Below are 144,179 nucleotides of genomic sequence, written 5' to 3'. Positions count from 1 at the left end.
GCAAGGATGCAAGGATGGTTTAATATTCACAAATCAATAAACATAATACACCACATAAACAAAATAATAGATAAAAATCATATCATCATATCAATAGATGCAGAAAAAGCATTTGATAAAGTACAACACCGATTTATGATGAAAACAGTCAGAAAAAATGGGAATAGAGGGAGCATACCTCAACATAATAAGGTCATATATGAGAAATCTGAAGGCAACATCATACTCAATGGGCAAAAATAAAAAAAACCTGAAAGCATTCCCCCTGAGATCAGGAACAATACAAGGAATGTCTACTCTATCCACTCCCATTCAACATAGTCTTGGAAGTTCTAGCCACAGCAATCAGACAAGAAAAATAAAATAAAAAGGCATCTAAATTGGAAAAGAGGAAGTAAAACTGTCATTATTTGTAGATGACATGATAGTGTACATAAAAAATCATATGGACTCTACTATAAAACTACTCAAACTAGTAAGTGAATTTGGCAAGATAGCAGGGTATAAAGTCAATATTCAGAAATTGAAGTCATTTCTGTATACCAACAATAAAAAATCAGAGATAGAACTAGAAAAAAGTCCCATTTACTATAGCAACAAGAAAAATAAAGTACCTAGGAATAAACTTAACCAAAGAGATAGAAGACCTGTACTCGGAAAACCCTGAAGAAAGAAATTAAGAAAGATACAAATAAATGGAAGCATATACCATGTTCATGGATGGGAAGAATCAACATCATTAAAATTTTCATAATACCCAACGCAATTTACAGATTCAACGCAATCCCTATTAAAATACCAGTGACATATTCCACAGACCTGGAACAAATACTTCAAAAATTACATGAAAGCAAAAAAGACCCCAAATAGACACAGCTATCTTGAGACAGAAGGACACAGTAAGAAGAATCACAATACCTAACATCAAACTATACTACAAAGCCACTGTAACCAAAACAGCTTGTACTGGCATAAGAACAGATGTATAGATCAATGGAACAGAATAGAAAGTCCAGAAGTAAACCCCAGTCTAGATGGTCAACTAACAGTTTACAAAGGGGGAAGGAACATAAAATGGAATGAGAAGAGCCTCTTCAACAAATGGTGCTGGGAGAACTGGACAGGGACGTGCAAAAGAATGAAACTAGACCATCAACTTACACCATACACCAGAATAAACTCAAGATGGATCAAAGACTTAAATATAAGATGTGACAGCATAAAATTCCTAGAGGAAAACATAAACAGAAAATTTTCAGATATCCCATGTAGCAATATTTTCACCGATACATCTCCTAAGGCAAGGGAAATAAAGGAAAGAATAAACAAATGGACTACATCAAACTAAAGAGTTTCTGCTGAGCAAAAGAAAACATCAGCAAGATGAAAAGGGAACCAACCACATGAGAAAACATATTTTCCAATGATACCTCAGATAAGGGATTGATCTCCAAAATATATAAAGAACTTACATGTCTCAACACCAAGAAAACAAACCACCCAATTAAAAAATGGGCAAAGGAACTGAACAAACACTTCTCTGAAGAGGACATACAGAGGGTCCATAGGCATATGAAAGAATGCTCAACATCATTGGCCATCAGAGAGATGCAAATAAAAACCACATGAGATACAGTTTTACACCTGTCAGAATGGCCATCATCAACAAATCAACAAACAACAAGTGCTGGCGAGGATGTTGAGAAACAGGAACCCTAGTGCACTGTTGGTGGGAATGCAGACTGATGCAGCCACTATGGAAAATAGTATGGAATTTCCTCAAAAAACTAAAAATGGAACTGCCTTTTGAACCAGTGATTCCACTGCTAGGATTATACCCGAAGAATCCTGAAACCCCAATTTAAAAGAACCTATGCACCCCTATGTTCATAGCAGCACTAGTTACAATAGCTAAGTGCTGGAAACAGCCTAAGTGCCTATCTGTAGATGAGTGGATCAAAGAACTGTGGTACATTTGCACAAAGGAATACTATGCAGCAGAAAGAAAGAAGGAACTCCTGCCATTTGCGACAACATGGATGGAACTAGAGAGAATTATGCTTAGTGAAATAAGCCAGGCAAGGAAAAACAAATACCATATGATATCACCTGATACAGAAGACTAAAGAACAACACAAACGAACAAAATTGAACAAGGAACAGAGTAACAGTTATCAGGGGGAAGCGGGGGAGGGAGAGAAGAGAGGTAAGTAGGAGAAAGGTTTAGTAAAACAACTAGTATAAATAACCCATGGACTTGGGCAACTGGGTGGGGAATGACTGTGAGCGAAGGGGTGGGCTGGGAGGGGGGACAACTGTAATAGAAGAACAACAAAAACAAATTTTAAAAAAAAGTTAGAGATGGTGAGCAGAGAGTACCATGTGCAAGTTACTAGAAAACTGACTAAACAATGCAGTTTTCCTACTTTTAAAAGACTCCTGCCACAGAGTGTAGAAGCCTATATGCACTTTAAAAGTATTATTTACATGATATGTATGTATTATAGGAAATAAAGTATTAAATAAAATGCATTATCACTGATATTTAGTAACTTTCTTATAAATTTCTTCAACATATTTGAGTAGTTAAGTATTTCTCTGTAATAAAATAAAATGAATAGAGACAATGCACACAACATACAGCCAAAGAAAAGAAATCTTTCAAAAATCATAATCGATATCTTTAAATAAATAAGAGAAGATTATTTATCCATTAAATTAGAAAGCCATGAAAAGGGGGAAATTAAAAAATTAATCCAAATTTTGAAATTTTAATAGGAGAATAAGAAAATAAAATTGGGAAATCTCCCAGAAGGTAGCCCTGAGGGAACAGAGAACACCAAGAGGAGGAGATGCTCAAAGATGTAACATGAAAACCTTTTTCAGAATTGAAGAACATGAATCTGTAGAGAAAAAGACACCACATAATGAAGAAAGACTCACCAAGTTTCCTCATTGTGAAATTTCAAAACACCAGAATAAAGAAAATGTTGTTCAGTAGCAGTATACATGCAGCTGTGCCTTCCAAAGTCAGAGAAAAAATTATTTTCAACTAAAAATTGTATATCCAATCTATCAATCAAATGTAAGACTAAATTTAGCCAATCAAACATGTAAGAATTTAAACATTTTGCCTCCTATACACTGTTTTCTAGGAAGCTACTGGAGGACATCCTTTAGCAACCTGAGGGAGAAAGAGGAAGATGTGGATTTCAGAAAGTAAGGACTCTTAACACATGAGAACAAAGAAGGGAAATCCATGCAACAGCCTAGAAAACAACTGGTTCAGATCAAAACAAGAGGAAATGTGGCTTCAGGAAGGATTTCTCAGCACAGGAGCTTGAACTGTTGTAGTGTTTAGAACTGGGTCTCGATATTTTTTTAAATTGCTAAGTGTATGACCAAAAAAGAATGTGACAAATACACAGAATATTAGAAAATTTTAAAGGGGACAATTATTAACTCCAGGGAAAATTAAAAGTTGCACAAAAAAGGAATCTATTTGTTTCTGTAGTCAACAATGTTATGAGATCATAGTTTATTCCTCCATTTTTATGAGTTCATTTGTCAAAAGTCTGCTTTCTTTTTTAAATGTTTTAAATTTTTTCCATTACTATTTATCCCCCTTACACCCCCGCCGCCCTGCAATCGCGACACTATCGTCCATGTATGTGAGTACTTTTTCCTTTTTGTTCAATCTCTCCACCCCCTAAACTTCCCACACCTGCCTTAGTTGTCATCCTGCTCTATATCTATGAGTCTGTCTCTGTTTTCCTTGTTAGTTCAGTTTGTTCATTAGATTCCACATATGAGTGAAAAGATATGGTATTTATCTTTCCCTAACTGGTTTATTTCACTTAGCATAATGGTCTCCAGGTCTATCCTTGCTGACACAAAAAATCTTCTTTTTTACAGCTGAGTAATAGTCCATTGTGTAAATGTCCCATGGTTGTTTTATGCACTCATCTACTGATGGACACAGGCTGCTTCCATATCTTAATGATCATAAATAATGCTGCAGTGAACATAGGGGTGCTAATGTTCTTTAGAATTAGTGCTTTGAGTTTCTCCGCATATATTCCAGAAGTGGGATCGTTGGGTCATAAGGCAGTTCTATCTTTAATTTTTTGAGGAACCTCCATACTGCTTTCCATAGTAGCTGCACCAGTCTGCATTCCCTCCAACAGTGCATGAGGGTTCCCCTTTCTCCACATCTCACCAGCACTTGTTGTTCATTTATTGATAGCAACCACTCTGACAGGTGTGAGATGATATCACATTGTGGTTTTAATTTGCATCTCTCTAATGATTAGTGAAGTTGAGCATCTTTTCATATGTCTACAGGCCATATGAGATCATGATTTTATGAGATTGTGATTTTATATGTGATCATAAATTGTAATACTGAATTAACTATACAGTATCATATAATTAATTAGTGGGCAGAGGAGGGTAAAATTACTTAAAATATTACCTTCATTACCATTTGATAAATCAGTAAATAATATAAAAAAATTAAAGAGTTGAGAATGGCAGGAGGTAGGGAAGACTCAGAAACTGATAATTTTACTATAAAACCTTGAGTTCACTTTGGGGGCATCGGTGGGTAGGTTAGTGCATTACCTTAATAAAAACATAAATTAATTTTCTGAAAAGTGACTAAAAGATGAAAATACTCTGGTTTGGTGGTATAATGGGAGGGAAGAAACAACTATATAATCCCAGTCCTGCAAACTCCAAAAGACTGTGGCCAAGTCTCTTTACTTTAGTTTCCTTATTTGAGGTCAGGCCTCCAAAAATTTCTCTTAATTTACACTTACAGGCTCAAAAATTTACATTTACAGGCTCAAATCTGCCTATTTTAGGTGAGGCTATTTCTCGTGTCTTCCTTATAATGATTCATTGGCTAATCAGAAAAAAGCTTCGAGTGAACAATTTCTTTATAAGGATCTTAAATAGCCAGAAATAGCCACATCCTTCTGTATCACAGAGGATTTACATGCTGTAGAACTACAAGAAATAAAGCATTACCAGGTAGTAAAAGGAATGCAGTGCTCTGACAAGATTTTAATTAACTCACTAAGTTATGGAGATTTTAGGCAACAATTTACCCTGTTCTTTAATTTTTAAAGTAGTTGCCATAGCAACTCCTAGACACAGCATATGGTATGTCTGATACTTCCAAGATAACAGAGCAGATTCTTGATGAATTTTCCTTACAATATGTTGTGAACTTTTGTACTTTTTAGTGTTTCACTGGGCAGTGTTATAAGAAGCAAGTATTAATTGATAGTATGTATATATTTTAAAGCCAAAATTGAAGCATTATTTATTCACAAAATAAAAAACATTTTTATGAGGGAGGGGGAGTGCTGGGTGGAGGGGAGCAAAGGGGAAAAAATTGGAACTATTGTAACAATATAATGAATAAAATATACTTAAATAAATAAATAAATAGATAAATAAAAATAAAAATAATTTTAAAAAACATAAAGCAGTAAACTCTGCCATAAGTACAATAAAATGAGTTTCAAATGACTCAATAGCAACAACAACAAAAAAAAACACTTTTATGCTTTCCACACCCCTTAAGATTTTCCTTCATAAAATTATAATAATGACTATAAATTTATAGAAAAATATAAAAGGAATAAGTAATCATAAAAGAATAAGTATAAATACAGAATAAATCATATGGAAATTGCTCTGTTCACATTTAGAAGGAAGAGAAATTAAAACTATATAGTACTTTTCTATTGTACTATCACATTTTCTACTCTCAATGGGAAAAGTTTGAATCGGTACAGCCATTTCCGTAGGTAAGTTGGGATTATAAATTCAAAGCCTTTAAGATGTTCTTGCCATTTGACCTAAGAATTTCATTGCTACAGGTCTATCCTAAAGACTTTTTTATAAATACACAAAATTTCTATGCAAAAGTTTCTGTAGGAGAATTATTTATAATAGTTAAAATCAGAAATAATCTTAACACACAATAAAAGGAAACTTAAAATTAAAAGCTATGTGAGCATTCTCCTCTTATTTGGCATTTAGATTTGATGCAGTGTTTTTCTAGTATAAATTTCACTACTTTAATATATGATACATATTTTATTACAAATGATGATAGTATTATATACTACATATGAATATATATGTACAATATATACATATATTAGATTTTTTTAAAGGTTTTTAAAGAATATTAACCAAAAAAATCAATTTACACCACATTTATAATGTAATGTATGTATGCAATCATAGGAAAAAAAGCACAGAAAGATATATCCCCCCAAAATAAAGTAGCTGTGGTGGACACCCTAAATTGATCCCCCATGAGTCACACCCTTGTATAATCCCTATCCTTCAGTGAGGACTTGCTTCTAACCAATAGAATATGGCTAAAGGTGGTGGATGTGATGTCACTCCCATGATTATGTTACAATGTTAGACTCGTTTTAGCAGAGTGGAGAATATACAAAGATTATCCGGCTGGCTTTGTATATTCTAACTGCCACGTGGCAAGGAACTGTGGGCAACCTTTAGTCAACTTTTGGAACTTTAGACCCTGATGGGAGCCTCCAGCCAACAGTCAGTAAGAAGCCAGAGCCCTTAGTGAAACAGCTGCAAAGAAGTGAATTCTGCCAACAACCCGCATGAGTGTGGAAGCATATGCTTCCCTGGATAAACCTCCACCTGAGAACACACACAACCAGTACTTTGCAACCTTGTGAGAGCCTGAAGCAGAGAGTCCAGTTCTATTGTGCCAGGACTTTTGACCTCAGAAACTGTGAGATAATAAACGTGTACTGACTTTTTTAGCTTCTAAGTCTGTGGTAATTTATTATACAGCATAGAAAACTAAATCAGTGGCTGTCTCTAGAAAGTAGCATATTTGGTTTTTACAAATTTTTCTTTACAAATTTCCTTTCTTATTTGTACTTCTCTAAATTTTCTAAAATGTTATAATAAGAATTTCACTGCTTTTAAAATCAAAAGATGTTATTTTCAACAAATCATCTGGGAGCAAAAAATAAATATGCTCTGTGATTTTTTAACTGATTTTGGCAAAAGGACATTTTTTAAAGTGCACAATGAAAATATAGCAGCAAGATTGCCCCAGAATTCTATTTTTTAAATGATCTTAACAAGATTTTATTTAAATCATTTGTACTTTGACTGTTTCTGAAATTTTAAGCTTCCTATATTTAATAATCCCTGCAAGAAGAAAAAAAGAAATTATACTTTTAAATTTTTCTTTCTAATTTGACCATGATTTAAAATGGAAAAAGTTATGTTGATTGTGGCTAAATGTTCTCATTTTAGAGTCCATTATGCACTTTAAATTCTCTGTTGGCATTTTAATTTCATTTTACAAAATAAATCTCAGCTGACAACAGAATAAAGCAAATTCTAAGTCGACTAAGTGAAAAAGTGTCACCGCAAACAGAAAGAACTTTGCAAACTGATGCAACATTTCATATGGCTCCTGAACCTAAATTTCCAAAGTTTCAAGAGAAAAAAGATGTGTGCATGTATTGGGACGTAAGTATTGGCAAATGAAACCATCTACACAACTTACTGTCTACAGGATGTTACTATTTAACTGTGTGCATTAACATAAATGTACTATTGTAGGAAGTTCTTGCCCAAGAAGAAGGTGAAAACCGCAATATATATAGCGTGTTCCAGAAACTTGACAAAATTCCACTATACTACTTAGTTTACTGTCATTAGAATAATATCCACTCCTTGAGACAGTTTAATTAAGCTCTGCAAGTGACTATTTACACCTCAAGATTTGCTTTAAAACCCTTACCTTTCTGTACCTACTAATTTGAAACTATTATATCATGAATTTTGCCCAATCCTAATTAAGCATTAAAAGATCTATCTTAAATCAAAACCATTAAACTTCATAAACATGCCAATGTTGCTCTCAGAGATGTTACTAAGACTGTCAAAGTAGTGATCTTCCATACAGCAGTTGAACTTGGTTTTGCTTTATCAACAGGCTATTTCAGTGGTATTTCCAGGAGCCACTATCCAACCATCTTAGAAGTTCATTAAGACACAGTAGAGATCCACTTGCCACAGTGGCCTGAGACCTTCCTCAAGGAAACAACTGACGAGTGCTCCTCAAAGACCTCTTGAACCTCCTCCTCAGAAGTCTCCATGACAATAGTCTGGAGGTAAGTCCATATTGGGCATAAAGTTTAATTTTTTGTTTTTTTAAGTGTCTTCAAATGGTGAGTTTTTTTGACTCCTTGGCATATAAACATGTATCTTAAAAGAAACTGAGTACAGATCTCCTCAACTTAGGATTTTTTCAACATAACCATGGTATGAAAGCAATATGTATAATAAATTACACAAAATATTTACACTTCATTATAAAAAAGGCTTTGTATTAGATGCCCAACTTTAGACTAATGTAAATGTTCCAAATATGTTTAAGGTAGGCTAAACTAAGCTATGATGTTCAGTAGGTTAGGTGTATTAAATGTATTTTTGACGTACAATCCATGGTGGGGCAAAAATAGGTTTACAGTTGTGAGTACATGAAACAAAGTTTATTCTTATACTATTATTTATTAATTATTGTATTATTTTCCAGATGAAAAACTGTAAATGTACTTTTACCCCACCCTGTATTTTCAAACATGATACGTTTATCAAAATGGAACCCCACTGTAAACTGAGGAGCATCCAAACCCTGTTGAGGGAGAAAAGTCAGGGGGTTTAAACACTAAGAAGAGGAGAGGGAAAACAGACTGTGGTTGCTAATTAAGGATTGAAGAGTCCTTGAATCTGTATACAATTGGCGAAAACAAGCCCTGTTGTTTATCAGTCAGGAAAGTTCTAAGTCAGGTCATGGGGAGAGGAAGGGGGCCTCTAAAGTTCATGGTACTTTATTAGCCTCAGCTGGTTAGAATCAATGATGAAAAACAATAGTCAGTGATGCTATTTTCTAGATAACTGCTGCATAAATAGGAAATTTTCCTTTATAAAACTTTTTGAGTTCTGCTTCTCCTCTCCTTTACAAGAGAATCTTTGACTCCCTCATAAATGTAGAAATTGGGCACAACATCTCAGGCCGCCGGTGACAGCATAAAATACTGTGGATATGCAAAAACACTTCTGGGAAGATGTTAATGAAAATAGGCTTGGGATTAAACAATAATTTCTCCACCCCTTTCCCTCCAGACTCCAGGGCTAATGGAGGCTGGCTTCTTCCTAAGAACATAAAATACATCCCTAATCGAGAGGAGTTGCCAGATGGTGAAGCAGTATTAGAAAAGGTCAGCAAGGGTGCTGTGGTACTGAGGGCTTTACCACCAGCAGGCTCAAATACTTCTCTCCTCAAACTCTTCTGAGAGATTGCAGATTGACCTTTGACCCTTCCACAGGCAAAGTAGCACATTCCCCACAAAGGCATATAAGGTCTGTAAGGAGGGAAAACAATTTTACCTCCACCCTTCTAGGTTCTTGGCTGAGGTTCACCTGTAATAAAAAGACAGATTAACAAGAGAAAAACTATTTTAATTACATATGTGCTTTTGGGAGCCACACAAAGACATGAGACTCAAAAGGCAGCCTGGCAATTAAGATAACGAAAGAGATAAGGGTCTGGGTCTTCAAAGCAGAGGAAGGCGATTCACAGGAAGGTGAGAAGAGAAAAGGTTTGGTAAACAAAGATTGCTCTGCCAAGTAGATGATCCTCTCAGGTGAAAAAAGTGATCTTTGATAATAGCTGTTTTCCTAGTACAGGCCCCCTTTCTCCTGTACATTTTCCTTAACAAAAGGTTAACTTCTACTCTGTTTTCACAGCTTCTCCTGTGTCTGCAGTTTCTCAAAATAATCAGCTTAAAATGATCCTTATGCCAAAGAGGCATATTTTGGAGTATCCCATCCTGTTCCCTTTCAGTTTAGAGGACAGAGAATATCTAGCCACCTAGGGTGGTCACCCACTATAATAAAGTTAACAAGGTGGGAAGATTGGAACACACATAACAAGACTATAAAATAAATATAATAAATACACTTAAAAAGAGAAAATGAAAACAATATAAAACAGAACAAGCAATCATTCTTTTTAAAGAACTGTGCCAATACCTTAAAAGTGAACATTAGAGTTTTAATAAAACTATGACCAACATTAATTCCTTAGAGATCAATTCCATATTAAGGGGCGTAACAGAAGTAAGCATGTTGTTTTACTTCTCATCTAGCTACATTGTGGTATTATGGACACTCTATTTGTGAGTCAGACTTTTCAAAGCAACTCGAGTTGTGGGCTATGGAGAGCACTGAGAGATTCTGTTTAACTTTTCCCACCTCCAGTATATCTTTACAAAAAAAAAAAAAAAAGACAACCCAAAAGCCTTGCTGACATCTATCTGAGGAACAGCTAAACAAAACAAAATTCTATAATTAAAACTTGTTTTCAATATTTTCTATATTGAAAGCATATTATTTTACTATGAAAAGAAACTTTATTTTTAGAAGAGAATCGGGGTTTTTTTCTCTTCCCTTGGAAATGAGAGAGACCACTTATTTGTAACAGTCCATTGATCACAGATTTCATCTAAACCTGCTGCCACGACAAATCAATGCTAAGTGAGCAATAGGTAATGTTTCCCCATGCCCATATTTGATTGGTACAATTACATTCATCCAAACCAATACTCACACATTGCAATGCAGCAACGTAAGGAAGCCTTTGCTTTTTTTGTTTTATTTTTGAATTGAGCTCTCAGTATGTGCTCCAGTCTGCATAATGATCCATAGCAAAAGTACACAACACCTTTATACATAACTTCCTTTAAAATGTGATTTGAAGTGACTGTGATTGTCATCAGTGAAAATGCCAATAGGATTGCCCAAGGAAAACAGAGAGAGATATGTCAGAAATAAAGAGGGTTATGTAGGAAAAACTGTAGGTCTAATGACTCCAAAACATGATACACATAAAAACCTAATTCTGTTCAGGATTCTTTCTTTAAAAAGCTTCTGATGCCCACACAAATAATTTGGATTATTATAAACAAAGCAACATTGAATACCTAATCTTCTACCTTCCAATCTAGGCCTCTTTCCAGGTTTCCTATCTTAGTGGCTGACATGACCATCCCTTCAAGGTTAAAAAGTCATCTATGACTATTCCCTCCACCCTCATACCCAATCCATTCCCACATCCTGTGGGTTTGCCTCCTAGATATCTCTCAAATCTGTCTAGTACTGTCTGTCTCCACTGCCACAATTCTAGATCAAGCAGTTACCATCTCTGGCCTGGACTCCTGCAATAATCTAACTTTATCCTGGAATCCATTCATTCATTCTTCAACACCTTCTCCAAATTGCAACCCAGAGGATTTTTTCTGATTCTGATCTGATATGACCCAGCCATGTCCCCATATTAGGCTTTCAAAAAATAAAAATACATTTCAGCTAAAAAATTAAAAGCTAAATATTTCCTAAACACCTGCAAGTAAAGAAATCCAATGTGGGGAGAAGGTGGAATCAGAAGTACCAGAAAGGAAGATTCATGGTGTTCATACTAATTAAGCTTTGAAAACTAGCCCTCTGGATTGGATTAAACAAGTCTATAGATCTTTGCATAGCTGGTCAAAACAAGTGAGTCCCAATTATTTTTTATTAATTAGGAAAGACTCTTCAGTTAGAAGCAATAAACTGGTATCTTGGGAGGAAAGGATGTCACTCAAGATCATCGTCCTTTATCAGCTTCATCTGGTTAAGAACAGCTGGGATGAAATATGACAGTAACTTTTAATATCTTCCATGCAATTACTGCTATTTCAGGAAAATCTTTCACATTACTTCATTCCCACTCCCAACATTGCAGGCTTCCCATTATTCTATGATCCCATCCTTTTTACTTCTCCAGCCCAATGATGGTCCACACAGGCCTTATTTCTTCTCTCTTTTCCTTGTACTTCCTCTTATTTCACTGGTAAATATGCTCCCATTATCCCACTACCCCTTTAGCTTAGTTAAATTGGCATTCATAGGATGCCAGCTCAACGGTCTTTCTCTTCCAGAAGTTTTCCCTGGCCCTCCAGTACAGGTAAGACTTTCATTATATACCTGCCAACAAAACTTGTTGTTGTTTTTTTCCTTCAGGACATTGATCTCCATTTATTTGATTAGTAAGTTTAGTTAATTAATGACTGTCTCCCCTCCTTGACTGAAAACTACCTGACAACATGGACTGTATTTCCTTTTGGTCATCATTCTTTCCACCAGTACTTTCTAATATGCTAAACAGAATAGGTGCTCAAACATATTTCTTGAATGAATAAATGAATGAATGGATTGACGGAAGAAAGAAATGAATCCATTGTTACTCACTGGAGCTTTTGACTAGAAACTAACAGAAGGAAAATTTTATGAAATCTTAGTTTGTTCTTCTTTTACAAAGTTTAATTGTGAAGCTATGAAGAAACTTAAGCTGTAGTTTTGATAAATAAAGCATTTGGTAAGAAGGGAGAGGAAATGGGTAGGGAAAAAAGACACAGAATCTTTAATTATTTCTTTAAAGCTACCATTAACTTGGGGGTTTAGGAAGTCATGCTTGGACTACCTCACCACCTATATTATCTGATACCATTATTACAAGTTCTGTCTTCAGGCATTTGGGATGGTTATACTTAACTTTAAATTCCCAATTTTATTATTTTTTGTCAGTTCATGTCTCAACTTTAATATTAATGAAATGTAACTGTTTTTGTCCTTGTGCCTTTGTTTCTAATAGCTTTAACTTTCTTTTTAAATTCAAAGTAAGCCCATTCTCTAAAAACAGGGGGTTTTATTAGCTTGTATTAATTTAAGTTTATTTTTTTAACTGTTCTATTACAGTTGTCCCATTTCCCCCCATTGCTCTCCCCTGTCCCATCCACCCCATCCCCTCTCCCACAGTCAATCCCACCCTGTTGTTCATGTCCATGGGTCATCATACAAACTCCTTGACTAGCCCTCAGGAGAGAAAAAGGATGCCTGGCAATGTATAAGACACTAATGACAGGGAAAACAACTGCAAAACAAGTGAAGCTCAGAATACTGTCTGAGTTTATGGAGTATTTATTTACAACAAGAATTATGTTATCACAAGAGGAAATTAAAGTATATATTTCATTAAGATATTATCTGCCAGTATTTAACTATTGTTATAGTTGGGCACATTTTAGAAGTTGCCTTACTGTTACACAGGACAGATTAAACTCAAGTTTATTCTCACTTCCTCCTGAATGACAATGTCTTAGTCCGCTTGGGCTGCTATAACAAAATACCACACTAGATAGCTTCCAAATTTACTTCTCACAGCTCTGGAGAATGGAAGTTTGAGATCAGGGTGCCAACACAGTAGGGTGAGTGCCCTTTTCTGGGTTGCAGACCTCTTGTGTTCTTGCATGGCTGCAGGGGCTAAGGAGCTCCATGGGGTCTCTTTTATAAGAACAATAATCCTATTCATGAGGGCTCTACTCTCACCTAATTACCTTCCAACGGCCACACCTCCTAATACAATTGGGCATTAACCTTTCAATATACTAATTTTAGGAGGAACGTAAATATCCAGACCACAGCAGACAGTGAAGGAGTATAGCATGCAAAGACAAAATAAACTGAAGAACTAGACAGGTAAGAAATTGGATGGTGGTACTGATGCAGCAGGCCAGAGAAATCATAAAATGTAAACATGGAGGAAGAAGCCCATAAGCAGCAAGTTGGTTCTCACTCTCCGCTCAGAACCCCTGTAAAGACTTAGAAATTCTAAGCACCTGGAACTTTGGAAGTGGTGCAGTATAAGGCCAAGGCCTGGAGAATTATTAAAAGATAAATAGCAATGAGAGTCCCAGATCCCCTCCCCCAAAAGCAAAGTGAGTTCCTCTCTTCCACCATGGCAGAAATTACTCTCTGGGGAAGTTAAAACTAAAGGACTCTGGTCTTAGGTTATCAGATTCTGCTAAGGGCAGAGGTGTCATAAGTAAAACAGAAATTAAAAGTCCACATATGAAATGGCAAAACCCAGAAAGTCCTCCCCCATTTGAAGCCCTGAACTGTGGCAGCCAAGTTTATAACCTCCAAGGCAAGAAATTGGAAGAAAGTGACCAACTCAAAGAAAACATCTAGAGCATCTATAGAAACTGTCACTTGAGGGCCCCTCAAAGAAAGAGTCAATGCACCCCTGCCATCCTACACCAACCTCAAAATTTAGAACATCCCATCAGCATCAGAGTACACCATTCTTACATGTGGACAAGCAAGGAGCAGTTGTCAAAATTCTAATCCTGTTTCAAAGCCCTCTCAAATGTCATTTTCTCCATGATGTTTTTCCTGAATCATCAATTTAATGTGGCATTAACTAACATTTACCTTGTTGTGTAGTTATTCTATGAGTTTTAACACCTGTTATATGAGTTCTTTCTTTGACAGCAGGAACATATCCATATATCCAGTTACCTCCTAGAGTCACTTAGTTATCCGTTTCCTTCAAATGTATCATGTCCCGAAATGAATTCATTATCCTGCCTTCCAGGCCTGTGTTCCCTGTCTCACCAAATGACGCTTCCATCTACCCAATTACCTTTGCCAGAAATCTAGTCTCCCCTGTACTTCTTCATATACAATCTTTCAACACATTCTGCTCATCTACTTTCTATAGGTATCTAAAATACATCTCTATCTCCTCACCAAAAACACTTCAATGGCTTCCCATCTCACTTATAATAAAATCTGAGCTCCTTAAAAATGCTGGTAATACCCTGCACAGTCTTACTTCTGCCTTCCTTTTCAGCTCCAGAGACCCCACACACTCTCTAGAAATGGAACCCCTGCTCACTACTTTGAGTGCTTTTCCTCCCACTCCTATTCCTAATGCCTGCCTACTCATCCCTTAGGTCTCATAGAAGACTCCCCCACCAAAGTATATCAGGTACCTTTTTCACCCTTCTTTATAGCACCCTCTACTTTCCCTTCATAACATTTGTATTTTGTAGATAATGTGTATACTAAAGATCGTTCATTTAATATCTGCTTCATCTATGACCCTGTAAACTCCATGAAAGCAGGACAATGGATGTTTGCTTGTTGTTGTATCCCCAGCACAAAACATAATGTCTAATAGATACTCAAATATTTATTGAATAAACAAGTGAATATTAATTGACTGACTGATTTTTAATTTGCTTGAAAGACCCATGCCTGGTGGATACAAGAATGCAAAAACAATAATAATAATTAGACAGGAGAGACACCATCAAAATAAAATCATTAATACATGTCAACAGAATATATACAGAAGACAAAAGAAGTGAAAGATCTCAAGTCTGCTGAGAACTCCGATCTATGTGACAGAAAAAGGTCAGGGCCACTGAAATAAGTAGGAAATTTAGAAAAGTGTTGCTTGGATAGGGAGATGGTGAATTTGGGTTTAAACATGTTGAATTAGAGGATCCAATTCAATTTAGGTTGAAACTGCAAATGTAATTAGGAATATAGGCCTATAACTCTGAAAAGACTCTGAGATTAGAGATAAAACCATTTTGGAGTCATTTTTTAGTGTCATCAAATACTTCGTCTATGGTGCTTTCAAGCAGGTATAAACTCTCATTGTGTCCTGGACTTAACTTTTGTAAATCTTCTCACACTTGTAATAACTTGTTCAATGCTAGTCTAACCTCCAACTCAACTGTAAGTGCCATGAAGACAGTATTGCTCTATCCTTAGGAAGGAAACACTTGACTCCCTCCAGTCTAAGGACTCTGGAAACAGGGTAGTCTGGAAAGCCAGACCTCAGGTTGTTGGTTGGACAAACGTCCCTTTTCTCGATGGCAGTGACCACAGCCACAGTAGAAATTTCCATTGCACAGTGGCCCAGAACTATCCCACCAATACAATGAACAAGTAATTTCAACACACTCAGTGGCTTGTAGCACATTTGTAATTGAAGTTTGTGGCTTCAATCCAATGGCTTCTCTCTCTGGTGCACAACTGCAGCATACACTTCTAGTAAATATCTGTCTCAATCTACCTATGAGAAATAGTGGGATAATTCCCACTACTTCAGGTATATTGTGAATGTAAATTTGTCCAATTTGAAAGTGCTTTAAAGCCTTTGAAATACAATTTGATATTTAGAAGCCTAAAGAGGCTTAGACTCGGAAAATATTCATGCAAATAGTGGTCTACCGATATCTGTTCCCCTCATATTTATGCACAAACATTTGTATCTTGTCAGGATCATTAAAATTGGTTCTGCAGTACACATTGTGGACTATTTGATTATGTTACATATATAACAGCTCAAAGAACTTCCCCAGAGGTTCTAAACACCTGGGTCAACAGGCAATTTTTATGATTAATATATCTACTATTTACAGATAATATGGCAACACTGCGACCCTATTTTTAAATAATTTAATGAAACCTTATCTCCCTTTATTAATAATTTTGCTCCTTGACTTCAATTAAACTCACTAAGCTATGTACCTGAGGCATATATTCACTTAACAAATATTTCCAAAACTGAATTGAGAATTACTGGGTTACATAATTCTTAATGGGAGATAAAGGAATATGGAGTCCACCTTTAAACTAGCATCCAAGACTTGTACCATGAACATTAATACAGTGCTGTTCTACTTCTCATTCTGTTTTACTTTTTGTGAACTGTGCTGTATTGTGACACCTAAAAATCGATGTTATGAAGCTAAATTATATGCCTATATTTATATAAATTATATAATTGTTCATATGGTGGATTATTACAGAATATTACCAATTCGTTGGTTACAATAAATTTTTTCCAAAGAGTTATATAAAACATACATGGAATTACTTTATTTTTAGTTTTCCCTGCACAGTATATAAATCACTTTCTCTGCCTAAGATGTCACTATCTCTCCACAGGTTAATCCCAGGAGGTTTAGCAACTGCAATTACTACATTTAAATATTCCACATATCTGTCAAGACTTGAAGAATTCTGTGGTGTCAGTTTAAATATAAATACATATAATTTTAGTTAATCATCACTTAAGGCAGTTTTGAAAACCACATTACTTACTGCTGCAAATTTCAATGTTATATTGTGTATGTTGTGTACTTTGCTATATTGCAGCTCTTTCTATTGACTTATTGGTTAAGAAAATGTCCATACTGATTCTGCCAGGCATAAGTGTTCCCTTTATACAGAAAATACATAGTTTCTCACCAAGGTAAACTTGTCAAGATTATTTCATCTAATCATTGAAAAGAAAAGAACACCAGAAAAATCACTTGGTGCTTTACATAGAGCTCAAAGTGAGGTTGGAAATCTCATATAAATACAGTATTTCAAGAAAATTCTAGCAAAACATATTAAGCTTTTTATTTGTTTCCTCTGCTTCTAAAGGAAACCTTTATATTTACCAGTGACCATGCTAATGGTCAATAGCTTTCATTCTTCTTTTGCCATTTAATGTAAGTGCGGATTTTGTGCATTTCGTAATTTCATCATATAAACAGCTTCAATAACCCTGCAATGAAAATCAGGCATTTTGATGGTATAGGAACTACAGCTACATAATTTTACACCAGGATGGGTCATAGGGTTGCTATATTTACTTTTAAGTTAGATTTGTTCACGTGTCCATATTTATTTATCCTACTTGAATAGCCCTTACAGTGAAGATAAAAGTGTAATTATTTTTACAACAATGAAAGATTCAGGGTGCCAGAACCTAATATCCCAGTGCCCAGCAACCATAACTAGCACCAGTGAATAGCACCTCAAAGCTTTTAATCTCCATGACAACCTATCTTGCGTTCTTCAATAAAATACCACTTTGCATGCATACAAACATATTCTTTATGCACACAGTCTACTTGTTAATAAATATCACCTGCACTGAACACACACAAAAAACCCTTCTTTTTAAATAACTCTGAGTTCTCTCTATAAAACTAATTAATTGAACTGAAAAAGAACTTAATTTATATCTTTACATCTATAGCACACCTACACAAAAAGCCACCAAAAGACTTTCTAAAATAGACATTGAAACTGATACCTTCTTCAATGTGAAATGCTATAGAGATACTACCTCCCAAATCTTCCTGGGTGTTGTATCAATAATACTTTCTTGTGGTGAGTAGATAATTTCACATTAGGCCTAGTTGTTACTGGTGTCCTGCCATGGGGAAAAAAATATGCCACTATAGGCTAAGGATTTTCTGTTTATTCTCTCGACTGTTAAAGACAGTTCTCTAATTTTTAAGGTAACACTGACACGTCTGTTCATAGTTTTGGTTCTTGACATTTTTTGAGGGATACAACTTTTGTTCATTTTGCTTATTATTTTTAAGTCAATAATAGATCAGAAATAACTAGAAGACAAATCCTGAAACTTTCAAGGGGTGGGACGGTTCCCTGCCCACTTTAATAAAAGGTTCTGGGGTAAAAGATAAAAGTAATACCCAAAGCGAGATTTGAGTGTCTGTTGATTTGGTTTTCCGTATCTCATTTTTCAAGAGAAGTAGAAATGGCTTATTGCAGAGTACTTTACTTCCTTTTTAAATTGTCAGTCTAAGAAGGCTTCTGCACAGAACAAAGGGAAAGGTCTGAGAAATTAGAGAACCTGACACAATGTGCAAACCATTGTTTTTTTAGGTGACCCTTTGCTTTCTTATGGAAACAATTTTTCCTTTCATGTCTCTGGTTCACTTTTAAAATGGTTTCTTCACTCTCTCGCTTACTTAGCAGACTAAGATGATGTTAATTACTGTATGAATTGCATGAATGTCTTAGTTGATTTGAACAAATATTTGAATATAATAACTCCTATCTAAAGAAAACAACTAAAAAAAAAGACACCATATCTCATGTCCCCTAAACTAAAATAATGTGGAAGCAAAGCTGAGCTATGACCGCACCTGTCCAGGTAATTTCACATAGATTGTGCTTATCATATCCACAAGCCACTCATTCTGCCTTTACCTGCCCAGGATGGTGTGTCTCTTTTGCTGTCTTCTCTACCACAGTGATGGTATTTTCAGGATCCTGAGGTTTGCTCTACTCATTTTGTCAAACAACCAATACAAAATCAGGAAAGAAATTTGCAGATACTCTAACAAATATTTTATTAAAATATGTAAATCAATTCATTGTTTTTCTCTTTATAATTTTTTTTCAATTAATTTGGCATACAATATTATATTAGTTTCAGGTGTACAACATAGTGATTAGACATTTGTATAACTTATGAAGCAAGCACCCCAATAAGTCTAGTACCCATCTGACACCATACATAATTATGACAATATGACTGGCCATATTTCCTGTGTTATACATGGTTTTCTTTGAATTTCACAAAAGAACCAATTTCAATAACTCTTTAGTCATACAGTATAACTGGATGTTTCTCCTGAATTGACTGGTTATTATGGCATATAAGAATACTTTCAAGTTGTAGTAACTATTACAGGACAATGTCAGACAACCTGTGGTTTTTTTGCGCTTTTTTTTGTTTTTGTTTTTGTTTCTCTCAGGGTTCTGAGAGCTTAGGCAAAAATAGGTATACTTTATAAAATATGAATCTAGTGTTTTGGGGTTTGGAAGGTTTGTAACATGGTGACTTTATCGTTTACATGACAGCCCCTCCCACTAGTCTTTGATCTCCTTGAGAGGCAGCACTGTGTGTCTCCCTAATATTCTCTAATTTCCAAACAGTTCCCACCACATTCAAAATTACCTCACAAATGTTTGTTTAAGCTAACCAAGTTAAATTCCAAGTAAAATTACTTTCAAACACTACATTTGAACCATTAGGTTCTAGCACACTTCTTGCTTGGTATTGAGTTAGAAGTCTTTTGCATTCAGAAGATTTACAACGGTCCACTTAAGCAATTTTTAAATGCTTTGATTCGTGCATTAAAGCTAAGTATCAACATTTCTATTTCTGTGTCTTTAAATATTGCTATGCATAGTAATAACTCATCCTCAGTGGCAGGCACTTCCCTGACACTGTCATGGGAGAAAAGCACAATAGTAAGACCCAATAACTTTGATTGAGAAGAAAATAGCATTTCTCCTGCTATTTTTAAGTGAATATAATTCTTATAAAAATATGTCTACCAAAATAAGTTTTTATTAGAGACAAGTGTCTGAAGGGAACCATGAAAATACCATGTAATTTCCCTTTGGCCTTCAGGAAAAATAAAACCAAAATCAGCATTTTATTATCTGAAAAGTCACCAAAGATGGAGACTTGAAATGATTAGTTTTGTCACATGTTCTACTGATTCACAGCACTCAGGTAGTATAACCCAAATCACAAATATGGCTAAAACATAAATTTATCTTTTCTGGCTTAACTGTCAATAAAGCTTGTAACATTCGTTATGTAAAGAGTAAAGTAATTCTTAGGCCTTTTTTTTATAGTGAGCCAAATAATTGAGTTACATTTGCTCTTTCCACGCCAGAATCTGCTACCCAAACAACCAGTAGTTTACTGTTTTTATTTCCCGTGAGCCATTGACCAAGGCACTTGTGGTTAGGTTTTACCAAAATGAGTGATACATGAAGGCAGGCCTACCCCAACTCTTGTATTTGTGGGCTTCTTGGTTGTTTAGAGAGTCAACTGACTACTCTTTTAGCTCATATAGAGATACTGGTTGCCAATTTGTAGTGGTAAGCAGATTCTAAAACTAAAGCTCTGATTTGTAAAGCTGCCAATTTTCATGGAGTAAATGCTCCCACCACGGCTGATATCAAGCTGCCAACGCGAGGTCCCTGAACAGGAAGCTGGGAAGTGATGCATAGTCTGCTCCCCTGAGCCAGTGAGAGCCAGTTCCACCACACCACAAGTGGTTGCTGACTATGTTTGAGGGATATTTTTTTCTGATTATAAACGTAATTGGCACACAAATTGGAAATGATTAATAGTAAGAAGTGAGAAGATAAGACTGGAATTCTAAAAGCCAGAGATATTCATTCTTAATATGGTATATGGTTCTAGTGCTTACCACAAATAACCCTTATGTGGAATTTTAGAATATCTGGTCTATTTCAGTATACCTTTCTGGAAACCACAGGTATTCCAATTTGTGTTCAAACTGGAGTTACTCCTAATGAAAATATCAGGAAAAAAAAAAGATTTGAAACTCAAACAGAAAATAAAGAAGCTGGCTAAGTAGATGATTAAACAATGAATCTTAGATAGCTAAAGCTGGAAGAAAATAAACTCAGAAATTAAAATTGTATTCCTACATCTGCTGGCTCCAGGAAATTGAGTTTGAAGGAGGAGTTGAATCCATGTGTTTCTCAAGATATCATTAAGACAAACATCAGGTAACTTTGTATATTGGGGAGGAGGTTTAAAAAATATGAGCCCAGCTAGGCTGAGTTAATTAAATAAAGAGCACTCAAAGATTTTTCCATCTCAAACACCCAAATAACTGTGTATCTCTGACAACAAAAACATAACCCTAGAACTGGGAGTTGATAGTTCTGAGTCACAGAGGCATTAAGCAAAGAAAAATGTAATGTTTTTTAAAAAACTTAATGGGGTGACATTTGTTAATAAAATTATATAGATATCAGGTGTACAATTCAATAATACATCGTCTGTATATTGTATTGTATGTTCACCACCCCAAGTCAAGTCTCCTTCCATCACCAGTTATTCTCCTTTACCCTCTTCTGCCTCCCCTCTTCCGTGCTTCACCTTAGGTAATCACCATACTGTTGTCTGTATCTGTGAATTTGTTTGGATTTTTATTTTTGCTTAATACCTTCACCTTTTTCACCCTGGACTCCAATCCCCTCCCCTCTGACTGCTGTTAGTCTGTCTGTTCACTGTGTCTATGAGTTTTGTAAGTGAACATTTTTTTTTTTTTTCTCATTAAACTTTGTTTTAATGGGTCTCAAAAATTCTGTGACAGATTTTGGTCAAGTTGTTTCCATTAAAAAGTACTGATTTTAAAAACTAATAACTTAACTGCCACACACACAAAAAAAACCAAATGGTCCACAAAATTCTCCTTTCCTTCTGAAGGTTTTACGATGCATTGTAATCATTAACCAGTCCTTTACTATTAAACTTAAATGGCCAATTGAGACAAACAGTTCTGAGACCGTTCTTCCACCACTGATTAAGACTGGGGTGGCAGGTGTTGGGGATAATATTCATTTAGCCTTCTGAGCTTTCTGGGCAGACTTAGTGACTTTGCCAGCTCCAGCTGCCTTCTTGTCCACTGCTTTGATGACACCCACAGCAACTGTCTGTCTCATGTCACGAACAGCAAAGCGGCCCAGAGGAGGATAGTCAGAGAAGCTCTCAACACACATGGGCTTGCCAGGAACCATATCAACGATGGCAGCATCACCAGATTTCAAAAACTTTGGGCCATCTTCCAGCTTTTTCCCAGAACGACGATCAATCTTCTCCTTCAGCTCAGCAAATTTGCAAGCAATATGGGCTGTGTGACAATCCAGAACAGGAGCATATCCAGCACTGATTTGGCCTGGATGGTTCAGGATAATCACCTGAGCTGTGAAGCCAGCTGCTTCCATTGGTGGGTCATTTTTGCTATCACCAGCCACATTGCCACGACGAACATCTTTGACAGACACGTTCTTGACATTGAAGCCCACATTGTCCCCAGGAAGAGCTTCACTCAAAGCTTCATGGTGCATTTCAACAGACTTTACTTCAGTTGTAACATTGACTGGAGCAAAGGTGACCACCATGCCGGGTTTGAGAACACCAGTCTCCACTCGACCCACAGGGACAGTACCAATACCACCAATTTTATAGACATCCTGGAGGGGCAGACGCAGAGGCTTGTCAGTTGGACGAGTTGGTGGCAGGATGCAATCCAGAGCTTCAAGCAGTGTGGTTCCACTGGCGTTTCCATCTTTACGGGTGACTTTCCATCCCTTGAACCAAGGCATGTTAGCACTTGGCTCCAGCATGTTGTCGCCATTCCAACCAGAAATTGGCACGAATGCTACTGTGTCAGGGTTGTAGCCAATTTTCTTAATGTAGGTGCTGACTTCTTTAACAATTTCCTCGTATCTCTTCTGGCTGTAGGGTGGCTCAGTGGAATCCATTTTGTTAACACCAACAATTAGCTGTTTCACACCCAGTGTGTAAGCCAGAAGGGCATGCTCACGGGTCTGCCCATTCTTGGAGATACCTGCTTCAAATTCACCAACACTAGCAGCAACAATCAGGACAGCACAGTCAGCCTGAGATGTGCCTGTAATCATGTTTTTAATAAAGTCTCTGTGTCCTGGGGCATCGATGATGGTCACATAATACTTGCTGGTCTCAAATTTCCACAGGGAGATATCAATGGTGATACCACGCTCACGTTCAGCTTTAAGTTTATCCAAGACCCAGGCATACTTGAAGGAGCCCTTGCCCATCTCAGCGGCCTCCTTCTCAAATTTTTCAATGGTTCTTTTGTCGATCCCACCACATTTGTAGATCAGATGGCCAGTAGTGGTAGACTTGCCGGAATCTACGTGTCCAATGACCACAATGTTGATGTGAGTCTTTTCCTTTCCCATTTTGGCTTTGATTTAGTAGTGGTGGTTTTCGCGACACCTGTGTTCTGGCGGCAAACCCGTTGCGAAAAAGCTGTAAGTGAACATTTTTATTGAAGTATAATATGCATAGAGAAGAGTATACAAATCATAACTGTCCAGTCCCATGAATTATCACAAAATAAACACATTCATATAAACAGATCAAGAAGAATATTATTCAGTATCTCAAAGGTTCTCTTGTGGCCTCATCCAGCCCCCACTCCCACACTCCTCCCCAAAGATCATCACCATGCTGACAACAAACACTGTGTATTAGTCTTGCCTTTTTGAACTTTACACAAATAAAACCATTCTTCAATGTATTTTTCTTGTGTATGCCTGGCTTTTCACTTGATATCATTTCACTTATGAGTTTACTTGGAAAAAAATTAATTGAGCTGACACATAATTTGTGTACTTAAATAAACAAATGTATGCTATATCAACAATAAAAATTTTACTTTTAAAAAATATTTTTCACTCAATATTTTCCCTCATAATGTTGCATATAATAGTAATTTTAAACTTCATTGTTGTATAGGATTCCACTGACACTATTTCTGTCACTATGTTTATCCAATATACATTTTGTGCTTATTTTTTGCATGGTATATATTCTTTTATTCATTCCTTATAATTTATTTCTGTCTTATTTACTTTAAAAAGGTATATTTCTTGTAGACCGATTGTAATTGGGTCTTGCTTTTTTAACCACTCTGACAACCTCTGCTTTTTAATTGAAGCATTTAGCCCAATAATTATATTTAATAGTAGATCTAAATACAACCATATTTAGTGTAATTATTATTGCTTGGATTTAGAACTACTATCTCACTATTTGTTTTCCAACTATAACTCTATTTCTAGTGGTCGATCTAGGGATATGCATCTTTAACTTATCAAATTCTACTTAGAATCAGTATTGCACTATTTAATGTAAAATGTGAGACTCTTGCAACAGTATCATTCCATTTACCCCTCATCCTTTGTGCTATTGGTGTTATAAAAGGCACCAATATAGAAAGCAATATTATATCTTTTGCTTTTAATGACGTCTTTATTTATAAAAGGAAAATATAATATATATAGCCTTTTATATTTACTCAAGTATTTACTATTTCTAATGCTCTTCATCTGTTCCTGTACATACAATTGTCATTTTTCCAACTGAAGAATTCCCTTATAGCATTTCTTGTGGTAGCAAATTCTCTCGGTTACTCCTTATCATGAAGTGTCTTTACCTTCAGTTGTGATGGAGTTTCTTTAGTCTTAGAATTCTTGGCTGAGTTATTTTTTTTTTCTTTCAGTGATTTTAAGATGTTCCATTGTCAAGTGACTAGTTATTACAGATCAGAGGTAATGAAATAAGAATGTTTATTGTTGTTTCCATCTGTATAAAATATTGTTTTACTCTAGTTACTTTCAATATTTTTTCTTTATCTTTGGATTTTATCAGTTTGTTATGATGTGCTTTGCCTTATTGTGGTTTTCTTTATAATAATTTGGGGGGTGGTGTTGTTCTTAATCCGCAAGTTTGTTTTTCTAAAATTTGTAAGTTTTTAACCATTCTCTCTTCAAAGTGTTTTTTTAAGTATATTTTATTGATTATGCTGTTACAGTTGTCCCAATGTCTTTTCCTTTTGCTCCCCTCCACCCCACACCCCCCTTCCCTCCAGCAATCCCACTCCCCCTTAGTTCATGTCCATAGATCGTGCATATCAGTGCCTTGGCTTCACCCTTTTCTTTACTATCCTTAACATCCCCCTCTATATTTTGTACCAAACAATTACGCTTCTTAATCACTGCACCATTTCCCCATTTCTCCCCTTCCCCACTCCCAGCTGATAAACCTCCACATGATCCCCATACCTATGATTCTGTTCCTGTCCTGGTTGTTTGCTTAGCTTGGTTTTGTTTTCATTTGTTAGATTCTGTTGTTGAAAGTTGTAAGTTTGTTGTCATTTTAATGTTTATAGTTTTGATCTTCTTTTTCTTAAAGAAATCCCTTTAACATTTCATATAATAATGACTTGGTGATGATGAACTCCTTTAGCTTTACCTTGTCTAGGAAGCACTTTATCTCCTTCCATTCTAAATGATAGCTTTGCTGGATAGAGTAGTCTTGTTTGTAGGTCCTTGCTTTTCATCACTTTGAATATTTTTTGCCAGTCCCTTCTTGCCTGCAAAGTTTCTTTTGAGAAATCAGCTGGTAGTCTTATGGGAACTCCTTTGTAGGTAACTCTCTGCTTTTCTCTTGCTGCTTTTAAGGTTCCCTCTCTATCTTTAACCTTTAACATTTTAATTGTGATGTGTCTTGGTGTGGTCCTTTTTGAGTCTAGCTTGTTTGGGACTCTCTGTGCTTCCTGAACTTGTATGTCTATTTCTTTTGCCAAATTTGGGAAGTTTTCCTTTATTATCTTTTCTCATAAGTTTTCAATTTCTTGGTCTTCCTCTTCTCCTTCTAGCTCCCCTATGATTTGGATGTTGGCATGTTTAAAGTTGTCCCAGAGGTTCCGGAGCCTCTCCTCATTTTTTTCAGTTCTTGTTTCTGCCTCTGTACTGGTTGACTGTTTATTTCTTCCTTATATTCCATTTTGTTGATTTGAACTCTAGTTTCCTTTCCTTCACCACTGGTTTCATGTGGGTTTTCCTTTTCCTTCATTTCAGTTAGCATAGCCTTCACTTCTTCCCTTATGTGTTTTTCATACTTAATCTTGTCTGTCAAGTATGTGAGCTCATTATCATCAGTGTTTTGAACTCTTCATCTGTTAGGTTGGCTATCTCCTTGTCTGTGAGGTTGGCTATTTCCTCGTTGCTAAGTTCTCCCACTGGAACCTTGTTCTGCTTGCCCTCCTTTGGGCCATACTTCTTTGTCTCCTCAACTTGGCAGCCTCCTGTGTTTGTCTGTGTCTTAGGTAGAGCTGTTGCACCTGTTACATTGTAAGGGACAGAACTTTAGGTATTTGTCAGTATAAGGCAACCCGTTTCTCCATGTTGCGGTGCTGTATGTGGGGGAGGGATCAGAGAGGGAACAATGTGGCCTGCTCAGCACTTGCCCCTTTTCCAGGCACTTCCCCCACTTCCTGCCCATAACTGGCACTCCTCTAGCCATTGTCTGATGATGGTTCCCAGAGTGGGTGAGTTTTCAGAGGTTCTATGACTTTGGAGGCCCTCTAAACAATCAGACTCTGCTGAGAGACCAGCAGTTACTTCCTCCCCTGCCAACCCCCACTGGTTTTCAGTCAGAAGCAATGAGGCTTTATTTTCCCTGGTGCTGGAACTGTGAGCTGCATGGTCTGGTCTACAGCTGGGCTTGCTTCCCAGGTTTCCCTCCCTACTGTTAAAATGTATAACTGTGCTTTCCACTGTCACCACAGCCCCTGACCTGCTCCTGCTGCTGCTACCACCATCACTCCACATCCTCTCACCCCAGTCTGACTGGGTGAGTATTTCTTCTTTATTTGTTCATTTGTTGGACTTCCATTCAGTTCAGTTTTCTGGAAGTTCTGGTTGCCCTTCCTAGTTCTGAGGTAGTTTTAATGCCTCCTTAATTGTGAGAAACATGCAGCATGTCTACCTACGCCAGTGGTTCTCAACCTTCCTAATGCCGCAACCCTTTAATACAGTTCCTCATGTTCTGGTGACCCCCAACCATAAAATTATTTTAATTGCTACTTCATAACTGTAATTTTGCTAGTGTTATGAATCATAATGTAAATATCTGATATGCAGGATGTATTTTCATTGTTACAAGTTGAACATAATTGAAGCATAGTGATTAATCGCAAAAACAATATGTAATTATATGTGTTTTCCGATGGTCTTAGGCGACCCCTATGAAAAGGTCGTTCGACCCCCAAAAGAGTCACAACCCACAGGTTGAGATCCACTGACCTATGCCTTCATCTTGGCAGGAAGCCTCTTCAAAGTGTTTTGTATCTCATTATCTCTCCTCACCTCTGGAACTCCAAGTATACGCATATTAGACTTCTTGTCTCTAATACACTATTCTTTCTCTTTCAATCTTTCCCCCCACCCTGCCCTGCAAATTAATAATTTCTATTGCTCTATCCTCAAGTTTATCAACACCTTTTTCTTCCATCTCTAATTTTATTTTAATCTCATTCAGTTAATTTTTTTGTTTATGTATTTTTCAGTTCTGTGATTTTTATTTACATTTTTTTAGCTTCTAGTTCACTGCTAACATTTCCTACCTGTTAATTCATTATATTTCCTTTAAACTTAGATATATTTATAATAGCAGTTTTAAAATATTTATTTTTAATTGCAGCATCTGAATCATTATGGGACTAGATTTTAATAACTGCTTTTTCTGATGTGACTATAGATCACATTCTCCTATATCTATGTATATCTACTGTTTTTATCATATAATGGACAAAATGAAAGCAATATTGCAGAGAGTCATAGTCATTTATATTTCTCTAAAGTGTATTGATTTTGTTCTAGAAAATAGATAAGTTGGCTAGACTTAAAATCCAAATCGTATCTCCCCTATAGTGGACAGTAGCTAGAATTCCCACCTGATTCTTTCATCTTCCAGCTGCTGCTTTTTCACCAGGCCCAATGGGGTCTCTCTGGAGCAAACAATTTAATGGTTATCAAGGGTCAGGGTGGAATTTTGATGTTTACTCTCTCTGCAGCTACCTTTCTTCCAGGATTTTTCCCTTGAATCTGTCTTCTATGCCAACCTAAAATTCTGTAATCTTTTGCCACAAGCCAGTAAAATTGCAACTTTTGCTTACGCAGAGCTGCTGCACATTACTATATACCCCCAGGCAAAAAAAAGAAAAAGGCATATTCACAATTCCTATTACTTGTAGTTCTATCTTTCAAGGGTAGACTCCCTCCAGTATGGGAGTTCTTTGTTGTTCTCCAGTACTTTCAAAGAGCTGGGATGTTTTAAATGTACTTTGCTCTTATATATATTACTGTTGCAATTTACAAGAGGTTATTCTGGCTAAGTTACTCTGCTATTTTTTAAAAGTCTGAATCTAATATATATTTTCATATTTTTTTCAGTAAATATGATATTATCTGGCTTTTTTCCATGCACACTTACTATGTGATGTGCTTTATGTGCTCAGATAGGTGTATTCATTATATCTGTTCATTTTCTGAATTCAGAGCCTTTAATTTGATGAGCACATTTCTTTTGTGAAGGTCACGAATCCAGCCTCTTAATTTCTAACATTATTCTCTGCAGTCATCCCAGTCTATAAAACCTGGTAAAGTATTATTAGAAGATTTTTTTAAATCAGTCATTTAATGTTATGAAGTCAAATTGAGTCTTTTAATGAATTCAAATTTTTACAATATAATTTAATTTACACAATAGTATATAGTCACAACCTATATAAAGCTGTTTCCTTGTTTTTATCATTAAAAATTATTTTTTATTTCTCTAATTTAAAAAATTGATTTCTGAAGAAGGGGGCAGAGGTAAACACAACTTGTCTCCTCACACAACCCCATCAAAATTAAAACTAAACTATAGAACAACCATCACTCAGAAGTGTCAGAAATCGAGTTGAATGACAGTCTGACAACTATGGAATTAAAGAAACCACATCCATCCAGATGTAGAGACACTGTACAGACTGGTCAAACACATATGTGTGGCATATAAAAATTCAGAAGGAATATCTCAGGAGCGAGGAGTCCCAACTCTACATCAGACCCCCAGCCCAGGGTTCCAGTGCCAGGAAGATAAGTCCCCATAACTTCTAGATGCAAAAACCAGCAGGGACTGAGTTGATGGAAGAAACTGTTGCAGTCCCAAACAGTTCCTCTTAAAGAACCCATACACAGACTTACTCATATTCACTCCTTCTGAGCTCCAGCACCAGGGTAGCAGCTTGAAAGGTACCAGTGACATACGGGGAGGAACTGAAGTGTCTGGCATCAAGGAAACAACTGAGGTAGAGCTTTCTCCCAGAGAGAAAGGCAGGCAGAGGCCATTGTTTTTTTTCTGAACCCTCTGACAACAGTCACAGAGCCAGCAGGTGGGTGCCACATCTGAGGCTCCATCAACCTAGCTAAACTGTTTGCCCTGCCCTAGAGATTCTCTGAGGCTCTGTCCCACCCAACTTAGGGGCCCACCCAAGCTATTAAAAGTGACTTTCCCATATGAATGGCTGGTCTTGGCTAATGTTTCACAAGTTCCTAAATTCTTTCAAACAAGCAAGACCTGGCCTCTGTAAGTCCCTTGCTTCCATACCTCTTGCTAAGTGGTCCCAGTCCTGGCACTAGCAGCAGCCAGCCTAGGTTCACAGCATGGTTTCACTTGGGACCCCCAGGGACCAGCACAAGTAGTAGCCATCTCAGATTGCTTTAAACTCAGGCAGGGCGGCCCTGCGAAATGCACAGGTAGGAGCTGACTTTGGCCTGCACCATCTGGGAAACCCCAGGGCCAGCTCACCCAGTGGACAGCTACAGACCATATTGGAGCACCACCACCCTGCCACTGAACAGCTGAACCTCCATGGAGGGCAGATGGTGGTGCTCAGTTGTTTCAGCCTGTGGTTGCAACTGACTGGCTTGGGTAAATCCCTCCCATTTATCTGCCAACAGCAACCAAGGCTCAACTAACAAGAAGACCACTCAAAGTGCACACCTTGCATACCCAGCTTGGGTGATAGAGGAACCTGTGCCACTGGATCCTACAGAACACCTACTACATTAGGCCACACTATCAAGACAGGGAATTGGAGGCTGCCAAAATGAAGACACAAACAAATATGGCCCAAATGAAAGAACAAACCAAAACACAGAAAAAGAAATAAACAAAATGGAAAGAAGCAATCTATCAGATGCAGAGTTCAAAACACTGGTTATAAGGATGCTCAAGGAACTTAGTGAGAAGTTTAACAACATAAAAATTATCTAGTTAGAAACAAAGGATACACTAATTGAAATAAAAAACAATTACAGGGAAACAAACACTAGAATAGATGAAGCCAAGAATCAAATCAATTATTTGGAAAATAAGGAAGCAAAAAACAATGAAGAAGAACAACAAATAGCAAAAAAGACTCCCCAAAAAATGAGGATTGCGTAAGGAGCATCTGGGTCAACTTCAAGTGTTCCAACATTCTCATCATAGGTGTGCCAGAAGGAGAAGAGAAAGAGCAAGAAATTGAAAATCTATTTGAAAAAAAAAAATGAAAGAAAACTTCCCTAATTTGGTGAAGGAAATAGACATACAAGTCCAGGAAGCACAGAGAGTCCCAAACAAGATGGATGCAAAGAGGCCCACTCCAAGGCACATCATAATTAAAATGCCAAAGGTTAAAGATCAAGAGAGAGTCTTAAAAGCAGCAAGAGAAAAGAAGTTAATTACCTATAGGGGAGTTCCCATAAGATTGTCAGCTGATTTCTCAAAAAAACTTTCAGGCTCAAAGGGATTGGCAAGAAATATTCAAAGTGATGAAAAGCTAGGACCTACAGCCAAGATTGCCCTACCCAGCAAAGCTATCATTTAGAATCTAAGGGCAGATAAAAAGCTTCCCAGACAAGAAAAACTGAAGGAGTTCATCATCACTAAACCATTATTATATGAAATGTTAAAGAGACCTATTTAAGAAAAAGGAGATCAAAACTATGAACAATAAAATGATAGTAAACATATATCTATCAACAATTGAATCTTAAAAACTAAGTAAACATGAAGAGAGACAGAATCATGGATATGGAGAGGATTTTGATGGTTGCCAGATGGGAGGGGGTTTGGGGGGAATGGGGGAAGAGGTGAGGGAATTAAGAAGTACAAATAGGTCCTGGCTGCTGTGGCTCAGTGGATTGAGCGTCGGCCTGTGAGCCAAGTGTCACTGGTTCTATTCCCAGTCAGGGCACATGACCAGGTTACACATCAGGTCCCCAGTTGGGGGTGTGAGTGAGAGGCAACCACACAGTGATGTTTCTCTCCCTCTCTTTCTCCTTTCCCCTCTCTCTAAAAATAAAACAAATAAACAAACAACTTATTTAAAAAAGAAGAAGTACAAATAAGTAGTTACAGAATAGCCACTGGGGTATAAAGTACAGTATAGGAAATGGATTAGCCTAAGAATTTATACACATGACCCATGGACATGAACAATGGTGGGGAGCTTGCCTGTGGGAGTAGGGAGTGCTGAGTGGAGGGAGAGGCAAAGGGGAAAAATTGGGACAATTGTAATAGCATAATCAATAAAATAGACTTTCTTCTTTAAAGGGACAGTCTAAGAAGTTAAGGAATGAGTGTTCAAACCCAAATCACTGAAACACCAGGAGTTGCAGTTCTTTCCAGGGACTCCATTTCTTTGTCCCTGTCCCTCTGCAGCGTCTACTCACAGCTTCTCAGTTGACGGCCACCTCTGCCCTCTTGCGGCAACTCTCAGAACTACAAGTCTGAGTCCTGTCCCAGATGTGAGGGGTCAGTCACTTGGAGGCGGTAGGAAGGAAGGAGCCCTGTTCAGTGCCCAGGCCACACAGATGCTGGACCCCAAAGACTGACTCTGCCCACTCTTCACTGTCACCAGACACACAAACCACAGCAGAGGGAAAAATGAATCGCCCTGAGGCCGGCTGCATGCTAGAGCCAGATCCAGACCTGTAACCTGGCTTCCAGAATCTGGCTTCACTGCAGGGAGCCCAGGGCCAAGCCCTAGGAGTCTGGGGCTCCCAGACAGGGGCTTGAGCCAGGAGAGGGCCAGCCGCCTTCCCCTTTTCATTCTCCTGCCGCTCTTGGATCTTCACTTCAGTTCCCTGAGCTATTACTGCTTAATAAAATTTATTACAGAGAGGTGACTTTTTTAAGGATGCCTTTTAAAATGTCCATAAATGGACCTAAAGGGGGACTTGCATATCTCTTAAGTGGAAAATTTGTGTCACTTTATACATAATGATGAAGCTAAGATGAAAACAAGATGTTATAAGATGCTGTTGGATACGGTTTTTCACAAAAATAAAAATTTGATTTTTGTTCTTCTAGAACAAAATTTACAGATTTTGGCATAAAAGCATTCAGTTGTATTTTACAGTCTTTGTGGCCAAAATGTCCTTTTTTCATAAAACACACTGAAGTTTATTCAAGGATGGCCCACCTAAAGCTTCTTTATTGAATTATTCAAAGAATGGCTCACAAGTGTTTATTATATATAAGGCTCCGTGCAAAACACAAGGAATACAAGAATAAGTAAAACACTATCCAGGTCCTCCAAAGACTCATAAACAGAGAGATGATTAAAATGACAACAAATTAAAACGAGTGCTACTAGTGATAAGCATAAAAAGTGATAAGTTCACAAGAAAGATTTAATTCTGATTGGAGACATCTAGAAAGTCTACTTAAGGATCAACAGTTGTGCATGACCTTGAAAGATGACTGTGCTTGCCAGGAGCAATAGCTTATGGAAAAACATCGTAAATCCGGGACACTGCAAGTAGTTGATTATATCAGAATACATAAGCAAGTGGGAAAAGAGCAGAAGATGAGACTAGAAAAGTCTGCAGGGACCAAAAAATGATGACCTTGTGAATTATACTTGTATACGAGTATCTGAATTTTATTCTGTGGATTTTTGGAAGGTGTTGCAGGATTTTAAGCAGGACTGATGATCAGATTTGAGTTTTTGAAATACCACTCTGGCTGCAGAGTGAATAATGAATTTATACCAGAAGTTGGCAAACTTTGTTTATTCAAGGTGAGATAGTAAATACTTTGAGCTTTGTGAGCCATGCAGTCTCTGTCACAACTACTCGACCATAGACAACAGGTAAATGAATAGGAATGGCTGTGTCCCAATAAAATTTTATTCTCATTAAAACACACAATAGGCTGGATTTAGTTCATGATCTCTACTAGTAGTTTTCCAACCCCTGGATTGTCCCAAGGCAACAAGATCAGTTAGGAAGCTATTGAAAGCCCAAGTGAGTGGTAATGAGAACTTGAATTATAGTAGTTGACATAAAATTGCAGAAGAGACAGTTCCAGAAAAATTAAGGAAATAAAAATAGCAGGACTTGGTGACCAATTGGATCCTGGGGGAAGAAATTTGAGAGGATTCCAAAGTTTAAAGTTTAAGGGACTGGTGAGATCATGTTGCCACCAATAAAAATGAGAAAAAATGAAGTATCAGGGGGTCCTTGGTACTAAGATTTTACCATTTTACCAGGTCATGAATTATAGTTTTTCTGAAATGCGGCTATACATTAAGTATTTTTAATCACAGAGTATGTAACAAACATTTTTAATAAAAATTGTATTTTTCCACTTAATTTGGTAGAATTTTTCCTATAGGAAATTAAATCTGCTCGTGTGAGCTGTAAATGAACTAACTCACCAGTCCTGTATTACTTAGGTTCCCCTGATAAGTAGAAAACTTTATAGACTCTCGGTCTAGCTTTCTTTGCAGACTGCTTGAAATAAAGAATACTTCTAGCAATTTCAAATCTACTAAATACAGTGTAAAAACACTCCCTCCCATATCGTGGAGGCCTTGTTTAAACAAAATGCTGAGTCAGTGGGCCATAAATCTCACCCAATATGGTAATGCCACATTCCTAAATAACACACTTGATCTCTAACACTTTAGTATGAATGAGTATCAGACTATGTGAGAGGAGAGTGTGCGTGGTGTAAAAGCACAGGGGATGAAACTCAGAAAGAAATAAGGCCCCAGAAAATTAATCATTGCACTGTGTATCCTAATTATAGTCGTTGTAATTTATGGAAGTCAGTTGTCAGTAATAATTTATAAAGCCAATTGATATTTTATCCATCCTTTCTTCTTCTCTTGCCTTTCTTTTTTCTGTTCTCTGCTAATTCCTTTCTTTTCTGATTTATCTTCTGCCTTCCATCTTTTCCTCATCTTCTTTATTATTAGTCCTATTTTTAGGTTCCCTTCTTCACCCAAACACATGTCTTTTTGAAGAACTATCACAATTTCTTAAAGTTAACTTTCATCAACTAAGAGTTTCCTTTTAAATTGGAGGGAGATAGAGAGAGAGAAATTGTTTTCTGATTTTTAAACCTGAAGCATATTAGATCAGTATAATGGGAACATATAAAGAATACTATTTTAATTCATTTTATAATCAGTATATCAGAGGTATATCCAGGTTTTGTGGTTCCTAAAGCTAAATAGTACAAAATTAAATATGAAAGAAATTATTTATTTTTAATGAGAGCAATCAAAACAAATTGAAAAAAATTAAAGGCTGACAAATGCTATATATATCCCAAATACCAGAAAAATAATATAATATTTTTATAAATTAACTACCTGGCACACCTCTATGATACTTTTTCTCCCACATCTTTTGGCTCCATGTTCTTTGAATTTTTCCTCATATGGCAATAATTAACAGTATTCTCTACAGAAAAAAAGTAATGATAGTGCTACAAGTGTGTGTCTTACAAACAGGAACATGAAATAAGTCCTATGTCATGCAATTTCTATTAATAAAGAAAAATGAGTGCTACATTTATGTTCTTTGCTCCATTATCAAATATATTCCTAACAGGAGAAAAAAATTTATTCTGATTGGAGTCAGTAAGAACCAGGTCATACAATTTTTCACGTATAATGACTGGCAGAATTTTTCACAGATTAGTTCTAGTTGATACATTTCCAGCATATTTCTCCTCCACTACCCACATATTACTAGTGGTCGCCTGCCATTACAGTCCCAACAGAAGAGGAACACTGCAGGCTTGAAGAGAAAAGGCAAGGACAGACTCTGAACAGTGCTTACTCATCTAATTAACACTTCAAAGAAAACTGATAGCAAGAAACTGTACTGTTCCAATTATTTACTGAGAATACTTTACCACGAGCAAACCATTTTCATTCTGAGGATGGTTTTATTTTTGTAATGGTTTTGATGTCAGTGACGTGGAAAAACAATTACTCTTCAATAATTCCAGAGAGCAAATTTTGCCTATTCTCTCTTCCTTTGAAAATCATACTATCAGGTAACAATTAATGTACACTAAACTCTAAGTGACTGACAAGAGCTTCTGTGTGTGTGTGTGTGTGTGTGTTGGGGGTGGAAGGTAGTGAAACAGCTATAGAACTAGCAGTGTTCTGTGGATAATGGTTTGAAGAAATGACTTCTCCCCCAAAAAATCAAAACCAAAGTTAAAGAACGACATTTCAGGACTGGAATTCTAGGCATATGGAGACAGTAGATACAAGAGTACCTGCTAAAATCCTCTCTGTGGGCAATCATTGTCATTATTAGTATAAAGACCCTGACCAAGCTCATTGCTATGTCATTAATTCTAAAAGAATATGTCCAGTAATTCAGTCCATCTGATTTTCCAGGCCTTGAGAATATTTGCTTTCTCAGTTCAAGTACCTATTGAATCTTATTTACTGGTTTTCATGGCATATATAATATTATTAGCTAAATAGTGATAGTCATTAAATCTAACAACAGTAGAAATTTTATATGAGAAAGGCACCAGTGTATTGACAAAGACTCTCACCAAACCTTAGTCAGGCTCCTCTGAACGCTCCTCACCTAACCCTCAACCTTTGGACCCAATTTTTGCAAAAACCCTGTTAAGTCAATCTAGCATGACTCTCCATCCTCAATAGTTGATCTAATTCCTGATCCCCCACACTCCCCTAGGTGATAGGTGATCACCTTTGCCTGCCTTAAACAATAAATCTACCAAGCTGGTTTAGCCCGAATCCCCTCTTACCCCTGATATTTCCTCTTAGCAATTTTCTATCCATTGACCCCACCCTGCTCCTTGGCTATCAATCCACATTTGTCCATGCTGTATTTAAAATAGAGCCAGCTCTATACTGATGTTTATTTTTTTCCTATTGCAATAGTTCCTGAAAAAAATGTTTTTATTGCTTTAACCAGTGTCTAGCTCTATTTTTTTAATGATATGCAAGTTTGGAATCATTAATTTGCAGAGAAAGTAATGAATACTTGCATCAACTTGGGAAGGCCTCATGAAAAGGACTTGACTATATTAAAGAATTAGACTGACAGCTTTGAAACAAAGTCTTCTGTTTATCCATAAAACACATATGTGATCACCACCATCAATTCTAAGTTTCCTTTATGAGTGAACCTCTGTTTGGCCCTCTAGAGAGTGAGAAGAGGGTTCAGATTGCAGGCCCATTCAATTCTTGGCTCCTCTGCTGAGACTGCCAATTAGAGTATTTTGTGATATGGACATCTGTCCACTGGACTGAGACCAGCTCATTTCACAAAGCAGTTGTCAAATGCTATCAACTTTCCATGACAACCTGTGTTGGATTCCAACTCATGCCCCTGGAAGTGACATGGCTTCCTCTCCTATCACTATATTCCTTAAATACTCAGAACTTAGGCACACTAATGTTCAAAGTAAACTAATTATAAAATCAGAAAGTCATCCCCATCTCCCTTAATTTATGGAAAATTTACTGGTGGTTGCTTTTATTACAGAAAAGTGATCCAGTAAGCACCTTTTTATTCTTGGAAACCTGGGCAATTTTAAAATCATTGCGAAAAAAATTTATATATTTAACATTGATTCAATGATTGCTTTCTGAGTATCTATTACCTGTTAGGCAATATGAAAATGCTACCAGCTTCTTTTTTTCTGAATATATTTGCTGAATAGCTAAGAAATTGATATTATCTCTTCATCATAACTAGTTCTTTTTTTTTAATTCAGCATAATGTAAGGTAAGAGGAGCAGAAACTTTTATAAGGGGAAAGGTAATGTTTGAAGTTATATTAATTTGAATGTAGTTTAGTTTCTCAACTATATATAATTACTCTGAAGAGGAAAAATCATAAGAATAGCTTTATTGTTATATTTTTGGCAGTGGGTGTCTGAAGTGATTTAACTTAAAGGTAATGATTATGTAATCGTATTGATGCAGGGCATGCAGCCTTCCAAGCTTAGTGACTCATCCAGACTGACAAGAGGAGGTGTAACAATTCTGCCTGCTTCTTTTCTGTTTCAGATCCCTGCCTCTACAAAGGAGAGAAGTCTTGCTCACAACAAGCCGGGGGAGGGCTGGGTGGACAGAGGGATGAAGGGGGGAAAATGGGACAACTGTAATAGCATAAACATTAAAACATTTTTTTAAAAAGTTGGGGAGGGCAGGGTGGTACATGTGGCATCAAAGTTCCAAGATCATAAATATAAATGCATCAAGACAATATTTCAATTCTAGTGGTACAATTTAAAATTAATTGGGTGACATTGAAACTAGCCTGCCCAAATGACGGCTGTGCCATATGAGGTACAGTGAGAATGGCTGTAAGAAGCTATCTACCATTCAGAAATGAAGTTCTAAACTTCATCAAACTGAACTAAGATACAAATCAATCTTACTGAACTGTTCCATGATGTTTGTCTCTGTTTTATCTCTTTGGGATATTTGTTGCATAAACCTAACCATTTATTTGGACAGGGAGGAGCAACACAAAATATAAAGGTCTAGTGGGAGCACTGTAATCCAAGGTAATTAAAATTTCTATTTTTGCAGCCCACTGGCACATGCAGCCATAGCTGATTAAAAGCACAAAAATTTACATCTGGAGAATAATTATGGCAAGGACAATGGTTGACCAAATGTAATTAGCTGAATTTAGATAAGTTCTCAGTCTGCTTTCTTTAACTTGAATAGAAAAATCACACATTTCATTGAACAAAAATGGATTTGAAAATGAATTTTTGAATTATATGTGAGGCTACTTTCCCAAAATAGTAGGCGCAAGATATTTTAGTGTTCTAAGTAGAAGTTCTTTGTTGACCCAAAGACCATATCAGCCTTCTGTTTTTACTCTCTAATTCTATTTGCTGATTTTTGTTAATATTTATAATAACAGAAATAGTAGGTGGGAGAAAGCAAGAGAATAACAGATCCATTTAAGTCTTTACTCTTTGTTTTTTTCAGTGCTTCTTGTTCTTTTTCTTAGGGATAATTTGAGATAAATGGTACGGTATTATATTTGCTCAGATTGCAATACAAAAATGCCTATTTCCATCATTTTCAGTAATAGACTTTCAAGCTATATTTTCCTCAAACTTGATCCTCATTATTCTAGTAATATTTAAGCTATTAATTTCTCCAGAGAGCGCTTTTTGAAAGTGGTAAATTATAAGACAAATCCTAAAATTACATTTTCTTTAATTTACAGTATTGTTCAAGCGCTACTGTTAGCATAAATGAATAGTCTGAGCTGCAGCCTGAAATAAAGACTTGAGCATTAAACAGTTGGCTTGGAAACAGAAACATTAAGAATATGATTGAAATTCTTTACAGAAGATGAAATAACAGCATGCGCAAAAGCTCATTTATGATAATTCTAACATTTCTGCTAGAGTTCTAGGAAAGTAACAACATTTACCAAAAAAAGGAAGAAACAAAGAAAGGTGAAGGGTTTCACTTTCTAACCAATTGCAGTGATATCTACAATGAAAGTGTTTTTCACAGTTACATAGATTTCATTTTTTTCTAAGTTGCAAGTTTACCCTTTCAAAGGAACACAAAGAGCTTTTCAAAACAAAAGTCAATTGAAGCAAAAGTTGTCATGTTTGATGTTTAAAATGCAGTCATGTTATATACATGCAACAATAGCAATAAATAAAGTCAAGCAGCATGTTATTCTGATAAACAGGTGTATAAAGGTTTATAAACATCAACACATTCCTCTTATTATAAAAATACATTAATTTTGCTAATGTGTGATGAAATCATACAAAATTTCTTCCAAAGTCTGAAGGTAAATTGTAGATCACTTATTTAGTTGGTTTCATTTTGTACTAGTGGTATCTGTTTGCTTTATTTTTGTTTTGCCTTTGTTAGGGGTGAGAGTTTGAGGAGGATAGATAATACTTTTCATAAAATTATAAAGACTAGTCTTCTAAAAGATATTAATAATCTGACAAATTATCAGTAATAACCATCTAAGGCCTAAGCAAGCATTCGTAGTTCTTCATATGAAAAACTTCAAATTCACTCAGACTAAGAATATCACTTCCTCCATCTAGTGGTAATTTATTGTAATTCTTCAAATTCTAAAATAACATTTCAATTTGTTTAAAATGTCATTTTGTTTTTATATCTATGCTTGTGTCAGACCATCATATTTATGTAAGAAATTAAGCTAAATTTTGTTAGTTTTCTGAAAGATTTTACTACAATCTAAAGAAACATGGCAATACTGTCTACAATATTTCACCCTTGTGCCAAAATGAATAAAATAGTTTTTGTTTACAATCTAATCCGGGAAGCTTGACTTATATGTATCAAAGGTGACTAAAGGAGAGCATGTTTCAATTATCAAATGAGTGGTAAAGGGAGATACTACAGAAACTCCAAGGAAGGTGTGGTCTTTGATGGTCACTACTGATTGAAAAGGGCTTTGAGGAATACATGGAATTGAAATGATCTTTAAAAAGATGGTAGGGATTACATAGCCAGGAAAGGTTGAGGAAGGTATTCAGGAGGGAGCTACATTTGTAAGGAAGATTGGAAAACACGAATTCAAATGGCTCTGGCATCTTTGGAAGACAATGGATAAATCCTTTCCTTGCAAAAATAAGTCTGTGTGTGTGATCAAGAGAGATGAGAGTAGGGAACAAGTTATTATAGATTTGTTGTAGAGGGTCTTAATGTCAAGATTAAAATGCTGAACTATATCTCATTTGGTTCAATCCCAGGAATTATGATGGTGGCATCCATGGACCATATATGGATCATAATGGGCTTGTGCTGTTCAAAAATTTCTTGAAGTAAGGTCATTTTTCTGTGCATGAGCATAAATGAATTTCTCTAAGGAAAATACCCATAATTATTATCAGATTGTCAGTGGGGTTTGTTGCTCTTCTAACAGGCAAATAATAAAGATTTTGAACAGCAAAAGATTCCTCTGGCATTGGTGTATAGGATAGTCTGATATAGGCAGATAACTTATTATTTATATTTGGGCCAAAATATTCCCCCAGCACAGCAATACTGAAACATCTGCTGCCCTGGTTGTATGGTACTTCGTTCCTCCCTTCTCTGGCACTTAATACTTCTTTATGAGATCTTCTAAATCTAGAATTATTTCTATGATAATTTACAGACCCATATAAGTGATCCCTTCAAAAAACATGTGTAAAATTTAAATTTAGTTGGTGTCTTTCTCAACACTGATGTCCATTCTGACTACATTTATATTTGGGATTCAGACCGCAAAATGATAGTATTAATCATAAAAATTTCCACTTGTTAATCTAAAAAACAAAACAAATGAATGAACAAAAGCAAAAACAGACTCAGAGAAAGAGAGATCAAATTGATGGTTGCCAGAGAGGGGTGGGGTAAGGGTACATGAGTGAGAAAGGTGAAGGGGAATGTGCTCAGTAGTATTGTGATTAGTTTGCTCAGTGACCGATGCATACTAGAACTAGCGTGGTGATCACATTGTAAGGTATATGAATTGTGAATCATTATATTGAAATAATATAGTATCATATACCAGCTATATATTTTTTTTAATTCTACTTGTTGAGGACTATATGCCAGGCACAAAACAAGGTACATTGTTGAATTGAGTGCTTATTACCTGCCCAGCAGATTATTAGCAATTCTTATGATAATACAATGAATTAATTATATTTGCCCAATTTTATAAAAGAGGAAACTGAAGTGTAAAGGGGTTTAATAACATTCCCATGGTCACCTTGCTGATAGCTAGTACAGCTTTGATTTCAACCAGATCTCTCTGATTCAGTAAGACGTGTCAAAGGTGGAACTCAAAAAGCATTTGACCAGGGTGGAAGATTTCTGAATGCATGTATGTTGTCCTGCCATAGCCATACTTTTCATTTCCTTTCTCTTTGTTCAAACTACCCTTATCCTCCCTAGCCCCTTGCAAGAAGCCCAAGGAATAGGCACAGAGCCCAAAGCCAGATAAATGTGCCTTCCTTATACTATGAAGCTTTCATCCAAAACCCCAGAGTATGAAGCAAGAGGGAACCAGTACCAAAGTCCCTTTTCACAGCTTGATGTTTCTCAAATTCTTTTACTAAGAAACTATTAAAAAGATGTTAATTGGTATGTTATATTAAAGTATTTCATGATCAAAAATATCATGGATCTACTCATATTGCATGGTATAATACAATTCCCTCCTGGCATTTAACAGTGCACAGTAACAGATTAAAAACTGATAAGTCCTGCAGGAAAGGAAGGCTTGCGTAAGTCTGCTCAAGATGGCTTCTCTCAAACTTGTTTGACCAAGAGCTCTCGTACATAAAACTTCCACTGATGCATTGCTGGCTGAACAGCAAACATCCCGTGTTTGGGGAACACCGGCTATCACAATGACAGGCTGAAAACCAGCCAGCGTGCTTAAAAATAGACTCCTACCAGTCTTCCATTAGAATAATATGCCTCCTTCAACAACTACAAAATTGAGTTTCTCTGACCCCAAACATGTCACGTGTTCACTTTTGCTAAATGCTGCATCGTGCATAAAGAATATGATTGCAAACCTCACATCCCACAAAAATTACAAGACAATTAAATTCCAGACTAAATGCGACCACCACTTCAACAATTTACAGTGTAAACATCAATTACTTGTTAAGTATTTCCAAAAAACAATGCAATCAAATCAGGAAATAATAAAATCTAGGCCCACTCGATTCTTACCAGACATAATCTATATCAAAGAAAACATGAGAGAGGAAAAGAAAAAAAGCTTCTTGGTTTCGGCTTCAATGGGGTGCTAGTCAATCCATGCCACTCATCCCGAGTCCCCTGTGAGCTTAAATTTCACTTGGGGGAAAGAGCTGATGAGAAAGTTAACTGTGACCCTAGAATTCCATATCCTAAGGGTTAGTGGGGAGCAGATGGAAGTCTATCATTTATGCACATTACCTCTCTCGGAAAGCACTCAAAACACTCCTGTTTTCTTTCAAATTTTAGAAACTGCCTTTGGGGCACCTTCACTTACAAAGTCTTCTGAAGCCCTACTTCTCTGCCCACCATCTATCCCATATCTTTAAAACCTCACCCCCTCCCCCCAGCTGTAGCTAAGGTGCTCAGTCCTTCCGAGGAAGCTTAAGGCAGCGTTGTGGTGAGGCCCGTACTTCATCCAGAGACCAGCACCCCTCCCTGAAGCGCAGCCCTCACCCAGCACTCGCCCACACCACGGCCTCCTTCTCGGAGCTCCCTTGCGTCTACTCGGCCTTTATCCTGCACGATGGTGAGGTGACAGTGACAGGATAAGATCAAGGCCCTCATTAAAGCAGCTGGTGTAAATGTTGAGCCTTTCTGGCCAGGCTTGTTCGCAAAGGCCCTGGCCAATGTCAACACTGGGAGCCTCATCTGCAATGTAGAGGCTCCTAGACCCACCCCAGCAGCTAGAGCTGCACCCGCAGGAAGCCCTGCCCCCTCCACCGCTGCTGCCCCAGCTGAGGGGGAGCAAGCGGAAGCCAAGAAAGAAGAATCTGAGGAGTCTGATGATGACATGGGCTTTGGTCTTTTTTGACTAAACCTCTTTTGTATCACACTCAATAAAAAGCTGAACTCTAAAAGAAAAAAATTTTTTTTTAATAAATCCTCAAATTTCCTCTTTCCACCTCTCTTTGGTCCTTGCATTCCTGACACCCAAGTCTGATTAACAATGGTCTCCCTCTGGGAAACAGCTTCCATGGCTTTTTATGAGCAAAAAACACCTACATTTACATATATCAGGATTTCACCATGTCCTTATCCCTTGCACTTCTCTCTATAATTCTTCGTCCCCAACAAGATCTCACGATATCTATGGCTAAGGGCTGCCAAGAGGTTGCTTTCTCCTCTGAAATTCTCAGGCATGTCCTTCCATCTTCTTAGGAGAGAAGGCCCTTTATTCCCACATTTGTCCCAGCTGAAAAGAATGACTCAGTGGATTTCTGAGCCGAACCTGCTGGTGGTGATGTGGCTTAAAAGGCTTAATGTTATACAATATCCATGTGCTCGTAATGCAACCTAGACCTGCATTGCTGTTTCCAGCTTACATCCATAGCAGAAGTCACCTGAAAAAGTGATAGATCCCAAATGAAAGAGAGAAACATAATGAAAGCTTCATGATTTCAAGCTTATTTCACCTGGAGAAACAAACATTTTTCTAGTGGGGAAGCTAGAAGGAATTTATCATGAGAGTATTTTTATTTATCATTATTTGGTAATTTAATGCACAGTGCTTTTATTCTTGTTTGGTAAAAAATACAAAAAGAGCTGGTGGTGTCCTTAACTTTAAAAGACAGTCTCTCACCTTCCATAATTTATTTTGATACTTTATGTATTCCAAAGTGTTTGCTACTAACACTATATAATGAGTGGCAAGCTCAAAGTTCCAATAAATTATGCATAATTTAGTCTCTCGGAAGGTCTATAAACACAGTGTGAAGTGTTCAGCTTGTTATTTGATACAACATCTGAAATCAGATTGCTTTGATGCAAATGTTTATCTCGATGTTGTAATTGTAGCATAAATTCTTCTGAATATGTTTTGTTTGCAAGGAGTATTTTATTAATTAGTTACACTGGTATCAGGGGTATTAGATTTTTTTAGAGACATCAGTATCAAAAGTCCTGCAAATACAAAATAACTGATTTTTTTAAGTTTTATTAAATGGTTTAAAAAATATCATTTGGGGAGCAGAAGTAAATCTAAGGGGTTTATTTTCCAAACATTTCTAAGAATTGAAGGATTTACTAATTTTATTATTTATATTGCTTCTCATCATTCTATGTCTTTTTTTTTACAAAATCAAAATGCAAAGGGTCTTATCTTTGTGTTCAGTTGTTATGAACTAAAATACCTAAGAAAGTTTACCATATTTTATGATAAAATTGGCTATAAATTCTTCCTTTTATTTCATTTATATGTGTTGTCAAACTATCAATTGCAGTAAATCTTTGTACAGAACTATATTGCCTTCATTTGTTCCCATTTAGGGATATGATTTTTTATTCTTGAAAGGTATATGGTTTATGTACTTTGTGATTTTATTTTTAATTCCAAATGCATGCTCATTGGAACTTTGTGGAATTTATTTGAGGAATGAATTTAAGGTGAGTTTCCTCATGAAGATTTAAATTCGTATCTAAAAAGTACCTGTGGGAACTACCGACCTGGAATTACTTTTTTTTTAAAAATTCTCAACTTGGATTTTGAGGAAGTGGGGAAACCAATAGTAGAAATTCTTTCTGCAAACCTATATAAGGGCTAATTTGTGGTTAGTAATACTCAGAAACATTTCTAAAAATCCCTTCACCTACAGCCCAAGACTGAAACAAATTAATGATCTTACTGTCTTATTCTACTGTTGGGGGTTTTACCTAATTTACCCTTTTTTTTTTTTAGAATTCTGATTATTTTCTCTATTCACCAGGCTAGAACAATACATAGATATTAAGGCTGAGGAGATGGCTTCCTCTTGGTGTAGCTGACTCTGGTTACCACTAAGGGGTGATCCCCTTCAGATAATAAACCCATTTAATTCTTGTTTCTCTGCCTTCGCCAGGAGGGCACACCACAATCAGCTTGCTGGTGATGGGTGTTTTGCTGCCTGATGGGTAATTTACCCTTTTCTTGAAGGTACCATCTTTAAGGGTCCCAGCTTCATGGAGAAGTCTGTCTCCAACACCTTACCTTGCTCAGGCCCTGAGCTTTGTCTGCCATTCCCCACATATGCTGACAACTAAAACAAACACTTTAGGCCACCGAGAACTGGCATATGGCCCCAGAGGTTTAACACTTAGGGTTAATTTTTGGATTTATATTTTCTTGTCATTTTTGGCCTTGAAGGGATGCCCTCGTTTCCATATATGCTCATACATGCATCCACAACAGATTCTCTTGCACAAGTGCGAGGAGGGTATTTTTCTTACTTTTCATGATGGTACCTCCTGGATTAGAATGGGAAAGCAGCATGCTACTTCTCTAAATTTCAGAATTCTCACCTCAGCATTGTCTTGAGACCCTAAGGTCCTCATAAGAGATGTGAAAAATCAAGAGATGAAACAGAAAGAGGAGCTGTCTTCAAGAGTCAGTGCTCAACCAGGTGGCCAGTTCATGATATTGATAGTAGCAGAAGACAGAGAAAATGCAAGAAGACAGAAAATGTAAGTAATTAACACCATTTGCTAGGACACAGCTAAAATGATATGTGGCTAGAGGTCCAGCTAGTTAGGTGAGATCCCACTTTAAGTCTCTTATTTGAATATTATGTTATGACCCAGGTTTGGGCCCTGGGAAAGCCAGGGCTATACACATAGCTCAAATGTCAACCAGTCACCTCTCCTATTTCCACTTGAGGGTCTAGTATAGAATACATGGAACTGAACACATTATATCATGCACCCACACAAAACAAAATATACAAAATGTATCCTGAAAAGAGGGAAGATGGCAGAGGAGTGAGAGGAGATTGTGTCCGCCTGCTCCCAAGATTGGTCTGTAGTTTTGGCTGATTGTGGACAAAGCATCTCAGTTACCATCTGGATACTAGTGGGAGTTGAGCCTTGGTGCTGCTGGTGGCAGAGGAGGCCTCCTCAGAGGGACCTGTCTGGTGAGGATCGCCAAGGAGAAACAGGAGAGTCGCGAGTTCTGGCTGGCTTGGCTCCCTTGGCAGTGACTGGCAGTGCACAAAGATTTTTCAATGCCCCTAGGTTTCCACTGAGAGGAGTCAGGGGTGGAGATTGAGATTGTACCCACTGGCAGAGCCAGGAGTTGGCCAGGTGGTATCTGGCTCTGAGAGGCCAGGAGCAGCGTATTTTGCGTGTGTGTGTGTGTGTGTGTGTGTGTGTTTTGATTGTTTTTTGCAGATGGGGAGGAAAGGCTAGGAGTGGGGCGAGATTCTTGAGGAGTGCACATGCAGGAGCACACTAATAGAGTTCAAATAAAAAGCATAAAGGGCATCTCAAGACCATCAATTTCGGTAGATCAAGAAGCTGCCACCAGTGAATCACACAGAATTCTTACCACAGAAGGTCACACCACTAATGCAGGAAATAAAAGTAGATCAATCTAAGAAGCAGAAACAAACAAGAAGAGCCAACTAAAATGGGGAGACAAAGAAACAACATCCCATCAAACAGAAAGGAGGAATTCCCACAAGGAGAGATAGATGAAATAGAGGCAAGCAAACTATCAGACATGGAATCCAAAACAATGGTAATGAGGAACCTCAATGAACTCAAGAAACGCAGAGAAAACTACAATGAACTCCAGGGGAACTACAAAGAACTCCAGGAAAGCTACAGGAAACTTACTGAGAACAACACCAGCATGAGAAAGGACATAGAAACTATCAATAAGAGACAGGAAGAATACAATTTCTGAACTAAATAACACAGTAGAAGGAATGAAAAGCAGGCTAAATAAAGCAAAGAATTGGATCAGTGAGTTAGGGCATAACATAGAAAAAAAATTCCCAGACAGTGCAACAGAATGAAAAAAGATTGAAAAAGAATGAAGAAGGTTTAAAATAGCTGCAGGACAAAATGAAACATAATAATATCAATACCATAGGAATACCAGAAGGAGAAGAAGAGGAGCAAAGGATAGAAAACCTGATTGAAAAAGTAATGACAGAAAAGTTCCCAAATATGAGGAGAGAAAAAGTCTGACAAGTATAAGAAGCTCAGAGGGTCCCAATGAGGATGAACTCAAAAAAACCCACTCCAAGGCACATCATAATTAAAATGGCAACATTCAAAGACAAAAGAGAAAATCCTAAAGACAGCAAGAGAAAAACAGCAAATAACATATAAGAGAGCTCCAATAAGTTGATCAACTGAAATCTCAACAGAAACACTACAAGCCAGGAGGAAATGGCAAAAAAAGTATTTCAAGAAATAAAAAACAAAGGCCTACAACCAAGGCTACTCTACTCAGCAAGGCTCTCTTATAAAATGGAAGGTGAAATAAGAAGTGTCCCAGACAAAAGAAGACTAAAAGAATACATCCCCACTAAACCAGCATTGCAAGAAATGCTAAAGGGAAAGCTTTAAGAAGAAGAAAAGAGAGAGGGAGAAAAACATAGGTACAAAGGGAAATCAATAAATACCTGTCAATAATAACCTTAAATGTAAATGGATTAAATGCTCCAATCAAAAGACATAGGGTAGCAGAATGGATATGAAAACATGACCTACATATATGCTGTCTACAAGAGACCCACCTCAAAACAAAAGATTTACACAGACTAAAAGTGAAGGGATGGGAAAAAATATTTCAAGCAAATAGACATGGGAAACAAAAAAAAGCCTAGGTAGCAATACTTATATCAGACAAAACGGATTTCACAGCAAAGGCCATAAAAAGAGACAAAGAAGACATTTCATAATACTTAAGGTAACAATCCATCAAGAAGATATAACCCTGGTAAACATATATGCATCCAACATAGAAGCACCGAAATATATAAGGAGAATCTTGAAAGACTATGAGAAGGATATTAACAGGAACATACTCATAGAACAGGAATTTCACACCCCACTGTCAACAATAAACAGATCTTCAAAGCAAAGAAACACCAAGGATATTGAGGCATGGAACAACACTCAAATGGACTTAGTTGATATATAAAGAACTTTTCACCCCAAAGAAGCAAAATATATATTCTTTCCAAGTGCACATGAAACATTTTTAAAGATAGACCACATGTTAGGACACAAAACAAGCCTCAACAAATTCAAGAAAATTGAAATCATATCAAGCATCTTCTCAGATGACAATGCCTTGAAATTGGAAATCAACCTCAAGGAAAAAACTCAAAAACATTCAAACTCATGGAGGATGAATAACATGCTATTAAAAAGGAATGGGTTAACAATGATATCAAGGAAAAAATCAAAAAGTTTCTGGGAACAAAAAATAATGAGCACACAACTGCCCAAAACCTATGGAACACGGCAAAAGCAGTCGTGAGAGGAGAGTTCATAGCAATACAGGCCTACCTAAAAAGGATAGAAGAATCTCAAATAAAAAATCTAACCCTACAGCTACAAGAACTAAAAGAACAACAACAAACAAAGCCCAGAGCGAGTAGAAGGAAGGAAGTCATCAAGATCAGAACAGAATTAAATGGCATAAAAACTAAACAAACAATTCAAAAGATCAATAAACACAGCCGCTGGTTCTTTGAAAAGATAAACAAAATTGACAAGCCTTTAACTAGGCTCCTCAAGAAAAAAAGAGAGGACCCAAATAAACAAAATCAGGAATGAAAGAGGAGAAATCGCAACTGATACCACAGAAATACAGAGGGTTGTAAGAAATTACTACAGACAACAGTATGACAAGAAATTCGACAACCTAGATGAAATGGACAAATTTCTGGAAACAAATAATCTTCCAAAACTAAATTAAGAAGAAGCAGGAAGCCTGAATAGATTGATAACAAATAGTGAAAGTGAAACAGTAATCAAAAAACTCCCGGCACACAAAAGCCCTGGACTTAATGGCTTCACAGGAGAATTTTACAAAACAATCAGGGAAGAATTAATGCCTACCCTTCTCATACTATTCCAAAAAATCCAAGAAAAGGGAAAAATCCCAAACTCTTTCTATGAAGCCAGTATTACCCTAATTCCAAAACCAGGTCAAGACACAACAAAGAAAGAAAACTACAGGCCAATATCACTGATGAACATAGATGCTAAAATCCTCAACTAAATAATGGCAAACCAGATCCAGAAACACATTAAAAAGATCATAGACCACGATCAAATGGGATTCATCCCAGGGATGCAAGGATGGTTTAATATTCGCAAGTCAATGAATATAATACACCACATAAACAAAATAAAAGATAAAAATCACGTGATCATATCAATAGATGCTGAAAAAGAATTTGATAAAGTACAACACCCATTTATGATGAAAACCCTCAGAAAACTGGGAATAGAGGGAGCATAACTCAACATAATAAAGGCCATACACAAGAAACCTGAAGCAAATATCATACTCAATGGGCAAAAGAAAACGTGAAAGCATTCCCCCTGAGATCAGGAACATGACAGGGATGTCCACTCTCTCCACTCCTATTCAACATAGTCTTGGAAGTTCTAGCCACAGCAATTAGACAAGAAAAAGAAATAAGAGACATCCAAATTGGAAAAGAGGAAGTAAAACTGTCGTTATTTGCAGGTGCTACTCAACCTAATAAGTGAATTTTTCAAAATAGTAGGGTACAAAGTCAATATTCAGAAATTGAAGCCATTTTTGTACACCAACAATAAAATATCAGAGATAGAAGCTAGACAAAAAAGTCCCATTTACTATACATCACGGTTCACTTATCACTGCTTCACTGTATTGTGAGATTTTTTTGAATATTATATTTAATTATTTATCTCGGATTTTTCGCTATTTCGTGGGATTTCGCGGTACGGTATATGTATGTTGTTAAAGTTACGTAGGTTTAAGAGTGTAAAATAAATGTAAGGTTCCTTCTTTGTGGGGGAGTCTAGAACGTAATACCCGCAATGAGTAACGGAATACTGTCACAACAAGAATAATAAAGTACTTAGGAATAATCTTAACCAAGGAGGTAAAAGACCTGTACTTGGAAAACTACATAAGCCTGAAGAAAGAAATTAAGGAGTATACAAATAAATGGAAGCATATACCATGTTCATGGATGGGAAGAATCAACATCATTAACATATCCATACTACTGAAGACAATTTATAGATTCAACGCAATCCTTATTAAAATGCCAGTGACATATTTCACAGATGTAGAACAAATACTTCAAAAATTTATATGGAGCCAAAAAAGATTCCAAATAGCCACAGCAATCTTGAGGAAGAAAAACATGGTAGGAGGAATCACAATACCTGATATCAAACTGTACTACAAAGCCACTGTAATCAAAACAGCCTGGTACTGGCATAAGAACAGACATATAGATCAATGGAACAGAAAAGAGAGCCCAGAAATAAACCCAGGCCTATATGGTCAACTAATATTTGACAAAGGGGAAAGGAACATAAAATGGAGTGAGAAGAGCCTCTTCAACAAATGGTGCTGGAAGAACTGGATAAAGACATGCAAAAAAATGAAACTAGACCACCAACTTACCCCATACACCAGAATAAACTCAAGATGGATCAAAGACTTAAATGTAAGCCGTGACACCATAAAAGTCCTAGAGGAAAACATAGGCAGGAAATTTTCAGATATCCCACATAGCAATATTTTCCCCGCTATTATCTCCTAAGGCAAGGGAAATAAAGGAAAGAATAAACAAATGGGACTACATCAAACTAAAGAGCTTCTGCTCAGCAAAAGAAAACATCGGCAAGATGAAAAGCGAACCAACCATATGGGAAAACATATTTTCCAATGATACCTCAGACAAGGGATTGATCTCCAAAATATATAAAGAACTTATACAAATCAACACCAAGAAAACAGACAACCCAATTAAAAAATGGGCAAAGGACCTGAACAAACACTTCTCCAAAGAGGACATACAGAGGGTCCATAGATATATGAAATGTTGCTCAATATCAGTAGCATCAGAGAGATGCAAATAAAACCACAATGAGATACCACCTCACACAGTCAGAATGGCCATCATCAACAAACAACAAGTGCTGGCAAAGATATGGAGAAAAGAGAACCCTAGTGCAGTGCTGGTGGGAATGCAGACTGGTACAGCCACTATGGAAAACTGTATGGAATTTCCTCAAAAAACTAAAAATGGAACTGTCTTTTGAACCAGTGATTTTACTGCTCGGTTTACACCTGAAGAATTTTGAAACACCAATTCAAAAGAACCTATGCACCCCTATGGTCATAGCAGCGCTACATACAATAGCCAAGTACTGGAAACAGCCTAAGTGCCTGTTGGTGACCCCTGACCTGCAGATCCCCTGGTGTCATGGATGAAATGAACACTTCCCAGGCAGCTTGTGTTAGGGGAGAGAAAGCCGGCAAATGTCAGAAAAACAAATGCCTTGATTGACTTCCTCCAAGGTCTTTTATTGAGTGCAGTAAGCTAAAGGGCATATAGCATGCATGTAAAGCTCAACAACCGATGTTAAACAGTGCTGACTACAGGAAACAGATATTGTTCAAGGATAACAATTGAAGGAATGTTGAGATCTCTCTCAGATCAGGGTGTGTTGGACACGAAGACTTCAGATGGCCATAAAAGTTCATTTTGAGTTAAAGTTAAAACCTCTGCTGCTGGTACAATAAAGCAATCAAGCGAGGTGATAGAATAGGGCAAACTTCAAAAGACATAAAGTATTTTCTCATGGCCCGATTCCCACTGGGGCCCAGTGGCTATTGAATCAAGGCACATATGCCCCAGCTGTCCCAGTTTTCTGGTCAGGTCTTACAGGTTTCGATTCTTTTGCCTGGCCTGCATGGGGATCCAAGTCTCGATACTTTCCCAAGGGGACTCCAACAAGTTCCCATCTGGAGATGATTGGATAAAAAAATTGTGGTAGATTTACACAATGGAATACAGTGCAGCAGAAAGAAAGAAGGAACTCCTACCATTTGCGACAATATGGATGGAACTAGAGAGAATTATGTTTAGTGAAATAAGCCAGGCAATGAAAGACAAATACCATACGATATCACCTAATACAGGAAACTAATGAACAAAGCAAACAAAAGAGCAAAATTAAACCTGAGGCATGTAAACAAAAAGCAGACTAACAGTGACCAGCGGGGAGAGGGATGGGAGAAAAGAGGGGTAAGTGGGGGAAGGTTCTAGTCAAGGACCTAGCATAAATAACCCATGGACATGGACAATGGAGTGGGGATTGACTGTGGGAGAAGGGGTGGGCAGGGTGGAGGGGTAGCAATGGGGGAAAAGTGGGAAAAGTGGGACAACTATAATAGAAAAACAATTTTTTAAAAAATGTATCCTGACCCCTGTATTATCTATTTTATTTAATGACACAGTCATCATCTTAGTCACCCAGCTAGAAAACGAAAAAATATTCTTCTCTCCTTTTTTATTCTCCATAGTTTAGTCAAGTTATCTACTCTTATCAATTCCACCCTCAAAACTATCTCTTTTGGTCTGTTCTCTCTTGTCAGGTAATGTCCCCATCTATCATAAATTTGTTTAAATATATTTAAAAGTTTATACTCTAGTTAAAGGATGAGGAGGCACAAGCACTGGACAATTCCTGGAAATAACTTATAATGCTGTGATTATAATTGACACTGTTTTATTCATTTCCAGAATTCTTCACCTCTTTGCATAGATCCAAATTTCCATCTGGTATCATGCATATGTCCTGTCTGAAGAAGTTCCTTTAACATTTCTTATAATGCAGGTCTTATGGCAATGAAGGTCTAAAGGAGCTTTGAAATACCTTTATTTTATTTTATTTTTTAATTTTCATGGGGTGTAGAGCTCTGGTTTGACCGTTGTTTTTCTTTGAATACTTTAAAGATGTTGCTCCACCAACTTCTGGCTTGTGTGGTTTCTGTGGAGAAATAAAATGAAAAAATAAAAAATAAAAGGTATATCATGCTTACAATAATCAAACAAAAGCTATAGTGGCTTTATTAATAACATAGAGAGTTCGTTCGTTCGGCAGCCGTCCGTCTCGAGAGACGATGGTGTAGCTTCTTAAGAGTCTATCTGCACCGCTGAGAATGGCTGTGCAGTGTCCTCTCCAGTGAAGCTGAAGCTACAGAGCCTGGGCAGGGTGATATGGAGGGTCTGCTGTTGCCCATGCAGCAGACCCCCCCCCTCTCTTCGCAGCTGAGGAATCCAAGGGAAAGACGGAGTCAATACAGCTTGGCTTCAGGTGCACCGCAGGAGTTGCCGGTGTTGACGACAACGTCAAACCGCCTTAGGGACTCCGGCTCCGGATTTTCTGTCGGGGTTTACTCCCTTAGCCTTTCCCCTGAAGAGGTATGCCGCAAGGCAGCGGAGGTTTTTTGGAATCAGAGTTTTCCTTCTCTGATGTCTACATAGAGAGTAGACTTCAGAAAAAGGATTATCACTGATACAGAGGACCATTTCATAAAGATAAAGGGTCAATCATAAAGATGATATGACAATCCTAAACACGTATGCACCTAATCATAGAATTTTAAAATACATAAAGACTGATAGAATAGCAGGAGAAAAAAATAAATTCAAAATAACATTCAGAGATTTCATACCCTAGTTTCAATATTTGATAGAAAATGTAGACAGAAAATTAGTAAAGCTATAGAAGACTTGAACAACAAAATTAACTGACTTGACCTAATTTAACTTATAAAAACACTACCAGAAAAACTGCAGAATGCATACTTTTACATGTACACATGAAATAATTACCAAGATAGATCATATTCTGGGCCATGATACAAGTCACAATAAAATTTAAATGATGCAAGTCAAACAAAGTATATCCTCTGACAAATTTAATTGGAAATTAATAATAGAAAGATTTTTAGAAAATGCCCAAAACTTAGAAAATAGATACATAATTCTAACTAACCCATGGAAATTAACTAGCATTATTCTAAATAACTTACTCTAAAAAAATTAGAAAGTATTTACAATTGAATAAAAATGTTCAAATTTTGTGGAAAGTCAGTAAAGCAGTATGTAGGGAGTTTATAAAACTAAACAACTATATTAGAAAAAAAGAAATGTCTCAAATGAATGGTCCCAGTTTCTACCTTAAGAAACTAAAGGACTTCCATCCAAGATGGAGGCCTAGACAGACACATTGTATCTCCCTCAACAACTAAGAAGGAATACAACTACCTCAAAACTAGAGACAACCAGAAGTACCAGAAAATCGAGCTGCATAGAAGTCCAACAAAAAAAAAAGACATAAAGAAGGAATACTCATCCAGACAGATAAGAGGGGCGGAACCGAGGCAGAGAAGACACGATGTGGTGGAGGCGGCAGCAGCGGCAGTGACAGGCTGGTGGAAAGTATAGTCACATGTTTTAAAAAGTAGGCGGGGGAAACACCTGGGAAGTGCTCCCAGCACCATACTAGACCACACAGCTCATGGTTCCAGAGCCAGAGAAAATAAAACCTCATTGCTTCTGACTGTGCAAACCAGTAGGGGTTGGGGCAGAAGAAGAAACTGCTGGTCTCTCAGTAGAGTCCATGCGTTTAAAGGGCCTCCATGGTCCTAGAATGTCCATAAACACACCCGCTCTGGGAACGACAGCCAGAGCAGCAGCTAGAGAGGCACCAGTCCCATACAAAAGTGGGAGAAGTGCCTGGAAAAGGGATGAGTGCTGAGCAAGTGTCATTGTTCCCTCTCAGATCCCCCCTCCACATACAGCACCACAACGTGGTGAAACAGATTGCCTTCTACTGATGAGAAAACCTAAGGCTCCACCCCTTACAACATAACAGGCATGACAGCTCTACCTAAGACACAGAGGCAAACAAACACAGGAGCCTGGCAAGATGAGGAGACAGAGAAGTATGGCCTAAAAGAGGGAACGGATCAAGGTTCCAGTGGGAGAACTAAGCAACGAGGAGATAGCCAACCTAACAGACAAGGAGATAGTCAACCTAACAGATGTAGAGTTCAAAACACTGGTGATAAATATGCTCACCAGCTTGACAGATATGCTTAAGTATGGCAAACACATAAGGAAAAGAAGTGAAGGTTATGCTAAATGAAACGAAGGAAAATCCACACAAAACTAATGGTGAAGGGAAGGGAAAAAAAAAAGACAATCAGCCAGTACAGAATGAGGAAACAAGAATTGAAAAGAATGAGGAGAGGCTTAGGAACCTTTGTGACAACTTTAAACATGCCAACATCCAAGTCATAGGGGATCTAGAAGGAGAAGAGGAAGAGCAAGAAATTGAAAACTTATGTAAAAAAATGAAGGAAAACTTCCCAAATTTAACAAAGGAAATAGACATAGAAGTCCAGGAAGCACAGAGAGTCCCAAATGAACTAGACCCAAAGAGGACCACACCAAGACACATAATAATTAAAATGTCAAAGGTTCAAGATAAAGAGAGAATCTTAAAAGCAGCAAGAGAAAAGCAGAGAGCTACCTACAAAAGGGGGCCTATAAGACTATCAGCTTATTTCTCAAAAGAAAGTTTTCAGGCAAGAAGGGACTGGCAAGAAGTATTCAACGTGACGAAAAGCAAGAAGCTACAGACAAGATTACTCTATCGAGGAAAACTAACATTTAGAATGGAAGGGCAGATGAAGTCCTTCCATGACAAGGTGAAGCTAAAGGAGTCCACCATCACCAAGCTATTATTATATGAAATGTGAAAAGGACTTACTTAAGAAAAAGAAGGTCAAAATTATGAACAATAAAATGACAACAAATTCACCACTATCAACTAAATTTTAAAAATAAAAACCAAATCCAACTAAGCAAACCAGAATAGGAACAGAATCATAGGTATGGGGATCATTTGGAGGGTTATCAGCTTGGAGAGGGAAGGGGGAGAAATGGGGAAATGGTGCAGGAATTAAGAAGCATAATCAGTTGGTACAAAATAGACAGGGGGACATTAAGAATAATATAGGAAAGTGTGAAGCCAAAGAACTTATATGCAAGACCCATGGACATAAACTAAGGAGGGTGGGATTGTTGGAGGAAAGGGGAATACTGGGGGGAGGGGAGCAAAGGGGGGAAAAAATGGGAATACATAACAACATAACTAATAAAATATACTTAAAGAAAAAAAAAACAAAAAACAGCCACAGCTATGGGCAAATGGTGATTGGCAGCTTCATCATGACAGTGTACCCGGGCATGCATCACTGTCTTGTACAGAGTTTTTAGGCAAAACATCAAATCATCCAGGTGACTCAGCCCCTCTCCAGCCCAGATTGGCGCCCTGTGACTTCTGGCTTTTCCCAAAACTAAAATCACCTTTGAAAGGGAAGAGATTTCAGGCCATCAATGAGATTCGGGAAAATACAATGGGGCAGCTGATGTTGATTCCAACAAAGGATTTTCAGAGTGTTTTGAACAGTGGAAGAGATGATGGGAGAACTGTGTGAGGTCCCAAGGTGCAAACTTTGAAGGGGATTGAGGCATTATTATCCTGTATACAATGTGTCTTGTACCTCATATCTTCTTCAGTAAATGTCTCTATTTTTAAAAAAAGAAAATAAACTAGAAAAGGGGATTCAGGAAACACAAACTAAGCAGTAGAAAAAAAGTAAAAGAACTAAAATAAATGAAGTAATAAACAGAAAAATAATAATGAAAATCAATAAAAACAAAAAATAGCTTTTAGAAAGATTAATAAAATTGGCAGATCTGCAGAAGGACTGACAAAGAAAGGAGACATATATTATCAATATCAGGATTATCTTTAGGTAACATCATTAAAGATACTACAGATATGTAAAGAAATATAAGTGACTCTGAAATAACTTTGACAATTTAGACAAAATTAACAAATCTCTTTAAAAAATACAAACTACTAAAACTCATTCAAGAAGAGATGGATAGCCCAAAATAGCCATATATTTATCACAGAAGTTAAATTTGAGGTTGAAAATCTTCCCAGAAATAACATTCAAAGTCCAGTTAGCATCCTTGTTGAATTCTATGAAATATTTATAGAAGAATTAATACCAATTTTTCAAAACTCTTCCATAAAGTTCAAAAGAATGGAACATTCCAAAGTCATTCTATAAGAGGTCAATATTAACCTGACACCAAAATTTAACAAAGAATTTGCAAGAACAGAAACCATAGATCAATATCCCTCATTAACATAGATGTAATAATTCTAAATAAAATTTCAGCAAATCAAATTTTAAAGTAAATAAAAAGAATTATACATTATTACCAAGTAAGGTTTTGCTATAAATTCGATGTTGATTTAATGTTCAAAAAATCAAGCAATCTATTTCAGTATATTAATAAATTTTTAAAAATCATTTTATTACCTAAAGAGATCATGTAAAGGCATTTGGCAAAATCAAACATCCATTACTGATCAAAACTCTGAGTAAAAAGCACCTACAAAAAAATAATCATCTAATATAGTTAATGGTGAAATAATAAATGCTTTCCCTCTAACTTTAGGAATAGGACACTCATCACTTTCATTCTATCTACATGGCACTGGAAGTTTGATCCAGTGTCTTAGGCCATAAATAGAAATAAAAGGCATCCCATTGGAAAAAAGGAATAGAAACTGTATTTATTCACATAGAATGTGATCATTTATATATAAGGAAATTAATAAAATGTATACAAAAAACTAGTATAACTAAAATGAGTTTAGTAAAGTTTGTAGTATACAAAAGCAATACACAAAATAGTTATATCTCTATTCACTAGATAAACAAATGGCAATTAAAAGGAAAACAATACCATTTATAGTACACCAAGAAAATCAAATACTAAGATGAAAACCTGATGAAAGATGTTCAAAACCTGTACACCAAAAGCCATGAAACTGTATGAGAGTAACAGAAACCTAAATCGTCGGCAGCCGTCCGTCTCGAGAGACGATGGTGTAGCTTCTTAAGAGTCTATCTGCACCGCCGAGAATGGTTGTGCAGTCCGACTCGGGAGTGACACGGTATCTGTCTCCTCCCGTGTTGAATCGACATCTTACGATGACACTGGAGTGTCCTCTCCAGTGAAGCTGAAGCTACAGAGCCTGGGCAGGGTGATATGGAGGGTCTGCTGTTGCCCATGCAGCAGACCCCCCCTCTCTTCGCAGCTGAAGGATCCAAGGGAAAGACGGAGTCAATACAGCTTGGCTTCAGGTGCGCCGCAGGAGTTGCCGGTGTTGACTACAACGTCAAACCGCCTTAGGGACTCCGGCTCCAGATTTTCTGTCGGGGTTTACTCCCTTAGCCTTTCCCCTGAAGAGGTATGCCACAAGGCAGTGGAGGTTTTTTGGAGTCAGAGTTTTCCTTCTCTGATGTGCCCTGACTGGAAGATCGAACCACCGACACTTAGCTCGCAGGCCGACACTCAATCCACTGAGCCAAACCAGCCAGGGGTTAGAAACCTAAATATATGGAGATATATACTGTGTTCTGTGTTCATCAACAGAAGATCCATTATTAATATGTCTCTTCTCCCAATTTGGTTTCTAGATTTAATGCAATCTCAAACTTCTAACAGACATTTTATGCATATTAAGAGCTTAGTCTAAGATTCACATGGAAATGAAAAGGTCAAGAATAGCAAAAACAACTTTGTGAAAGAAGAATAAAGTTGGAGGATCAATACTACATGATTTCAAAAGTTGATATAAAACTATGATCAAGAAAGTATGGTATTGACATCAAGATAAACAAATAGATCAGTGAACAGAATAGATAGTCCAGAATTTGAACCACATATGTATTAAAAACTGATTTTTGACAAAAGTGCAAAGGCAGTTCTATGGAGAAAGGATAGTCTTTTCAACAAATGGTGGAACAACTGGATAGCCATATGCAAAAAAAACTTTAGTTCATAATTACACCATATATAAAAACTAAGTATGGATTTGGGGGGGAGGGTGTAAAACCTGAAAGTTTTACATTTCTATTAAAAATGTTAGCAACCTTAGGTTAAGCAAAGATTACTTTGGTACAACACCAAAATCACAATCTAATTTTAAAAAATGATGAAGTGGACATCACCGAAATTTAAAATTCTGCATTTCAAAAGACACTGCTAAGAGGTTTAGAATGCAAACTATAGACTGGGGTAAATTATATTAAAATTTGACATCTGATAAATATCTTAAGTCCAGAATATATAAAGAACTCTCAAAACTCAGTAATAAAAAAATAACTCACTTCCGGCCAAGATGGAGGCTTAGACGGACACGCTAGGTCTCCCTCTACAACCAGAGAGGAATACAACTACTTCAAAACAAAGGATAACTAGAAATTCCAGAAAATAAAGCTACACGGAAGCCCAACATATGAAGTTATAAACCAGCGGTGCCATTTGGGCAGGTAAGAGTTAAAGAAGGCAAAGCTGTTTGCGGAGCGGCGGGCCGGGCGGCGAAAAAGCCCGGAGGCAATCAAGCCCCTGGCGCGACTCCAATCAAGCCCCTGGCGTGCGCGACTCCGGTGCTGGGGAGCAGCCGCAGCATCGCCTTGAACAGTGAGGCCCAGGGGGGCGGGAGGACGGATCCCGGTCTCCTAGCTGAATAACTGTGTGAATCCATCTTGGACCCCCGCCCCCACAGAAAGCACCACAGGGCTGCGAAATAGGTCGCGGACAGGCAGGCGCCGGCAGGTCGCTGATTTGTGACGCTTACACAGGCACCACCCCCGACAGCCGGCCCAGGAAAACAAAACGCATCTGTCAAAATGTGGCAGACAAATATAGAGATCCCGGTGGTGCAGCTCACCAGGCAGCAGATAGAGAACCTGACAGATGAACAGATAAGAAACCTGTCAGAGGCTCAGTTCTGGGCCATTGTTATCAGGTGGCTTACAGAATTCACAAAAGAGCAGGAAAAAGATATGAAAGAAGCGAAAAACTTTCATAACGAAAGGAACAAAACCACGTACGAGACAGATGGTGAGGAATCCAGAGTTCATTTCAACAAACTGGAATATGGAGAAGGAACAAGCAGTCAACCAATGCAGCGAGAGGAAATGGGAAGCAACAATGAGAGGATCAGAAACCTCTGGGACAGCTATAAAAGGCCCAACATAAGAATCATTGGTTTGCCAGAGAATGAGGAAGATGAACTAGAACTTGAAAAATTGAGTGAAAATATAATAAAGGAGAACTTCCCAGACTTGGGGAAGGGAATAGACTTGCAGGTCCAGGAAGCAAGGAGAGTTCCCAAGAGACTGGTCCCAGGGAGAACCACTCCAAGACACATTATAATCAAAATGTCAAAAATTAAAGATAAAGAGAGAATCTTAAAAGCAGCAAGAGAGAAGAAAAGAATTATGTACAAAGGGGTCCCAATTAGACTATCAGCTGACTTCTCAAGGGAAACCCTACAAGCAAGAAGGGACTGGCAAGAAATATTCAAAGTAATGAAAATCCAAAACCTACAACCACGAATACTCTATCCAGCGAAATTGTCATTCAGAATAGAAGGACAGAGAAAGTGTTTCCAGGACAAAATAAAACTGAAAGAGTTCATTAGATCCAAACCACTGTTATATGAGAAGTTAAAGGGACTGGTTTAAAAAACAGAAGCTAGGGAGATGAAACAAAGGCAAACGAAACAGGCAACGAGAGTGGAAAAGGAACTGTGGGTAAGGGAAGCATAGTGGGGGGAGGTCAACAGGGAGGGGGAGTGGGGAGAGGGAGGGAGATGATATAGGAATTGGGGATCATGGTAGGAGGGAATGGAATAGACGGAGAGAGGTTGGGAGGAACTGTATGCACAACTAATGGACATAATCTAAAAGGGGGGGACAACTGGAGGGAGGGGGCCACCGGGTGGAGGGGAGCAGAGGGAAGGGAAAGTGGCACAAATGTAATATTTTAATCAATAAAACACATTAAATCTGAAAAAAAAAAAAAAAAAAAAAAGAAATAGATAGGGCAAGAACAATAGAATGGAACCAGAAAACCCTGCCTTTCTTTAAAATAAAGAGGTTGATTTAAAAAAAAAAAAAAAAAAAAAATAACTCAATGAAAATGGGTGAAAGATTTGTGCATACCCTTCATCAAAGAGAGTACACACATAGAAAGATGCTCAATATTATTCGTTACTAGAAAAGTACAATTTAAAACCAAAATAAGATTTCATTATTCACCTCTTAGAATAACTAAAATTTTATAAGATTGAAGTACCTGGAACTTGTATTGCTACCTACCTATTAAAATAGCTAATATTTAAAAGATGGATTATACCAAATGTTGGCAAGAATATGGGAGAACTAGAACCCTCATGCATTGCTGATGGAATGTAAAAAGGTACAGCAATTTTGTAAAACTGAACACACCAATAATATCCTGTGTATAGATCCTCGATAAATGAAATCTTATGTCCATACTTGGGTTTGCACATAATTGTTATAGCAGCTGTATTTGCAATAGCCCAAAACTAAAAACAATGCAAATGCCTATTATTAAGATAAGCAAATTGTATATCCATGTAACAGAATATGCAAACAAAAATGAATTATCTCCAAATAATTATGCTGAGTGAAAGAGACTACACATAAAAAGAGTACACACTCTGATTTCATTCATATAAAATTATTGAAAATGTACACAAATCTGTAGTGATAAGAAGCAGATCAGTGGTTGCTTTGGGATGGGGTAGGGCAGTGGAAGAGGAACATAACAGAGGGATTTACAAGAGTATCAGGAGAGACTTCCAGTTAAGATGGTAGCATAGGGAAATGTTTAACTCTCGTCCTCTCACAACCACATTAAAATTAAAGCTAAACTACAGAACAACATTCGTTCAGAATGGCCTGAAATCTGGCTGAATGGAAGTCCTACAACTAGGGAAATAAAGAAAAAGCCACATCAATACTGGTAGGAGATGTGGAGACACAGAACAAGCTTGTCCCACACTTACAAGTCATGGGTAAAAATTGGGAGGGATATCTCAGCTGCAGAAGACACCCTGATGAGTGAGTCGTCCCAGCCCTACACCAGACCCCCCATCCCCGGGTTCCAGTCCCAGGAAGAGAAGTCCCTCTAACTTTTGCCTGCGAAAACTTACAAGGATTGAGGCTAAGGAAGGTGGAGGCTTCAGGAATACCAGGTAACTCCTCTTAAAGGGTCCATGCATGGACTTACTTGGACTAACTACCTCTGAGCTCCAGCATGCAGACAACAGCTGGAAAGGCACCAGAGACATACTGGGAGGAACTGAATTGTCCAGCATCAGGGTGATAGCTGAGGGGGGCAGCTTTCTCCCAGACAGAAGTGCTGGCAGAGGCCATTGTTCCTTTGATGAGTCCCACCCTCCCATTGAAGCAGCGTCTGGGCACCATATCTGAGATTCCATCAACTTGGCTCACACATTTTGCTCCTCCCTGGTGATTCCCTGAGAACCTACTGCACACAATATTTAGGCCCACCCAACCTGTGTCTAGAGACTTTTTCATACAAATGGCCTGTCAGGGCTCATTCTTTATATTTTCCCAAAATCTCTTGAACAAGCAGCATCTGGCCTCAGCATGCCCTGTACCTCTTGCTAAGTGTCATCAGGCCTGGCGCTAGCAACAACCAGTCTCGGCTCACATCTTGACCTCACCTGGGCACCTCAAAGACCAGCACAAGTAGCATCCATCTGCAGATCATTTTATAGCTCATGCTAGGTGGCCTCAGGCAGAATACAGGTGGTGGCTAAACTTGGCCTGCACCTCCTAGGAGACCCCAGAACCAGCACACTTCAGTGGACAGCTTCAGATCATGTGAAAGCATCACCATCCAACCACCTCCACAAGCAACACAGTCAAGGGGTGGACTCAGTGGGCACTAAAGCCCCCCTGAAGTAAGTCCTGCTCTGTGGGGTAGGCCCCTGAACAGCTGATTCTCCATGGTGACTGGAGGTTGGTGTTGCATGGTCACAATGAGTCCTTGCAGCTGACTGGCCTGGGTAAATCCCTCCCATTGAACTGCCAACAGCAATCAAGTTTCAACTACAAGAAGATACTCAGCCCACACAAAGGGTAAATCTCAAGTACCCACCTTGGGTGATAGGGGAGGCTGTGTCACTGGACTGTGAAAACACCTACTACATTAGGCCACACTACCAAGACACAGAGTCAAAGCAGCTCTACCTAATACATAGAAACAAATACAGGGAGACTGCCAAATAATGAGGCAAAGAAACATGTCCCAAATGAATTAACTGGACAAAAGTCCAGAAAAAATAAAACAAAATGGAGACAATATATCTACTACATGTAGATTTCAAAACACTGGTTCCCAGGATGCTCAAAGAACTTAGTGAGAACATCAACAGCATAAAAAGGACCAGCCAGAAATAGAGGATACACTAATAGAAATGCAGAATGATTTACAAGGAACCAATAGTAGAATAGATAAAGCCAAAAATCAAATCAGTAATTTGAAATATAAGGAAGAAAAAGCATCCTATCAGGACAGTAGAAAGAAAAAAGAATATTTTTAAAAATGAAAATTGTGTAAGAAGCCTCCCTCGATATACAAAAGAAAAAATCTGGTACTCTTAAAACTGAAGTGATCGAAGTCATCCAAGCCTGATCTCTCCCCTTCTTCTCCAGCCCCTGCTGCTGTCAAGGTTATGACATTACAAAACATCTCACTTCTGAGCACTGTGTATATCTGCCAACATAATAAAGTTTTTTTCTGTATTCGTTTCCTGATTAACTTTCAAAGAAAATTCATCTCCCTTATTTTAGAATGTTGCGTCTTGCACAGAAGACTATGTATATTGCAGAAGATTGCTTACATTGCAGAGGGTTCGTGTAAGTCATAGATGGTCAGTGTAAATGGAAGAAAGATTGTGAGGGAGCAGGAAAAGAAAGGAATTGAAAAACACACCAACATTTGCATCATGGGGGTGCCAGAAGGAGAAGAGAGAGAGCAAGAAATTGAAAACCTATCTGGAAAAAATAACGAAAGAAAACTTTCTTAAGCTGGTGAAGGAAATAGACATACAAGTCCAGGAAGCACAGAGAGTCTCAAGTTAGATGAACCTAAGGAGGTCCACACCAAGACACATCATAATGAAAATGCAAAGAGTTAAAGACAAAGAGAGAATCTCAAAAGCAACAAGAGAAAAGCAGTTAGTTACCTACAACAAAGCTCCCATAAGACTGTCAGCTAATTTCTCAACAGAAACTTTCCAGGTCGGAAGGAAATAGCAAGAAATATTCAAAGTGATAAAAAGCAAGGACCTACAACCAAGATCACTCTACCCAGCAAAGTTGTCATTTAAAATTGAAGTACATATAGTTTCCCAGGCAAGAAAAAGCTAAAGGAGTTCATCACCTCCAAATCATGATGTTCTCTATCTGAGACTGTTTCTGTTCTGTTCACTCACTTATTTTGTTTTTTAGATGCATATTATACTGATTTGGTCATGATAAACTCCTTCAGCTTTTTCTTGTGCACATATATATGTAGAGGAAAGGAGAGAGAGAGAAACTGATCAGTAGCCTTCTATATGTGTCCCGATTGGGAATTGAACCTGCAACTTAGGCATGTGCCCTGACCAGGAATCACACCCATGACTTTTTGGTGTACAAGGGATGTTCTAACCAACTGAGTCACACCAGCCAAGGCACAGAGAACATTTTGACGGTTGCCAAATAGAAAAGGGGTTTGGAGGATGGGTGAAAACAGTGAAGGGGTTAAGAAGTATGAATTTAAAGAATAGTCATGGGGATGTAAAGAACAGCACAGGGAATATAGTCAATAATATTCTGATACTCTGCATGATGTGAGATGGGTGCAAAATTTATCAGATGATCACTTAGCAAGTTATGTAATATCTAATCACTGGGGTGTACACATGAAACTAATAGAATAATGTATATCAACAATCATTTAAAAATTAAAATGATCAAATAAAATAAAATAAAATATCAGGGGAAATTTGGGGGATGATTGATATGCTCATGCTGTTAATTTCTTGATTATGGTGATGGTATCACAAATGTACATAATATGTACAGTTTATTGTATGTCAATTAAACCTCAATAAAGCTGTTAAATAATTTATTTTTAAAAATAATTTTAAGAATTTTTTTCCAGCTTTATTGAACTATAATCACTATATAATGCTTAGGTGTTATTTAAAGAAATATTCTTTTAGAGTATTTTAAAGTGCCTGGAGGTGGAATTCTTGAAATTAAGGTAATAAAATTTATTTTATAAAATAAAATTATAAAAATAGAAATGTTTACTGTTATATTTACTACTTATTTATTATAGAATTTATAATTCATGTATTTTTTATAACAGTGCCAACCAATCTACAGAAAACTCAGTTATAAACATTAATAATTAACTTTCCATTTTTTATATTTCTTTTCAGTCATACCAAAATCATAGCTTCACATATTTAAAAAAATTTATTGTAATGAAGGTAGACTTTTCAAGGTAGGTTATAACTTTTTATTTAACAGTTACCCCACAATCATGAAACATTTTAGTGAACAATATGCCAGAAACAGTTGTGCTGTATGATGTGAAGAGCCATGGCCTCTTTTAGTCACACCTACAAAGTGGAATGAGATTGAGAGATGGTAAGAGTCCAGTCCCCAAACACCCCACTCTCATTATGCCATAGTTACACCTCCTTGCCAGACTCCCCAGGGATGTATATGCAGAGAAGACAATGTCAGACAAATGTACACTACTTGTTACTATGAAGCTTTTGCTCCAAATTCAAAGTCCTCGGTTGAGATGGGCATGACTCACTAAGGTCTTCTTTTGTCTAGGCTAGAAGAAGACTCTGTGATGTTTACAACAAGAAATCTATATTTGGTGTTCATCCCATTTCTGACACAAAGCTCCTAAAACCTTTAGAATTTCCTAAGCGGTGAGGGCTATAATAGCATCCTTTGTAATGTTAATTAAGTGGTGTTTGGGCCCCACCTAAGAATGAGAACTTGTTTTCAGGAGAACCAACCTTGCAATTAAAGCGTTGGAACTTTAGCCATGACCTCCAAGGAGGGAAAAGAGGCTGGACTGTTGAATTCATTGATCAAGCCTACATAGTGAAGCCTCCATAAAAAACAAATAAGGTGGGGTTCAGAGAGCTTCCAGGTTTGTTTGTTTGATTTTTAAGCTTTTGTTTATTTATTTTTAGAGAGAGGGGAAGGGAGAGAGAAAGAAAGGGAAAGAAACATTGGTCGGTTGCCCTTCTTAGATGCCCCACTGGACCAAACTTACCACCTGGACATGTGCCCTGACTGAGAATTGAATTGATCTGCAATGTTTCACTTTGCTGGATGACACTCAACCAAGTGAGCCACACCAGTCAGGGCAAAGAGAGCTTCCAAGTTTGTAAACACATGGACATTTGGGAAGAATGGTGCACCTAGAATGGGATGGAAGCCCTGCGCCCTTCTCCCATACTTTGCCATTTGCTGCTTTTTCATTTGGCTGTTCCTAAGTTATGATTTTTGTAATAAACTGGTAATCCTGTGAGTAAATGGGTTTTTGGGTTCTGAATCTCTGATTTATAGCCGGTCAGTCAAAACTATATACAGGTAACAACATGGACTTGCAACTGGCATCTGAACTCCAAAAGGGGGTTGCTGAAAGTCTCAATCTATAGCCAGTAGGTCAGAAACACAGGTGATAACCTAGACTTTCAACTGGCATCTGAAGTTGGGGAGGGGAAGGCAGTCTTGTGGAGCCGAACCTTTAGCCTGTGGAGTCTGATACCTACTTCAAGCAGATAGTGTCAAATTGAGTTGAATTGTAGGACACCGAGCTGTCAGAGTTGCTTGGTGGCGTGGGGAACCTTCCACATACACACATGTTAGAATTGGGTCCCGAATCCAATTAAAGGATGTTAGACATCCTTTAAGTTTCCTCTTACATCCCCTTGGCTCACATTTTGGTTCCAGAGCAAGTGCCACAACAAACTATAGAGAGGTATAGCTTTCAGCACCTTGTCTGAGCTGCAGCAAAGCTCTCATGCTTTCTGCCAGATTTCTGTCACCATGTAAGATGCCTTTGGGAGCCTGCTCAGCCATTTTGGTGCACCTAAAAGGACCCTTGCTAAATGGGAAGACCGGAGTTTGAAAACAAATAACCTCCTCTTCTGTCTGTCCAGCAGGTAATTCCAAGGCACAGTCTTGGTGCAGAGAGAGAAAAGTCTCATAGAAATTAAAGCTCAAGAGAAACAAGAAATGAAGATGAAGCAGAGGAGAGGAGTCTGGCATTTTCTGTAGGCTATGCCAGCATTTTATACACCCTCATTTCCCCCTACTGTTTAACTGAGTGTAGTTATGTAATAATGTTTAAAAACAAATACATGGGAACAATATGGTAAAAATAAAGACATCTTTTTCTAACGTGTGTTTGACTATAAGTTCTTATGGAAGATTTAATGTATTAGCTGCTAGAAAAAATTGCCTTTCAAAATTCATTTGAAATTAGGAGCCTGGAAAAACACCATGTGTAGTATTTGGCTTCTAATTAGAATTTTTATTGGAATAAACCTATTATTTCTTCTACAATGAAAATTTTTATTTACATCTCCTCTCTGCAAACAAAATGTTAGCAAGAGTTAGTAAGTGTTGATTGGAGGCAAGAGAGGGATAGCAGGAGGAAACCAGAATAATGGCTGGCAAGAACTCCCCTCCTGCTGACTCGACTATTCTTAAAAGGCAAATAAGGAAGTATGGAATTTACTTAGTATAATTTTTAATAGTTTTAAAAAAAGCTTAGTTTCAGCATGAAAACACTGACAAGGGCTATTGACATTAATTGACTTGAATAGAAGAAAAATAGTGAAACTTCCCTTCCAGAACATTATAGACAATAAATTTCATGAATATTTATTGCAAAATCTACCAAATTATAATTCTTTACAGTGCATTTTTCACCTAAAATCTCACTGTCATAAAGTCACAGCACAGTCAGAGTCTGGAGGGTCTGGTATAAATATTTACTAAATGAATTAGGATCAGAAGAAGTTTTCCCACTATTCTGACTCCCTCTGATACCACCGAGGCTTTCCCTGCTATTCTGCTACACCCAGAGATACTCTAGGTGATAATGGACCCCATCCTCCAACAGATAAAGGAGCTTACTAGTGTTCTGTTAATAAGAGGAGAGTGTTCATACCGTGCATTAAGTTGGATCCTCAATAAAGTCTTAGGAAAGAAGTCGGTTTCCAGAGAAGGTAGCAAGGTGCCTTGGAAGGAAACAAGTATATCTGCAACTATTTTAGTCTCTTACCTTTGTTTTGGTACTAATTATGTGCTTTCTAGCCTTTCAGAACTCTAATATTTTGTTGCTTTTTAAATTAAATTTATTGAGATGACATTGACTAATAAGATTATGTAAGTTTCAAGTGTACAATATTATAATACATCATTCGTATATTGTATTGTGTTCTCCTCACCCACAGTTTAGTCTCCTTCCATCACTATAGATTTAACCTCCTTTACCCTCTTCAACCTTCCCCAACTCTTTCTTCCCCTCTGGTAGTCATCAGACTATTGTCTGTGTCAATTAGTTGTTTTGTTTTTGTTTGTTTGATTGGTTCATTTATTTGTTGCTTCCTGTTTTATATCACACTTATGAGTGAAATCATATAACTTTTTCACTTTTTCTGTCCGACTTATTTCACTTAGCATGATACTCTGAAGATCCTTTCATGTCGTCACAGTATTTCATCTTTTCTTATTGCCGAGTAGTATTCCATTGTATATATGTACCACATCTTTATCTGATCATACCTCAAAAGGACACTTGGGTTGTTTTTATGTTTTGGCTTCCATGACTAATGCTGCAATAAACATAAGGGTACATATATTTTTATAAATAGATGTTTTTAAGTTTTTCAGCTAGAAGAGAGATTATATAGTTTTATACCCAGAAGAGGAATTGCTGAGTCATATACGGTAGGTTTATTCTTGAAACTTCCATTCTGTTTTCCATAATGTCTGTACCAGTTTACATTCCCACCAGCAGGGTTTGAGGCTTCTTTTTTCTCCACATCCTCTCCAGCACTCATTTTTTTGTATTGTTGATAATGGCCATTCTAACAGACAGTATGCTTACTCTTATAACTGTTATTCAACACAGTATTACAAGTTCTAGCCAGAGCAATCAGTCAAGAGAAAGAAATAAAAGGCATCCAAATTGGAAATGAAGAAGTAAAACGATCACTTTTTGCAGATGAGTTGTGGTGACTCTTACATAAATCTGTAAATATATCAACTATCATTACATTGTACACCTAACATGGGTGAATTTTATGATATGTGAATATAGCTTAATATGGACAGTTTTTAAACTGATTTTTTTTTTAAAAAAGACTGATAAATTCAAGATTTTGCTGAGCACTGACATAGTAGAGAAATGCATTGTTCTGATGTCTGAGAACAGAGATAGGTGGATCTAGAAAAGTTAATTCAGGGTTTTAGAAAAATACTAACAAAGAGCACTCCTCCACAACTTGCACTATTTCCTTTGCTGAGATATTCTTCTCATTCCTCCATCCATCCCTACTGTCATAGTCACAAGCCTGGCTCCTCTTTATCATTCATCTCTGTGGTTTAATATCACTCCGTAAAAGTGAAGCTTAATTTATTGTAGAATAGTTACCCATTCAAACTCTATCACATACTATTTTTTAATTCTTTCATTGATCTGATGTTTATGGTTTAAAATGTATCTATTGATTTTGAAAATTGAAACCACATACACAACCATAATTTCCTGTCTACATAAATGACTTCACTATTCTTTTGTTCCCACTAATAAAACTTCATTATTCTTCCATCTTCATTGACATAATTTATTTTTCCAGGAAACTCTTATCCAAAAAGATAAAAGTTACAAAGATTTTAAAATAGCTTTATTGAGATATAATTCACATACCATAAAACTCACCCATGCTAGATCTACAATGCAAATAGCAGTGAATTTTATAGACTTGTACCAAAAAATTACCATAATCTAATTTTAGGATACTTTGAATACTCCAAAAAAGAAACCTTGTACCCATTAGCCATCAATCCTTATTTCCTCCTGACAGCCCTAGACAACCACTAAACAGTCTCTGTCTCTACACATTGGCCTATTCTAGATATTTCATATGAGAGAAGTGATACAATATGTGACCTTATGTATTTTATTTCTTGTGTCTTGTTTCTGAGACTCATTCATGTTGTAATATGTATCAGCACGTCACTCCTTTTCATTGCAAAATAGCATTCTTTGTGTTGATATACTAAATTTTGTTTATCCACTTACCAGTTGATAGACATTTGATTGTACTTTTTGGCTATTATAAATAATACTGCTATGAACATTTGTGTACCGGTCTCTAATGTGAGAATATAATCTCTTTCTTTTATGGAAACTCCTAGGAGTAGAACTGTTGGGTCATATGGTTACACTGTAAGAAACTGCCATACAGTCTTCCAAGAGGCTGCACCATTTTCACATTCCCACCAGCAATGCATGAGAGTTCTGATTTTTCCAACATGTGTTATTTTTTTGTTTTTTTTATTTTGATTATCAATATTCTAGTGGTTATATTTCTTTCGTGGTTTTAATTGACATTTTCCTACTGCCTAATGATGTAGAACATTCTTTCATGTGCTTATTGACTACTTGTTTATTTTCTTTGGAGAACTGTACATTCAAATCTTTCACCCATCTTTTAATTGGGCTATCTTTTTATTTATTGGTGTGATAAGAATTTAATATAGTCTGGCTAAAAGTCCCTTATTAAATTTACTATTTGCAAATATTTTCTTCTGGCCTATGGGTGTGTCTCGTATATTTCTTAGAGATATTCTTTGAAATGCAAATGTTCTTTTAGTAATGATGAAGTTCAGTTTATCAAATTTTTCTTTTATCACTTGTGCTTTGGTGTTGAATCTAAGAAATCATTGTCTGATTTTATAAATTACAATTTCTAATTGCTTATTTCTAGTATATAAAAACACAGTTTATTCTTGTATGTTGATCTTATATCCCAAAACCTTGTTAAATGTACATATTACTTCTAGTTGCTTATTTGTAGATTCCTTCAAAATTTTACACAGGCAATCACGTCATCTGCAAACCAAGTTTTATTTCTTCCTTTCCTATCTAAATACCTTTTATTTTTTTTTTAAACTCCATTTTTAATATTAGTTTCTTTGCTTTAATCACTTGGTATGAATCCAGCACCAAACTGCAACTTACTTATGCGTCGGCTAGAACATGCAGTCTCACTGACGTTCGGGTTTGTCCACATTTTTCTCTGGAGGACACTCAGGTTTTTCTTGGCACCCATTTCTTGTGCTGAATTCCTCGGTTTCTTGGGTAACAGGACTCAACCATTAGGTGACTATTTAGATGGAAGGCCAGGAAGCTATGAAACTAAAATCCCCTATTATACAGCTCCTATGATAGAAACAGAGTTTTCTGCCCTGGCTGGTGTGGCTCAGTGCATTGGGTGCCGGCCTGCAAACCAAAAGGTCATGGTTTCGATTCCCAGGCAAGGCACATGCTTGGGTTTCAGGCCAGGTTCCCAGTTGGGGGCACGCAAGAGGCAACCAATGTGTCTCGCACATCCGCATTTCTCTCCCTCTCTTTCTCCATGCCTCCCCTTCTCTCTAAAAAAATAAATAAATAAAATCTTAAAAGAAAAAGAAATGGCATTTTCCATCCTAGAAAAATGCTCCATGTGTGCTTGAAAAGAATGTATATTCTGTTGCTTTGAGATGAATTGCTTTGAAGGTATCAATTAAATCCATCTGATTTAGTGTGTCACTGAAGGACACAATTTCCTTGTTAATTTTTTTGTCTGGAAGATCTATCCTTTGATGTCAACGGGGTACTAAAATCCTACTATTACTCTATTATTGTCAATTTCTCCCTTTATGCCCATAAACATTTGCTTTACATATTTAGATGCTCCTGTGTTGGTTGCATAAATGTTTGCCAGAGTTCTATCTTCTTGCTGGGTTGCTCCTTTTATCGTTGTGTCCTTCTTTGTCTCTTACTATAGCCTTTGTTTTAAAGTCTATTTTGTCAAATGTAAGTATTGCTACCCAGCTTTTTTTTTATTTGCATTTGCATGAAATATCTTTTTTCCATCTCTTTACTTTTAGTTTGTGTGTATCTTTCATTCTGAAGTGGATCTCTTGCAGACAACATATATATGGGTCTTGCTTTTTTATCCATTCTGCTGGGCCTGGTCTAGGTTAGTGCTCTTCCTTCTGAGAGCATGCCTTTCTTCCTTCTCAGGCATGCATCTGAAAAATTCTACGGATTTCCACAAGACTTGCAACAAGGGGAGCAATGTGCCAGCTCCTTGGGCTAATCCCCTGGACCTGTCTCCAAGGCCTCCTTTTCTTTGACTTTCCAGTGAGCCAAAGCAGATCTGCATAGGTTCTCTCCAGTTGCTTCTTTCATCCTAAGCCCTTCCTTGTTTCACTGCCCTCAGCTTTAATAAATGTACTCTTTAAATTAAAAAAAAAAAAAGGTGGTCTAGTTTAATTTTTTTGCACATACCTGTCCAGTTTTCCCAACACCACTTATTGAAGAGACTGTGTTTTCTTATTCCTAGTCAAAACCCCGAGATCAATGATTTATTGATTAATTCCAGAGGCACCATGGCTACCAGATATGGTGGTTTTATAAATACTACCTGATTTATTACTAGGCTAGGAAATTGGAGGTTACTTTTCCTTCAGTTCATATCATCTAGTAGACACGAACTAGAGTGAAGAGACTGTCTTTACTCCATTGTATGACCTTGTCTTCTATGTCATAGATTAATTGACCATGTAAGTGAGGATTTATTTCTGGGCTCTCTTTTCTATTCCATTGATCTATATATCTGCTTTTATACCAGTACCATGCTGCTTTTAAAGTCCAGACCCTTACTACTGTTACTATTTAGTCTCCTTGAAGAACTTTCCCTTAATAACAGCTATGAAGGTCTAAGCTAAGCTTTAAGCAAGTGCCTGTTTCATAAATGGTAATTCTGTGCCTTGGACATTTGTGAGAATTTGAAGTTTTATTTCACCCCCATAAAGTCATGCAGGTGAGAATTGCCTTATTATAACTGAATTGCTTTATCAACTCACTTGAGGAGTCATTTTCCTTGAGTATTCTTGGAGGAATTTAAAAAACCAAAGTACACAAAATAAACTGAAAACAGTTTTGATTGCCAGCAACTGCATCCAAAAATTTTTTAAATTCAGTTCAAACATGTTGTTCATTACCAGACTTATTATGGTGGCATTACCAATGTGTGTCCCTGCATTTGGAGTTACTCTTAACTAGAAAGAGGCTCTGATTTCTATGTAGACACTTCATGCCAAAGTATAGCAATTAAGAAAGGCAAACAAGACAACCATTTGCTTGAAACACCAGCGTGGAGAGAAGAAATGTTAATGTAAACATATCGTATCTTTGACCTATATTAGAACATCATGTCTCACAATGGCTACAAGCAAACTTTAAGCACTTCTTGCTAAAATCATGCAGTTATCCAGCAGGAATGGTATCATTCCAAATCATTTATGTTATTTAACCTACTTATTTTCCTAACAACCCTGAAACAAGAAACCTGAAACTACAGTTTTGGGTGATGCTTCCTGCTGCAGGAGGTAGTGTGCTTGACTTGGAAAACAACAAAAACCACAACAACAGCACTGAACCACAGTTAGATTAATAATTTAGATCAAAATATTCATGCAAATGAGACACTGAGAAAAAGAATTTTGTTTGGTAACAAACAACAACCATTTTTCCTAAAACATATTTTGATTCAAGTTCAAAAATTGATGTACAAGGACTGGTCAGGCAAATGAACATAAGGAACATTTTAGTGTCCACAGTGAAAACTCCATTTATAAACTTATTAGTCCCCCTGTCAGGGTTGCTCAGTTGGTTTGAGCATTGTCCCAATATGTCAAACCAAGATTGTGGTTTGATCCCCAGTCAGGGCACATACAAGAATCAACCAATGAATGCATAAATAAGTGAAACAACAAATTGATGTGTATCTCTCTCTCCCTTCCTCCCTCTGTAAATCTATGAATAATTTTTTAAATTTTATTAGCACTGTTGATAGCATAGTAGATTCTTAACAAATATTTATTGATTATGATATCATACCCTAATAATTTACATATATTTATTTTGTACAATGTTTTCATTATGATTTGTACACATCAGGTAATTGATTAAATGGGCAATTTACTTTACAACCATGGGATGAAACTCTGTAGCATTAATGTCATAATTAGAGATATTAAGGATATTCCAATGTATTTGAAAATTGCTGAGGACCACAGAAGAAAGCCTAAGGGACAGACAAGAAGAGGATAAGAGAAAAAGATTCCATTAAAGGAGGAAATGGAAAAAAACAAATCTGAGGTAAACATGGTAGCAGTAACAAGAACATAGGTCGAGTAAGGATATTTAAGATATAATATTAGTTGGGAAAAAATTCTATTTTACACTTTTAAATGTTTGTTATAAGTTAGTGAAATAGAATTTAGGGAATAGAATCCTATGGTAGCCTGTATTCTTAGGAGGTAATCAATTGTGACATATTTTAAACTGTGCTGGCCAATAGGTAGCCACTAGCTGCACGTGGCTAATGAACACTTGAAATGTGGCTGGTACAAATTGAGATGTGCTGTAAGTGTAAAATATAAACAAACTTTGAAGACTTAGTACCAAAAAAATAAAATGTCATTAATAATTTATTTATGAATGAGTACATGTTAAAATGATAGTATTTTGGATATATTGGAATAAATACAATACATTATTCCAATTAATTTCTTTTTTTTTTTTTAATGTGGCTGCTAGATAATTGAAAACTATATATGGGGCTACCATTTGTACTGGCAGTGCTGGTCAAAGAGTTGCTGAGGTGAGAAGCATATACCTTGCCTACTTTCTGTTTTTCCCTGTCTTTTAGTTGTTTTGGCCCATTGCACATAGTAGACTAGTGAGTGGAACAGAGGAAAAGTGGCATAGAAAGGGTAGGACAAAGGTTAGTAGGGGAGCCATTTGCTGCTCCTCTTGTATAATCTCCAAAAGAAGTACCTTTTTTGTCAGTCAGTAGGTTGACATTAGAGTTAGGTCTATAATGGTATTAAAAGATGTTGAAGAAAGAAGTGTGAAAACAAGACTGAGAAACATAAAAGTGGCACTTCTCCATCTACCAGCAGCCCCAGCCCCCCTCTTGCTCCTCCCCCGCCACACACATACATTCTTACTCTGTTTCTAGGCTAGGTATCCTATTAGAAGAATCTGAGTTGACCTTCAATTAGACTAAGCCAGTATCTTCTAGAAGTACACTTTTCATTGTATGACTGCTAGGTTTCTAAGTAGCAGGAAACAATGTAATAAGTTTCATTCCAAGATCTCAGGGATAGTGACTAGTCAGGGGAGCAGGTAGGTGAGGTAAACTTGGATACCAGGCAGAATATTGATAAGGATTGATAAGGAGCTCTTCAAGGGCAAACAAACAAACAAAAACCCACAGACTAGAAATTTATCCTCAGGATGATTAGACATTCAGGGACCTACTTGGGTATAAAAAGAAGACACTAGGATCTGCCAAAAGTATGGGTCAAGTGTTTGCTTCAGACGTGAGTAGGAGATGAGGATCAAGAAAACCTGACTCATGAGAGGCAGAAAGGGTTACCAGAAATTCAGTATGGCTAACCCAGGGGAGGAATGAGTTGCTGGAAGGGACAATTTTGTTCAACAGTGTGTACTCATTAGGCAAATGTTAATGTAATAATAAATGCCATGTTGCAGGGCTAGGTTTATCAGTATAACTATATAACAGAACATTGTTACTTCTCTAATTAATTTTCATTTGTATTTTTTGGGGAATTTAATAGCCCTAACTTTGGAGGTAGCAGTTTATGAAGCAAAGCAACACAGGTTAGTGGAGTCTAATAGTACAGAAGTGCCGCAATTATTCAGCCACCTCCCTGTTGATAGATAGTTGTTTCTAATTAGGAGTGCTTCGAAATGCACTAACATGTTTATTTCTACAGTATAGGAGAATTCCAAAGTTGAAATTTGGTCAGAAAGTTACTTTCCAAAAGAGTCGTAGTACTGTGTGCTCCCATAGATGAAAATGTATATTTTACCACCACACTTTCCCAGTATGAGATGCTATGGATTGTTTTCATTTTTGCCAATCTAAGAAAGGAAAATAGTTTTTGGTAGTGTGATAGTGAGAATGAGTATGTTTTATTTGTCCTTTCTCATTTCTTATTTAATAAATTGCTTATTCATTTCTTTTTTCTATTTTAATAATTTGGGGGAGGAGGAATCAAATTATAGCCCTGGCCAGTGTGGCTCAGTTGGTTGGAGCCTCGTCCTGATTCCTGGTCAAGGCACTTGCCTAGGTTGCAGGTTTGGACCTAGTCAGGGCATGTACGATGTTTCTCTCTCCCATCATGTTTCTCTATCCCTCCCTTCTCCTCTTTCTAAAAATCAGTAAGCATGTCCTCAGGTGAGGATAAGAAAAAATCAAAATGTAAAATTTTTTGTACATGAGAGTTGTTAACCTTGTATCATATGTATTATAAATGTTTCTTCACAGTCTCTCATTCATATTTCAATGTTTTTTGGTGAAACTTGCCAAATAAATATATTAAAATTTAATGTAGTCCTATGTATTTGTAGGAGAGGAAAAAAATGTTCCTCTAGCTTCTTATGTTTAGTACGCGGAGTACTGCAAATTAAACTGACAAAAGACAGATTAGCAGGAAAAAAAGGCATACATTTTTTCTTTTTAATTTTACATAAATGGGGTCTACAAAGAATGAAAACCCAAACACGTAGTTAGGCTTAAGAGCTTACATACCATTTTAACAAAGCACAATAAATTGTGAAGTGACTAGACAAAGGAAGAGAGGTTTGGGCTTTTAGGAGCAGTAAATTGTGGAAAGTTAATACATATATGGGGGCATCATAATGGTAGATAAAGGTTATTTAGGAAGACTTTTTATGCAGACTCCTTGGTGCTATCTCCATCTCTGGTGGGAAGGGATATTCTCCTCCTCTTGGTACAGGATGGAAGAGGAGGACAGCACAAAGGGTATTTATGCCTTGCTTTTAGTTAGGTAGGGGAAGGGCAGAGAGTTCTTTCTGTGTCTACCTTTTCCTCAATTGCCTTCAGTTCAAAATAATATTTATGCCAAAGTGGCATATTTTGGGGTGGCATATTCATCTTTTATTTTATGGCTTCTAAATTTTCTTCCCTTTTAAAAAAGTCTTTTCTAAACTAAAGTCACAGGTAGTATTCTAATATTTCTCCCAATATGTTTTTGTTAGATATTTTTATATTTAATCTATAATCCTTCTAGAATTTATTTTGGCATATGGTGCAAGAGAGACCTAACGTTGTATCTTCCATATAGATAGCCAGTTATTGCCATCTCTTATTAATTTATAAATGAAACATCTTTTCTTATTAAACTGAAATATCACCTTTATAATATATTAACATTCCATGTACAGTTGAATTTTTTTAGATTCTCTTTTTATTTCTCTTTTTGTGCTAAAAATTTTTTTCACTACTACTCTTTGATCATAGTAGCTTTGTGTAAGTCTTGCAATCTAATAAGGCAAATTATCTCCTCCCAGCCTCTGATAATCTTCTTTTTCAAAGTATCCTAATAGTTACATTTAAAAATATTGAAGTCACTTATGTTCTTCAATTACACTTTTTAAAAATATCAGGTTTTACATATTTTTAAAAATTTATTTCTAGGCATTTTATTGTTATTATCAATCATATGGGTTGTGGTAAGGACCTTTCAAAGTAGGTTCTAGGAGCTTTTCCACCAAAGCGCTTTGTATTGGCTTTTGTGTGTGAGTTGATGACCTTTGGTTCCCAGGGGGGTTTGATTTGTTCTCTGCAGAATATGGATTGCTTAGGAGAAGGAAAGCTGGGAAGAGAGGTTACATTGGCTATGATTCAAATTTTCTATGGACTTAGTTCTCAGCTAGTTCAGATTACTAAGGGGTTATCAGAATCCAAATAGCATTCTCTGACTTTTTTCTTCAGTTTCACCAGCTTTTATTAAATGTGACACTCATTAATGTATGTTAGTTAATTAAAAAAATGTATTAGCTATCAGAAAATCCAATCTCATGACTAGATTTGTTAGATTTAAATATGTCCTGTATTTACATATAGATGTAAATATGTGAATTTTTTTTTAAGTTCTTAAGTCTATAATTACACAGTTTCCTTAATTTAGTCAATGGGTATTTATCTTCTTTGTTCATGAAATGTAGCATTACTTGAATACTGGTTGTATTCAAATTCGCCTGTTCTGTGGAAAAAAGGAATGACAGTTTAAGTGGTGCAAATAACCTGATATTCCACTCAATAAACACCAGCCCTGGCCAATTTATACAGTCAAACCCAGCTAGTCATATGGGAAAAAAATATATGTCAATGACTTTAAGGGACTTGCCACTGCTGTCAAGAAATTAATTCATTGTTCTGACTGATGGCAGGGCTGCTGGCTGATAGCTTTGTCAACATTTTGGTGGAGGAAATAGAAGACTTTATTAAGGATACTAAAGAAGTACTAACTAAGGAAAACTTACAGAACAATTTTTTTTAACTTGCCTATGTAGTTGTAATTTAAAAAATCGTTATACATGATGGAACAAAAGTAGGTGTACAGTTGTGAGTATACAAAAGAGTTTATTCTTGTATTATTTATTAATTATTATATTATTTTTCAAACAACCGTAAAACTAATTTTACCCCACCATATATATTTATGTAATATATTATAAAGGTGGCATTTCAGTTTAATAGGAAAAATATGTTTTATTTATAAATCAATAAGAGATGTAATAACTGGCTATCTATACAGAAGACACAAAGTTAAGTCTCTACCTTACACACAATATACCAAAATAAATTCTAGAAGGATAATAGATTAAATATATGCTCACTATATAATATTTTATAATTGTTTTGGCAGCTTTTCCAGGGCAGTTTGAGTATATTTAACTTTTGTTTGCAGATTAACTTGAAACTTAATTTCTGTGAAGAATGAAAGTTAATGGTGGGCAGATGCCAAGAATTATGAAAGACATAGAAAAATATGACAGTTTCTGCCTTCAAGGGACTTGAAAAAACAATATGTTTAAAGGGACCATATTTAAAATGTGGGACATTAAACAATGTAAATAACATCATGAATGACAAAATGTGTGGTCAGACCATCACTTTATAATTGTTGGATGAGTGAATAAAGGAATGAAGAACACACACTATTCAAACATACATTATTAAACCTCATTCTGTATCTAAAATATACTGAATTTCTAACAATCTTCTTTTAAAAAAAATTAAAATTGCACTAGTAAAACATGCTTATTATTTGAAAAATTCAACTGGTCATAATGCAAAAGGTAAAAGGTCTCTTCCTATTCTCATTTATCAATCTGACTCCCAGAGAGAACTTTTCGTAGTTTATCTATCCAGAAATTTGCATGCCATACAGACATAGATTTTAAAATTATACTGTATATAGTCCTCCTAAAGCTGATCGTTTTTTATTTTTTCATTTGACTACTTACTGATCTACTCCATTATTTTTAGTGTCTTCAGTGTCAGTATATTAGAACCGAGTCAAAACTTATTTAATAATTTATTTATTGATACATTCAGACTATTTCCTATTTTCCACTGTTAAAAACAGTACATCAGTTAATAGCTTTATACCTCTTTCTGTTGGATTATCTATAAAATAAATTCCCAGAAATCTAATTATGAGAAACGCTCACAATAAAAACTGGGACACAGGACTTGAGCAGTAATACGAGGCCTTTATTCACGAGTCTGCAGAGCCAGGCGCACCCTCACAGCCAGGAGAATGTGCGTGCCAAGTAGACAAAGGAAACTGGTTTTATAGTCTTAGCTTCCCCACCTTGAAATTGCCACCCTAAAGTGATTAGCTTCCTTGCCCTAAACTGAGAGCGATTAGCTCCCCCTCCCCTCTCCTTCTTCCCCGTTTCTCCATGACTGGTTACTCCGGAGTTACAATCTAACACGGTTATCTAAATGCCCCTTCTGTGGTTTTTAGATGTGCCAGTGCTGTCAGCTCCCTTCTCAGAGATCCTCTAATTACATTTGCCCTTAAGACCCTTTAATTACATTTGCCCTTTGCTACCAATGACTCTTTACTGGTTTGGGAGTCACTATGTCCTTATTTCTAACATAATGAATCTTTCACATTGCAGTTTTAACGGAAGTAGAAAGTGTTCTATCATGACTTGCTTTGAATTGATCAGTTTAGATAAATCAATGCTCATTAGATATAAGGATAAACTGGCGGCAATGTCAAGGTAAGTTGTTTAGTTTTGTTTTTTTAACCTAAGAACATGTTTAGTCCTTTCTTTCTTTTCTTAAAGTTCTCACAAGTATTCCTTCAGAAGTTGGAGACGTTTGGATAAAGAAGTTATTGTTCAGTCTTTGGTAAAAGAAAAAATTACACTGTTGTCCCAAGAATCTCACAGGACAACTTGTAAAATGATCTCTTATCAGACGAAAAAAAATTGTCTCTTTTTGACACTTATCCTCAAATATTTTATTTGGGACCAGTAGTGATCCTACAATTTATTTTCCATTTTTGGTGGAAATAAAGGGGGTGTGGGGTACAGCACTTGGCTTTTGCCTTCCGTAAACACGGGAGGGAAAGAGGTTGAAAGTCCTGTCTGCTGGGATGGGGCTAAGGTGTCCCAGGGAATTTAGAGAATTTCTTTCTGACTGCTTGTCGTTGCTGTTGTTTAGCAAGGGGAAGGGGAAGAGTAAAAATGTCCCGGCTCCGTTACTGCCTGTATTCCCTCCATTCCTTGAAGGAATGAAACTTCAGCTCATCTCCGTCCTCTTCGGAAACAGGATCCTCGCAAGAGTCACCGGACAGAAACACCGACCCTGCGCCCGACTTCACTGAGGACCCAACTAGGGAGCGAGCCAAAACAAGCTCAAGTTGCCCTGCCACGGCAGGGGGAGCACCGCAGGGCAAAAAACCCCTGGCGCGCCTGTCTTTCCCACCCCTCGCACCACCCCGCGTTCCGTCTCTCAGGGGCGGGCCTGGACACCTCTTCCGGGTTGCGAACGGAAGTGGAGATTTTGAATCTCGCAGGCCGTTGGATGGGGATGTCGCTGTTGCTGCCGCGCGAGAACTGAAAAGTGACACGGCCGTCCTGAAACTTCTGCCCGGCGTTTGGGTGAGTGGCAGGGGAAGGAGGACAGAGGGGTTCGGGAGGCTGAGAAGTGTAGCGGGGCCCTCAGACTGCCCTTGGGGTCTGTCGGGTGGCGGGACCGGTTCTGGGGACCTTGAGAAGTCGGGGCACTGGGGAGCGTTTCCCGGACCGGCGCTCCTAAGGGTTGGCGTATACAAATCAATTCTGATAGTGTTGAGGATTCAGAGACCCCATAGCCTCGAGATTAAGCATTGTTTAATTTCTGACTTTCTGGTTATCGCAGTTTAGCATTTCCGCCATTCCGTTCGACAGTAGTTCTATCTGATTACGAAAGCGTTACCACAGGTAAAAGAATCTTCCTTTATCAAAGATGGAAGGTTGGGGACAGGTTTGGAATGAAGAGGTGCTCTGCGCAGCGCCGAGTTTTTCCTAAGAGGGCTCCGCGCAGAAGCCTTTATTATTCTGGACCGCAGGGAAATGACAGTCTTTGAAATGCCTGGCAGGGATTTAAACTGAAATCTGAGTATCCTTTGTATTTAAAACCCGGATGTTGTTTTTTTTTTTTTTCACTCCGGACATTTTTCAGGAACCGCAAAAATCCGAGACTCTTAATTCTTTTAAAGTTTGTTAACAGTGGGGATAAGGTTCCTCAGATCTGCTTCTCACTCCCTTTATTCATTTGCCAACTGGGTTATTTTGGAGTTGTTCTGGAAATAGTCTACTCATTAACACGACGGGTGTGTGTGTGCTTGTTTTTAATGATAAACTATTAAATATCAAAATCTCTCTCACCTTGTAGCAATATAATGCTCTCTGGAATAGTTTAAATGTGTACCCTAATTGTAAATTATAAATGAATACTTTAAATGTATAGAAATTTTATGTCTTGCCTTACTGAAAACTGTCTAACTGATTTTGTCTTGCTTTTTAGAAACACATATTTTATGTTACTTTTAAGGTTTCTAACACTAGGGTATCATACCATATAAGTGTATAAATAGTTCTTAAAAAGTAGAACTCAGTAATATCCAGAATAGACGTTCCTTCATCCAGTGCTGACTACTCCCACTCTCATCCCTGCTGATGAATTTTTGTTTCATTATTAACCAGGAAAAAATAGATTTAAATACTCAGTATTTATGATCATTGAAATTGAAACATTTTGTGTCAGGCTGTAGCAAAGACATTAGCTCTACTTTCCTAGGGATTGCAGGCAGCTGTTCTGCTCCTTTTGTGTAAGCTACCAGCAAATGGTAATTTTTTTAAAGATTAGTGTCTACATTTTAATCTGTTTCTTTTCCTTACCTGGACTCTTTTCACTGAGTTTTTGTGCTATCTACCTAATCAGTGAGTTTCAAATTTTATTTTGTACACATTACCTTGAAGGGTCGTTAAGTACTGATTCCTGCACTTCAAACCTCAGACTAGATCTGGAGGATGGGGTTGAAGAATCTGTACTTATTAGTTATAAACTTAACTAGAAAGTTAGAAAATTTGGCCAGCATTCAGAGACTTTGTAATATATTAGTTCAGGGCATGAAACTGGAGCCAGTTCCATCTCTACCACTTGGTAGCTGTGTGACCCTACGAAAGCTGTTTAACCTTTCTGTACTTCAATTATCTCAACTGTATAATGGGGGTAAATAATACCTACATGTAGGATTATTGTGAGAATCAAATGAGTCAGTACATATATACATCTTAGAATAGTGTGTGGCACATAGTAAATGATACATATATCTCCTGTTGAGTTACTAAGCATTGTACAAACCACATTACATATATTAGCTCAGTCTTCACAAATAACCTTGGTATCTTGATATGTACTACTTTCAGATAAAACTGAGGCTAAGAGGGCCTCAGTAACTTGTTTTCACACAACTAATAAAATGTTTGAACTGGGGTCAGAAACTAGATTTAATTAGAAAGTTGTGTTCTTTTTTTAAGTAATGCTCCCCGCCCCTTTCTGCAGTCTCTTTCCAAGTGTTGCTCCATAAAAATCTCTTAGGACTTCCCATTGCGCATCGTATAAAATTCAATTTTTTTTTCTGTTTTTTTACAAAGCCCTTCTTAGTCTAGTTCCCACCTGTCTTTCCAAACATCATCTTCATAGTATTTCACCACCCTTTTCCAGCCTGTGATGTTTTATCCATACTACAATTTTCAAATCTGTTCTCATCATTTTTATGCATGCTTAGCCACTGACCATTTTATTTCTCCTTAAAATTTTGCCCAGTGAGTTTCAAATACCTTCCTAGATTTCCCCAGGCAGAGTGCTTTTTCCTCTGTGCCATTTAGTTGTAAACATGATCACCCTAGACTGAGAGCTCTTGTCCTCCTTGTCTTTATATCTGCAAATTCTTGATGCAGAACAGTGGGGTCCTTATACCCTCAAACTGTGTAGGTTCAGTGAGTGCCTGTTATTTTAACAAGTTAACAGATTGTATCTTGTTAAAACTGAAAGATTATAATTCTATGTTGTATAGTATAGAGATTTTAGTCATATCATATGGTTTGTAAATTTCACAAATATGGAAAAACAAGTATTGAAATCATTGGCTCAGAAGATATTTCAAGTGGAGGAAAATTAAGAGCAATATTTGCTAACATTCACGGAACTCAAAATCCTTTGTACATATTTTCACACTACTCACAGCGATTTTATCTGCATATTAAGATGAAGAAACTAAGGCACCAAAGAATTTAGTAACTTAAAAAAATTATTTTTTGTGTTTAATTTCCTCCTAGTGCAGTTTTTTAATTAGAGGAATCATATATTTAAATGTAATTTTAAAATTAACTTTATAATAGAAAATAAGCCTCATTTGTACATGAATATTCATTTCAGCATCAATTCTAAATTAAGAGAATAATGAGGCTTTGAAAAGCAGGTTTGCCTTTTTAGTTTGAATAGTTAAGACTGTTACCTGACCTTGTCCACAAACTTTTCTTTAAAAACCTATCTGACAATGTAGGGGCATCGTTCTAAGGACCAGTGGGTAACAGTTGGTCTAAGGATTTAGCACACCATCTTCAGCCAAAGTAGTACCAGTTATTTACATCAGAGCCAAATATCTAATGTGGGCCAGACCGTTCACATTATTTCTCTTAAATTTGAAGTTGGGATACAAAAAGACTATTGGAAATCAAGCTAGAAAAGTTTTTATGTGCTAAGATGACAATGGGATTATGACAAACCATGAACAATGGGCATAGGGAGCCAATATACAGAAGAAGAGGGTGGGGAACATGTTTCCTGAGGACTAGTTATAACATAAGTCAATATAAACTTACAACTTTATTTTCCTTTTTTTGTTAAGACTTTTTAAGAGCAATTTTAGGTTCACTGCAGAATTGAGGGGAAGATAACAGATTTCCCATGTACTCTCTGCCCCCACACGTGCATACACTCTTATCAGTATCTCCCACTAGAGTGGTACATTTGTTACAGTTGATGAACCTACATTGGCACATGATAATCACTCAAAGTCCATAGTTTAAATTATGGTTCACTCTTGGTGTTGTATATTCATTGGGTTTGGACAAATATGTAATGACTTGTATCCATTATTATGACATCATAGAGTATTTTTATTGTTCTAATTCCCCCATGCTCCACCTTTTCATCCTTCCCTTCGCAAGTACTGATCTTTTTACTGTCTTCATTGTTTTGCCTTTTCTAGAATATATGCATTCATTGCTTGTACATTTCCCTCTGAGTGCTGCTTTCACAACGTCTGCCAGATTTTGATATGTTGTGTTTTAATTCTCATTTAGTTCAGAATACCTTGTATTTTCTCTTGAGATTTTTTTCTTTGACTCTTGTGTTATTTAAAGTGTGTTGTTTAGTATCCATGCGTTTGGGATTTTCCAGTTATTCCGTTGCTGATTTCTAGTTTAATTCCTTTATGGCCTGAGAATAGACATTGTATGATTTCTGTTCTTTTAAACTTGTTAAGGTCTGTTTTATGGCCCAGAACATAGTCTGTCTTGGTGAATATTCCATGTAAATTTGAGAAAAATGTATATCCTGTTGCTGGATGTAGTAGTCTTATTATATCCAGTTAATTGATGATGAATTCAACTGCGTCCTTACTGATTTTTTGCCTGTTGGATTTATCTATTCTGATGGAGCGGTGTTGAAGTTTCAGACTATGGTAGTGGATTCATTTGTTTCTCTTTGCAATTCTAGTTTTTGCCTCACTTTATTTAGCACTCTCTTTTTAGGCATATGCATCTTAAGTATTGTTATACCTTTTTGGAGTATTGACCCTTTATCATTGCGTAATGCCATTATTTATCTTGGATAAGTTTTCTTACTTTGAAATCTGTTCTATCTGAAATTAATATAGCTTTTTCTGCCTTCTTTAGATTAGTGTTAGTATTGTATGTTTTTTCTCTACCTGTTTACTTTTACATATAAATCTGTTTAAAGTTGCTTCTTGTAGATAACATAGTTGGGTCTGATTTTTTTAATCTACTCTGACAAGTCAGTCTTTTAATTGGTACATTAGACCATTGACATCAAAGTGATTATTGATGAAGTTGGAATTATATCTACCATATTTGCTATTTTCTATTTGTTGCTTTATTCCTTTGTCCTACTTTCGTCTGCTTTTTGCAATTTTTTAAATTTTATTTTTATTTCTTTTTAGAGAGAAGAGAAGGGAGGCTGAAAGAGAGGGAGAGAAACATCGATGTGAAAGAGAAACATCAATCAGCTGCCTCTCGTATACGCCCTGACTGGGAACTGAACCCACAACCTAGGTATGTGCCCTGACTGCGAATTGAACCTGTGACCTTTTACTTTGTGGGAGGATGCCCAATTGAGCCACACTGATCAAGGCTGCTTTTTGTAATTATAATTGAGCAATTTATATGATTTTATTTTCTTTCTTAGGACATCAGTTATACTACTTTTTTTAAAAACTTTTTTTAGTGATTGCCCTAGAATGCAATATACATTCACAGCTAGTACATAATCAAATTTACTGTTGCTATTCTAATTTTGAAAAATTGTTTTCTGTTAAGTCATTTAAGAATAAGAAAAAGTTTTTATTTTATCTTCACTTATTCCTTATTTGATGGTTTTCTTTCCTTCCTTTACATAGATCTGAATTTCTGACCTATATTATTTTCCTTCTCTTTCAAGAACTTCTTTTAACATTTCTTGTAAGGCAGGTCTACTGGCAACAAGTTTCCTCAATTTTTGTCTGAGAAAGTAAGTGTTTCTCCTTCACTTTTGAAGGATAATTTCACAAGATACAGAATTCTAAGTTGGTATTTTTTTCTCTCTCAACACTAAATACTTCACTCACTCTCTTTTTGCTTGCATGGTTTCTGAGAAGTCATATGTAATTCCTACCTTTGTTCCTCTATAGGTAGGTGCTTTCCCCCCCACCCCCTGGCTTCTTTTAGGACTTTAAAATTTATCTTTGATTTCCCATAGTTTGGAATGATATGCCTAGGTGTAGTTTGGGGGCATTTATCTTGCTTGCTATTCTCTGAACTTCCTGGATCTGTGGTTTGGTGTCATGACATAAATTTGTTACTGCTTCAAATATTTCTTCTGTTCCTTTCTTTTCCTCTTGGCATTCCTGAAATATGTGTGTTACACCTTCTGTAGTTCTCCCACAGGGGTTGGTATTCTGATTTTTCTTTTTCAGTCTTTGCTTTTCAGTTTTTAAAGCTTTTATTAAGATGTCTTCAAATTCAACAGTGTTTTTTCCAGTTCACTAGTAATTCCGTCAAATACATTATTCGTTTCTGTTAGTGTTTTTGATCTCTCTAGCATTTACTTTTGGTGCTTTTGTAGGTTTTCCAACTCTGCTTATATTGCCCATCTGTTTTTGTATACTTTCCACTTCTCTAATAGAGCACTGAGCATATTAATCATAGTTGTTTCATATTCCTTGTTTTATAAAATTCTAGTATCAATGCCATGCCTGGTTCTCATGTTTGCTCTGCCTTTTGATGTTGTGCTTTTGCCATTAGGTGTGCCTTCTGAGTTTTTCTTGATAGCCAAGTGATGTACCGAGTAAAAGGAATTGCTGTAAATTGGCTGTTAGTAATGTGGTGGTAAGGTATGGGGGAAGTGGAAGAGTTCTATAGATCCGTGATTAGGTCTCAGTCTTTTTACGAGCCTATGCCCCTGGACTATGAACTTTACAAATATTTCTCAGGTTTTTCCTCCTCCATTGTGTGGGTCAGGATGGCTAGAGTGGACTAGTTGGGTATTTCCTTTACCCCAGGTCATTTAGGCTCTGAAAATACACTAGCAGTTTAGGTTTTGTCTGGTTAACTAATTTTCCAGAGGGCAGGACTTGTTCCGAAGGACAGAGTGCTTTTGTATATTTCATAATGGCACCTTTTCCCCTCCTTTTGCTGAAGTCACAAGGAAATTTTTCTGTGATATTTTCTGTGGGATCCTTGTCAAGTTTCTGGTGGAATATCTCACAATACTGTGAGAGGGCCCCATGACTGGGTCCCCCTGGAGTTTTTAAATCTCAATGTTGTCTGCACTGAGCCTCCAGTAATGAATTAATTACAGTTCTGGTTTTCCTATCCCAACTCTGGATCCCACAGCAGTTTCAGCTGGTAAGTCTCTCGAGGTGGTCTGTGACTCCCAGCATTCACTGTCTCTTCAGTCTTGGGGGGCAATGATATGCTCGGTGTCCACCTGTTTCTTACAGATTCAGGAAGCGTTATTCATTATTCAGCCTTTTCAGCTCTTGGTGTCAGGATGGAGTGGTGACTTACAAGCTCCTTATGTGCTGCTTCTAATTTTAATTTAAAAAATATCTTCATTGTTAAAGAAGGTTGTTAACTTTTAAACACCTGCCTGGTAATATAATTTATATAGAATAATATTCAGCCACTTTAAGGGTACAGTTCAAAGAGTTTTAGTAAAATGTATTCCATTTTATGACTGTCCCACTTTTTGTTCTATCCATTGTCTGTTGGTGAACATTTGGGTTTATAGTTTTTTGGCTATTACAGATAAAGCAGTTTTGGACATTTGCGTACAGTAGATATATGCCTTTATTTCTCTTGGTTGCATCATATTTTATGTGTACATGTAACATTTTTTATTGAAATAAAATTTACATTCATAAAAGTAACCATTTTAAAGCATTCAATTCTGTGACATTTTAGTACACTTACAGTGTTATGTAACCATTACTTCTAGTTTCCAAAACATTTCATCACCCCAAAAGGAAAACTCATACCCATTAGGCAGTCACTCCACATTGCCTATTCTTGTCTGGAGGAACCACAAGTCTGCTTTCTGTCTCTATGGATTTACCTGTTCTGGGTATTTTAGATAAATGGGATTATACAGTATAACCTTTTGTATCTGTTTTATTTCACTTAGCATGTTTTTGAGGTTCATTCACCTTGTGGCATAGATCAGTACTTCATTCCTTTTTATAGCTGCATAATACTCTGTTATATAGATGTGCCACATTTTCTATACTTATTCATCACTTGATGGACAAATGAGTTGCTTCTGTTTTTTATCTATTGTGAATAGGTCTGTTATGAACATCTGTGTACAAGTTTGGATACCTGTCCTTAATTCTTTTGGCTAAGTACTTAGTGTAATTGCTGGGTTATATGATAGTTTTGTGTTTGATATATTGAGCAACTGCCAGACTTGTTGTCCATAGTAGCCGCACCATTTTACACTTCTATTAACAATATATGAGGGTTCCAATCTTCCATTTCCTTGTCAACACTTGTTATTTTCCCTTTTTAAAAAAGAACTTACAGCCATTATAGTGGGTATCAGGTGGTACTCATTGTGGTTTTCATTTGTGTATCCTTAATGACTAATAACATTGAGCATTTTTGTGTGTGTGCTCTTTGACCATTTAAATATTTTTTGGAGAAATATCTAGTCAGGCCTTCGCCTGTTTTTAAATTGGGTTGTCCTTTTGTTGTTGAGTTATAAGAGTTTCTTTTATATTCTGGATACTAGATCCTTATCAGGTATATGATATCCTCATATTTTCTCCCATTTTTGTGGATTATCTTTTTACTCCCTTGATTGTGTAGTTCAATTTATTTATTTATTTTCCTCTTGCTTGCAATTTTGGTGTCATATATAGGAAACCATTGCTAAACCCAAGGTCATGAAGATTTACCTAACCCTATGTTTTCCTCTAAAATTTTTATAATTTTGGCTCTTAATAAGTCTTTGATTCATTTGAGGTTAATTTTTGTATATAGTACAAGGTAAGGGTCCTACTTTATTCCTTTGCATATGGCTATCCAGTTGTCCCAGCACCATTTGTTGAAGAGACTGTTCTTTCTCCATTCAGTGGTCTTGGCACTCTTGTCAAAAATTAATTGATCATAGATGTGTGGGTTTACTTTTGAACTCTTCTTTTGATCTGTGTGTTTATATTTATGCCAATACCACCCTATTTTGATTACTGTAGTTCTGAAAGTTTTCAAATTGGGAAGTATGAGTACTTCAACTTTTTCTGTTTTGTATTGTCTTTGCAATTCCATGTAAACTTTAGGGTTAGGTTTTCCATTTCTACAAAAAATGGCCATTGGATTTTGATAGGCATTGCATCAAATCTGTAGACTACATTGAGGACTATTGCCCTCTTAACAATATAAAGTATTTCTACCATGAACAGAGTGTCTTTCCATGTACTTGAGTGCTTTCATTTTTTTTAGCAACATTTATCCCTAAATAGTTTGTTCTTTTTCATGCTATTATATATGGAATTGATTTCTTAATTTCTCTATGGATTGTTCTTTGCCATTGAATAGGAATAAAAATAGTTTTCATGTGCTGCTTTTGAATCCTACAATGTTGCTGAGTTTGTTTTTTAGATCTAGCAGGTTTTTTTAAATTAAATTTATTGGGGTGACATTGGTTAATAACATTATATGTTTCAATAATACGTCATCTGTATATTGCATTGTGCTCATCACACAAAGTCTAGTCTCTCCCTGTCACCATATATTTGACCCCCTTTATCTTCTCCCCCCCCCCACTTCCCCTCTGGTAACTACCCTTTTGTTGTCTGTGTCTGAGTTTGTTTGTACCCTTGTTGCTTTTTGTTTTATATCACTCATACCAGTGAAATCATATGATCCTGCCTTTTTCTGTCTGACTTATTTTGCTTAGCATACCATCAGGATTCATCCACGTTGTCACAAATGGCAGTATTTCATCCTTTCTTTCTTTTTTTTTTTTTTTTAAATCCTCACCTGAGGACATTTTTTTCATTGCTTTTTTGAGAGCGGGGATGGGGCGAGGCAGAGAGAGAGAGAAACATCAATCAGTTGCCTTCTTGTATGTGCCCCAACTGGGGATTAAACCTGCCAACCCAGGTATGTACCCTGATGACAAATCAAACCCATGACCTTTTGGTTTATGGGTTGATGCTCCAACCAACTGAACACACCAGCCAGGGCTTTCATCCTTTCTCATGGCTGAGTAGTATCTGTTGTGTATATGTACCACATCTGCTTTATCCATTCATCCCTCAAACAACACTTAGGTTGTTTCCGTGTCTTGACTAATGTGAATAATACTGCAATGAACATAAGGGTGCCTATATATTTTTTATAAATAAAGTGTTTTCAAATTTTTCAGGTAGATACCCAGAAGAGGGGTTGCTTGGTCATATGGTTGCTCTATTCCTAATTTTGGGGGAACCTCCATACAGTTTTCTATACTGGGTGTACCAATTCACATTTCTTCCAACAGCGTATGAGGCTTTTTTTTTCCCTCCATGTCCTCTCCAACATTTGTTATTTCTTGTTTTATTGATAGTAGTCATTCCTATAGATATGAGATAGTATTTAATCATGGTTTTGATTTGCATTTCCCTGTGGATGCCCAGTGAAGTTGAGCATCTTTTTATATATTTTTTGGCCATTTATATGTCTTATTGCAAAAAGTATTCAGATCCTCTGCTCATATTTTAGTTGGATTTTTTTTTTTCTTGTTGTTGAATTGTATGAGTTCTTCATACTACATTTTGGATATTATCTCCTTCTTGGAGGTATTGTTTGCAAGTATCTTCTCCCATTCGATTGGTTGCCATTTTCTTTCGTGGATGGTTTATTTTGCTGTGCAGAAGCTTTTTAGTTCAATATGGTCTCATTCATTTATTTTGGCTTTTACTTCCCTTGCCTTTGGGGTCAAATTCATAAAATCCTCTCTGAAACCAAGGTCCATAAATTTAGTAAATGTGTTTTCTTCTATATATGTAATTGTTTCAGGTCTTATATTTAGATCTTTGATCCATTTTAAGTTAATTTTTGTGTATTGTGTCAAATGCAGTCTTAATTCATACTATTGCATGAGGCTTTCCACTTTTCCCAGCGCCATATATTGAAGAGCTTTCTTTTCTCCATTGTATATTTTATCTCCTTTGTTGAAAATTATTTGCCCATATACATGTGGGTTTATTTCTGGCTCTCAATTCTGTTCCATTGTTCTGTGTCAGTTTTTGGCCAATACCATATTATTTTGATTATTGTAGCTTTGTAGTATAATTTGAAGTCAAGGAGTGTGATACTCCCAGATCTCTTCCCCACTCAGGATTGCTTTGGCTATTCAGGGTCTTTGTGTTTCCATACAGATTTGATGGGGTTTTTTTTGGGGGGGGGGTGTTATTTCTTTGAAAAATGCCCCTAGGATTTTGATGTGGATTGCATTAAACCTGTATATTACTTTAGGTAATGTGGCCGTTTTAATTATGTTGATTTTTCTAATCCATGAACACAGAATATCTTTCCATTTCTTTGTCTTCAATTTCTTTCAACAATGTCTTTTAGTTTTCAGTGTATACTACCTTTACATTCTCTGTTAAGTTTATTACTAAGTATTATTTTTGTTGTGATTGCAAATGGAATTCTTTTCTTCATTTCTTTCTCTGTTACTTCATTGTCAGTGTATAGGAATGCAATGGTTTTTCTACACTGATTTTGTATCCTTCAACTTTACTGTATGTTATTGTTTCTAATAGTTTTTAGTGTAGCCTTTAGTGTTTTCTATATATAGAATCATGTCATCAGTAGAAAGCAACAATTTTATTTCTTAATTCCCAATATGGATGCCTTTTATTTCTTCCTCTTACCTGATTACTTTAGCCATAACAGTGGTGGGAGTTGGTATCCTTGTCTTGTTCCTTATCTTACAGGAAAAGCTTTCAGTTTTTCACCATTGAGTGTATTAGTTGAGGGTTTGTCAAAATAGGCCTTTATTATGTTGAGTTACTTTCATTCTGTACCCAGTTTATTGTGCTTAGTTGTCTTTAACTTCATTTGAAACAATTTTATTAGATTGCATTATGATAGCTGTCATATCAGGCTGCATTTAAAAAATCTTATCAAAATCGGTAAATTTTTGTGTAGCCATTTTAATATCGAAGATGGAAGAAAATATGCAACATTTTCGGCATATTATGCTTTATTATTTCAAGAAAGGAAAAAACACAACTGAAACGCAAGGGACGATTTGTGCAGTGTATGGAGAAGGTGACTGATCGAACATGTCAGAAGTGGTTTGTGAAGCTTTGTGCTGGAGATTTTTCGTGGTCCACCATTGGGTAGTCCAGTTGAAGTTGATAGTGATCAAATTAAGACATTAATTGAGAATAATTAACCTTCTCTCACGTGGGAGATAGCTGACATAATCAATATATCCAAGTCACTAAAGAAATTGGTGAACATGAAAAATGTGTCTTTTATTTTACAGGAAAAAACTAAATGGACTTTTTGGACAACCCAATTTCCTTTATAATATTACCATGTTCGTTTCCTTAGCTGCTTCGATAAATCTTTGTTGTTAATTTTTTTTTTTTTCCCCCTAGGCTTGTTTTTTTTTTTTTTTGTTGTTAATTTTTGACAGTTTTAATAATATTGTGCCTTGGAGAAGATCTTTTTGGGTTGAGATAATTATGTGTTTTGTTAGCTTCTTACATTCAGGGATCCTGTTCTTTTCATAGGTTTGGGAAGTTCTTGTTGATTATTTGTTTATATAGTCTCTCTATTCCTTTCTTCTTCTGATATACCCATTCTAATATTGCTCTTCCTAATGGAGTCAGATAGTTCTCATAAGGGTCTTTCATTTGTTTTTTACTCTCAATTCTCTTTCTTCTTCCACCTGAGTCATTTCTAGATTTCTGCCTTCTTTCCTCTATCTTGTCTGCTCTATTTCCTAAGCTCAGTAGTTCATTCTGTATCTCATTTATCATGTGTTCTGCAAATAAAACTATTCTTGCTTTCAATTTGAATGCCTTTTGTTTCCTTCTTGCCTAATTGTTCTAGCTAGAACTTCTGGTACAATGTTGAACACATGTGGTGAGAGTGGATATTGTTGTTTTGCTCCAGATTTCATGTGGAAGGCCTTCAGTCTTTCACCACTAAGTTCAATATTATTAGCTGTGGGATTTTCATAGATGCTGTTTATCATGCTGAGGAAGTTCTCTTCTATTCCTAGATTGTTTTTTTAATTGTGAAAGTGTTAGATTTTGTCAAAAGTTTTTTTCTGCATTGATCAACATGAACATGTCACCTTTTTTCTTTTATTTTGTTAATGTCATGTATTACACTGATTTTTTTTTTTTTTTCATGTGTTGAACCACCCAGTCATTCCTGTGATAAATCCCACTTTGTCCTTGTGTTTAGTTCTCTTAAAAAAGATTCAGATTACTGGAATTTTGTTGAAGATTTTTATATCTATATTAATAAAGGTCCTGGATGGTAGCTTTTCTGTGGTGTTTTTAGCTTTGGTATAAAGGTAATTCTGGCTTCATAGATTAAATTAAGAACTGTTTCCTCCTCTTCTATTTTTTTAATAGTTTATTTTTTATTGTATATTTTTCTATTACCATGTCACTTCTTCTATTTTTTAGGTCAATCTGAGAAACATTGGTGCCAGTTCTTCTTAAATACCTGATAGACTTTACCAGTGAAGCCTTCTAGGCCTAAACTCCTCTTTGTGGGGAAATTCTTCATTAATTATTCAAGCTCTTGATAGAAATCTGTGAAATTTTCTATTTCTGTTTGAGTCTGTTTTTTAAGACTAACTTGTTTAACTAGTTAAGTATCTAACTGATTGGCATATAATTTTTTATATAATCCTTTTTAATTTTGTAAATTCTGTAGTAATGTTTCTTTTTGTTTCAATTTTAGTAATTCGAGGTTTTTTGTTTTTTTTTTCTGGTCTGTCTAGCTAAAGGTTTGTCAATTTTGTTGATCTTTTAAAAAAGCCAACTTTTGGTTTTATTCTCTATTGTATTTCAATTCTTTACATTTATCTCCACTCTAATATACATAAATTCCTTTCATCTCCTAGCTTTGGTTTCAGTTTGCTTTTCTTATTCTAGTTCCATTAGGTATAAAGCTAGACTTTTTTTTTTTTAATGTCTGCGTTTACAGCCATAGACATTCCTTTGATTACTTTTTGTTGTATACCATAGATTTCAATATATTTCCATTTTCATTTGTCTCAAGTGTTTTTAAATTTTTCTTTGATGTCTTCTTTGACCTTTTTCTTCTTTAAAAATTTGTTGTTTAATCTTCACATTTTTATGACATTTTCAGCATTCCTTCTTTCATTTGCTGTTGGCCATTTGAATTTTTTAATAACGTATTCAATTCCAGCTTGTTTTATGAGGCCAGCATTATCCTGATACCAAAACCAGATAATGACATTACAGGAAAACTACAGGCCAATATCCTGATGAGTATGGATGCAAAATTTCTCAACAAAATACTAACAAATCAAATTCAACAGCACATTAAAGGGATCATACATCACGATCAAGTGGGATTCATCCCTGAATGCAAGGATAGTTCAACAGATGCAAATCAATAAATGTAATCCATCGCATTAATAGAATGTGCAATAAAAATCAGTCATCTCAATAGATACAGAAAAAGCATTTAACAAAAAACAGCATCCTTTTATGATAAAAATTCTCAAAAAATTGGGTATAGAAAGAACATACTTCAACATAATAAAGGCCATTCATAGCACGCTAACATCAAACTCAATGGTGAAAGGTTGAAAGACAAAGGTGTGCACTCTGAGCACTCTGTTCAACATAATACTGGAAGTCCTAGAGCAGTCAGGCAAGGAAAAACAAATAAAAGGTATCCAGATCCAAAAGGAATAAGTAAAATTGTTTGCAGATGGCATAATCTTATATGTTGAAAATCGTAAAGACCCCACCAAAAAACTCAATAGTTACCCAGCTGCAGTGAGAGAGAATTTGGCTTACTTTATTGTTTACTTATCTATCTCTATGTAATAAATCACCCCAAAACTTGGTGACTTGAAGCAATAAACATATATTATCTGACAATTCCTGTGGTTCACAATTTAGGAGCAGCTTAGCAGAGTGATGCTGACTTGCGGTCTCCCAGGGAGTTGCTGTCAGGTGTCAGCTAGTCAGTCATATGAAGGCTTGTCTGGCACTGAAGGATTAATTCTAAAATGGCTCTCTCACACGGCTGTGGGTGGGTACCTCAGTTCTTTGCCAGCTGATCTCGTAGCATCTGGAAAATCCTTATAACATGGCAGATATCTTCTTCCACTGTAGGTGACCCATGATAGGAATGTCACAATGCCTTTTATGACATAGTTACACATTCTCACTTCTGCCAGGCTTTATGGTGGAAACAAGTTACTAAGCATGACCACAAACAAGGAAAGGGAGGAGATTCAAACTGAATATCACTAACTGACCAAATGGAGATAAGCAGTGGAAGAGACTCAGAAGGTAATCGAACACAGCTCCAGCTGTCCACTACTTCCAAAGCAAATACTATGAGGCAGGTGCTGATGTAAAGGAAAGTGGTTTTATTCAGGTGCTGGCAACCAGGAAAACGGGGGACTCCTCATCGCAAAGCCCATCTTAGCATCTCGGGAGTCCTACCTAGTTTATATAGGGGAACCATGGGAATAGGGGAACTAAGGAATTTCTGGCAATGTGCAATTTCTTAGCTCTGCTCCTTGGTGGTTTCAGTGTTGTCTCTTGCGTGTGTCATGTAGTTTCATTGCTCTGTCCAGTTTCACTGCTGAAACCTGGGAATAGGACGTGCAGGGAGTGTTTCTGCTGGTTCTGATATGAATCACTGACACTTGTCCAATTTCTTTGGTCAGGGTCATTCCTTGGTTAAGCAGGAACTGCAACTGCTGATGTCTATAAAATACTTGTAATACATGAATCTTCTATAATTAACACCTGATTGGAACACTGTTACAATTCCCCACTGTCAATTTTTCCTCCATATCTATGGAGCTATTGATATTCTCTGAGTCTTTTGAGGGAATGAGAAACTTAAGCCTGCTGTAAAGGAAAATCTAATGAGTTAAGAGCAGATATTTTTTTAAGAAGTGCCTGTTGAGCAGATACAGTTTTTCTGGTGTGGGAAAACTAAGTCATAAGGAGGTTTAAAACAAGATAAACATTATAAAGAAAAGAATGGTTAAACCTAAATTAAAAATTTTCCTAATATGGTCCTGAGGCCTTGTTGTATCCATAAAATAGACTCACAAACCAATCTCCAGTTCCTTCAAAGAGGAAGGGGTATGATGGTCCAATGTTTGTTGAAGCCAGGTATCCTGTTGCCTGCTTTTGGTTATGCGTATTTCCACCTGAGCTGAGGTGTCAATGTAAGTACTACAAGAGGGAGTTAATGGTCATGTAAACTCCTCCTTGTTCTGCTAGTATGTAGTTTAAGGCAATTCATTATCTGTGACACCTTTATCTAGAGAGCCCAAAGATTTCTTAATATTAGCAGATGGGGTGGCAGTTTTATGGCTATGGTGATTAGTCTTGGAGAGATTTCAAAGTACATGCTGATGTGCAGCTGTTCCCTACCAGGGTAATAGAGTACATCTAAAGAAATATCCATCACCATCTAGGCTATCTCCAGGAAGATCGAAGGCCGTTCAGATGAACATTGATTACTTGCCCTGGAGTCCCATCTGCCCTAAACAGTTTTATTTACTTCTCTGGGTCCCCCTGAACAGGTTAAAAGCATCTGGAGTTGGAATGCATACTCTGGTGAAACCTGCTGGTGATGCTGTTGCCTTTCAGGAGAAAGGTTACATGGGTGGACAATTTACAGAGCAAGCCCTGTCCCAAAGAGTGACAGGACATTCAGGCGAATAGAGGAAGCTGAGGAAGCTATGTGATAACTTAAGATCTCTGAGTTGGCATTCTAAAGGCTGAAGGGAAGTGTTTTGCTGCCATTGTCTTGTTACCCCTATGACTGACAAGGTTTCCTTCTTTTTCCTAATCAATTTGGTGTTCAGTACAGACAGCTTGTTCTCCAGTGTTAGCTGTATCTAGGGCTCCTGTAGGAAAATAGTGATGGGTTAGAAAGTATCTAAAGGAGCTTTGGGCCTCCTCATCAACCATTCTATTTACCCATCTGCCTATGTGTCTATATATTTACGTATTTATTCCATGACTATTGCTAGGCACCGGTGCTTTCTGCCTTGGTGGCCTTCAGCACCTGGTCTGTCATCCATTTTCCACTCTTGTCTGTACATAAGTGAAAAATAAAATTTTAAAAACAGTTAACTGAACTAGTTTAATGTCCATAACTGTGCATTATAGAGTCTATTGAAACATAATTTCTCTCCCTAAAATCACACTTGTTTTTGTCAAGGAGCCAAATCAAGACCAATCCATTTATTACATTAAGCCCAATTTCAGTTTGGACTAATTATTTGCATAAACACAACAGGAATAGCAGATGATTTTATAGGGTTTCTTAAGTGTGCTTTGCTGCAATCTTTCCAGTTTGAGTTTTAGCCAAGCCACCCACTTGCCACATCAGTCTTTGCCTGCAATACCTATAACTCTGGGTGAGTTCCTCAAGTTTTCAAGGTTCCCCAAAATGTCTTGAGGGTCTTCTTTGCCATCTCTCAGGAAGCAACCTTCACTCTTTACCTTGAAAGAAAGTCATGAACCTTATAAGTAAGCAGAATACCAGGCCATTTCTCCAAGGGGTGTTTTTCAGTTTCAAAGTCAATCTTCATTCCTTAAAGTTTTCTGGTGACATCCAGAGTCTAGGCATGTCTCTCAGATGTGACATTCCAGTCAAAGTCTTGATTAATAAAACCACATTTGGAAACTGGCTTTCTGTGTCCTGTTGGATTTAAGCAGACATATTGCCATTGAAATAAAAATTCTCGCTCATTAAGATTTTACAAATTTCTGAGGGATTAGGTATGGAGAAAAATATAAATGTCTCAATATTGCTTTTGAAAGTACAGTTTACCAAACTGCTTTAAGAAAAAAAAAATGTTTCTTTATGTCTGAAAAACAAAAAGATTAAAAATTAGCAATATTTTCAATAAAAAGTTACAAAAACTGCAATCATCTTCAGTTCATTCTGTCCCATAATCAGTATTTGTTTATTCTGATTATTTTCCAGGATTCTTGTAGATCCAATTATCTGTAGAGTTTTAGTTGTCTTTTTCTAAATATGATCAAAAATATTTGAAAATTTATTCTCAGAAATATGTAATTTAGAATAAGTCAGAGTCCTTTCCATGGATATTTCTGAAGATGTAACATATTGGTAAATACATCAGGGTAAAATGATGACTGTCTCTAAATGACCAAAAATAAAAACAAACAAACAAACAAAAAAAACCCCAAAACCCTTAAATTGCATGTTATAGATCTGATTATAATGCAGTGGACAAAGGAATTTGCTTACCTGTAACATTTTATGATAATTAAAATTACAAATAAGAGCATATTAGAACTTTGTAGACTCTTGGAGTTTTTTATATAATATCTAGAACATCCATTTTAATGATAAAAATATGTGTATATAAATAGAACATAGTTATTATTTGTTTCTTTATATGACAGAGCTTCCCGTGTACTTCCAGCATTTCAAATAAGCCTAATTGTGTCAAGATTTCATTTTTATAAGGAGAAAGAACAAATCCCTGCAGCGTTCCAGGGACCCATTGTAATGACCCAAAGCCAATTTTAAGTCACTTAAAATTTAAACCCTGGGAAGGTTATCAAACATATTTGACCAAAAGGATATATATCATTGTGAAACAATATTAAATTATTTACCCAAAGTGACAATAAAGGTATCAAACATAATTACATGTTACCAAAACTTTAGTTCTTACAATAAAGAAAATGGGTTTTTAGGTGATCAAGTATGTAATTAACACAATATAACATAACTTTAAAAAAAAATAGAATCTTTGCTGTTGAGGCAAATACAGAAAACTCTTTTTCCCTTTTAACAGACTGAAGAAGAATCAAACAAATTCTGTATTAGCTTACTTTAAAAAAATTTTTTTTATTTGTTTTTCTATTACAGTTGTCCCACTTTTTCCCCCATTGCTCCCCCCACCCAGCCCACCCCTTCTCCCACAGTGAATCCCCACCTCATTGTACATGCCCATGTGTTATTTATACTAGTTCCTTTACTAAACCCTTCCCCTACTTACCCCCTTCCCTCCCCCCACCAGTAACTGTTAATCTGTTCCTTGTTTACATAGCTTACTTTTGATATTTAGATTCATTTGCCTTACTAAGTTTATTATTCAGCTTACCTATATAATTTCTTCACATGATCTCTTCATAAACCTTCCATTTGAACAGACTGTAATATAAACAATCTTTCTGCAATATACATAGTTCCTTTTAGTTTGTTTCTTCTCAACTCATTCAGAATTTACCAACTTTAGAACAAGTTATTTTTTCTTTTTCTTTAGCAAGGGTTTTAACAAATGTTTTCATATTTTATACCTTCTATTACCAAACCATACAATTTCTTTCCAATTAGAATTCTTAATTCTTAGAAACCTTGATTTTTAGTGACAACTAAAAGTAATTAGCATTCTTTAGATTGATATTTTTATGAATACATTTCATAACTTCTAGAAACAGGTTCTGTCCATTGATAAACACATTGTCAAGAGACGTACTTCTAATAATGTATAAAATATGTTCATTAACAGATCCAAATTCGTTTTCTAGCTTCTCCTCAATAAGAAGCCAAATAAGGCAAACTCAGATCAATTAATATTTTAGTAACCTGTTTTTTCAAAATATATATTTAATCATTTTTATCATTTAGTGCCCAGCAAAACTCCAAAGTTCCACGTCACCAAGGACTTTGAAAAATTATGTTTAGGGATTTTGAAAAGCTTTATCAAACCCTTTTTATTTTAGTTACATCTACTTATTAGTTCTTAACAACTTTATAAGGTTTTAAAGTCGATTATTACCCAAGCCATTTTCTTGACAAATTCTGTAACAAAGATAAAATAAATTTACTACTGCAAACCCAGGCAAAACAAACATACATATCATGTTAATAACTTTAAAATATATGAATTAAATTTAAGCCAGGTTTAATATCAAATATTTTTCCAGACCACATCATCCTAAAAAATAATTTGAGGTAGTTCTTATTTGTTTTACCATACATACACATGGTGTTATTAATAATTGTAGAGAAGACAAGACTTTTTTTGTCCTTGACAACTTTAAGGAAGCTGGAGGACAGGTAGGGGAGATATCAGGATTGGCTGGTTTTAGCTGCTTGAGTTTTTTTTCCTTCATATTAAGGTAGGGCAGTCACCCCTGCTATTTCCCCAGGATTTGGGGTGGGATTAATTTCTCCATAGCTACTGTACCTCCAGGAGGAGGATTCAGAGTGTTTAAAAGATTTATCTCCACTCCCCTGATTTGTGTGACTCAGTTGGGAATCGTCCTGCAAGTGGAAAAGTTACTGGTTCAATTACCGGTCAGAGCACATGCCTGGGTTGCAGGCCAGGTCCCCAGTTTCTCTCACAGATAAGTATTTACTTCTCTCTGCTTCCCTTCTCCTCTCTCTAAAAATACGTTTAAAAAATTTTTTTTAAAGATATCTCAGTTTTTTTTCCTCTGAGTTTACAGTCTGGGAGCAGAGTGATATCTCCCCCACCAATTGAACTATCAATTTAAATTCATTCTGAGTAGAACCCTTATGGTGTAACAACATGAAAGCTTGCACATAAGAGATCTTATCCCATTTAGTAGACCTTTGGCAAAACAATTCTAATTAGTCATTGACTTACAGTTATAAATTAACCAGTCAATTAAAATGCAACCTAATGAATTCTCTGATGGGATTAAGATTGAGCCACCCATTTCAAAACAACCAAAACAATACCTAAAGCAAAGACACAAACCTCAAACGAATACTCTCAAACTAAATTCTCTAATAGGAGAGACTAGGACATTAGTGCAAATGACCTTCACATTTTAAATGACACAACGTCCAGATGACAAAGACAGAGGATTCCTTGTGTGAACAAAACAGCAAAGAGCAAGCCAAGTCCTTAAAATATAAGAAAGCCAATAGAGGACAACTGTAGCCAAAGTGTCACTTCAGACAGACAAGAGCGCTCACAGAGCTCCCAAACAGTACAGATGAGAGCTTTGAAATGACAATTATTCAAAACCCAGAAATCCATAAACAGAACACCAAAAGCACACCCTGAATGCCACACCAGATAAATGGGATTTTTCTTAGTCACTGAGCCGTGCCTATGGCCATGTGGCACCTGTTGATTCCTGTGGAATCCCAGATAGTTCAAAGAACCCAGATAGTACAGTTGAGGGCTCCTGGTTGTGCACACCAGTGACTTTACCCAGTTTGGGCTTGACAGCCCACCAGTAATCTGTTTCCTTTCACCAATAAAACATTTCAAGGTGGCTGATGCCTTGAGAGGGAAAGCACGGAGAATCCCCAAGATAAAGAACTCTTGGCAGCTGCTGGAAAACTGCATCTCTGCAATGGTGTCAGCTGGCACAAGGTGCTGGGACTCCACCCCAGGCACTCCTGGCTGTATCTGAGTTCACTTAGCCCCATCACGGTTGCCAAATGCAGCTCCAGCTGCCCACCATTTTGAAAGCCAGTATTCCAGATGCAGGTGCTGATGTAAAGGACAGTGGTTTTATTCATGTGCTGGCAGCCGGGAAGATGAGGGATTCTTGTCTCAGAGCCCATCATAGCATCTCAGAGGAACTGTGGGAGTAGGGGAGCTAAGGAATTTCTGGCTATGTGCAGTTTCTCAGCTTTGCTCCTGGATGGTTTCAGTCTTATCTCCTGCCTGTGTCATTATGAAGTTTCATTGCTCCATCTGCAGTTTCACTGCTGATATCTGGGAATAGGACGTGCAGGCAGTGTTTCTGCTGGTTCTGATATGAGTCGCTGACATTTGCCCAATTTCTTGTGGTCAGGGTCATTCCTTGGTTAAGCAGGAGCTGCAATTGCTGATGTCTATAAAATACTTAAAAGAAAACTTCTAATACATGAATCTTATATGAGTTTGTTAGTACAGCTTATTCTATAATTAATATCTGATTGGTATATTATGTTTACTTCAGTCACTTACAATAATACCACTAGACAGTGTCTGTCTAGATTGCTTCCTCAAATTATTAATGATTTCTCAAGAAAGGAGGAAACAGTGATATTATTTCTAAGGCCAAATCTGTTCTTAATTCTTGGGTGGTTATTGAGCTATATATATTTAAATAACATTGTTTTCTCATACTACTTAGGCATCTTAAAATTTATATGCTGGAAGGAAAACAAATGACAAAAATCCAAAAAAGTATGTGAATAGTCCTGTTTTTGCTGATGTTTTGTTTTGGAGGTATTTGTTTGAAATAAAATTGTCATCATACAAGATTTAGAAACAAAGGTTTTTATTTCAGGTACTAGGGATTAGAAAGAAAGCTAATGTGACGTGGTCAAAAATATGAATTATATGATGTCTTTAGAACTTCTAATTTGGGATTAACTCATTGAAATGAGAGAGATTGCAGCCACAGGGCTTCTCACCAAAGGGTAAAATAGATTTCTTATAGGACTTGGGTGAATCCAATTTTGGTGGTATTTAGGTGAAACTTCATTATCATAAGGTCAAAGCAAAGCCTGGGCTATGTGTAAAGGAGTCAACATCAGGTCTGGACTACTAAGTGGACCTGTGGCGTCTTTTCCTTGAAAATTACAAAATTATGAGCAAGGAAGAATATTGGGTTCAGAAAACTTGAATTTGTAGCTCTGATATCTCTCTTGGAAATGTGGTCACTTAGATCCTCCTAGCAAAAGTATGATATTTCAGAAATTTTCCTTTTATTGCTTTCCAGTCATTTCCCCACCTGAGAGACAAGCATTGTTCTGATGTTTTCCATAATAGATTGGTTTTGCCTGTCTAGAACTTTATGTGAATGGAATAATCTGTATCTGAACACTAATATGTTGTTTCTTTCACTCAGCATATCTGTGAGAGTCAACTCTTTTGTTGCATCTTGCGACACTTCTTACCTTTTATTGCTAGGTAGTATTGCATTTTATCAATATAATGCAATTTATATCTATTTTCTTGTTGCTGGTTTTATGGATTTCCAGTTTTGGAGTATAATGAGGAAAGCTGCTAATGAATATTCTTGTATAAAGTTTCCTGTCTGTATATGTTTTTATTTCTCTTGCATAAATACCTAGTTGTGAAATTTCTATACCAAAGGTTAGGTGTTTGGATATATGTTTAACTTTTAAGATACTGCTGAGACTTTTCAAATTGATTCCATTTTATATTCCTATCAATAATTAATGGCAGTTTCCCTGTTGCTTCATATCCTTTCCAGTGTTTGGTGTTGGTAGTCTTTTAATCTTAGCCATTTTTGTGGATAGCATGTGGTCTTTCATAGTAGCTTTAATTTTATTATTCTGGTTACCAAAGGCATTGAACATATTTTCATGTGTTTATTGGCTATTCATATATATTCCTACATGAAGTGTCGGTTCATGTCTTTTGTCCATCTCTTTATTGGACTGTTGGTTTTATATTGTTGAGTTATAGGAGTTCTTTGTTTTTTGAGTACAAGTCTTTGTCAGACACATCTTGTTCAGATATTTTCTCCCAGTCTGTGGCACAGATACTCACTTTCTTACTGGTATCTTTTGATGAGCAGAAACTTTTATTTTGATGACGTATAATGTATTACATTTTTTCCCAATATTTTATTTAATTATTTTTAGAGAAAGGGGAAGGGAGGGAGGTAAATATCGATGCAAGAGAAAAGTATTGTTGGGTTGCCTCTTGCATACACCTCGAATGGTGACTGAACCCGCAACCCAGGCACATATCCTGACCCAAACACCTAACATTTGATATAGAAATTTCACAACTGGAAATCTAACCAGTGACTTTTTACTTTGCGGGACAATGCCCAGCCAACTGAACCACACTTTTGTAGGTTTAGTTTTTACAGTTACATTTATGATCCACTTGAAATTTATTTTTATTTATGATATGAAGTATGGATCCAGATTCATTTGCCTTCCATATGAATATGCAGTTTTTTCTGCAACATTTGTTGAAAAGACTTCTTTTTCCCATTAAATTGTTTTTGTACCTTTGTTGAAAATTATATCACTAGAAAAGTGTTGATCTGTTTCTGGGCTTGTTCCATTAATGGAATTTTTAAGAATAGCAGAAAATATAATGATTTCTTTACAATGAAAATTTAGAATCTTGCCTATTTATATCAATATCTGTATTATAATTATCAGTCACATTCAGCAAATACTTATTAGCACTGTGCTGAACTATATGGGGATATTGCCCTCAGGGAATTTAGCAGTGTAGCTGAGGAATTAACAAAATTGGTATAAACATAATGTAAAGTAATATGATTTTTTGTATTAATGCCATTGAGAGATTTTAAAATATTTTAAAGTTACCTGTATTGTGGACCTAAATCATTACAATGAATTACAATAAATCTAAAAGTAAACGATAGATGCAATTCACCCACAAAGAGGCGAAGGTAAGGACTTATAAGATGGAGATATTGGATATCAAATATAAATCTCTTTTTGGGAACTGACTAAACATCATTTATAAGTTAAAATTTTTGTCGCTGGTTCAATTCCCAGTCAGGGCACATGACTAGGTTGCACGTCAGGTCCCCAGTTGGGAACGCAAGTGAGAGGCAACCGCACAGTGACGTTTCGCTCCCTCTCTTTCTCCTTTCCCCCTCTCTAAAAATAAATAAAAAATAAAACAAAACAAACAAATAAATTATTAAAAAATTAAAATTATAAGTTAAAATTTTTGTATTTATTCTAATTGAAATACTGTTACATGTTTATGGAATTTCCTGCAGTAAATTTTTAGGCAAGAATGGGTTTATGATATGCTGTATTATTATCAGTTGTTGAATTATAAAAAAGGGCATTTTATCTCCCTATTTATTATAGTTCATCATTTTTAACATAGACGCCCCACCCCTATACACCTTTTAGCATGTTTAAAAACAAGCTGTTTGGGGGGAGGTAGAAAGGGTAAATGGGGTCAAATACACAGGGTATGGCAAAGGTAGCTTTACAGTTAATTTTACGGAAAATCATGTAATAATTAAAAAATAATAATGCAAGAATAAACTGTGTTTTGCATACTCTCAAGTGTAAACCTCCTTTTGCCCCACTCTGAATATGGCAACAGAAGGAGACATGACTGAGGGTGGTGAACACACAATGCAGTTGGTAGATAATATATTATAGAATTATATATTGGGTTGGCTAAAAAGTCCGTTTAGTTTTTCTTTAAATTAAGATACACATTTTTCATTTTCACCAATAACTATTGATTTGGATATTTTGAGAACATCGGCTCTTTCCCATGTAGTATACATCGATTGTTCTCAATTAATGTCTCGATTTGATTGCTATCAACTTCAACTGGTCTACCTGACCATGGAGCACGAAAAATCTCTAGCACGAAGCTTTGCAAACCACTTTTGACATGTTCAGTCAGTCACAGCACCTTCTCCATATATTGTGCAAATCATTTTTTGTGTTTCAGTTGCATTTTTACCTTTCTTGAAATAGTAAAGCATAATATGCCAAATATGTTGTGTATTTTCATAAAAATTCACCAGTTTTGATGTTTTTTTTAAATGCACACTGATATGACAGCTGTCACAAAACAGTCTTGACAAAATTGTTTCAAATGAAGTTAAAGACAACTAAGCGCTACTAGAGCCATCTTACAAAAAATCAAAACTTTTGGCCAACCCAATACTTGAAACATATAATCTTATTAACCGATGTTACCCAATATATTTAATAAAATTTAAAAAACAGTTTGTGATTCTCAACCAGTTTTGGCCAAGTAGTGCAGTCTACAGTAATTATCTGAATATGTATAAACTTCTTAAGTGTTGTTATATGCCTGTATAGAGTATAATAAATGCCCCTGAAAAAGAAAAAATACCCAGGGAACACTGAGGAGTATTCCTTTAACACTACATAGTGGTTGTGGGAATGGGAAAAGTAGGTTAGACCCACTTAATTGCAAAGCCTGCTTAATGTGGGACTCTTTCTTTGTTTTATGGATTCTTTTAAACATTAATCACGATGACACAGATGATTTTGTAAGGAAGAACCAGAACATAAAGAAACTTGGAGTCAGAATGATTCAAAAGATTTGGGTTATGACTTTTTATGAAAACACTGAAGTGATATATGAGAAAACCAGAAATTTCTTAAAATTGGTATGAAATATAAATTCTAAATTGTAAGAAAGCATTTACAAAATTTGATAGTAATCTTTGTGGTTTTTGTCCTTCCTTTTGTATTACTATTGATATTTATTGTGCTCTTTTATTATTTTCATGTCAAGTGGCACACTCAGTTATAGGTTAGTCTATTGCCACTTCCAAGCTCTGTGATCTCTCTGAGCATTGGTTTTGCAGCTGTAAGGTGATACTATATTTACCTAGTAGCATCATTATGTTTATTATTTTTACTTAAATTCTAAGAGCATCATTATGTTTATTATTTCTACTTAAATTCTAAGAGCCAACACATATGTATACTTGAATCTCATAACATTTTAAGTAGGCTGTTCATATATCCTTTGAAAAGTGAAACTTTGGTATTAAGATATTCTTTCTCTCTTTGATCTTTTGGCACTAGGGAACAGGTAGAAAATTTGTATTTCAGTAATAAATATAAACAATTTTATTTGTTACCTAGTGAGGCATGAGGAGACAGACAGATTAATGTCTTTTCCATATGTAAATAGTTGAACACTGTACCAGAATTAGAATGTGTATGTCAGTTATATGCTGCAACTCTATATAAAATACCTGCAAATATAACAGCCACAAATATAGCCTGATGAATGATTGTTTTGTAGGCTACTTAAATATGAATGGCATTACTGTTGATGATGTGGTTTTTTCCAAAACAATTAACAAGTCTTGGTAAAGTTATGAACAAAAATAAAATACCAGTTTCCTTGACTTTGCATAGGAGTTGTAGTTTGGAAATATTAATTTTGTCCTAAATTATCAGTGGAAAAAAGACTGTGTAAAATGGGCTTAGATTCTAGGTTACTGTAATTATAAATAGTTGTGTTTTGTTTTGTGTACTTGAATGTCCAGTTGGGAATTAAAAAGTCTAGACCAGCAGTCTTCAGCTGGGGTGCTGGGGTGCACTAGTGTGCTGAAAGAATTTTAAAAACATGTAATACCTGACTATTTATTTAGTCAGAGGCACTAAGCAATTTTCCTTAGACTGTCAAATAAAAAAAATAACAGCCAACACAACAATAGCTGTCTGGTGTGAATTAATCAAAATTATACCTTTTTTTTTTTTTGTCAGATCGGCAAAAAGTATATTTTTTGTTGTGCTGCAGGATTTTAGTAGTTTATGTGTACCCTAAAATGAAAAACATTGAAAATTGCTCATCTACCCTGTTTTTTGTTGTGTAGGTCTGTTGGGTGCATTGCAGGGTGTCTTAAAATCTTGGCCTCTTTCCACTAAATACAAGTAGTCATCTTAATCTTTTGACAACTAAAAATATTCCTTCCAATTAAAAAAAATTATTTGTTGATTTTAGAAAAGGAGGAAGGAAGAGAGAAACATCAATTTGTTGTTCCTCTTATTTATGTATTCATTGGTTGATTCTTATATATACCCTGACTGGGGATCGAATCCACAACCTTGGCTCTAACCAACTGAACTACCTGGCCAGGACTCATTTCCTCCAATATTAACAATGTCCACAGACTTTACTACCCTTATAGAGAACTATTTGTTTTATTTTATCAAAGGTGAGGAAGTCATGCACTAGAGTACAAAATGATATGCAACTTATTTGAAATCTGCACTGACTAAATTTAATTAAGATGGATAATTTGAGACTTCTAAGATGGCTGTATTGTATTTTTTATGTTTCCTAGTAAAATGAATGAAAATAAACCTGGTGACTCACAGACTCCCGGTAAGTAACTGTATTTAAAATATTTTCAAATATAATTTAAAATATTGAGATATTTTACTCTTGCTTTTTTATTATAATAAATCTTTTTAGAATGCTACTCAAACAAGAGAAATTAATTCCCTGATCCATGCTTATTTCATATATTCGTATACTCAAGAACAATATCGTGTGTGTTCATTTCAATAAAAATCTGCTATATGAAGACAAATTACCATATTTTATTTGTATTTTCCATGTATTTACCAGGTATAGTTTGTATCTGAGTAAAATGGTATTTTTTATTTAAAAATAATTTTTCTTACAAAATAAAATGCCAGTGAGAACGATTTAAACAACATAAAAGGTTAACATGAATAGGAAAAGTTACCTCTGAGTGGTCACAACAGTCTCCTCAAATAGATATAGACCTTTGTTTTTAGTTGTTTTCTTCACTTATATATTGAATTGAAACAGTGTTTATTGATTTGCTACCATAGAAAATGAGAAACTGCAACCGTTACTTTATAGTCTCCTGCCACCACTTCTCCCTTCGTCTACCCTTTTTTAGATTTTTTGATTCCCTCTCAAATTGAAGTACATATTACACTTGAAACTAGACTTTCCTATCACTTGTAGAGAATATCTGTTAACTCCACATCACGTTGGATAAGGAAATTTGTGTTCTTAAACCTTCCTCTGCTTTCTTGTTTTTACCTACAGACTCCTATTGACTATGTTAACAGTTCTGAAACTTAGTAATTCATGGCCTATCTTCATGTATTTGCCAAATACAAATACTACCTATTCTGATACTTAATATTTTTGCTAAGATTGACTCAGTTTTATATATATATATATATATAAATAGATGAAATGTTTATTTCATTATTATAATGTACTGAGTATCATTTGATATAGTAGAAGGTGATCTTAAATATAATAGGGTCAGAACAATTTTACTGAATTTTAAACATTAAAATTAAAAAAACAAAAACCAAGTACAAATAAAAACAAAACTAATCTAATTATAAATGTGTGCCTGAAACCTGGTCTGTCCTACATTCAGGGTCCTCTTACTGGGTGAAGGGAGGAGAGGAACAAATGAAATGCCACAGACTCACAGTCTATAGCAAGTGCACGCTCATTCACGCATACATCATGAGGATTCCTCTTCTGTAGTCTCAGCTAATTCCTTGTATTCCTCTTTCTCTTGATAACTGCATGCACACTTAACATAAAAGTATAGGCACTGGGGATGAAGACTTTAAGGTGGGAGCTACTGGTATAAGATGTCCAATAAACAATGGCAATTTGCTGGAGTTAATGTGGTCAGTTCCTTTATATGGGGAAGGCAGGGGAGCTGAACTCATAAGATTGGAGGAAGAGACTTTCAGTTATGGCTTATCTTATTAAACTGGAGTGAGGAGGGTAAATATAGGGGGTGTATATCACAGTGTTAAATTTTAGTTCATGATGTTTGTTTCTAGTCCTGCAGTCTATTTAGTGACTAGCTTGTTAAACATATAACACCTTTTTAACACATAACATCCATCCTCAATTAAAGTAAGACTACCTGCTGTTACAGGTAAACCCCAAAGTCTTAATAGTTTAATACAATAAAAGTTTATTATGTGCTCATGTTACAGTCCAGTGTGGATTACTTAGGGGAGATGGGACAGATAGGGAGTTTCTGTTCCATGCAGTCATTTAGAGATTCAGGCTGCTTCCATCTTGTATTGATCTGCCACCTTGAGATCCTCAGTCTTTTTGCTTCAGCTAGTGATTTTCTCATTTTTAACTTAGTATGTTATTAGAAACTTTTTGTGCACACAAACATCACAAGATAGAAAGGACTGATAATTATACTACTAACACTTAGTTCTACCTATGTGCCACACTCTTTCAATTATATTACCGTATACTATCCCATTTAATTCTCATTAAGACACAGTATGAGGGAGGTACTGTTGTCTTCATTTTTAAGAGAAGGAAACAGCCGTAAAGTATTTATGTGACCTGTCCAAGGTTACACAGTGAGAGTGTAGAGCTGAGTCTTAACTCACATCTCCCTGATTCTACAATTGCATTTTTAATATTATTTTTATTATTTTGTTTTTATTGATCTCACTAATATTTATTAAAAACCTGTTCTGTTCCCAGTACTGTCCACTGGAAGAAATGTAGATGGTAACAAAGAGATCGTACACATTTTTAACCTTATGGTAGAGAAAGTAAGTCATGCATACACAATAAAGGCGCTAAAACCAAGCAACACTATAAAAAATCTCATGGAGGAGGATTTTGCTCTTAGAATTGTTTGAATTAAAGAAGCAGTATGAGATGTTTGGGTTAAGACAATCTTTGAAGAAATCTTTGAAGAATTCATCTTGAAAGTTGAAAGCCTATGGAGGGTCCAGACAAAGACAAGAGAGGAAATGAGGGGGACACCTTATGCTTGGGCAGTGCCCATTTCTTCCCACTACATCATCTTCCTTCCTAAATCTTCTCTCGTCCTATGCTCAGGGAAACCAGAAATGTCAGTGTGCATCTGTGTGGCCCAGTAATTGAGGGCTAGTGCTAATTTACATTTTGGTTATATTTGGTTATATTTACTATTCTGCTTTCAGTCTGCTTAGACTGGGATCTGTATTCAGAGGTAAAGAAAGGAATTGAACATTTCTCTGAGAGCACTGTTGACTTGTGTAAAATACTAACTAATCTGACTTTATAGGAAAGGAATGAAGTGGTTGAGGGACATGCTAATTGGTGAGTAAGAGATAGAGGCAGGATTTAAAGGTGGTGTGGATCCTTTCAGCCTTGTGGAAATGCATCTGGGAGGCTCTCTGGATGCTGTACTCACCCATATGCAGTGGCAGTCTGTTCTTGTCATGGGTGCCCTGCAGAACCTGCAGCTTGCGTCGAGAGCTCCTTCTGAAAGCAATGATCAGATTCACTGTGGACTGTAAAAGAGGTACTTCATCATTTTTTAAAAGGGATATGAGCAGGAATGTTGGAAGCTTCTGAATTATTTAGAGCCTGCCATCTTGCCTTGGCCTCACAAAGGAGAATGACAGCATTGTCATGGTGGTTTCAATGTATGTAATGGTGGAAATATCAATGTTGGATTTGGGAGCTTCTCTGAATTGCCTGTAATCTGGTAAGCTATAAGTAGCTTGCTGAGAATAGTAAACCCTCAATTTTTTTTCCACCCATCATTGCAGATAGGTGTTTGGTATCTCATTATATTAAAAAATCATATTTCATTTACATTTGAGAAATGTAGTCTAATGATAAAATTATCAACTTGAGCTATTTTTTCCAAAGTCATTCATATGAAAGATTATAAGACATCACATGGACATAGTTAGATTTGGCTCACTCTTATTTCCGATAATGTCACAGAACAATTTTACCTTATTTTGAGATATTTTCAGTGAGATACTTGGAAATTTGGATAAGACTGTTCAATCAAGACACATTGATAAAAAGGGCTTGGCAGCAGCAGCATCTTACAATTACATAACTCCTCTTTCATTCTTTTTTAGCCACTCATGGTTCTCTTTTGTCTCAGTTGCTCTAGATTCCTGTGGGCTTTCTCCTTTCTTTAACACAATGCTTAGGCTCATATTTCCAGGACTGTTTTCTCTGAACCCATCTTTGGTCACATCACTGCCAAGTCAGAAGTCTTCACTGACTCCTATTTGCTCCCCAAATTAATTACAAACTCCTCACGGTAGTAATTAGGGATGTCCTGTGTGATCACCATCCAGAATAAGAAGTAGAATAGAAACAGCACCCAAAAGTTGTCCCTGTTATTGTTGTCCTCATGCTGTTCCACAAGAGTAATATCTGACCTTAAATCTTCTTTTGCTTATTGTTATGTTCATGAGATTCATCCATGTTATTGATTACAGTGGTAGTTCATGGCTGTGAAGCATTATTTGCATACTTCCATCAGCAAATTGGGTGTGCCTAAGGCTCTTCTGCATGTGGCTTGGAGAGTGATGAAGTTCCTTCAAGCATAAGCTAGTCATGGCAGACATGGAAGGTTCAGGATGGCCCTTCTGAGACCTTCAGTTTCTGTCCAGACCTCCTCAGGAACGAGAAACAATGCACATGAGTGAGCAGACCAGCACACGTTAAAATAGAGTATTCCCTCACTTATCGCGGGTATTACGTTCTAGACCCCCCAGCGATAGGTGTAAATCTGCTGAGTAGGAACCTTACATTTATTTTAGTATTTATATATATTTTAAGGCTTTATAAACCCTTCCCACACACTTATAAACCATTCCCAATCCCTTATTAACTTTTCCCACTCCCTGATTAACCTTTTCCACACTTCTATAAACACTATTTATGTTCTTAAACATATTCTACACTCTTAAACCTACATAACTTTAACAACATACGTATACAGTACCGCAAAATCCTGCGATATAGTGAAAAATCTGCAATAAATAATTAAATATAATATTTTTTTAAATCCCGTGATACAGTGAGGCCGCGATAAGTGAACCGCGATATAGAGAGGGACTACTGTAGCTCTGATTTAGAACAAGCTTCTCCAACTTTTTTCTAACATTATTATTGTTGTAAAATGCACATTATATAAAATTCACCATTGTATCTGTTTTGAAGTGTATAATTTGGTGGCATTTAGTACATTTATAATTGTGTACAACCACTAGTTCCAAAACATTTTCATCACCGTTAAAGGAAACTGTTCCCATTAGGTAGTCACTTCTTATTTCCCCCGTACCCAGCCCCTGGGAACCACCAATCTGCTTTTACTCTTGTCACCTGCTTGCCCTCTGTTAGCCTTTGCTTCAAGCTGCTGCAGCTAGTATATTTGTCTTAAGTGCTTTTGACAGACGGTCAGACTCCAGCCTTGAGAAAGTTCTGAGGTAAGCAAAACGAGGGCAAGCATGTGAGAGCATCCCTCAGCCACCACACAGGTCAGAACAGTCACATTTCTTTGAGAACAAAGTCCATATTACCTCCTCTTAGACAATCGACACCAGGAACATGGACCATTGTACGTAAGGCCATTGCCCAGTTGGAGATCAGGGGGTGATTGGTGGGTAAGTTAAAATTCCACAAAGCTCTCATCAAAATATAGCAACTTGTTTCTTTATTTAGCATTTTTCTGATTGTTGTAAGTTTTTAATTAGATTTCAAAGTTTCTGAAATTGATTCTGACAGTTTTTGCCTCTTGGTTGTTGCTTTAATGGAGTTTTAAAGACTCCTAGTCCATTGTTTTTAGTGTGTAACCATGCAAGTTGCCATTTTAACTATACACTGGAACTCATTAAAAATTAATGAGTAAAAAGTGTGAAGTCACATTATTTTAGAAGTAGATGTAGAAAATTTTAAGTTACCGATAATGTGATTTGCTCATACGGAGAGAATTGAACACATCAATTGAGGAAAGCACTAATTCCATAGATTTTTTTTTAATTTAAAAAATGTTTTTGTATCTGTTTACTTTTTTACTGTTAGCTTGTGTTTTCTGTCGAAAAAGTGACGACTGTCCTAATAAATATGGAGAAAAGAAAACTAATGAGAAATGGAATCTCACTGTACATTATTATTGCTTGGTGAGTATAATTTATAATTAAATCTTAGAAATTTGATATTCTTCTAAAGAAGAGAATTATATACTATGAATCGTTTCTGAGAATTGGATAAATAATTTAATGTCTCTAGGTTTCATTTCACCTATATGTAAAAATAAGGTTTTCATTTGTCAAATTCTAAGATTCTGAAATTACTTGGAACATATAAAGAACTGTCATCATTACCTGTTTATTTTTATCTAACCCTTTAGGGCCTAATTGAAAAAAGGAGAAAATAGTTCGGTCTCTAAGGGAATTGTTCCTTTTACCACTTTCTCTTGTTTTCATTGTTGCTAGTGATAAATCTCATAAAAGACTTGTTTGTAGGTTCAGGCAGTAGAAGAAAAGCATTTTATTTCACAGAGACTCTGGAAAGGAAAATTCTGACTATAGGTAATAAGTATTTGCAGAAAAGGAAATAGGTTAATTTATGGGGGGTCACTCAAAAGAAAAAAACGTGATTTTATACTGAAAATCCGTTTTTAATTTGTTCCCCCTTCTCTCCACCTACTTCTCCTCTCACTGAATTTGTGTCTTAAGTTCTTACTTTCTGGGTGCCTCTGCAGGACTGTCCATAGTAGCATGGACTCTGGCTTCCCCCAGGGCAAGTGATGAAAAAGAAAGAGGGGATAGATACACCAAGATAGAATCATACAACCTAATCTTCACAGTCACATACCACTGTCACTTTGCATTATGCTCTTTGTTAGAAGCAAAGTCATTAAGTAGCCCACACTCAAGGGGAAGAGGAATAGGTTGATACTTCACATCTTAAAGGAAGGAGTATCAACAAATTTGTGGACATATTTTTATGCCCACCACAGTATCCATGCTAAAACTCTTTAGTTGCTTCCTTGAGAAAACATCTAACATATTCCTTGTTGGCTCTCTTAAGACTACAGTTTTGTGTCTCAGTTACCCTATGGGTTAAATAGACTTGTAGAGTGGCCTAAGAGACTAATTACTTCAAGACTCAAGGGAACTTGAAGTTGGCATTCCAAATTTGTTTGTAAATTAGGGTGTATTATATTTTGCATGGCGCAAGAAAACGTTTTCATTTTTCTAAGAGTATTTCAGTTTTTAAAAAATATTTTACTTTATATTTGATTTTCGAGAGGGGGGTAGGCAGGAAGAAAGAGAAGGTGAGAAACATCAATGTGAGAGAGAAACATCGATTGGTTGCCTTCTGTACATGGCCCAGGGGACTGAACCTGCAACTCAGGCATGTGCCCAGGCTGAGAATCAAATTGGTGACCTTTCAGTTTGCAGGACGATGCCCAAGCAACTGAGCCACACCAGCTGGGACTGTTCGACTTTTTATGTAGTAGAATTATGAGAGCTACTTTATTTGTTAGTGGGATATTTTTTTTCATAGCTAATTCCTAAGTAATGTCTATCACTTGGTTTTCTTTAGGATATATTATATTGATTAAAATAAGCCTCTTTAATCACAAATGTGAAGTATTTTTGAATTATTTAATATGTTCAAAAAGATACTGACCCTGGGCTCAACACTTACAAGATTCTATTTGTTGTGAACAGGAAAGTATAATAATGTTACAAATGACAATGGAGTGTTAGAGCTGAAAGAGACTTAGAGATATCTAGTCTAGTACAGTGTTTTTATTTTCGTGTTCAAGGTCAGAGACATTAAATTACTTGGTTCGGGGTCCAGAAAGTTGGACACAGAGCCTGGTTTGCAAGTCAAGATTTCTTATTCACAGTCCCATTTTTTTTCTTGTTTCATGCTCCTTTAACATATTTAAGCTGAAGTTAAAAATCAGATTTTTCAAAATTAAACATTTATGTTAATTACGATTCAATAGGTTTCCCTGTAAATATGCCTTTTATGATTCAGTATCCAGTAGATTTACAATTAGCCTGAAATATCACTAATAATCTCTATTATCTCCATACTATTTACTGTTAACTATATTTACAACTTTCAGTATTTACCCCCCCTTTCTCCCTAAAGCCTAAATATAGGTATTTTTTGTTGTCCTTCCTTCCTTCCTTCTTCTGTTCTTTTCTGAAATACCTTAGAGACAGTTTGGTTATATAAACTATTAATATACAGTGTCTTTCAAATTAAAGAATGTGAGTAACTTCTTACTTTGATCTTGAAAAATACCTATTAAAGTTAAGAGGTGCTTGACATTTGAGTTGTTTTATGCTTATTTTTATTAAAGTATTATAGATAGATAGATTTTATTCCAAACTAGTTTTTTAGAGCTCATTTTCTAATTGAGAATATATTCATAGTTGATGTCAAGTGGAATTTGGCAGAGAGGTAAAGAAGAAGAAGGAGTTTATGGTTTTCTAATAGAAGACATAAGGAAAGAAGTAAATAGAGCTTCCAAACTGGTAAGTAAATTATTTTACTCATAACACTAAATATCATAAATATTGCCAATACATGGGAAGTCTTCTTCATCAGTTTCTCCACTAGAAATTTTTAAGACTTTGATTTTATGTTCCAGTGCTTGCTTTTGTCAAATATGGTGAATTTTAGAACATTTGTATTCTTGCAACTCAAAGGGAACTTAACCACCCCTGGATAATATATGTGACAATGTTTATTTTACTTCCTTATAGCCCAACTGACCCATCATTTTACCCACTCTTTTAAAAATTTATTTATTTATAAGAGAGAGAAAGACATCAGTTTGTTGTTCCACTTATTTATGCATTTATTGGTCGATTCGTGTATCAAACCCACAACCTTGGCATATGGGGATGACACTCTAACCAACTGAGCTACCCGGCTTGGAAATTTCCCTCACTCTCCATCAGAATTATGAACAGACTTCCACTCTGCTATTTTTCAAACTTCAATCCTGAAACAATCCAACCATTCACTTTTCATTCTTACACCTCAGCTGCTGGGTTGGAAAGATGGTTTGAGGTAAAAATTACACAATTATATAGACCAATAATTTATGATCTCCACACCTCTGTGGCCCTTCTGTAACATTGTATGCTTGTGTTCAGTGTCTTCTCCTGTTCTCCAAGGTAAGTATTCTAAACTCTATCTCCTCATTCACTTAATTATAATGTGTTCATCTTCTGTGTGACAGCTACTAGATGATGTGCAAGGAAAGCACTGTAACAGGTCTCCATGGGTCTGAGTAGAAATAATGAAAGTGAGAGAATGAAAAAGTTAAAAATGAAGATAGAGTAATGGTCTACAATCTGCAACAGATAATTAAAATGTTGTTTGTTCCCTATTTTAGTTGAGGCAAAGAAATGGAGGCAATTATTTTTTAAGGTGCTGAGGATGCTGAGGACTCAATGGTAAAATAGAGGCTTTAGAGCGCAAGAGAAACCTGGGAGACAGTGTATCAGTAACATTTATCTAAGGGCCACATGTATCAAAATTCCTCAGCCTCCTGATGATAGTGAACATGTGAAAGATGGTCTCTAAAGGTCCCCGTACAGTTTGGAAATACCTGTTTTCTTAAAACATCTAAATTCTCTCTTGAGAGAATTGTGAACCTTTGAAAATACTGTATCTTGATTCTGAAGAGGTATCTCCATTTGTGACCTTAAACTAGAATTCTATATGTCATTTTACTGGGAGGACATCAGGTTGGCAGAGTATTCTCCTGTGACTTGGTGGTGTTTGAGGAATTAATATTAACACTATGATATCTTCATCAGTGACCATTATAATGGCCATCTCAAGGATTCCAAGATGTTTTAGGTACTGCTCTGTGCTTTAGTAATGACTGTTTCATCTGATAGTCTTTCTGTTTGTACACCACTATTGTATTTCAGTTAGTGGCAGTGGCATTATGTTTCTTTCCTAGAGTTGTCATAATAAATGACCACAAATCAGTTGCTTAAAACAGAAATTTATTCTCTCACAATTCTGAAGACTAGAAGTTCCAAATTAAGCTGTCAGAAGAATTGACTCCTGGAAGCTCTGAGGGAGAATCCATTCCCTGCTTCTCTCCAAGCTTCTGGTGGCTGCTGGCATCCTTTGCTTGGTTTGTGGCAGCATAACTTCAGTCTCTGCTGCCGTCTTCACAGGGTCTTCCCCTCTGTGTGTCTCTGTGTTAAATATTCCCCTCTGTTCACTTACAAAGGCACCAGTCATTTGATTTAGGAACCACTCTGATCCAAGGTACTCTCATCTTGAGATCTTTTAACTTAATTTACAAAGACCCTAGTTCCATATACGGTCACATTCATGCTGGTACCAGGAATTAAGACTTGAACATGTCTTTTTTGGGCTCACTGCTTAATTTACTATGGGTATCTAACACTTTTGTTTGCTTAGGATAAAGTGATCCTAGCCAGTTTTTCTACAGATTGGTTTCTAGTATTCTTTTACTGGTTTTTTTTTTTTTTTTTTTTTGTGAATATTTCCTAATTATGTAATTTCTGTTGAAATTTGAATGAGACTTTCAGATATAGCCATTATGTTTATAAACCCTTCTGTTTTTTTAGCAAGTATGAAGGAAAAGAGGCTTTTCTTTCTCACTCACAGATTATAGATGTTCCCTATATTAGAAATTATTGTAGGAGTGAATCTTCAGTGTCTTCAGGTTGTTCCTGAGTAGAACAATTTTTTCAGGAAATTTCTGTAATATACCATCATCACAGCTGTATGATGAAAATAATTTTCAGACTCCACAAAAGGAATATTCATTTATACCTAGGTCATATTATTGTGCTCAAATTTTCTGTGTTATGGCCCTTATTTTCTTATTTTCTTCTAGAAATGCTGTGTTTGCAAGAAAAATGGTGCTTCAATTGGATGTGTTGCACCTCGATGTAAACGAAGTTATCATTTCCCATGTGGACTTCAGAGAGAATGTATTTTTCAATTCACTGGCAATTTTGCGTGAGTTAACTGTTGAATAAAAGAGATGATGTTTAAAGAAAAGTGGAAAAGGGATATGTGTATTCCAATGATATAATTTCTTTGTTAAAATTTTTTTTCAAAGCTGCACTGAGTTTATACACTAAATATGTAGTGTATAAATATATATTATAAAGGGAATATATATGGGGTCACTTATCTGCAGAGTCCTGAGAATTGCTTTGTCTGAAATGGGTTTATTTACCTTCAGCTTTCAGCTCTAGGATATCATATGGAACTGTTCGTGTGTATCATAGTTAATGAAAATGTTCACCTTATGTAATTTTAGATTTTTATATCACTCTTTAGATTTAATTGTCCAGTTTTCTTTCACAGAGGCATATTTATTTCTCATTGAGTAAATTAAAGGTATAAACATTTGGTGGAATCCAAAAAATGAATATCATGCCCTGGATGCTCCTGAAAATATTGCTTCCTGAATACAGCTTTAATCAAAATTTTATGAATTTTGATATTTGGTATCTTGAGTGTTGTATTTATTTTAGTCTTTGTGTTCTTGGCAAAGTTAATGAATTTTTACTATGTACAAAAACTGCAGTTTTGATAATACAAATGGAAATAAATTTAGTGGGTTAAGAATGTTATTATTTGCATTTTATTTGTTAAGTGATTAAGTTCTTTTAATTTTGTACAGTGGTGAATACAGTGATGTGTATATTCTGATTTACATTTGGAAAGTTCAATTCACCATGGTAATAGGTTGTGAAACTGATTTATAGAACTAAGGTTCCAGTCTAATGTAGGTTAGTTATCAGAGAGAGATGAATAAATTTTTTCTTGTAAATGTGAATTGTAATGCTAGCTTAGTTGTGCTTTGTAATTTATTAGATGTTGGTTTTAAATAATCTACATTTTTAGGTCATTTTGTTGGAACCATCGACCTGTTCAAATAATTACACCTAATAATTATAGAGACTCCGTACCATGTACCATTTGCTTGGAATTTATTGAGCCCATTCCAACTTATAAAATATTACGAAGTCCATGTTGTAAGAATGCTTGGTTTCATAGAGACTGTTTACAGGTAAGGTGTTTTGTAAATTTTTTCTGATATAAAATCTGTTGCTTGCTAATTTGAATTTAAATTTGGAAAGAATTAATGTGTATTTTAGCTCATACTATTTGTAAGTTGTAAAACAGTTTTATTGAAGCATATTTTATATATATAATTTACCCTTTACAAATATACAATATTTTATAATACTTTACTACTCTTTAGTGCATATTTACCTGAGGATTTGTTTGTATTTCACAATGAATAAAAAGAAGATTTTAATTCCCAAGTTATTTACATATTTAAGCATACAAAACCAGGATAAGTGAGATGATTATTTAACTGTAAGTTCAGTTATTTAAATGTTAGAGGCATTTTTTTCTTGTATGTCAAACTTGATAACAAGTTTTCAAGTAAATAAAATAACATTAAACCTGACATTAAACAATTTAATATTCTATTCAGAAGATACTTGAAAGTTAAAAAGATATCAGTTATTAATAACATCAGATATGTAGTATATAAGTATGAAAGTACCACCTGATAAACAATTAATAGAATGCCAAATAACAAAGGACTTACTTAAATTTAATACTGTTTTTTAAAGCTTGTCTTTGTTACTGTTTACTAAAATGAAATGTCACTACTGATTACAGATTATCCACAAAAGTATTTTTTAAAGTTAGGAGATACTGTAAATCCTCTTATGTTCCAATAATTTTAAAAATACACTAGTCAAAGTAGTAAAGCTTATTTGATTACTTTTCATTTTTTTGTATGAGCCTTGAACATTTATATTTAGGACTATTCAGTGAAAAGTGGTAGGATGGAGCCTATTTTGTTGGGTAAATATTAGAAATTCTGTTAATTCTTGTAAAGAAGTGTTTGTAAAAGGATCTAGAGGGTAAAGTTTATACGTGCTTAGGCAAATTTCATGTTTTTACCACTACAAATGATACATTAGGATTTTGTGAGGAGAAACTATAGATTAATATTTTTTAAAATGATGAAAACTTTTCACTCTGAGTATGTATAAAATTGTCACTATTCTTGTTCTGTTTGGATTTCTCCATCGCTGCTCTGGTCTTACTGGTATCATCTCTATGTTCTATGGTGTTTTTTCCCTCCATGCTAAACACTTACTTTCTCATATTATGTCCTGTACTTACTAAGAGCATGACATCTATTACAATTGGTTGTAGGCCCTTTAGGTTCAGAGATTTCAATAACTTGTTGTTTTTCTACCACATAATGTGTGTGTGTGTGTGTGTGTGTGTGTGTGTGTGTGTGTGTGTGTGTGTGAGATATTTGCTACTTGTTTGAACCTGGATTCCTCTTTGTTCACTTATTTCTTCGCAGAGCACAAAGCATTCCCAAGTCTGTCAGATCTTTCTAATAAATACGTTTGGGTGTCCTTTTTTGTTGCTGTTCTCTGCCTTCTATGTGATTTAACTTCAGGCACTTTTTTTTTTAACTAGAGTTCTCCTGCATGCCTTATTTCTTATCATTTCTTCACACTGCTGGCTTTGATTCACCTGTTAAGCCTCATTACTTAGTTCAAAATGGCCAGCATGTAATTCCTAAGTATATTGTTAGTTTTCTAGTCACATGTGCTTTCTGTTACCACTGAGACTTGATATATGCTATTTTCTAGTTTTATAATGTCTTTTGTCCCATTTTCCTGGCAGACCCCTGTATCTTCTTCCAAAATTAGCTTTGATGTCACCATCCCTGTGACATTTTTGTCAGGCTCTTACATAGACTGAGGTACTTCTTCTTCCTCTCTCTTCCATGTATGTACTTAAAAACTTTTCCTTTAAGTAAAATCCAAGTCATTTTATATTTTTATTTTTGGTACATAGCATAGTGCTTGGCACCTATATAGAAGGGGTTAAATATTTGTTAAATGAATGTGTGGTACCGGATTTTTTTTTTTTTTTTTTTTTTTTTTTTTTAAACTGGGGATTGGCTACTCCTTCTAGTAGGTTTATAGTTTTCTGTCTCCTTCTGGATGCTCTCTGCCTGCTGCTTCTGTACTGGTATTTGCTGAAGAGTAAGAATAGGTTTTATACTTTTCCCCTCTTAAGAGGAAAACTAACAGATTGACTTAGGAATAGAATCAAGGATACTTTTTATGTAACACTTATTTAAACCTCTTTCCTACATGAAGTAACTCAAGATTTTTACTGTTTTATTTATAGAGATAGGCAACATAGTATTTGGGAACAGAAATGATATTAGACACTGAAGGTTTGAGAATAATATATGGGTAAATATATAGTAAATCTAAGAACAGTCAATTCATTAGCTTAATTATTTTGACCTTTGGGGGGGGGAAATCTTCAAATTTTACCAGTGGGATAACTTAGTTTGGCAATATTTGAGAACCATTAACATACAAAATAAGATTTCATAATAAGTGAATAATAGCACATGTTCTGTTCATGATCTAATAACTTGTTGTTAATAGGTTTTTTATTTTTTACTATAGGTTCAAGCAATAAATGCAGGAGTATTTTTCTTTAGGTGCACAATGTGCAATAATAGTGACATGTTTCAGAAAGAGATGTTGAAAATGGGAATTCATATTCCTGAAAAGTGAGTAACAGTTTTTTGGCAAAAAGAATTTAAAAGTAGGATTTAATAACAGAGAAAATAATCATTTATGTCTGATTATGTGATGATGGACGAGCAGACATTTTAAATGGGGAAATGTAAAGCCACCCCTGCTACTGCCTCCTCCTTTCCAGATTTCTAGTTCTTGAAATAAGGGATTGTGACTTAAATGTTTCATTATTTGATTATAGTCTCTTAATAAACACCTTAGTTGTATACAGTATTAATTGATTTATAAACAAGTATAGTAGGTTTCAAAATGGTATATATTAATTAAGATGTGATTCAAAATGTATGAGAAGAGATTGACAGGTCTCAGAGGGGAGGGAGGCTAGAAGAAAGAAGGTGACGAGATTAGTCACAGAATACATATGCACAGCCCATGGACACAGACAGTGGTGTGGTGAAGGCCAGGGGGGTGGGGGTGGGGGCTAGGTGCAGGTAGGCAGAGGAAGAGAAAATAGAGGACTTCTATAATAGTGTCAACAATAAAAATAAATAAAATATATGATAATTTTCTTAATACTTAAGGGTGAGGAATCCAGAAATAATATTACTAAACTTGAAATTTAAAAAAAATGACAGGGAAATGTTAAAAATGTAAGTTTAAGATAATTTCTGCTTAATTTTTCATTTAGCATTTGAAAAATCACTGTGAGACTAAGTGTAGGATAAAATGTTGAAGAGAATGATTAATCCTAAAAAAACAAATTTTATTCTCGTTCCTAATTATGTGAAAAGTTTTTATTTTTAGGTTCATTACTAATCCTTTTATGTAACATTTTAGGTCAAAGTTTATTTTATATATTGCTTCGCTTACAGAGATGCATCTTGGGAATTAGAGGAAAATGCTTATCAAGAGCTTCTGCAGCTTTATGAGCATTGTGATGTACGGAGATGTCGTTGCAAGGAAGGGCGAGACTATAATGCACCTAATAGGTATATTCGGAAGTTCACTTGTGCTTAATTATTGTTCTTATTGAAACCTTCAGCTTAGTAAGCAGAGTTATAGTTAGGAAAATGTGTTTGCTTTTAGGATGTTTGAGGTTTTAACTTGAGATGAGATATAGTGGTTTAATGTATATTTACATCAGTTTACAGAAAAATTGTTGGCACTCAGCATAATTGCAGCTTATTTCCTTGGAACGTTTTCATGAGGCTCTGTTTTCTAGTGCTGCACTGGTCCTATATAATAGCCACTAGGCACATGTGGTTTTATTGAACACTGAAGACTTAGTATGCTTCTTAGTTTGCTAGGGCTGCCATCATAAAATACCACAAACCGGGTGGCTTAAACAATAGACACTTGTTTTCGCACAATCCTAGAGGCTAGAAGACCAAGATAAGGTATCCACAGATTTTATCTCTTCTGAAACCTGCCCTTGGCTTGCTCATGACTCTCCTCTAGCTTTATCTTCACATGATTGTCCCTCTGTGTCTGTCCAGTCATATTGGATTAGAGTCTACCCATATTATCTCTTAATTATCTCTTTAAAAGCCTCATCTCCAAACTTAGTCATATTGTGAGGTGCTGGGTGTTAGAACTCCAACATATGAATCTTGGGGAGACACAATTCAGCGTATAACAGTATGAAAAAAGAACTGAAAATACCTGAGTAATTTTATGTTGATTACGTGTTGAACAAAATGATAATAGTTTAGAAACATTCAGATTCGTTTCACCTGTTTCTTTTACCTTTTAAATATGGTTACCAAAAAAGTTTAGATAACATATATGATTTGCATTGTATTTCTGTTGGATGGCTCTGTTCTAGATTAGTCTGGCAGTGTTTCTTTTGGATCACTATAAAAAAGGGTTTTGCATTTGAAATTTATCAATTACTCCTTTGTGATGTCAGCAGGTACTGACTAATCTTAACAGCCATTTTGTGCCTTCTGTGTGTACCATACTGTGTTTGATACTAGAAATCAGAGTATCTTTATTTTTTAAGATGCAGAATAAAAAGTAACAAAGCCAGTTTTGTAGAAATTTATGTAGGAAATTTCATTAAATTTTTATCTCTATTATACACTAGTATTTGAAACTTAAAGAGCAGAGCAGGATACTGGGAGTCTTATTCTTCATGGGAAGTGACTTAGCTGGGTGAGCTACTACTTATCTGTGGAAATTTCGCTGAAGTCTTGGTAGCTTTGGAAAGTTTCCCCTAAGCAGCTGTTAGCACTTCGGATATCCCATTCTGAGCTGGGTTTTCCCTTCACTATGCTTGTTACAATATGTTGCATTATTTAAATTTGTCTTTGTTGTTACACTAAAAATTCTATAAGGGCAGAGATTTCTTTGAAGATGTCGAGTAATGTACATTTACATAACTTAATATGTTGACTCTGAATATTCAATAATAATACCACTCACAGATGAGATAATGCAAACAATAAAAGCACTTTAGAGTTCTAAGAAGCAATACAGTTATTTACATTGATATTTTCTAAATTCCTTTTAGGCTGTTTTAGTTAACTGATATATGTAAAAATATATTTTGTAAACCACTGGCACATCAGTAGGTAGCAAACTTCATTTTTTGTTTTTTTTTTTTCTGGCAACTACTCGAGATTAGTATCCCTTGCCTTTTCTCTTGGGACACAGATACCTGCAGGCAGTTTTGCTGGAAGGCAGCATGGTATAATGGTTAGCAGCATGGGTCTGGCAAGCAGGTAAAGTGGGTTGGAAGCCTCACTTGGAGACTTACTAGCAGGATAAACTTGATTGAACAAGTTATTTACTCCTTTATGCCTTGGTTTCCTCTTCTTTAAGGAGATAACAGTGGTTTTCCCCACCTTCTAAAAAAATGTGAGGATTAAACTTTTCACGTAAAGAGTGAGGACTGGGCCTGGTGTAGAATAAACACTCACGTTAGCTGTCATCTTTCTTTCTTTTCATCATTAGTCGGCAGAACTGTCTGTGGAAGGGATCACTGGGACACACAGGACACACGCCTACACACCCATATCCACACAAAGGGAGCTTCACCCGCACATACCAGAGGGGAGATATCCAGTTACCTCTCTCATCACCTACACATCTACCACACTCAAGGAGTACATCCACTTTTTGAGAGAGAGAGCATACTCATAACCAAAGAAAGACAAGGCCCGCAACCCACCCACACCCATACAGAAAATGCGAATATGGACCAGCACACATCACACAACACAGTGGGTGGTGGTGAGAGAAGAGCTGAGAGAAAATACAAAGATGGGCCAGGGGTGAGTCTGGGTCCTGTTGAGCCGCTCAGTACCTGAGATGTCTGAGGAAGCTTTTTATAGGAAATGATGCCTCATCTTGGATTGAAAAATAATATTTTAACTAAGGTAATATATTTGCTGAATGCTTCTTCCATATTAGATACCCTGGCATAGCAATTTCCCTATAAGCCTAGTCATTTCTAAATATAAAAAAAAAATATTTTCTTTAATCATATTCTTTCTGATGTGTAGATTCTTTGAGTATGTGCATGTTCATATACATGTTGATATTTGAGTTAGAGAATATTTAGAGGAGGGGATTTAAAGATAAACAATGAAGTGAAAAAACTTTAAGGAAAAGCAGATAATGTACTTTACTTCCCCTTTGGGTTGGTTGTGTATGTGAGGCAGACAATGAGGCCTGTGGCAGTGTGGGTGGTTTGGAATTAATACCAAAATGTCACCATCTGCTTCTCTTTATCTCTTCAGCAAATGGGAAATAAAGCGCTGTCAGTGTTGTGGTTCTAGTGGAACACATTTAGCCTGTTCCTCACTGCAATCATGGGAACAAAATTGGGAGTGTTTGGAATGTAGAGGTATTCTCTACAATTCAGGTAATTTTGAATAAAGATGTTCTTATTCAAATGTATATTATTTAAAAATTTTACCTATATTTCTGTTATGTTCACATTGGGTTTTAAATCTGCAGGGGGGTTCCAAACAGCAAAAAGAAAAAAATTACCCAACACTAACAATGTTGGAATAAACGATTGTTTGTTGGAAGAATCATCACCTAAATTACCCAGACAGTCACCTGGAGCCCAGAATAAAGATCTTCTGAGGTGTGTATTTTGAATTGAAGAAAAATATAAAACTCTATTCTGAGAAAATTAAATAGGAAGTGGCTGTATACACTTAGAATATTAGCTGATCTCTACAGTAGTCTAGAAGAGTATTTTTCAAACAGCAGGACCCAACATTTGATCATGAAATCATGCAACCAGCATTTAAAAAAGAAAATGAAATAGAAATATAAAGTATCATATTGTACTGCAAATAGAATGTATATGAGAATTTTCATATTTTATTTTATACTGAGTCATGATGTGAAATATAGTTTCATTATAAAAATTTTCAAGATAGTTTAAAAACACAGATCTGAAAAATGTGCTTAAACTATTATTTGGTTACAGAGTAAGACAGGAAATTAAGTAATACGGTACCCTGTTACTTTGTTAATAGGAAAGAATCATTTAACATAGAGGTTTAATTTTTTTTTTTTATTTTGTAATCATTTGTTTAATGTATTTACTGTCAATGTCGGGTCTAAATGTAAGCTGGGTAGGCATTCTTACAAGTATTACTGTATTAATACCTGTTTTCATAAGACAACAAAATGGGTAACTTCCAAAATCATTTGTTACCATTTAAATAAGACTAGAACTACATCTTCCTACTGCGTCAGGTATTTGTTCAGTTAAAGTTGGGATTTTAAGTATATATGACTTTATAAAAAGTTTTTAGAGCCTTGTTGTAGCCAATAGGGGGAGGTAACAGTAGTAGCTAAGCGTGAGGAAATACTTTCTTGTTAAAAATAATATCACCTGGCTGCTGTAGCTCAGTGGATTGAGCATCGGCCTGCGAGCCAAGTGTCGCTGGTTCGATTCCCAGTCAGGGCGCATGTGAGAGGCAACCACACAGTAATGTTTCTCTCCCTCTCTTCTCCTTTCCCCCTCTCTCTAAAAATAGATAAATAAATAAACAAACATTATTTTTTAAAAGTAATAATATCAAGTTAAAACTTAGAAGGAAAACAAAATTTTTTTTTTTTTTCACCTCACTGAGGACATGCTCTTTGATTCTAGGTAGAGGGGAAAGGAGGGAGAAGGAGAGGGAGAGAAACATCAATGTGAAAGAGAAACATCGATCAGTTGCCTCTCGTGTGTACCTTGACTGGAACCAAACCTGCAACTTTTTGGTTTACAGGATGACGCTCCAACCAACTGAGCCACACTGGCCAGGGCAGGACAAGATAATTTTATTTTTAATTTTTCTATTACAGTTGTCCCACTTTTTCCCCCATTGCTCCCCTGCCACCCAGCCCACCCCTCCTTCCTCAGTCAATCCCCACCTGTTGTCCATGTCCATGGGTCATTCATACTAGTTCCTTGACTAGATCCTTTCCCTTCTTTGCTCCCATCTCCCCTCCCCCCTGTCCCCTGGTCACTGTCAGTCTGCTCCTTGTTTACTTGCCTCTGGTTCTGTTTTGCTCATTTGTTTGTGTTGTTCATTAGTTTCCTGTATAGGTGATATCATATGGTAGGACGAGAATTTTTGTGAAATTATTTGATAACTAGATTTGCAGATAGAAATGGAATACTATTCCATTTCTGTTTTAAGGTACCACTGTATTAACTGATATTTTGAAATAAATGTTTTTAAATTTTAGTATCAAAAAGGGTGTTCACATTAGTTTTAAATAATTTTAATATTTATGTTTCTAAAGCTATTATACCAGGGAAGTATGATTCCTTGCTCCTGCTCTCATATTCCATTGTGTTCTAGAAGAATAGCATTAGTATTCCCATTCCTAGCAGGAGCAGGGAACCAACTTGCTATAAAAAGGTATATTTCTGAAGGATTATCTTCCAAAAGATTTTGGTTTTGCTCAACCTGGATTAAAGAAAAGGGGGTTGTGTGAAGAGAGAAAAAACAGGAGGATCCGAGATGGTGACCCATTAGGTAGAAGCTACACTAACCTCCTCCCAGGACCAAATTGGAATTACAAGAAAGGAAGGGAGGGAGGGAAGGAGGGAGGGAGGGAGGGAGGGAACCTAGCCCATGCTGGGACATTATAATATCTTAGGATGGGAAAAATTTATACTTAATGTAGAAAGATGATCCATGACATTGCCTCAAACAGGGTCATTTTGAGTACATTAATTCCAGTTACAGAGGGAGTAAGTGAGGCAGGGAGCATTTGAGTTAGTCTATATAGTCAGTCACTTGGGAACCTTGTTAAGGCAGGTTGCGAGGCCTGGTACTCAGAGGGTCTGACTCCATTAATGTGCTGTGAGGCTTAAGAATTTACAGTTCTAACAAGTTTCCATATGCTGCTGCTGGTGGTCTGGGATCACACTATGAGAATTACTGGTATAGACTAAAAAGTACTACCTAAAGGATTGTGAATTCTGTTGATAACATTAGTTCTACTATTAACTTTATGGTTAAAAATGCATTTTAATTATTAAAACTATAGTTATCTCATATAGTAAACAGAGATTACATTTGCTCTCTTATTAAAGGACCTAGTAAACATGCAGTAAGATACAATTAAGTGTATGTTGTAGTCAGTGGCCATAAAGGTGACAGTTTGAGCTTCTGACTACTGAATCGATCAAATTTGAAATAATCATCCATCAACATTCTCAAAAATCACTTATGACATTAGATGATTGTAATTTGGTAGAAGATTGAAGAGAGAGAATAAAGGATTTTGAACTAAGGTTTTCAAATAACTGTTTTGGGTTCCAGTGGCAGCCATTGTTTGCTTTTGGGTGGGAATTGGAAAAGAACTTCCTTTTTATCTTTTTTTTTTTTAATTGGCTGTATAACTGCTGTGTCATATAAAGTATTTTAGAGTCCTTACCTCTGTATTTAAATTCATGTTTTACAGGCAAAGCAACAAATTTAGAAGAAACATTTCAACAATAATTATAGAGTTAGGGTTTCAAATTATTAAAAAAACTAAAAGATTATATATCAACAAAGCTGACATCTGGAATAGCACCTTAAATGGATTCAGAAATCAAAAATTTAATCCTTCATGCACAATTGAAGTAGTATATGTTAGTGAAAATGATAATTTTGGAATAGAGCATTCTGGATCAAAGCAAGAATTTCTAAGTCTTTTAATGCACCATCTTGAGAACTCACCATTGTTTGAAGGGTCCTTATCAAAGAACTTGTCCCTAAATTCTCAAGGTAATTATTTATTATAGAACTTACTGATTATACTTTGCGTAAAGAAAGAGGTGGTTAGAATCGATATTCGGTACATGTTGTTGGAGTGTATAATTTACTTTGTTAATAAAATACTGATAAGATCACAGAAGGGTGGATGGGGAGAGTGATATTTTTAAAAGCAAATTTTGTAGTAAAGCATTGTCTTTAAGAATGGTCTTAATTTCTTTGTAGGAATATCGTAGTTGAAGTGATTCCATAATTAACTAAAACTTCTTAAAACTGTATTTTATATTCATTCTAACTTTAGTTGAATAGAGTGAGCAAATGGGATAGATGATTATCTGAGCCCTTCTTGTTCAGATATTTGGAATTTACAGTTGGCATGTTTCTTCACAACTTAGGATTTTTATAACGTAATTTTCTGGTCCACATGTAACAGATTCTTAAATGTACTTTTGCTTTCAAGAATTTTTCTTATGCAATTAATTATGTATATGGTACTTTTCTGTCTTTATTTCTAGTAAGGCGCTAATATGATTAAAATAGGCATCTCAAATCACTAATTCTAGCACTTTTAGGAGCTTTTATATCATTTTTGCTGTAATAGGAAATTTGAAAGTGAGAAGACTTATTTCATTTGAATTTCTTCCTATATATTCCCTAGAATTTCCTCAGCGTTGCCTGAAACATCATCGAAATAATTGAGAAACTACCAAGGATCATTTGTACAATTTAATTCTTAACTTCCTTTAAAAAGAAAAAAAAAAATTCCAGTAATCAGTAATGTTAAGGCAATTGTTGTACAGTGGAAAGTACATGAATTTAAGGCATAAAATCTCAACTCATTTTATATACATTACTTAAATAGCTTTATATTCTTAGATTAATTACATAGCCTCTCTGGATCTTAGTTTCTTCTACTGTAAAATGTGACTGCTAATACATAACTTATAAAGTTATTGTTGAGATTTTATTGTTATTTCAAGTATTGTTAATATTGATTACTAAAAAGTTGCATCATTTTGGAACATAATTTAGCACTGTATATAAACAATTTTAAACTATTCACATCCTTTGAACCACTAATACTGTATGTATCCTAATCTATCCTAATCAAATAATCGAAGATATATAGACAAGAATGTGTAAGTAGATGTTGATCATATAATGTCATTCAGTGAGGATACCAGTAATTAAAGTAATGGTTTATATTTCTACACATTTATGTTAGTCTTAATGCATTTCTTACCTGTAATTTCAGTAATTTTGAATAATATAAAAAATTTACAGTAAAATAAGTGGAAAAGCAGAAATGAAATTATTTATGTATGTGTTTCTATACACAAAAGACACAAATATACCCAATTGTGTACATTGGTTATTGTGGTGGTAGGATTATAGGTGATTTTTAAAAATAGTTTCTGTGTATTTTTTTCTACAATAACTTGTCACTTTGTATTCAGAAATATATTTTTTGTATATTTTAGGTGAAATATATGTTGTATACATGGTATAGCTTCTATGAATTATTTTTTATTTATCTAATGCTTACACTTTTTATTTTATGTATTCATCATATATGATAGTTATAATAATTAAAGAAGTGTATTCTATGTATTTCCATCTGTTTACAGCTCTGAAAGAGAATCTTTATTATGAAGCTGGCAAAATGGTTGCCATTTCTTTGGTTCATGGTGGTCCTTCACCTGGTTTCTTTTCTAAAACTTTGTTTAACTGCCTCGTTTATGGACCAGAAAATACCTTACCAATTTTTGACGATGTTTCAGACTTTGATGTGGCACAGATTATAATCAGGGTAAGAATTATGCATGTTTATTAAAATGTACAAGTATCCCTTGTATAACATGGTACTTCTATAAACACGGTTTCGCTCTAACGTGGTTAGAGAATTGGGTAAAACTCCCGTATAACATGAAGTTAGGGAAATCCCTGTACCATACTGAACATGATAAAATTTGGACTGTATTAATCTAATAAACTGATCCATTAAAAAAATAAAACCGACATTAAATGCTTGTTGGAAAAATATATGGCCGGAGTCAATTCAAAGTGAAAATCTAATCGAGCCAGCAGAAAACAGGATGGATGCAATAGTAGAACTTGCTAAGTCTTTAGGAGGAGAAGGCTTTGACAATATGACTGTAGAAGATATCCAAGAATTGCTGGTAGAAGAAAAAACTAATGAAGAAATTTTGGTGGAAATGACATCTGAAATGTGCCAGGATAACTTAGGGGACGATAGCACTGATGAAAACAAAGAAGTTCAACAGTTTTCTCTAAAAAGCATAAAGAAAGGCCTAGACTTAGCTGAACAGTTAAGAGTCATATTTCTTAAATGAAGATTCTTGCACTGAAAGGAGCACAGAGTTTAAGATAGAACTTCAAAAGTGCTTGGCACCATATAATGAAGTTTATAAAGATCTCTCAGCTAAAAGCAAGCAATCTAAAATAACAGATTTTTAGCAAAAAATAGAGCATAGAAATCAAGATAATGCTGAAGAAAGTTCAGAGGATGAGGATATCTTGTCAAAAAGAAAATGCATTCAGTTAATGGAGCTTAGTAGTGATGATGAAAAAAACATTACTTAATTTATATTAATAGGTAATACTTTTGATGAAAATTGTTTTAATGAAGATATTTCTCTTAATTATAAAAATGTAATAGTATGGTATTTTTTTAATTTTTGGAACCTAACCCCCCTTTTTGTACTAGTTCTTTGTTTCATATAACACGGATTCGCATAACATGGCATTCGTTAGGAGCCTAACAGCTGTGTTATACAGGGGTTACTTGTAGTCTGCATTTGCCCTGACCAGTGTGGCTCAGTTAGTTGGGTGTCATCCTGCAAAACAAAAGGTGGCTGGTTCAATTCCCAGTCAAGGGCAAGTGCTTAGGTTGCAGGTTCAGTCCTGATCAGGGTGTGTACAAGAGGCACCTGATGAATGTTTCTCTCTCACATTGATGTTTTTCTCCCTCTCTTTCTCTCTCTCTCTGCTCTCTCTAAAGATAAATAAAATCTTAAGAATAGATAAAATGTAGACTACATTCTGAGTATATTTGAATATAAATAATGGATCTATAATAGAATAATAATACTCTGTGGAGTAGTTAAGGGCTGTCAGTATTTTTATTTATCAGCAGAGTTCACAACCAGTTATAAGATAGATGTAAAGGTAAGACAGCTAGGGATCAAAATGCCAGGTTTAATGTTGATAAAACCAATTGAATAATGTGACTTCAATCTATAGTCAGAATGGCTAACATTTCTCAGAACTAGATGGATTTATCTACCCTGTCAGAGACTGTGTAAGGCAGGTTCCTTGTTGCATGCTATAGAGTAGATAAAAGTTTGCTTTCCTGCAGGCAGGCAGTGGGTCTAAAGAGAGCAAGGAGTTAGTTTACCAGTCAGAGAACATCTTCCTCCTGTAGGGAGCTATCGATGCTAGGTTGAGAGAAAGACTAGGATGAATTTTTTCAATATTGAAACAAGTGGGAAGACTCACTGTTCCCAAATAAAAACGTTAACATTTATTGAACCCTGTACTGCACATGTTACATGTACAAACTGTTATCATAATGCTCTGTAAGTATCATTTGGAAGCTTAATAGAGGTAATGAAAGCCATTCAGCTTTTTTTCCCTTAGCCTTCTTCCCACTTAAGCCTACTCTATCCATTCATTGTCTCAATTAATAAAGCAGTATAGTTTAATGGTTAAAAACAAATGCTTACAAGTCAGATTTTAGATTGAAATAACTAGAAACTGTAAGCTGTGTGTCTTGGGAAGTGAAATTAGGCTTGATTTTGTTATGCCTAACCTTATCCTCACTTCCTCTTTCCTATGGATTTCTCAACTTCTTAGAGGGAGGCTTCTGTTCCCACCATCACTCTCTCAAGTTAGCCAGTTCATAGCTGATATTCAGAGATCTAGATCTTCACATTCAGATGCCATTTTCACCCCTCTAATTTCCTTATGTCCTTGTTTTCAAATACCTCTCTACTGTTTTCTTTAATATTGCACTCTTTTCTACTTCTTTTTCTGTCTTTTTTAATGCTTCTTCCTACCCCTGAAACTTAGGTATTTTTCAAAGTGTTGTCTTAACAGTCCTCGTTCTATAGTATTTGGAAAACTTCTTCTGACCCACAACCTTTTTGAATGATTCCCAGACCTGTATTTTTGAGCCCCTAGACTGTATTCTATACAATGTTTGTTTATTTAGCCAACAGATACTATGTACCTAATACTGTTGTATCACTGAATAGAGTAGTAAACCAAACAAAGTCTCTGCCTCCTTGAAACTTATCTTTTAGAGGGAACACAGAAGGTAAACAAGTAAATATATAATACATAGTTCATTGAAAAACATAGGGGTTTGGGGCACCTAACACCATGTGGTCAGAAATCCACATATAATTTTTGATTTCCCCCCCAAATTTAACTATAATTGTGCCTCAGTATCTGCTGGGGATTGCTTTTAGGACTTTCTTTGTTCCCGCCACTGCAGATACCAAAATCTGCAGATGTTCAAATCTGTTATATAAAATAGCATGGAACAATGCATACAGTCAACCCTCCACATTTGGTAATGCAAAATCGATGGATACGGAGACACAATTATATTGAGAAAACATCTGCACATATGTCGACCTGCACAGTTCAAACTCGTGCGGGTCAACTGTACTATCATGTAGTAAAATATGTTATAAAAATAAAACAGACTATGAGGAAGGAGATAGATAATGCTTGGGGCAGGGCAGTGTGCCAGATTCTTATTTCTCTCTAAAATCTGGTCTAGATTTTAGCGGTAGAGGTTGGCAAGCTTTGGCTGTAAGTCAGATCAGGCCTGCTGCCTCTTTCTGTAAATAAAGTTTTTATTGAAACACACCTATTATATGTCTGACTGTTTTCACACTGCAATGGCAGAATTGAGTAGTTGTAACAAACATCCTATGTCCCACAAAACATAAAATGCTACCTGGTTTTTACAGAAATGACTCCTGTTTTGGAGGTATAGTAATGATACACCTAGTCATCCAGGAAATTGGATTCTATCCTCATTGTTATGTAATCACTTAGGATAGTGTCTGCATCTATGTGGCTGAAGCTTGCTCTTAAGCGAGAAAGTGGAAGTAGAGTACAGGGATGTTTGATATGTTTTTCACTTACATCCCATTGGATACCCTTAGTCACATATGGCCATATCCAGCTGCAAGGAAAGTTTGGCTGTGTGCCCAGCTAAAACTCAGGGTAGTGGGTTTGGGAGCATGAGGCAATATATACCCACAGTGTGAAGGGAACATTTTGAACCAGGTAGTCAGGAAAAACTGGAGACTTTAGCAAAGATCTAAAATGAATAAGTGTAAACCTCTAGCAGAGTATTTCTGGAAAGAAGAAATAGCAAGGAAATTTTCCATTCAGTAGACTATTGATGGCCTCCTATTTTTATCTTCCTCCCTCTGTAACTTTGTTCAAGAGCTAACCTGTATGAAAGTGTCTGGAACATAAATGGTCAAGTATTTCTTTGTTTATGCTCTTCACCGAAATACTCTTTTGATTGTATTCATCCAAGTCAGGTGATAATTCTTCTCTTTCATGAAATCTCAGGTTCTCTCTCTTGCCTCTCTAGTGCTGTATAACTGTTCTTTGTCAATTATTGCCTTTTATATAAGTAATTGCCTGTATTAAAGGGGCATTATACTCAAGGTTTCTTGAAGGCAGAAATATACCATGTTTATTAAACTAAATTATCAGATATTCTAGAAAAATAATTATTTGGTATACTTTCATTACACTTTGGTGTACTCAAGAATGTGTCATTTGAAATGTAAATATCATTCACAAGTGAAAGGGGAAACTGGGTATATTTTCTTCTTCATTACAGATAAATACTGCAACAAATATAGCTGACTTAAATTCAGTTATGAATGAGTACTATAACTACCTGGAGTTTATTGGATGTCTAAGACTTATAACATCATTAAGTGATAAATACTTACTGGCAAAAGACATACTTGCTTACCATGTAATTAAGAGAGTCCAAGAACCTTTTGAAAGGTAAGTTATTTATATATGAAAGATTCTCTCAGATTACATGTTAACTGTCTTATAATGTAAGATATGTTCAATAAAAAATTTAAATGTTATTTTAAAGTAATGCTTTAAAACAAACCTGTTAAGGATGATTACTCTTCTGACTGTTCTAGACTTGCATAAATATGTGGTGCTTATGTAGGAAAAGTAATCATTGTCTCAATTTATAATTATTTTTCCAAGTAAAAATTATTAAAAATTCTTACCGCGTAAGCCAACTATTTCATCTCCACTCATTCCTTTAATAACTACAATGTGTACTAAGCACCTGTAGTCTGCTAGGTAATAGGTCCTGAGCATTCTTTGATTAATAAGGTAGATATGATTCTCGCTGTTTAGCTTAGAACACTGGTCCTCAAACTTTTTGTTCCAATAATACTTTAAAGAAGCTTGAAAACTTATATGTCCTCATACTTTATTTTTAAGTAATGAAAAACATAAAATATATATGAAAGTAGGCAGAATGGCATACCATGTAATCAACTATTATCTACCAATTATCAATCAACCTGTGACCAGCCTTGTTCATCTATCTTACTCTTGTTATTGACTCCATTATTATTTTCAAGCTATTATTAGATATCGTGTTATCTCAAAAGTGATCAGGGTTTTTTGTTTGTTTTTTTAATTTCAGTGTCATTAGTCCATAGATTTAAATATACTTGAGTTATTATCTTTACTGAAGTTCAAATTGCCTCTTTTTTGGCCAGTATAAGCCCTTTATGTGAGGGTTTTTTTTTTTTTGTTAGTTTGTTTTGTTTTTTAATGTTGGCCCATAATGGTCTTTGATAGGTATCGTGTTATATGGTGTAATAATATGTTTCAATCTCATTTGCCATTCTGACCTAGAGGACCTTTGTTTCTTTGGATGGGAACTGGTATTTTAAAACTACAGTTTTGATGCTAGGTGTGCTCGTTTTTCCCAGATTGGTCATTGTTTCTAGGCCTTTTCAATGGACCATAACTAGGAAATGCAGGGTTTCCTGGTTTTTTGTTTGTTTGTTTGTTTAATATTTTATTTTTTATTTTTAGAGAGAGGGGAAGGGAGAGAAAAAGAGAAGGAGCAAAACATCAATGTGTAGTGGCCTCTCCCTTGCCCCCAACTGGGGGCATGGCCCACAACCCAGGCATGTGCCCTGACTGGGAATTGAACCAGCAATCTTTTGGTTCCCAGGCCAACTCTCAATCCACTGAGCCACACCAGCCAGGGCAAGGTAACGCTTTAAAAAAAAAAAAAAAATATTTCGTATGACTTAAAATGGAAGGTAACCTAGAACTTAAAAAATAAGTACAAAAGTTGGCAGGAAGGAACAAAAACATTTTTAAAAGCAGTACAATTGGCCCTGGCTGGGTGCTCATTTGGTTAGAGCATCCTCCTGATACTCCAAGGTTGTGGGATCGATCTCTGGTCAGGGCACGTACATGAAGCAACCAATGAATTCATAAATAAGTGGAACAATAAATTGATGTTTCTCTCTCTCTCTCTCTCACACACACACACACACACACACACACACACACTTTCTGTCTCCCTCTCCCTCTCTCTAAAACCAAGTAAAAAAAAAAATTTTAAGTACTATAATTGTGCAAAATAAAGTGATAGAGATAGTTTCCTAATATAGTAATAGTTACAGTAAGTGAAAATTACTCTTCGAAAAGCAAGTTACCGTAAAACAAATACACGGTGTTGTACTATTTATAGATGTTTCAAAACAATCAGAGCAATGCTAACTGTTATTTGGGGATACATATATAGTGAAATGAAAATGAAATGCAAACTACAGTAAGATTTTTAGATTAGTAGTTAAATGACAATTTCAAATAGTTTCCTATTTGTAGAGGGAGAGAAGGGAAAATGATAAGGGGACAGGATTTAGTTGAGTAAATAAGATATTTTTCATAAATCTGAACAAACATAAAATGTTAATATCTTTTAAATTCTAGTGACAATTTATAGTTTTCTACTATTGGATTTTTATATAAGCTTGAAATATTTCCTAATTAAAAAATTCTAAGGGTGAACTTAGTTTGGCTGAAATATGCTTCAAAGGTAAAGGTGAGGTGAATGTTAAAGCAAGAAAGAAAGGCAAGGGTGGGAGCGGGGAGGGCCTTGGGAGCCCATGTTAGGGAGTTAGTGCTTTGTTTCCTGGACGAGCGTGTACATCAGCTTCCTGTGGCTGCTGTAAAAAAGTGTCCTCAAACGGAGTGACTTAAAACAACAAATTCTCCCAGGTTTGGAGGCCCAAAGTCCAAATCCAGGTGTTGGCAGGACTGCACTCTTTCTGGGAATTTAGGAAGACAGTCTCTTCTTTGCCACTCCAGCTTCTAGGGGCTGTGGTTGTCTAACTCCAGTTTTCTGAATCTATATCACACGGCCTTTCATGTCCTTGTGTCTCTTATAAAGATACTTGTAGTTGGATTTAGGGCCAGAGTGTGTAACCCAGATAGGATGATCTCAAGATCCTCGATTATGTCTGCTTAAACCGTTTTTCAAAATAAGGTCACATTCATAGGTTCCAGGGACTAGGATGTGGAAGTATCTTTTCTGGGGCCTCCATTCAACATACCTGAGGGTGAATGACAGTACAGTATTGGGTTTATTTCTGGCACATACCTATGGCTACCACATGGAAAATGAACTTGGAGATTTATACACCTAGTACAACAGTTTCTCTGCAAGTGGTTTATAATAGGGTGCTAGTGGCTATATGGAAAAATGAGCAGATAAAAGGGATTTCGGAAAAGGGAATCCATAGGACTTGGTAATTAGGACTGGAAGAGAGAGCAGTTAAGGTTGACTTTCAGATTTAGCTATACTAATTTGATAGATGAAATGGAGGCATTTACTGTCCCTTATGGTTGATTGAGATTTTGGTAGTAAGGAATAACTTTCTTTTGGATGTAATAAATTAGATGCTTGGAATATGTGGTACACAGTATATATATTTCTGGGCAGGAGAGAATAGATTTTATAGTGATGAGTCTATACCTGCTAAATGAAGCCATGCATATCCATGAGACAAACAGCAACATTTAAGACAAAGTTAAAAAAAAAAAAACTTTTTGTAAGAGACTGAAAAGGTCTGGTCAGAGAAAAAGGAAACTGGGAGACTGGTGCCAAAGAGGAAAGGAAGATCGTTCATAAACTTAGGACAGTTTTTCCTGAGGTGTAGGTAAAAGTGGAGGAAAAGTGAATGGGAATTAAGAAATGGAGGCAGTGAATATAGATGTCTTTCAGGTCGGTTGTATTGAAGGAAAACAGATGGAATTGCCCAAATTTATTTCCCCTTATTCAAGATGGGAAAGACAAGCATATTTATGTGCTCTTGAGGAAGAACAAATAGAAAGGGAGATGAATCAGTATGACACAAGGTACCTGTGACAGGGAGTCCAGAGCCACAGGTAGGGGCCAGTCAGTGCTTTGCTTACCAGTGAGAAATTGCATTTTAAAAAAGTCATTTGTTATTTGTATTTTGTTAATTATGTATTTTGCTCATTTCCTATTGTTCTCTTAGAAAAATGATTTGTATTTTTTCTACATTTAGAAATTAGTTTTATCATGTATATTATAAATGTTTTCCCACTTTTTTTCTTTGTTAATTTCTTTTTAGCAATACATAAGTTAAATTTTTATGTGGCTATGGTTTACAGTCTTTGCAATCTCTAGGAAACTTCACTTTTATAACTAGCTTTGACATGTAAAATATTTCAGATGTCTACTTTTTTCCTCCTAAAAATTGTTAGCTTAATTTTACAACTATACAGCCAAATAATGTAGACATATAAAAGTCTCATTTTATATTAAAATATTTGCTTGTTGTTGATTTGAAAGTATCATAGAACATTAGTATACCCACAATTTTTTATCTTTTTCATTACATCTCTGTATATATGGTAGTGAATTAGCTAGAATGTTAATTCCCTATTGTAATACCAAACATGTATGAATGTTTGCTCATTATTTTTCTTCTCTTAAGTTTTAAGCAGGGTCTGAAAACTCTTGGTGTTTTGGAGAAAATTCAGACTTACCCGGAAGCATTTTATAGCATCTTTTGTCATAAACCTGAGCATCTTTCTGCAAAAATCCTTAGTGATCTTTTTACAGTACACACAGTATCTGATGCACAGTCTTTGGAGTTTTGGAACAGTTACTTACAGGCTGTTGAAGGTATGTGGATGTTATATATTTTATCTGTCTTAGAATGTTTGTTTCAGGATATTAGTTTATTTCTTTGAGTTTTGCTTTTTGATTATAAGAACTTTCATCAGCCAACTCCATATTTACAAAACATTTATAAACAAGTTTATATGACTGAGTTGAAATTGATGAGGAAAGGTTACAGAGTAAAGTTTTCCTATACACAATTTCAGGTGAAAAGGCATTCTTTCTAGGAATCTTAAATATGTGCATGATTGCCACTGCATAGAATAGTCTAAAAGCTAATTGTCCATTTCATCTTTTTCATACTTAAATTGAATTATTCTTCATCCATGGGTTAGGGCTATGATAGTGAGTGATACTTGTCATTGAGTATTAGCAATGTGAAATCATTTTGTTTAACAGAGTGGGAAAAATTAACTTTTAGTTGAGTCTTCTTTTAGTTGGATATTTTTGTTTTGTTTTACACCATTTAGTTTTTCTCTGCATTTGTTGAATTCAGTGCTTTTCAACCGGTATGCCTCAAGAGGCACACTGGTATGTGCAAGAGTTCTTAAAATGTGCAATATCTGACTGTTTAGCCAGGGGCACTGACCTCTTTTCCCTTAGATTATCAAATTTAAAAATGACAACAGCCAATACAACAATAGCTGTCCAGTGTGAATGAAGCAAAATATACCTACTTTTTGTCAGATTGGCAAGAATATATTTATGCTGTGCTGCAAACTTTTAATAATAAATTAGTTTATGTGTATCATGAGATGAAAAAGCTTGAAAATCGCTGAACTAGTTTATCAAATATTGATGCTCTAGAAGTAGTTTTAAATTGTTTTTAGCATCATATTCCAAAAAGATGGAATTTTATAACCCACTGAACCTCTTGGACTCTATGATAATTTTGTGTTAGAGAAGGCATTCAAATATACAACAAGTAGTTCAACTAAGTGATTTCATGAGTCCTACTTTGAGGTTCTAATAAGCATTTACTGAATGTACTATTTTCCTTTTACTACACTTGACTTAGTGATTTCATTTGCCCAAGATAAATGTGGAAGTCTCTGCCTTTCAACATTCCCAGTCAAGTTGGGGAAGAGTCTATGATGGTAGCAATATATATTGAATTTATTTTTCTTTCTTTTTTCTCTTTTTGGTAAACTTTTCAGGTGGTAAATCTGCAACAACAATGGAAGACATTCTTGTTTTTGCAACTGGTTGCAATTCCATTCCACCTGCTGGATTTGAACCCACTCCTTCAATTGAGTGCCATCATATAGATTTTCCTGTTGGAAACAAGTGTAATAACTGTTTAGCTCTTCCAATCACCAAGACATATAAAGAATTTCAAGAAAAAATGGACTTTGCCATAAGAAACACTCTAAGGCTAGAAAAGGAAGAAAGTTCTCATTACTTGGACATTAAGATGTTTTGAACGAAGAGATGTTTCTTTAAAAGCTGCTATGGATACTTTTGTTTCAAAAATCTGCCCCTCATCACTGTTGAACACACTTGTCAGCTTCTTGGTCCAATAAAAGTTTTGGTATGAACATAAAGGAATATTTTAGCCAATTAAGCTAAAAAATTTTTTGTTAATGTGTACCAAGTTGATGATGTTTTTCCATTTTGTTAGTATACATGCTTCATAACCTTCAACATAATTACTTTTAGAATGGCTGTACAGACTTTTTTCAAGTATAGCAGTGTGATATATATATAATAAAAATACTTGTACTCTCTGTTTTCATAAACTAGTGTGCCACAATGACTTTTTTCCTAGCTTAATGCAATTTTCAAAGTATTACTTATTTTACTTTAAAGCTTTAAAGAGAAAAGCTAATTGATAAATCTTGTTATATAAATCAAAGGCATATATTCTGGGTTATGTGTTATATGTATCCTTTTCTATGATGGCACTAAATTGGTTGTTAAAAATGTTTTTGTTTTTGTTTTTTTGTAAGATTACTGATTTATATTAAAATAAACCCACACTGCAATTATTATGTCTAAGGGGAAGTATTACATAAAAAGCAGAATAGCACAAATATTCCATAGTCTGTGTACATTCCATAGTCTTAAAAACATTTCTGAGGTGGATAAAATATAGTTGAAAATACTAAGAAAATGTCTTCTTTAATGCCTTGGCTTTGTCATAGGAATTTTTTTTTTTTTTTCCATGTCTGATCCATAATCATTTCAGGTAGCTGAATGATCTCTGGGTTGTCATGTGGTAGGTTTGGCTATTTGACAGTTATTTATTATTGAGATGGTTGTATAATAAGTAAGCACACACCATTTCATTACTGTTCTCTCTTGCTCTTGAAAGGTATGTTATTATATAGACAATGTAAAAATATGTAAGAAAGAAATACAAATAGAATGAAAAACCCACTCTAATCTCACCGTGCAGAATTAACCAATGTGTTTTAATATATTCTTCTGTAAAGTCTGTTGTTTCCTTTTTTAACTTTATTACTGTTAATAAAAGCCAGAGAACATTAACATTTATTAATATTACCTAAAAGGAACAAGAAAGGATGTAATAACATTTTGAATATTATATCTCTGTAGTCATGTCCCCATATTTATATATACTTTTGCAAAAGAAGAAATTAGAAAAGTCTAATGTCTCTAAATCTATTAGCAAATATAAATGGGTTTTCCACCAATGTAAATCATATGAATGGTAAATTGCTTGATTGTAACCATGTTTTTCTTGATACACAGAGCAGGTATCAGCTATCCTCATATTCTCATTCTCCCCAAGAAATACCCTTAAGTTATTGATATTTTTAAAGGAAAATAATAGGATTGACTCAATATTGATAATATATCTCTTAATACCATAATATATCTCTTAAAACATAATCCTAGTGTAATTTTCTTTGTTATACTAACAGACCCAGCAAATTAAAATTTCACTTTCATTTGAATTTTTTAAGACATTAAGGCACTTTTTTGTCTTGTGTTAAATTTAGATTATTGAAAATAATTAAAGGACCTATTATCAAAAAAGGTTTTAAGATCTAATATAAATCTCAAACTTGCCATATAGCTTTTATTTAAAATGTGTTAATAAACTGGATATGTTATTTCTTAACCTACCTAATTTTATAAAATTTAAAAAGACATTATACCAGTATGAACAATTTAATTTATTCTCTGGTTATTAGTATAGTTTCAATTAATTTCCCCTACAGGGTAATTAAGCTGGTGAGCATTCACACACTCTTTGGGTGGGGAGGTTTTCGAGGGAGGAAGTACAATTGGTTTGGCTACAATTAAAAACAGTATTTCAATTCCTCATTTCACTTATTTTATGTATAGACAGGGCCTTAGGGATAGGTGGTGTAAATAATCATTTAGGATATTCACTTTTAAACTGAAGCATAAATGCTCATATTGGAAAATGTTTTCTGGTTTTAAGGATGTTCCGTTAGTATGATTTTTTTAAGATTAATCTGTATAATAAGGGCAGATCAGAGAAACCTGTAGATTATTTGTTTTCTGCACTATTACTATGTCACATGGTTGGTTAATGATTTTTTTCCCATTTTTTGTTGTAGTCAGTGCACAATTCTTACTGATGTTTATGTTAAAAAGGAATAAAGCTATAGGCCTTTATAATTATTCGTATGTATTTTTTAAATATTTCAATCTTTCATATATTTCAAGCTTGTTTTCTATTTCTTTCAATACCAAGGAAAACCAGAAATTTGCCTATTATGCACCTACTTTTAATGGTCTTTGGTTATTTTTGTATTGTTTTTTAACAGTTTTTAAACTTCGGTGTGAAAACATCTGAAAGCCTTTTATACAGTTTTCTATTTTACTTGGTCATTTTAGTATTTAAGGTAAATATTCTTTAAAATATTAGAAACTAGCTTATGATTTTATATTTTGTCATATTTCCCATATTGTGAATAAG

At 35.8% G+C, this 144,179-nt stretch overlaps 1 protein-coding gene and 2 pseudogenes across 1 annotated transcript; 2 read left to right on the top strand and 1 right to left on the bottom strand.

The window, feature by feature from the left end:
- Positions 1–21,976: 21,976 nt before the first annotated feature.
- Positions 21,977–23,638, bottom strand: LOC150015947 (elongation factor 1-alpha 1 pseudogene; annotated as a pseudogene).
- Positions 23,639–42,147: 18,509 nt separating this feature from the next.
- On the top strand, positions 42,148–43,104 carry LOC150015946 (large ribosomal subunit protein P1 pseudogene; annotated as a pseudogene).
- A 38,213-nt stretch (positions 43,105–81,317) lies between these two features.
- G2E3 (G2/M-phase specific E3 ubiquitin protein ligase) lies at positions 81,318–143,119 on the top strand. Its single transcript, XM_090270170.1, has 16 exons — positions 81,318–81,418; positions 86,050–86,161; positions 108,682–108,722; positions 114,204–114,301; positions 116,582–116,683; positions 119,044–119,168; positions 120,066–120,231; positions 122,693–122,799; positions 123,640–123,756; positions 126,511–126,635; positions 126,731–126,863; positions 129,698–130,005; positions 131,622–131,803; positions 135,890–136,062; positions 140,076–140,266; positions 141,421–143,119. Exons 3-16 carry the CDS (start codon positions 108,686–108,688, stop codon positions 141,684–141,686), a joined length of 2,130 nt encoding a protein of 709 aa, XP_090126296.1. The 5' UTR covers positions 81,318–81,418; positions 86,050–86,161; positions 108,682–108,685; the 3' UTR covers positions 141,687–143,119.
- Positions 143,120–144,179: the final 1,060 nt, after the last annotated feature.

This window comes from Furipterus horrens, unplaced genomic scaffold, assembly GCF_987537825.1.
Source record: "Furipterus horrens unplaced genomic scaffold, mFurHor1.1.pri manual_scaffold_3, whole genome shotgun sequence".
NCBI classification, from domain to species: Eukaryota; Metazoa; Chordata; class Mammalia; order Chiroptera; family Furipteridae; genus Furipterus; species Furipterus horrens.
This window is presented reverse-complemented; position numbering and strand designations above follow the sequence as displayed.

Excerpts from the sequence above, each read along its gene's own strand:
- G2E3 (XM_090270170.1), top strand. The coding sequence starts at position 108,686 with ATGAATGAAAATAAACCTGGTGACTCACAGACTCCCG. Across the intron at positions 108,723-114,203 it reads TGGTGACTCACAGACTCCCG|CTTGTGTTTTCTGTCGAAAA; the intron begins GTAAGTAACTGT and ends TTTTACTGTTAG. Across the intron at positions 116,684-119,043 it reads TAAATAGAGCTTCCAAACTG|AAATGCTGTGTTTGCAAGAA; the intron begins GTAAGTAAATTA and ends ATTTTCTTCTAG.